General features: G+C 43.8%; 2 protein-coding genes across 6 annotated transcripts; one reads left to right on the top strand and one right to left on the bottom strand.

Moving 5' to 3' along the window:
- Nucleotides 1-13565: 13565 nt before the first annotated feature.
- PITX2 (paired like homeodomain 2) lies at nucleotides 13566-31108 on the top strand. Of its 5 annotated transcripts, none has more exons than XM_033060991.2 (5): nucleotides 13566-13824; nucleotides 19552-19606; nucleotides 26816-27079; nucleotides 27792-27997; nucleotides 29822-31108. In XM_033060991.2, exons 1-5 carry the CDS (start codon nucleotides 13816-13818, stop codon nucleotides 30383-30385), a joined length of 1098 nt encoding a protein of 365 aa, XP_032916882.1. In that variant the 5' UTR covers nucleotides 13566-13815; the 3' UTR covers nucleotides 30386-31108. The 5 variants fall into 5 exon arrangements, with proteins under 5 accessions (XP_032916882.1, XP_032916885.1, XP_032916883.1 ...); XM_033060992.1 differs by lacking the exon at nucleotides 13566-13824 and adding an exon at nucleotides 17205-17311; XM_033060993.2 differs by lacking the exon at nucleotides 13566-13824 and adding an exon at nucleotides 19341-19435.
- A 5311-nt stretch (nucleotides 31109-36419) lies between these two features.
- LOC116996429 (glutamyl aminopeptidase) lies at nucleotides 36420-105807 on the bottom strand. The gene is made up of 21 exons (XM_033060033.1): nucleotides 104923-105807; nucleotides 99863-100004; nucleotides 95836-95967; nucleotides 91619-91739; nucleotides 89316-89470; nucleotides 88611-88724; nucleotides 84646-84780; nucleotides 79816-79881; nucleotides 78382-78447; nucleotides 76035-76186; nucleotides 74922-75001; nucleotides 73157-73284; nucleotides 72983-73038; nucleotides 72007-72157; nucleotides 71174-71247; nucleotides 70967-71068; nucleotides 70687-70857; nucleotides 68410-68550; nucleotides 67536-67614; nucleotides 67154-67290; nucleotides 36420-36567 (listed from the first exon to the last, which is right to left on the bottom strand). Exons 1-21 carry the CDS (start codon nucleotides 105531-105533, stop codon nucleotides 36420-36422), a joined length of 2961 nt encoding a protein of 986 aa, XP_032915924.1. The 5' UTR covers nucleotides 105534-105807.
- Nucleotides 105808-144179: the final 38372 nt, after the last annotated feature.

Genomic DNA, 144179 nt, shown 5'->3' with positions numbered 1-144179 from the left:
ACGCTCTATCAGTTAACATAAATAATGCCACAGCAGCTAAGTCTCCAGTAATTTATCATACATCTCACTAATGAGAAAATTAAGATAAGATGACATATTTTATACACTTATATGCACGTTTTACATGAAAAAGCTTATTCCAGTGCTGTACAAGTGTACTGCACCAGACCCATGTGTCTACAGGACCTGTAGTCATTGTGTACTGCATCAAGCATGAAGAAAGGTTTATGTGCCTGAAAGTTTGTCTGTTTTATCCTCCCCACCCAACTCAGACATCTGACTGGCAAAAAAGGCACGTTTATTTGGGAGAAGCAACATACTGCATATAATCAAGCCTAATAAGCCGCTCTTTGCTTCTTCATACTTTTCTTTAACAGCTGCAGGTTTTTAAGGTGTGAAGTTCCTTCTTTATTTGAAAAATGCCTCCCTGTTCCAAAAGCAATGGTCTGTAGATCTCTACATTTCTTGAAGTATCCTCTGTACCTTCCCCATTAACTCACCACAATTAATAAATACTCAATTTACAATTTTTTTTTTCAGACAAGCATGGGTACTTCACTTATACACTGTAGCAGCTGAATAAAACACAGGAACATACTGAATCTATGGAGTCTTATATTCCATGGATCTTCAGAAATGCAAGTATAGTCATGACAGGCAATGCTCAAAGACCACGCTACCTGAATATGGATTTATTCTTTGTGTGATTAAATACAGCAGAACTTATAAAAGAAGCATCCTGAAAACACAAGGAAGCAAGATCAAAGAAAACATGGAAATACAGAAAAATATTCATAAGTCACAAAGAGCATGGGGTTCAAATACAACAAGCACCAGCAATAAACTAACCACAAAAATATGGCACCCTTAGAGGAATCACTGCATCACCTTCATGTTAGAAACCAAGCCTGAACACAAACACACGCACCCCCACCAAAGATAGCCTGGGAAGAGCTCTATAAAGACAAACTATTCAGGTTCACTCCACTTTGAGCAGCAAAATAACTGCTGTCATTCTGAAACTTCAGGCTGTATTTAAAAATAAAAGAATATTTTCTGCTGTGGTACAGGACTATGACTATTTGTCTTCAAGTTTCAAATTATGAAACTCTGGAGAAAGAAATAGCCTTAAAATCACTATGGACCAAGATGCTCAGGACAGAACATATGATGGCCTCACTGATCAAGAAGAGCCTCAAGATGTTCTGTGACAGGAATCACAGAAGTCCAAATATCAAGATTATCCAAAGCTCTCAATTCCATGCTTTGCAACTTACAAACAATAAGGTTTCTTTTACAAATATTTAGATATTCTTTCAGTATATTTTCACTTGAGACTGCTGCATTCACAACCAATTCCACCATTAAAGTTTGTGTAGGTCAAAATATGTCAATCATTTTCTGGTTAAATCTGCTCTACCCACAGCATTTCAAACATTCACCAATGATTTGCTTTCTAGTGTACACATAGTCTGCATATGCGTGTAAATATATATTTCTATGTTTTTATGTTGTACCCAGTGACTGACGTGAATAATGTGCTTGAAAACAAGTACAGTAATTTCACTCCTATAAGGCACACCGGATTATAAGGCGCACTTCTGGGTGTCGGTAAATTTCTGAACTTTGTCCATATATAAGGTGCACCAGACCATAAGGCACACTTTTTTTTTTGCAGTGAGGATCCGCGTGCAACAAAGTAACGAATTAGTAATGGAATCGAGCAATGGCGGGGTTTACTGGCAGGTGCTCAATTTGCAAACATTTTTCCCAGATTGGTGTAGCCTTTAAATGCAGCCCCAGGCACCCTCCCCGTGCCGTGGGCCGCGGCACTCCTGCCCGGCCCTGGCACTGGTTGGCGCAGCTCACCTTGCAGCTCGGCCGCTGCGTCCACCACGCCACGCTGCTCGCAGCTCACACTTCCGGGCTGACAAATTTCCAAACTTTGTCCATATATAAGTTGCCCTAGATTATAATGCGCACTTCCAGGTTTCTATCAAAATTTTAGTCAAAAGGGTGCACCTTATAGTCATGAAATTACTGTATTTACATCACAGTGCCTACTAAACTAAAACTTGATAACTGGCTTTTATGTAGCATTTAGACGGTTTATAATAAAGTCAAGTACAGTAATTTCACAATTATAAGCCGCACCCGGAGTGCAGCTTGTAATCCTGAGCAGTTAATATGTGATAAAAAATTCTGAAATTTGCCAACCGGAAATGCGAGCCAGCAGCAACCCCAAGCTGTGCCCACCTGGCCCCCGACAGGGCAGCACTGGGCCAGGGGGAACGAACACAGTGGGGGCCAGGCGGGCAGCGCCGGGCCGGAGGGAGCGAATGCGGCGGTGGCGGGGACCAGCAGTGTTGGGCCAGGGCCAGTCCGCCCAGTGGGGGTGGGGCCGGCTAGCACCGGGCCCTGGGTCGGGGGGGGAGCGAACACAGAGCAGCAGCGGGACCAGCAGTGCCAGGCTAGGGCCAGTCCACCCAACGCTGGCAGTGCCAACGGGGGCGAGTGAGCCCGGCAGCGGCAGCCAGCCCCGAGCGGTCCCACCGAGTGGCAGCGCCGAGCTGACTCACTCGGCCCCATCGGCAGCCCCAAGTGGGCCGAGCCCACAGGGCCCCAAGCCAAGTCAGTAAACCCCATGATCCCACGATTCTGTTACTATTTGGCAACTTTGTGAAAGTTGCACGGAGATCCTCACTGCGAACGAAAGTGTGGCTAACAATCCGGTGCGGCTTATTTATGGACAAAAACCGAAATGTTGCCGACATCCGACATGTGGTTTATAATCAGTGTGGCTTGTAATCATGAAATTACTGTACTCAGTTTTATGTGCAAGTCCACAGAAAAATTTTAAGAACATAAATTTAAGGTATCTTAAGTTCTAAAGAACTTGAGTGGGATAAGTAAGGCCATTATAATCAGCAAAATTGAGTATTCCTGAAACTTTCATCTTTATCCAAAAGCAACAGCTTAATAGAAGGTGTTTTTAATATAGACAGTACGTATTCTTCTAACATATTAAGATACATATGCACAGATGTATAGAACACCAAGGATCAAACTATTTAGGGCTAAGTGCAGAGGTAGCAAGAGCTTAAACTCTGTAGCTAGGCCAAATTACATTTTTATTTGTAGTATATTTCTATGAGAAAAAATAAAAATTCAAACCCAGAAAACATTTTTCATGTAAGGTCACAATAATTTTTTAAAAAAGCTCCCAGTATTCTTGGCTGCAGAATCTCTCCTGGCCAGAAGACAGTCTAAAAGTAAACCAGAAAAGTCAATTATAAATATGCCTGCTATGATACCAGATTGAAGGGACTGTATTCTTTTGTTGGGAATTACCTAGAGTAGCATGCATCGCCATTTTGCTTTTGGCTTGAGTACCTCCACTTCGCTGCGCTGCAAACCCTTTTTATTCATTCAGCAATCTTAGCACATTTTAAGCAGATGTATTGTCAAATGTATTACATGCCTGTTTATCATTAAAATGAAAAATCAATATGTCCAATTCCAGCAAAAACAGGAGTTGAATGTTCAAGCTGTCATTGAAGATGACATATAATTATTGAATATGATTTGTACTTGGCAAATTATCATTTCCTGAAAAGGACAACAGACAGTAGCAAGGAACTTTTCACAGCAAGTCAGTATAGCACCACTTATGGCCAGGGAATTTATTTTATGAATGCAGAAAGATACCCATGCAGCCAAAAGAAGCAATGAGAAAACAATCAGTGTTGAATTTAATCATTATGTATGTTTAGCTGATGAGAGAATATGTAGCTTTATGTTACTGGGCTGAGTCCAGACTTTTATTCAAAACAGGAATACTGAAAATAATAACTTTAAAAAATACTACGAGGTTTCAGTTCCGGACCATTAATTTTTCAGTCAAATCAAACTATCATTTAATTGAATCCTGATGCTAAAACTTGGATTCTACATGAAAAATTTGAAACTAAAGCACATAAAATAATTTGTTATGTTGAGCTATTCAGTCCAATATGTCTAGAGAAAAAAAAAGACAAACTCAAAATGGCATTAGTCTACTTTCTGGAATGACACAAAACTAATAACAAAAGTAAGCTAAACTTTATTCTAGCCAAGAAACTAAGTCCATAGCTGCCATTACTTTCTAGTAGATGCTTAATTTAAAAAAAAAATGTGTAAAACGACAGAAAAACACTCAGCAGGAATGCATTATCCATCAGTATGTTACTTGGGACACCTCCCTCAAAAAAAAAAAAAAGAAAAAAAGAAAACATTTCACAGGCAACTAGCAATTTTAGGAATCCTCTTTGAGCCTGTACAAAAAGTCTGCCTTTCAGGAGGAGTAGAACAATTTCTAAACTATTTCTAAAAGAGAACCATCTCTAAGACAATGTCAAATCAAATATTTAGACACTGTGGAGATGGAGAAAGGGACAACTTCACTCTCATACTTTTCATGCCATACCAAAAGAGGATTTCAATTCAGAAAAAGAATGCAATTTAAAGAAACATTTTAATCTGGCCTTTCTGGGGGGCTTAGATTAACATTTTGTTCCTTCTTGAATCTCATAATTCTTAATCTCTTCCACTACTGAGTCACTAGTTAGCACCAGCTGCATAACGAAAGAAAAAAGGCTCTCCACATCATTCAGCTAACCAGCTGTGAACTTTTTCAGTCAGACAAGGACATGCTGAAAGTATATGGCAGCCTTCAGCTGGGGAGCTGAAAGTATCCTGGTTCTGCTGAACAGTTGACAGATTCTATTGGCGTGTGAACCAAAGCATCTCAGTCTTAAAATACCAGAAACCATCTAAGATTTCAAACAACAATGAAAGTGAAGTCAGTATGCTGCCAGATCATAAACATTAACAGAAACCCAAAATCCCATTTATTCCTCCTATGGGCAAGGACAAAAGGTAAGTGCATGTTGGGGAGGAGGGGTGAAGAGGAAGGTGGAGAAAAAAAAAAAACCACATTCTAACTACAGTTAAAGCATTTGTGTTCTTCACTCATTACAGAGTTCACAGCTGAAGACTACCAAAAACATGTGGTATTTCTATTTTGCAAATAGGATAAAATATTAGACTCCTATTTCAACACTTTCCCATGTAACGATCGGCTAGGTCAAACTAAAAGTAGTATTGTTATCATAATGAGATGATCAGGAAGAGTAAGTTTCATAACCCTTTCACTCCCCAGTATCTTTATTTCATTGACACTGATAAGAATGCCAAGCATTTAGCGCATCTACAGATTGTACCAGATATATCAGAAGTTAAGCACTCGTGCACAAATTTTGACTTTAATTTTAACACTTCAAAGTCTACTCTTACTACATTTCTCTCTCTCATCTCAGGTCAGACCTTTTACAAAACTGAAGGGTACATTCTAACATGTACATTGCAAGTACATTTAATAAACCCTCAAAGATGCAGCAGCCTCCTGATACTCAACTGGTATTCCAGCCTAGACACAAAAAAAAAAAAAATTATTTTCAATCAGTGTGCATTGAATTAGTACAACCAGTTTCTTCCATTCATCAAACACACACAGACATGCTTTAATCTCAAAAAAAAAATTTTACATGATTGAAACAAAAGCTTTTGCATAATATGACTGTTCAATGATATAGAAATCCAAGGTGTGCTAATAATCTTTTAAATACCAACCTGCTAATATGAAGTTCCCTAATATTAAAATTCAGCTTTACTTTTTAAAAAAGTAGCAACTCTTATGTTACTGCTAAAACTGGGACAGTCTAACCTTTAATAAGGGAAAAATGAAGAGTTTGGCATATCCAGGATAGTAATAAAATAAGAAAGATAAAGCTAACTGACTTTTTCTGTTGCTTGCTTATAAAACTAGGGCAAAATTCTCTTGTGTACACGTTTACACATGTTCAATATATTAACACTATTAGGTCAGAAATGTAGCAAGCTGAACACACTCAGTACAGTATCAAAGAAACCAATAACAAAGCCAGGAAGGCGGAGGAAAGAAAAGGAGACTGAACTTGCCTTCCTTTCATAGGAGGAAAAAATCCCACAAGATCAACTAGTTGTACCAATGAGCAGAAACAGACATCCAAACACTCCCAGTCCTCACCTTCCCTTGAAAATCTTATGCCATATAAAGAGCTAAGGAAAGGATAGCTCAAACCAGGGAACACAACATCTTAGATACACAGAGAAATTGCCAAATGTAGGACCAAAGGATAGTGTGAGACTACATAAAAGCAGAAGTTTTATGCTTAGTCGAAATATTTGCTAGTAATTCCATAGGCTTTTATCAACCACATCAACCACAGTTAAAATCCTCTTGACTGTAGGTCAGCCTAGTCCACTCCTTAAGCATGTATGCACTTCCTAGCTCCCATCCTGTTATATTAGCCAGTCAAAAAACAGTTAGCATTCCGACAGTTAGCAAGGATAAGCTGGTTCCCTCCAGTTTGTACAATGCAGTTTCTAGAAGACATCAACTAACTTGACCACCCACACAATGAAGCTACAGCATACCTTCTTAACTTGATCTACTTAGCTTTAAAGACTTTTTCTGGATATGAACCCAAACCTCAGTTCTGCTCATTATCAGGAATTATTTAGAATTCTGAGTAACTAACCATTACCTCAGTGTAAGGTAAAAGAAAAAATTCTAGCAAACATCAAATCCACCAAAATATCCAAGAGTATCAGATTTTTCTGGTAAATACACATACACACACTAACCTTCAAGACAGGAAAGGGAGACATCGGTGGTGCGGAAGGAAAGTGGATGGAATTGCTGAAACCAGCTCTCCCTCCACAATTAATTCTTGGGATTGAGCAAAGATTCTCTAAATCTCCAGCCTCCCAAGACAAAGAGGCCTTCAACCCCAGCAAAAATAGTCCCCCCCAGAGCTGGTATTTAAAGTGCTAACACTTGCTAGCAGTTATGGAAATGGTACTGTTGATTGCTACTCTGTATTTTCCTCACATTGCCTGTCCTAGGACCAATATTTTTGGTTGCCTGTAATAATGCTAAATTTTAACCGGGAAGGTAGCAGTTTTCTGTGTGGAAGCATCATTCTAGGAAAAAAGTCAGCCTTTAATAAGCCTGTAACCTATTAAAAGAAGAGAAAGACAAAATATTTTTCTCCCCTAAAAATTTAGATAGTAAAACAAAGTCTCTTTTCCAGTAATATGTAGCATATGGGTCAAGGTAAGGTTCTGCATTAGAGTGAGTTTTCTGTATCACTAGGAAAATGTATAAGGTAGAATTCTAATTCTTGTATAAGTTGCATGTAAACATTTCCAGAATGGAAACATGGAGTAAATGTGAGGACCAAAAATCTGGAAAGCTGATGTAGGAGAGAGACCAGAGAAACAAGGAAAAAGTCTCCAAAAAGCGGGTCCTCTAGCAGAATGATGGAATTGGAAGGTCACAATCAACTCTGTAGTTCATCCTTCCAAGGACAAAAAAAGCACCCTTCAGAAATGCCTAAATGATGTGAAGACACCTTCCTTTTGATCATATTCCTTTTTGATCATATCACCTGCAAATACAGAATTACTTATTGTTTGTACCACAGCTCAGCAGGCATGACAAACAACCCCAAAGTGAAACATGGTGTGTTTCATATGCTTCTGCAGGCTAGGAAAACCCACAGATATGTTTTTTAAAGAAACAGACTGTCATTTGACGACGTCTGAGTAGCCACAGCCTCCACGCGTCTTAACTGACGCTGACTGGCCTTTCCAGGTACCAGGAAGGGACGGAAGGAAGGGACGGAGTTTGGCAGGCAGTGGCTCTGCTGCCCATCATGCTCATTTCTGTGCCCATTGTGAGACTTCAGCCTGCCCAAACACTACAAGGATCCTTACCTGCTTGTTCGCGGGAAAACTTCTGTTATAGCAGCAGCTGCAACTCCTGGTTAAGTATCTGGAAATCTTTTTCTCTCACCCCCGTCTGTGAAGTGCCAAAAAGGAGCCCAGTTGTTCAGCACTGCATTGCTGATTTCTTTGGAAAAGCTTAGAGAAGCAACAAGTGGGCTGCTTTCCTTTTCTGCAGAGAAGACTTTATAACTAGAGGGAAAAAAAAAAAGGAAAATGAGCTCAAGACTTTTCACTGGTGCCTTGCTCTGTGTGAACTCAAGAATCTTAAAATCTTCACGCTCACCATATTTTGAGCCTTTCTCGGCCGTCTTGAAGCTCTCAGAGCTGCAGAGAAAGTGTCTCTGCCTATCACCCACAAGGCTACATGTGAGGCAAAACCCATATTTCAGGTTTCTCATTTTTTTCCAGAGGAGTGCAGTCTGCTACGGAGCACAATCAGAAGAGATCTTACCATGCCTTTTAAAAGGATTTTTCTCCCAAACCAGCAAAGGGGGGAGTGGTCAATGTCATCTGTATTCTTGCCATGTTTTATAGCTCAAACATCAGATCGCTCATGCTGTAATGCAGTTTATAAAGTGTATTTGGAGGGATGAAAACAAAGCAAAAAATCTGGTGGGTTTGGTTTTTACTGCTTGCAGATGAAAGTGCTTACATGCTATACTTTCACCACAAAGCAAATGTTTGTGCTAGGTAAACTCCCAACAATTGAGATTATAATGAAAGCACTAACAGCAATTTTTGTTGACCTACAGCTCACCTTATAATCACAGGTATATTCAGTAGCTTTTAAAATCTCAGAAGACAGAAATAACATTCCAGGTTGTTCTTATAATGCAGTATTGTTCTGAGCCTTCCTGCTTTAAGTTGGGTTTTCCTTTCATGGGAAGGTAATTGCCACAAAGTTTTCATGGCCTCATTGTGCTCCCAGTGCTCTAAAGCAAAAAGAAAAATCAATTAAAAGACAAATAGGCTGTGTGAAAATGTTTGGTGTCAGAAATCAGGAGGGAAAACAATAACCAAAAATGTTCTATAGCCACTCAGTAGCAGGCAGAAACAGATAAATCAGCTACATAAAGATTCTCCTTCAGTCTCCACCATTCTGTACCAATTTAAAAGGTCTCATTCTTTTCTCCCTAAAGTTTACACGGGGAATACAGTATTTTAAATAGTATGATGCTTAGCAGAGAAGGCAGCATGACTCTTATCCCCAGAAACAGTGGCATTAGTAAAACCCAGTCCAGGATGGTAAAAGCTTGCAAAATAAGGCCATAGAGAACAGACAGGAAAAAAAATGAAATGAGCAGGTGTATAAAGAGTTCAGTCCTGAGATCATGGCTGTAGATACCATGAGCAACTCCACAAATGGAGGGTTCCATGGAGGGTTCATGGAGCATCCCTAGTTAGAGTCAAAGGCGAACAGATGACCCAGCTGAATGGAGAACTGGTTTATGTGGCATGCTCTCCTCAGGAGATTGTCAACACCACCAAGCAGCTGGGAAGAAGATTGCCTGTCCGCTGTACCAAACTGCCTCTTGTGTTCAGTGGGGTGGTTGAATACTGGCAGAACCAACAGACACACTGCCCTCCTGGTAAATAAGATTCCAGAAAAATGTAGGGGAGAAACCTGCCAGCAAGCTCTTCTCTTCTGCTTTCTTGTCTGCTAGAAAGATTTGAATACACTCATTCCCAAAATCGAAATTTTTCCCAAAATTAATACTAAAAACATTTTCACTTTTCTTGTCAATTTGACCATAAAGTGAGTGTTTCTTCTACCTAGGGAATATTAAAACACTCCTGCAGTGTGCTTATAAACTTATCTTTTAGTTTAGAGATGTTAGACTTTATGAGGTCTTTTAACCTGGCAATCTTTCCAACTCTATTCTTTATTTTATTATACTCACATTCTGCTTCCAAAGACTTTTTGGTAAGCTGTCCAAACACGCCTAAAAATACAGCTTTTCATGATTGCCACAATGTCATCAAGAGCCTTTTTACCTTACCTGCTACATCAAGCTCACCATAAACTTGAATCAAGATCACATCATAAATTTCATCAGAACAAGCATTTTTCCTGAAAGTATTCGACATGTTCTCTGATGGAGGAGGTCAGAATAGCTCCATATAAAATTAGGGGAAAGGAAAATAAAAATAAAGTAGGAAAGCAGCCCTCAGCTGGGGAAGAAAACTTAGCAATACATCTCCAAGTGAAATACTTTTTAAATGTGTAGTCTAATAAGAAGCCAGCACCTAGACACAGTGTATTACAGTGAGTAAGAGAGCTTGGCCACACTCCGAGATGGAGAGTGACCTACCGGGTGCCACTAACATTTGCCCTTCCTCAAGAAATTTCCCAAATGCTACTTAATATTTTAAACCTTCCTAAAGCACGGAGACTTCCCAAAGGCTGGGGCACAGCCTGACCAGCCGCTCTGACCACCCAGCAGCCGCCCTGGAGGGGCTGGCACAGGGGCAGCAAGTCCTTCCTGGTAGGTCAGGGGCATCAGGGCTGGAGCCTCCCCTCACAATGAAGGGCTTCCCAGGTTGTCCCAATTAAACAGGTGGGCTGCTGTTAAGCTCTGTTGCTGGTTGGTTACAGACAGCTCCTCAGGCACTGAAGCCTGTCTTGACTCTAGCCACATCCCATCACCTCATGCCATAGAGGAGGCAGTGACAGGTATTCCTTCCAACATAAGAGCGAGGCCTCTCTATGCTGGGTGGGGATTTTGACCTCCTTCTCCTCACCACCAATGCCAGTGGGGATGGGCATTTGTGATCCCCTGCACCCTGGGTGGGTTTGTATATGTGCCAGCCAGGGGTGAAGAGGCACAGCAGTGGCTGCAGTAAGGCTGCTGTGCAGTGGCCCCTCAGGCAGGTATGAGCTGTCACAGCCATCTCCAGCCATCTCCAAAGGGACAGGTAGCGCAACAGTCCTGACACCTACCAAAATCTGACTGTACATCCCAAAAACTCATATCAGAACTTCAAAGCACACACAACTACCCCTTCCCAAATATTCTTATCCAAAAAACTTCCATCAGGCAGGATAGAAGATGAACTCCAGGGCCTTCCCTGGTAGGGAAAGGGGCAATTGCGGTGAGGGACTGAGGGTGTGGGGAGCCACAGCAGGGCAGGAACAGCCTGGAGAAGGCAGAAAGGAGACCAAAAGGTTGCTGTAAGGAATGATGTGAGATCAGACACAGACAACGTTTTCAGCGTGCATCTCTTTTTCAGCCACGTGTAGCTCAGCAAAGATAGCAAGACCCAGGAATGGATCGATTGCACATCATCACACTGAATGATCATGAAATCATGTGTGAGAGGAGAGAAAACGTCCAAGTATTCCCATTTACTTCATCTGCTTCAATAAGCTTCATCACAACTGTATTGTGCCCAAAGGAGGAAAGAGTACTTTTTTGTAACAAAACCACAATAAACAGATAATTTAGAGTCTTTCTGGCATCATTTCTCCCCCTTCTCCTTCAGAAATACTCAGGGGCCAGAGATCACAGCAATTTGAAGTGGAGGGTTTTGCAGTTTGAGAGATGGACTGGCAGCAACAAAGGCAAGTGAGACACAGGAGAAGCAGTCACTTGATGAACATTGACAGAAGCTCCCTGAAGAGGGTGAGCACAAACACCGCCAGCACTCCTGGCATGAGGGATGGGTCCCTCCGTGCTGTGACAGACAGGAGGTGTGACATCTTGTCTGCTTTCCAGATGAAAAGTGGCAGGGAGACCGTGACACTCCAACACTAGCAGCACTGATGTAGTGTAGTACCTGTTTTTTGAAAAATGTGACATCCTCTTCAGCCTACACCTACAGTACTTACAAGAAGGTCTAATTTTACCAAGTATGGATGAAAATAATTAAGCAACTACACAGAGATTCTGGGTTTCCACAAGCTTTGGAAAATGTTTTCAAAGCAACATAGAGAGTCATGTAAAAAAAAAAAAAATCCAAGGTGGCACCTCTTCTAGGGTTTGGTCTACTAAATTCCAAATCATTCAAATTTGAGTCCTGCTCCTGTAAGATAACAAAGGGTGGTTTCATTCATTCCCTTTGCTACAACATGATGCTGCTGAGAAGGAAGTTAAATGGCAGCACTGGAAAGTGTCAGGCATGTAAGCAGAGGACAGACGTGTTAAGTACACTGTACTGGTGAGCAAGCTATGAGCCAAAAATTTCCGTCACAAATGACTGAAGTCATACAGTGAGGATTGAAAATGAATAGCTAGACTGTCTAATTTCTACTGATGGGTGGTGCCATCCTGTGAGCCAGAATTTTGAGGAGCTGAGGCTCAACAGAGAGTTATGAGACTCAAATATAATTGCATAACCTGGTTGTCATACCCAAGCAGGTGACCCACTGGAAATGGGAGAGGTGGGCAGACACAGAAAACAAGAATATCATCAGCCTTACTTGATGGGCAGATGTGATCTAGTGGGACTGGCGTTTGCTTGAAAATGACAATACCCCTTCAAAGCTAACAAGAGTACAAAATGCTAAGCAACAGCCTGCTGGGCTTTCACAGCCTGTGTCTGGCCACTGCTGTGGGATGGACAGAATCAGATGCCAAAAAAGCTGATAATCCCAGCCCTCAGCTTTCTGATACTTCTGATATTAAAATAAAGAAGAGCCACACAGGGCAGGGAGGGGATGGGGGGAGAAAATTATGTGTAGAAAAGATGTGTTTTGCTTTGTCCTGCAGAAACAGCAGTCAGAGAGTCAGAGTAGGAAGAAGGAATGTGCATGTGTGTGTACACCATGTGGACAAAGGGAGTGTATTCCTTTCAGCCAAGAGCATGCTGTCATCTGTCAGCATTGTACGCCTGTACACAAGCAACACCAAACACTATTTGCCTCACAGTGCCTTCAACAATATGTTTTTCATGTTGATTTTCTCATCTAAATTTTCCTTTTTGCTCCCCTGCTCGGAGTGTATACATCTAGTTTTCATGATACTCTAACAGCTGTCTGCAGACAAGTCTCAGGCTTGCATGTCTGGCCAAGTGTAACATGCGCATATGCACACACACCCGTACACAGACACACACACACACACACACACACAGACGCGTGCGCGAGCACACACACCCCTTGTCTTGACCTCTCTCCCCTTCTTCTCTGAGATCTGCTGCATTTGAATTGTTTTCTTTAGCAACTCGCTTCCCAGGCTCGCCTGCCTGGCCCACGGAGGGCTGCTCTCCAGACCTGCTTTCGGTCTGGGCAAAAGAAAGGCGGTTTCGAGAGGTGCGCGCAGAGTTGGCAGCCGGAAGAAAACGCGGTTTCACTCCGCTGGCCCCTCCGCAGCGCCCCGCAGCTGCTCCGCGTCCGCGGTCTCGCTGGATCGCTGTGCCGGCAGACCGCGAGTTCGCCCTGCGGGAAGCAGGGGCTGGGACGGGAGGGGATGGGGTCATTTGGGTGCAGGACTGCGGCTACAGCGCAGTAGACACGAAGGACTATAGCAGGAATCACGAAGAGTTTCTGAGTGGTTAAAAAAGTTCCGATAAGCAAACTCTGGTGCTGCTAAATACCCCGCCCCCGCCACCCGCCGCTCTTTCCCCCCCCCCCCACCCCGCCTCCCTTCCCTCCCTCCCCCACTTTTTTTTTTATTATTTTTTTAAAATTTTATTTTTAAAGGCAGTTGATGTGGTAATTAAGAATTTGGTGAGAGCCCGGTCGGGTCACCTCGTTTCTCAGATCAGAGCCCCATCAGAAATACTTTCAAGTGTCCTTCTGCGTCGCCAAAGATGACAACAGCAAATCAATAAGTGCTTGAAATGAAAGGGGCTGCTGGCTAACCCCCGAGGCTACAGATTTTCGCACCGCTGGTCTTTCTTTTCTTTCTTTCTTTCTTTTTTTCTTTTTTTTTTTTTCCTGAACTCCTCGCATTCCTTTGCACTGCCTCTCCTAGGAAGAGCTACCTTTTTATCCCTAGTCTCATGACGAAGGTAAGTGCCGTGTTAGCATCTCTTTGGCGGGACGGGCCTCGCCGTCTCTGATTGCTCTTCCCTGCTTCCAGCAGACGGTCGCTGCTGGGAAGATGCGAGCCAAGAGCGGCTCCGGCCGAGGGCATCCGCGCTTGCCCGGCAAGCGGGCAGGCTCGGAGCACAGAGGCAGACATTGACGCTTCTTCTTCTTCTTCTTCTTTTTACTTCATTATTTAAAAAATAAATAAAATTAAAAAGAGAAGGAGATGGAGAGAGAGAGAATAATTAATTTTTAAAGAAGAAATAATAGAAGAGGGGTAAAGGATCAAAGCAAACGAAAATAAATACAGGAATCACTGCTTATATTACTCTGTGTTAACAGGGGTTGCTTCGCTCCGGTTCGCACCGTCATCCCTACCTCTAATGTGCCCCAGTTTAACAATTTTCCTAACGAACCACGTCCTCGGGACGTTTTAATTAGGCAATTCATTAGTAAGTCAATACAGGCATTTATATTTTCTTTCAGATCAAGTGGTTAAGAGCTGATTTCGAAATGATCATAAAACACTGGAATTCACGACGCGTAATAATTTTAATTTATATGCAAATCAATGGGTCCATTTGAAATGCTTAATTTTTTAACAATTACTGTATTGTAGCATCAGAACGAACAGCCTGAATGAGCAATTTGAAACCAGATCTGGACAAGAAGAAAATACTCGAGCAGCCCAACAAATCAATAATGTTTGAGTGTGTTAAACATAGCCAGCTATAGGTATTTACATATGCGTTTGCTGATAGATAAGGAGCTCAGAGAGGTGGGAGGAGAAGCTGAGGGGAGACGGGAGGGCTTGCTTGCGAGGACTGAGATCATAATCCGGGAAAGAGGAATTGCCCCATCGCGCACTTCGGAGGATAACTCCGTTTTCCGCCGGTTCCCCAGCACTGGCAGCCTCCGCCAGACGGTGAGGGCTGCCCGAAACACGGCTGGGAGCTGAGCTCAGTCACCGCTATGCACGCTTTGGGGGTTGTTATGTTGCTTAGTTGGTTTGAGATTTGGGGTTTGGATTTGGTTGCGGGGTTTTTTTGTTTGTTTGTTTGTTTGTTTGTTTTGGTTGGGTGTGGGGAGGGGTGGCTTTTTTTGCCCTTCCCGCCCCCCTTCTTCTCTTCTTTCGTCCCTGGGTAGCGGAGAAGCTGATCGAGTTCTCCTTTGCTTCACCCGATAATCTGTGACCCGGGATCACTCGGGATCACACAAGAAAAGCCCCACGGCACCCGCCACAGTCGGGAGCACGGCTAGTGCTCCAGGTGTCTGCAAACGGAGACTCACGATAGGTTTTAAGAAAACAGCTTTTCCGTCTGTTGGGGCGATAAATAACTCAGACCCTCTTCCCAAGTGGTTCGGAAAGCCGGCTTGACTGCCGGGAGCCGGGACGGAGGGGTCTCCGCGCGTCTCTTCGCATCCTGCAGCTGGAAGCCCCCCACCACTGCCACCTCACCCGCCGAGGAATGGCTCCGGAGCCTCCTCGTGGGTTTTAAAGCTTTTTGTCACTGTGCTGGCGAAAGGGAGGAGATTATAAATACAGTCGTCGCGCCCTTTGCTCGCCCTGAAATTTATTATTACATTTATTGCTTGGACAGAAGAGGGGGGGGAAATTGAAATCCTCGTATTAAGTCGGCTCCATAGTTTCCAGACACCCTGGAACCCCTCTTCCACGGCAGCATGTCTAATGTATTCCCTGGTGATTCTAGGCATTAATTAGTTGTTTAATAGGAGTATGACTAAAAATGTAAAAGAAGGATTAGGAGCGTGAAACGTATGTCCAGCTCCTTCTACCCACTCGAGGAGGGATTGAAAATCATTCAGTATCTTATGTTTCTCCAGAAGCCATTTGCATTTCCCACCAGCTGCTCTCTTTAGCCACTCCGGGGCGGACGGAGACTGCTGCCGCCCGGCGCGTCGATGAACGGCGGGTGGTCCCGCTCCGCGGCCGCGCTACCAAGGCGGGCGTTTCAGCCTTCGCTGCCCAGCACACGGCGGGGCTGGAGGTGAGGGGAAGATGCACACCGGCGCAAGCAGTTTGCTTCTCCCGGGTAATAAGAAATGAGAGGTGGGAGCCGAGAGTCCCTCTCACTCCCACTCTTTCTTCGGATGCGCGGAGAAACTGTATTTCGCCTGGCTGAGCACTCCCAGGGATAGAAACGCAGGTAGCCAGGGACGCAGTTAACTAATCTATTTCTCCCTAGATTTTCCCACACTATTACATTTCTTGCGAGAGAAAGTCACCCCCTTTGCTTGGCGCGGCGACCGCTGCGGCGTGGCAATCAAAGGGCTGTTCCGAGCTCGCCGTGGAGCGGTTGTACGGCCGGCTGCGGCTGGGTTGACTTAACGACCCGCGGAAAACTTGGCCTCTTCCAAGGGTCTGCTTTCCCCTCCAGCAATAACTACCTAGCCTCCTGCTCACGGCTATAAATAACTAAAATTTACTCCAGTCTGAAATAATTTTAAAATAGCCACAAAGTGATCAGGTGTAGCGTCCGAGATAGAAAAGCACCTATTTTATTTTCGCGTGTTTCCTCTATAAACAAAGTGGCAGAAATATTGCGAGAAAAAGCGATCGCTTTACTTTGATCTAAATAGAGAAATCCGACTTCGATATTTTCTTAAACACGGAAAACGCCGCAAAATCGAAAATAAATTTCCCCCTGGAGGCAGCTCGGTGTCCTTTGGGGAAAAGGGAGAGAAAGTAGCATTTTCTCGATATCGTGCGTAAATTATGCAGGACGAGTAACAGAGAGGAGCGGCAGGATTTCGGCTATCCCGGCACAGCGCTACCAATACAGGCACGAACAAGAAAACCCCGAATTAAAAAAAAAAAATACATCTATATATGTAAGAAGTAAGAAAATAATTGGAAAAAAAAAAAAAAAAGTGGGTTAAAACAGGAAACCGAGACCTCTCCCCACAGGTTGCCGATCCCTCTTCACACCTGGTGCAAGGACAGCCACCGGCCCTGCCCTGGAAACTTCAGCCACAGTTTACTTGGACCCCCCTCCCCAGCCGGGCGGAGCAGGGTGAGCCCTGCGCGGGCGCGGTGAGGCCACGGCCGTCCTCGCTCACCTCGGTTTTCCTCTGGCTACCTAGCCCGCCGCTGGGCCGCCTCCGCCGACTTTTGTCCTTCCTCCTGCCTCCTGCCCCCTGCCCCCTCCGCGGACGGGGGCTGCCACCGCCGCTGCTGCGCCCGTGCCCGCGGAGAACCGCGGAGCCGCCCGCCCCGGCCCGCCCTGGCCTCGCGGCAGCGGAGAGCACTCGGCGGAGCCTGTGTGACGTCAGGGTCCGGGGAGGCGGACGGGGCGGGGCGGGGGCGCGGGAGGGCCGGGGAAGAGGGAGCCAGCGACGGCTCCGTGGCCCCGCAGCCAGCGCAGGAGCCCGGTGCGGCCCCGCCGCCCCCGCCAGCCACAGGCACCAGCAGCGAGAGCAGCGGGGTGGGCAGCGCAACTGGCCCCGGTGAGTGCGGGAGGCTGGAGGGGTATCGGCGGGACGGGCGCGGTGCTAAGAACCCGGCAGGTCCAAGTTCTGGGCAGGCAGGGACGAACGGCGGGACTGCGGGCCGGCTGGTCAGGGTCCTGCGGGCTCGGGTTGCTGATGGCCTCCCGGTAGACTGCGGTCGTCCCCCAGGGCTGTCAGCGATGGAAGCAGCGCTGCCCCCGTGCCGCTTGCCCGCCGTGCCGGTCCCACTTCCCCGGCGGGGCGGGCGCCGAGGAACCGGCCCCGCAGGCAGCGCCTTCCTGCCGCGGAGACGCGGACCTGGGCGGGGGGCGGGAGCGGCGCCGGCACGAGCTTGGGCCGCCCGAAAACGATGCGGGTGGGTCTGCCGAGCCGGCTGCAGGGTCTGTGGCTGAGACCCACCAGCACCGCCAGCGAGAGAACGGCTGGGCACGGCTGCCCCGCGGGACCGAGGAGGGGTAGGCCCCGCACGGAACCCCCTTTCGTTTCAGTGCCGGCGGCCGCGGGCCTCTGGCGGAAAACCTCCCGCCAAAAGCAAGGACCATAGCGTTTCGGGAGGCGAGATCCTTGCCAGGCGACTCCGGTTTTTGGGGGATTGTGGATTTTTTTTTTCTCCGAAAGAACCTAAAAAAACGAACCTAAAAAAAATCCCGTGTGACTTCCGCTTTCCTTGTCCGCGCCCTGCAGTTGCTCCGAGCAGGGCCCGGCCGTGGAGAAGGACAAGGTCGCGCTGCTGGTGCTTCTGCTGGGGCTGTGGGTGAGCAGAGGTGCAGAGGTATTTTAATCTGAGTACTCAGAGAGAGGGAAGTGGAAAAGCAAGTGGAGTTGCTTTCGTTTGAATCGTTGGGGCTGGAGACAATAGGAAAAACGCTCCCCTTGACCCAGTACTGCGATGTGCCTTGCAACAAAAAATTAAGAGAATACGGAGAGCAGAAAAGGAAGGAGCAATACGGGCGAGGAAGGAATAATAATAATCCGTCCGAGAAAGGCACCTTTCTCCGAAGAGACCAGCCTCTCAGTAGCGAGGAAAAACTTCCCCTCGGTGCGTGTGCGTGGGGGGAGCCGTGTGTCTTCATTCGTGAAATAAATCAGCCATAGAGTCAGGCCACAGGGAAGGGTATTTGTCACCCAGTACTAATCTTGACGGATACCGAGCCCAAAATAAGGACTATCTACAAAGAATTAAGGTTCTTTTAATTGCCTTCCCGATTAATTTAGCACACTACTTGTGTGCTAGGCCCGGCTGCTGGAGGGAATAGAGTTCCTCCCTGGCGTCGTTCATCTGGGAATATAAATTGCCATGTCACGACATGACCACGAGGAATCCCGATAAACGCACCTTCCCGTTCCCTTTCCCCTTTTTTTTAAACTTTTTTATTTTTTAAAAAATTATTTTGTTTTCCGCACTTTCCTCTCCTTTTTCCTCGGTCTTATTATGCTTACCCGGCGGAGGGTGGCAGGGACGGGGCCTCGGGGCCCTTCTAGGTGGGTGCTGCGTCTGGCGCTGCTCATCCCAGACACGCCACGGCTCCAGGCTGCCGGATTTCTAAGCACCAGCTAATAATGCGCCCGGGTCCAGACATTAAAAAAGAAGCGAAGAAGAAGAAAGATTACCGAAATGATAGTGACATGCAAATTTCCCTCGAAATTATCATAAGTAAACATTTGAAGCCTGGACTAATAAAATCCCATCTGTGTTACTTCATATCGAGTTAGTAGAGAGCTGTGATAATGAATTTTGTAATATCTCACGAACAGACATCTCAATCAGGCACTAATCCTGTGATTTTACTGCCCGACCTCTCAGATAGAGAGACGGCGGTGGTGGCCGGGGAGCGCGGAGGCGCAGCCGCGCAACTTCCGCCGCGGTAGGGAAGCGGCTGCTGGTACCCACTGCCCTATGGCATCCCTGCCACCTGGGTCGGCCTGTTCCGCGACTGAGCACAGCGACGAAGTTAGGGGACTGTCCTACGCGTCCTCAAATAGTTAGAGGTGCAGGCAGGCCGGAGAGTTCGACGGGCTAGGAAACAGCCACGGGTATTTGCGCCTGTCCTGTGTTGTGACTAAGGTGGGACCCAAGGCTGAGAAAAGGAGAGGGGACACTGCGCTTATGACTGCAGAAAGGTGCGGGACCCAGCCCTCGTCGTTGCGACGTAGCTCGCGGGGTGGCTGTGTTTCTTGCATGTATTTTTCAATTCCAAAATAATTGTTTTAAAACTCCGATGCCTTCATCTTTGCAGATAACGGGTATGGAGTCCAACTGCCGCAAACTTGTCTCCGCCTGTGTTCAGCTAGGTAAGAGACATTACCGCCCGCCGGGTCGGGGAAGCGGTGCCACCCACTCACCCACGTTCCTTCCCCCCCGCCCTGTGTCCCCGTCCCTAGGCGTGTAACCCGCCGTGCAGTCTTTATTTCGAAGGCGGACAACTTCGGAAATAAAGGGGGGAGATGAGCGAGGGGGCGCTCCGCGGGCGCGCGGCTGCTCGGGTAGGGCCCTCCTGCGCGGCGCCAGAGCGCCCTCTGCTGCCCGCCGGCGGCGCGGGGGCCGCCGCTAGCGCCGGGAGGTGCGCGGCCGCGGGAGAGGGAAGCGAAAGGGAAAAGGGAATGCGAGCACCAGCTCCCTCCGCCAGCGCGTGTCCCCTAAGAAAACATCGCTGTCAGCGCGCCGTTCAGACACACGCAGCGTCGCTCTCGTATTTATTTTTATTTTCTATTTTTTGACACCGCCCTCTCGCCCATAAACAAACGGCCAGCCTTCTCCTGCCCCCAGAGGTAGGCACCCCCACAGTGCCCCGTCTGCAACAGAGCTCCTGTCTTTCTACCCCTGCCCTTTTCAGGGAGTCTGAGAGGCAAGCCGGGGGGTGGTAAAGAAAAACAGCAATGCAAACATATTACAAAGAAGAAAACAAGCGCTCTGTATTTCGAGAGACTGTTTAATCCAAGATAAACGTAATTTTGTTTAAATAAAATACATTAACCTGAATTAATAATACAGGAAACTAGAATGAATTAATAATGCAAGTATTCCTGGTCTCGTGGTTAAACACTTCCTTGTAAGAATACTGTATTAACCCTGTTTGGCCAAACAGCTCGCTATTTCTCAAATAACATCCAATGATTTTAGGAGAGGCCACGTCCCCTTCTCAAGTCCACCCACCCCCGGGGACTTTAAACAGGATTTGCTAGCTGGACATCAAAACCCTAGAAGAAGAAACGCTTAGGCTAAAGGAAGGTTAGCGAGCAAAACCCGGGGTAATTCCAAACGCCGAAGTATTACGAACCGATAATTTTTAATCCCGGAAACATGCACGATATTAAATTGTGTACAAATAGGCTTTACCAGAGTCTGGTGCTTTTTCCCTCGGCCAGTAGTAAGTGTTAAGTAATACGAAAAGGAAGGGTGACATTGCTTTATATATGGTTTGCAAATTAGAAAGGCCTTTTTACCCTCCTCTGCCTTTTCTTCTCAATGAACAGGTGGTCTTAATCAAATCCCTTAGCACGATCTAATGGGAAAGTGGGGACCTTTCTGATATAATAAATTTATGAGCTCTTCCAAGTCAGCTTTATTCGACTAAGTATTTATAAAGGTAATATCCACATATTAACTTTAACTTCCTCTACCGAGAAACAAATGGTTATTTTCTTAAACATCAATTATGAACCCGGATTATTGTAGTACACACAAAATTTCCTGCCTTGTTACCGTACCAGCCGGTCTGTTTTGTACTTGCCGTGCTGCAAGGGAAATTGCTATCTAAACACCTTTAATGCCATTAATTAAAACATATGTCCGAGCCAAAGAAGCGACGTGGTGTTGCCTGACCATTGAAAGGTTCCCATTTACGGGGAAGGGACGCGCGACAACCTCGGATGCAGATATATCCTTGCAGATATGGCAAAATATCCCTGCAGATATAGGGATGAACCCTGTGTGCTGCCTCAGTCCCTGCCTCTGTGCCACGGATAGTGGCAGTCCCGAGACGCCCTGAGCTGCTCAGGCGACTTACTGTAAATCGTAAAAATCACGGGTGTTTTCTCGTGATGTTAGAGGGGTTTGTTGAGTCTTGGTTTGATTTGCTTAAAACCTCGCGGTGCTCGTTGATTTTTGTCTTACCTGACCGTAAGGGTATCATTCTTTTGGGATTTAGTTTGCAAAAAGTCTGATCCTTGGGGCTGGCTGGGGGGTGGGAGGAGGGAAGGAAACAGGGGTGATTGAGGAACCCCCCTCACCCCCCCGTCACATTTCAGCTTTGGAAATTACGAGGGCGGTGAGGCAATTTCGCGAGATCGGCGCTGTCGGTGGCCAAGAGGAGAATGGTTGCTAACTAGAACCACTGGCAGTAATAGCAAAACATGCGACTGTTTTGTCAAAACCATGGTTCTGCAAAAGGAGGAAACGAAATTCAGTAGGAGACCCTCCAAAACGACATGGCATGCCAGGTTCCCGCGGGGAATGGGGCGCCGAGGGCAAGGGTTATTCCAGAAGAAACGAGTCCGTGGCCATGCCGAGGAAAGGAAAATGGGAAAATATTATTGCAGCCTAGAGTGTCAAACGCAGGCCGGCGGGTGTCAGGTTTCTTCAGAGAGACAGGAAAATTGCTACAGGGTGACCAGTCCCACAAAATGAAGAAAACTTCAGCACGTGCTTCGGCAGACCCATGGCACTTGGAAATGGTTGTCAATGGTGGGTTTGTTTGAATAATTTTTATGCAGGGTGAAAGGATACTTAAGATATTTGTGTGTACGAGTATATATATATATGTAATCTATACGATTTGTTAAGTCTGTGAATTCTACTTAAGGAATCTTTCCCATAATCGATAATCTGGGTATTGTTGAAACAGCAGCTTCCAGCACAAATTGTTGAAATTACATTCCGTTTTATATCACCATTCAGCATTCCAAATTGATTGTCTCAACTATATCACCAAAAAGAAAAAGAAATACATTGTTCTGAATATTTGTAACTGAACATTCTTTTCAAAACCAAAAAGTTATAAACCTAACGCTGATTCAGCTTTCCATTCAGACCGGCTGAATACGCTGCAGCGTGCAAAGCAAAGGTCGCCTGTGCCTTTTTTGAGCCCCGGGACGAGGTGGGCGCACAGCCTCTGCCAACGCGGGAGGGAGCGAGCGCGGGGGGGCCGAGGCGGAGCCGGAGCGTCGCTGCCTCCGCTGGGCCGCCAGGCAGAGCCGAGCGGCATCCTCTCCTCCACATGGCGTGGCCAAATTTGTACCCGGAATTGTGATCCGAGCCGTGGAGCCGGGATGTTCCCTGTCCAGGGCGCAAGTACTCCGCTGGTGCGCTACCCCTGCGCGGCACCGCGGATGGCGCGCGCCCTGTCCCGCACCCCCCGCCAAGCGTAAATTAGAAGTTATTTATTGCGCTTCGCTTACAGAATTTTTCCCCTCCGCGGTTGCCGTCTGAGAATAATATATGCAGCAGTTGTTAGCCTCACTCCAGGGAAAACTAAATGTATAACGAAAGCTTATTCGTGAGTAGGAATATACTAACGGAACAATCTGATGTCTTCTTAATCCTATGTAAAAAGCTCTGTAGTCTTCCTAATATTGACTGAATGGGTAATTAATGGCTCTTCATCGAGGAGAATAGCCAGTAATCCGAGATAGGCGAAAGACAACAAGCCAAAGGTAAAAGACAACAGGACTAGTTGGAGGCTCTACATAAGAACCAGTTTATCCATTTAGGGGAGTATTACGCCTAGAAACAAAGATCTCGTGAGGGGATAAAGGAAAAGTGGGAAAATAAATACCCGCAGTAGGTCTGGCCACCCTCCGGCGTCCCCAGCAGAGCCGCTCAGCTCCGTGCCCTACTCTCGGCCCTCACGCCTCCCGCACCGGGCGGGCACTGGGCATCCCGGGTGAGCTCAAAATATAGCGTGGAGAAACAAACGAAAAAAAGACACGCACACACACACAAGGAAAAGAACCCCAACCAATCAACCAACCAAACGAACAGGAAAAAAACCACACCAAAATTCCCGTGAAATTAAAAAGGTGAAGCGGAGCGGGGACCATCCCCGATTCCCCATTTTTCGCAGGCGGCGGATGCACTCCAGTCCACCGGGGCACATCCTCGACGGACCCTGCAGCTCAGGGCGAAAAGGGAAGAGAACAACTCTCAAAATAGTTTTGGGGTTTTCTTTGGTGATGGCAGCCACAGGCAGCAGGTGCGGACAGTCAGTACACGAGTGAGATGGCGGGGACGGCTTCGTGGCCAGGACCCAAACTCGAGAGGCGATGGGAACTTCCACCAGACAAAAAGAAAAAAAAAAAAAAAATTAAAACATTTGACATTTTAATTGAAACCTTTACCGCTAATATATTACCTGGGTGACTACAATTAGGTTGTTTTTCGGTCGGCTGACAGCTTTTAAAATATTATTTCACTTGGGAAATAAAAGCTTCATCTCAGATTATAGCTGGGTATTTTTGGATTTACGTGATTTATGGTCACCATGACAACTAATACTGTGTGGTAGCTCCCCTCCTGCCCGTGGTGGGGGAGTTTTAATCAAAGGCGTTCTTAACATAAGGAAATGCCGACAGGCTCTCCCTTTGCCCTCCCGGGGCCCGGGCCAGTGTTGTGCGCTCCTTTTCGGGGCGCGGCGACGGTTGGAAGGTCTGTCCCGCCTGTGGCTGTGGGACGGGGGACTGGAGCTAGGGAAGATGTGAGAAGGCAGTGCGGTGGCCAGGCTCTACTTTTCCTCTCCCCATCCCCTGGGGGAGCGCGCCGAGAACGGCCTGCCCCCTTCAAATATCCCGAGACAGCGAGGCTGCGGCTGGCGGGCACCGGCGGACACTGGCAAGGGCATAAAGGGCGTAACACGTACTCTGCGCCCCGCACGCGGGAGGGACTTCTCGCTTCGTGTCGCGGTGGAAGAAGCCAGCATTGCCTCAAAATGACTGAAAATAAATGAATGTAAAAAAGAAAAGAAAAAAAAAAAAGTGGTGACGAGTGTCATCCAAGACAAGGATGCACTGCCCCGTCTGAAAAATAATAAACGGGGGAAGGAGGAGATACCTCTGTATCATCTCTCCCTCTGGCTCCCCCTCCTCAGGGCTTTGCACACTTGTTTTCACTTCGACGTGGGGGCTGGAGAAGGGCAGCGCCCCCTCCAAGGTGAGAAGCCGAGGCTGTGCCCGCTTGGCCGCCCGCCCGCGGTCTTAGCACGGCCCCACCACGGGTAAAAGCCGACGGGCAGTTCTCGGTGCGGGACCACAGAGACAGTGAAAGGTTAAGAAGAAACTGGGGTATGATTGGTAAACAAATTGGGCAGAATGGAGCTGGATTCATATTGACTTAGTTATAGGTCATCTGCTGCCGGTGCAAAGGGAGGAAATATTTACTTTACGCATATACTTTATAATCTTGGGGGAATTAGAGGAAATTCAATAAGAAAACGGCTAGAATAATTTTAAACCCCCTATTTAAAAGACTTAAGCAAATTAGAGTCTTATCAGATTAAAATCCACTACAAATGTAAGAGCATTGTCTCCATCGAAACGCTGTGGGGTCTGAGGAAAGAGATTCTTTGCCAAATCTCAGGGATAAAAACACATCATTTAAACACCAGATAATGAGCAGAATGTAAATTAATTTAACCTTCTTTACTAACAGGCTGAGAAAGTAATATGTATAAATTAAGCGATAACTAAGATTGCGATGGATGATACGTACCTCGAAGGAGCATCAGCGACTAAGACCCTTGAGGGAGATAGGGGTGGGGTGTGGGGGACGGGATGGGAACGGGACACAGAAAAGTTTGGGCACTGGGATAAGGATGTGTAGGGCCACATAATGGGAAAGCTTTCGGTAACTGTTTAATACCACTGACCAGCCAGATAAATTGAAGATAGAGACGGAAACCTGCATTTCCTGCTGGACTCATTCGGAATCCCCATCCCTAAAACGGCTATGACTCCCCTGAGACAGTGTTGGCTCTGCGGTCTAGGGCTCGGGGATAGACTCCTCTGCCCCAGAAGGACCGGACCAGAATGGGAGGGCAACCTGCTCCCACCTTAGACGCGCGTGAAAAAGCCTCGCACCTCCTTCGTGCGAGACACTGGTACACAGCAGCCTCATTCCAGCCCTAGCAGTCCCACGAGCGGGAACTGCGGGACAGTGTAGCCCGTCCCTCTACTGCCACTACCCGGGCAAGGGATCAAATCCTGCCCCTCAGCTTCGGAGAGAGATTCGAAGGTTTTGTGTGCCGGCGCCTGGCCCGGTGTGGGACTTGGCCAAACGCTGTGAAGAGCTTGCTTGGGCGCGGATTCGTGGGCTGCTCCGGGCCCTCCGGGTCCACACCGAGAGGGAGGAAAGGTCCTGTGGATTACTGTGTAAGTAAGTTGTAAAGTCAGGGTGGAAAAGATTTCTTGGGGCTAGCTTTTGAGAACCCGGTTGCAAGGAAAGGACGGGAATGGCAGAACCAAGGAAAGGATTTTTCCCCGTCTACTCTGCCTTCAGTGCGGGCAGAAGAGCAGAAAGCCGACGAGTGCGGAGACTAGAAGAGCTCGCCAGTCTCCGAGCGTGGTGTGAAGCTTTCCGTAGCTGTGTCGCAGAGGGGAGGTGGTTGTCGTTTGTGTTTAATTGTCGCTATCACCAGCAGAAAGTCCGCCGTCTAATTAGCCGCGCCTCAGTCCTGCTTATTTTCCACCTCCTCCATGAGGAGGGAATCGTGCTTTCCTCCACCGTATTGCAGCGGCTCTGGCAATGGCGAGGTCTCCGCTCCTCGCCCCAGAGGATGCGGGAGTGCGGCGAGGCGCGGAGCGGACGCGCTCGGAGACGCTCCGATGGGGTGCCCCGTGAGCTGGTGGCGGAGGCCGGGCTCTCCAGGCGCGGGTACCCCCCGTGGGGCACACCGGGCGAAAGTTTATTGAGGAGGCGGGAGTGCCCATCACCGGGAGAGCGCGGGGGGCGGCGTGGGGAGCGCGGGCAGGGCGGAGCGGACGGTGAAGGGGCGGGGAGGGGGCGGGGCAGGGGCGGGGCGGGGCGGGGTGGGTGACGTGCAGCGCGGGGAAGGCCGCCGCTGGTTTAAGATGTCAGGCCAAGTGGGAAGCGGCTGAGCTGATGCGGTGCGGGGCCGGCCGTGGCGCGGGTCCATGCGCGGGCAGCGGAGAGGAGCACCCCGCGGAGCGCCGCCGCGCCTCGCCGCCCCCGCCCCGGGGAGCCTCGCGGCGGGCCGGGGGCCGCCGGCCGGGGAGCTGCCGTGTCGCCGTGACGGCTCTTACAGGACCGGACCTCGCCTGCTTCTCCTTTCGCCGCCGCCGTGCCCCCCCGGGCGGCGGGGGCTTCGAGGCCCGCCGTGTCGCCCGAGCTGTAGTCGAACGTCGCCCGCCCCGGCGCGGCTCTCCGGCCGGCAGCCCTGACCCCCGGAGCCGCGGAGCTGCTCCGCTTCCGCGGAGGGGACGCTGCGCGGACCCTCCTACACGTACCGACACCTACAGACATACGCACACCTTCTCCTATCGACCCCCCAGGCGCGCACCTAGACTTTGGCGTCCTTTTGCCGATGAACTGTATGAAGGACCCGTTAAGCCTGGAGCGCCTGGGAGCCGGGAATAAGTTGTGCTCCTCTTCACCTTCCTCCTCCTCCTCTTCTTCATCATCCTGCCATCACCACCAGCCCGCACTGGCCATGGCTACGGCGCTGGCGCCGGGGCAGGCGCGCTCCTCCCTGGAGTCTGCCAAGCACCGGCTGGAGGTGCACACCATCTCCGACACCTCCAGCCCCGAGGCCGCAGGTAAGAGGGGGTGAGAGGCAGGGACCCCAGCCCGACGGGCGTCCCGCCGCCCTGTCCTGCTCCAGCCCGGCTGGCGGCCTCGCGGACCGCAACGCGCCGCCCCACTCTTCCCGGGAGCGTCCCGCACCCGAACCAAGATGTGTTTCGTGGGTTTTTCGCATGCGGGCTCTTTATGTCGGCGTATAGGAAGATAACGACATATGTAGGGATAGGCGAGTAGCATGAATACTGGTAGGCGAGTTACATGAATACTGATCGTCAAATAACGTGGGAGTTCATGAGCGAGTAATATCGATACAGACGGACAAATAGGGACAAAGGATATACAGACAAAGAATACTGTTACAGGAGGGCGAATAACATGAGCGTAGGCAAGCAAATAAAACGAATTACGTGTATGCAGATGGGAGAATAATACGGATGCACATAGGCAGAAAGCTTGCATATCCAGAGGCGGCTCCGTCCTGCTGCCCCAGAGGTGGCTGCTCCGCCGGGAGGAGCCGCCCGTTAGTGCCCGCGGGGCGCGGAGGAGCGGCGGCCGCGCGAAGCCGGCGAGGGTTAATCATTACAGTGTCGAGCGGTGTTCGGGCCAGTGTGCGGCATCTAGCAGCGCTGGGGATACGCTTTTCCCCAGCGGCTGAAGAGGAGGCTGAGGAGGCTTAGGCGTCTCTTTTTCCGTCTTGGTTTTTTTTTTCCTTTCCCCCACTTACAGAGAAGGACAAGAGCCAACAGAGCAAGAATGAGGATGCAGGGCCCGAGGACCCCTCCAAGAAGAAGAGGCAGCGGCGGCAGCGGACTCACTTCACCAGTCAACAGTTGCAGGAGCTGGAGGCCACCTTCCAGCGGAATCGCTACCCGGACATGTCCACCCGGGAGGAGATTGCCGTCTGGACCAACCTCACCGAGGCCAGGGTTAGGGTAAGTCCTGACACGGCACCCCGGCTCGGAGCATCGGGGATCAGGGTAAGGCTGGGGAAGGGAAGGAGGGCTGAAATATTTGCAGCTGCTTTCGATTTCGGCTCGTATGTAAACTTCAGAGCCTTTGCACAAAAGCAGGGCTGAGCAGGACACTTCTGTCAAAGCGAGACGGATTGGGATCTGTCTCTGCGTCTCTGAGGTTTGCTACACGTTTCGCCCTTACCGTGCAATGCGTCCCTCTCCTTTTGATCGAAACACTAATGAAAACATTAGCCAAGAAAGCAACTTGGAACAGGCTGCAACCTGCGCTGTCTCTAATGAGAAAAAGATGTAAAATACACAAGAGCTTTTGCTTCACTCCGAGGCGCTCCCAATGTGCCCTTCCTTGCATTTTCTATTTCTTTGGGTTTCACAATTCGACGAATGTCTCTCCCCACCCTCTACCCCCCTCTGAGATTTATGGGACCATCGCGGCGCTGCAGAGATACCGCGGCCGGATCCTGCTCGCCTGCAAACGCCTCGCTGGAGGAAAAAAGAAAAACAACAAACCCCAATGCACGCACAGAAAAATAAGCCTATAAACAGGCCGAACCTTCAGATTTTCGGAAATCCCACATAAATCCTCTCCCCGAGGTGGCTTGAGGAAAGCGAGACAGTGAGAACCGGGGGCTGCAGCGAGCGGGGCCGGCTCTCAGCCCCGGGCCGGCGGTGTTGACTCAGGGCCGGGGCAGCCACGCAGAGGGAGCGGAGCTCGGCCGAGCCCCATGTCCTCCCGGAACACGGAGCGCTGTCGGTCGCGGTGCGGCTTTCGCGGATGTTTTCGTATCGGTCCGCACGGTGCTTCCAGACGGGCCCATCCCCGTGATGGCCGGGCGGCCCCTGCCCGGCTCGACCAGGGTGGGGGTTACCACAAACACCCAGGGGTGGTTTCAATACACACAGTAAGGCAGCTGCTGGCGGCTGCCCGACGGGTCAGACACCCAGATGTGGATTGGGAAAGGGCATGTTTGCCCCATTGTCTGCGCGGGGAGGGTCTCTTAGAACTCCTTTAGGACGTTGTTAAATAGTGATTTTTTTTCCCCCTTCTTTTCTTCTTATTTCCAACCCCTCCTCCCCCTCCTCTAAAGAGCAGTCGAACAAGTTTGTTTAGAAAGTGGTTTTCGGTTCTGGAAGCTTTCACGCTAGAGGAACTTCTAGCTTTAACAAACTGAAGCAAGGATTTATTAGTTGCTGGCTTCTCCCTCCTTTCCTGTACCATCGCCTTAAATATTCCGCGGGTTTCTAGGCGTTTTACTCTCGCTTTTGCACTTTTGTATTTTTCCTGGATGACTTCAGTGCAGAAAAAGCCAAGGGAAAAGGGGAAAAAAAAAAACCCAAAGAGAAATAAAGGGGTGGGGGGCAGGAGAGGAGGGAGAGAATAAAAAGGAAGCATTGGCCTCTGTGGCGCAAATTAGAGCATCACAAATTATGTGGAGGGCTGCGGGGGGCGGGGGGGTTGGCCTGGGAGGGAGAGTTGGTGGGGCCGTGGTGAGGGTGGAATGATGTGGATACGAATCTACCTTGCTAAAACCGGGCGGCCCTGAGGACGCTCAGCTGTCCCGGCAGCACTTCGCTGCCTCGGCCCAGCACAGGGCTCCATAGGTGAGGAGATGAACCTATACATGGGAGTATATTCATGTATACATATTCATACAAATTTTAATATACAACTTCTATACAGACAGGCTCGGCTGTTGCCCCGAGAACCTGCAAAAGGCTGCGGTAGTAATGGTGGTTCCTGACTAACTCTCATCTCCCTCCCTCCCTCTCCCCACGTTTCCAAAGGTTTGGTTCAAGAATCGCAGAGCCAAATGGAGAAAGAGAGAAAGGAACCAGCAAGCCGAGCTTTGCAAAAACGGCTTTGGTCCGCAGTTTAATGGCCTCATGCAGCCCTACGATGACATGTACCCCGGCTACTCGTACAACAACTGGGCAGCCAAGGGCCTGACATCCGCTTCCCTCTCCACCAAAAGTTTTCCTTTTTTCAACTCCATGAATGTCAACCCTCTGTCTTCTCAGAGTATGTTCTCCCCTCCAAACTCCATATCCTCCATGAGTATGTCTTCAAGCATGGTACCTTCTGCAGTCACAGGGGTGCCCGGTTCCAGCCTCAACAGCCTGAATAACTTGAACAACTTGAGCAATCCTTCCCTGAATTCTGCAGTGCCAACGCCAGCCTGTCCTTATGCTCCTCCAACACCTCCGTATGTTTATAGGGACACATGTAACTCGAGCTTGGCGAGTCTGAGACTTAAAGCCAAGCAGCACTCCAGTTTTGGCTATGCCAGTGTGCAGAACACAGCTTCCAACCTGAGCGCTTGCCAGTACGCGGTGGACAGACCCGTGTGAAACATCCAAGTAGGAAACTGCGTGAGAATCCCTCCCCATTTCCCACAGAGACTGAGAATTTCGCTAGAAAGTAATAGGCACTAGAGAGAAAGAGAAAGGAGGAAAAATAAAAGGGAGAGAGGAAGAGAGAGAGAGAAAAAAAGAGGAAACCACTGAAATAAGATAGTTCCTTTGTTTTCAAAGGACCTCCTACAGATTCTGAGATCTTTGTTTCACTAAGAGTATTCCAACAGTTACAAGGACATATATATATATATATGGACAAATGTTTGACTGGATATGATATGACATTTTAATGTTACTATAAGCTTGTTATTTTTTAAGTTTAGCATTGTTAACATAAAAATGACTGAAAGGATGTATATATATCGAAATGTCAAATTAATTTTATAAAAGCAGTTGTTAGTAATATCACAACAGTGTTTTTAAAAGGTTAGGCTTTAAAATAAAGCATGTTATACAGAAGTGATTAGGATCTTTTCGCTTGCAAGCAAGGGAATGTATATACTAAATGCGACACTGTATGTTTCTAACATAATTATTAAAAAAATTGTGTGAATATCAGTTTTAGAATAGTACCTCTGGTGGATGCAATGATGTTTCTGATATTGCAATGTAAAACATGCCATGTGTATAACATTTCGTACAATATTATTGTTTTACTTTTCAGCAACCATGAAAAAAATGTGTTTTATTTCATGGGAGTAAAATATACAGCATACAGTTTTGTCTGGATTTTTTATTTACTGAGCCAAGCTGCACAGCAGCAACAAGTCTGCAATGATTGACTGATAGTTGACACTGGATCTCATTCTCTGGCAACTCAGGGAGGGTAGTACTTTTGCAATATAATAAATAAATGCTGGCGCTTTTTTTCCACATTAAAAAAAAATCCCTCGTACTAAAGTTGCATACTAGAGAAACATGGGATTTATATGTCTTGGGTCCTTTTATTTCCCCGCACAGATCTGAGAAAATAGATTATTTGACATCGCTGGACTCGAGAATTACTAGCCACAAAGTTGCTGGATCTCGAGTATAAATTTGTCCTGCTGTTAAGGAAGCATTTATTACACTAAAAAAAAAAAAAAAAAAAAAAAAGTGGGGGGGGGTGGGGAGAGCGGAGAAAGGGGAAATTTTAAAAAATCCAGCTTGCAACCAAACTGCTCCTGTTCAAAATAACCTGTCCCCTTTGCCGCCCCTGGGCTCACCTTCTCTCTCTTTAGCGGGGAGATCCTTCATTTCATATTACATTTCTATTTCCAAATCCGCCTTCAGTCATGAAGAGAAACAAAGAGCAACCCAAATAACCGCAACCCTATGGAGCGTGGGGGGTGAGAGGTTAGCCCGAGTTTCCTGCACCTTCGTGCTGCAACACGTCGTTGAAGGGAAAGGTCGTGCTCTCGTGTGTTTTGTTTTAAATAATATTGACCCATTCATTCTCAACCTGCTTGTTCGTGAAATTATACAGGATTATAACTTTGCCATCGCCAGACAATTGAAACAAATCAAGATGAATTGCTGCTCGGCCCTCCCATCGGCTCACACCCTGGGCGGGCGAGGAGGGGCTGCCCAAGAGGGTAGGCAGCCGCAGGATCCGGCGGGAATATCGAGACGCGAAGAAATTCCGCAGGCGCGTAAACTGGCGAGGGGACCAGGGGACGGCCGGGAGGAAACTCCACGCGGTGAGAGCGAGCTTAATCCTCGAGCGGCTTTTGCGAGCTCGTTGCGCGCCTTTGTGAGGTCGGGAAGAGCGGCCGAGGTAGCCCGGGAGTGGGCAGACATGGTGGAGGGGGTTCCTTCTCCCCCCAGAGGTTAGACGGGAAGAGGAGCAAAGAAGAGAAGAGGGGAGAGGTCAGCGCCCTGCGCGTTCCCACGAGGAAAATGCTTCCCCCACACAAAATCAGGGCACTCTCCCGTGGGTCCATTCGCAGCGTCGGCATCCTCCACTTTTCCCCCGCTAATTTATTTTAACACCCCTTACTTTTATTTTCTTTCCCCCCTTTTTTTCTACCTCATCACATTTTTATTAGTTTTTTTCTTTTTTCTGTCTCTCTTATTTTGTTGTGAGATTGGGGTTTTAAAAAATACTTTAATATTTTACGCGTCTTTCTGTTTTCTTTTCCTCTGTGTGTTCTTGCCAGGGGGTCGGTGGAGAGAAAGAGCCTCGGTGCTTGGGACGGGGAGGAGACGGGAGCCCCCGCCTTGCTTGTCCGGCCTCGCCGCTTCCCCGACCCAACGCCGCTCCCCTCGGTTTTTCCGTGTCAGCACCTCACCCGGGTGAGTGCCAGGGGCTGCCAAAAGTGTCCACTTCCTCCTACTTTTTCTCTTCGTCTTCCTCACTGGGCTGCGGGCGAAATGTCTGAAAGTGATGGCTGCGAAGGGCTGGCAGCCCAGGAGCCCCCCTCGGGGATCAGGAGATACGAGAGAGCTTTTCTGCCCAAACCCTCTCGGCGGGACGGGCTTGGAAATCAGCGAGCGGATAGCTGCGGGTATCGGCACGGTATTTTACACGCTTTTTTCGGCTCTCGTTTCTTCTCGGTGGCTTTGGTTATTTATAGTCCTCTCTTATAAACATAAATATTAATATATATATACACATATAAAATGTAGGTATATATATATGTAGAATCTGTGTGTGCGCGAAGAAATATAAAATATTTAATACACAGTATACGCGCATACATTTAGAAGAATAATATATACCGATTACAGCTCCCCCCCCCAAAAAAAAAAAAATTGGATCAGCGTTTTTCACTCTACTGTGTAATGGCTCAAACGCTGAAAAATCAACGTGACCGCTCAGAGAGGACATAAATCACTCCAGAGTAATCTGAATTTTTTTTCTCCCCCTAGCTGAAGCCTTGAGGGTCATCATTTTTCTGCGCCACTTGACCAAAGATATAATGTTTTGATTAGGTCGTAAATCAAAATCTTGGGTCGTGTTTTTCTTTTTTTTTTTTTTAACTTCTTTCATTTTTTTTTCCCGGGGATTTTTCTTCTCCTTATCGGCGGTGGCAGTGTGAACCTGGAACAATGGAGGCCTCAAAGAGGGAAAGAAAAAACCACAACGAAATGAGGAATTTGCAAATATCTATTTGCAGAAGCGGGGGGAGAGTGGCTATACAAGGCACTCACACCCCCTCGCACCCTCCTCGCCCCTCGGAAAGGCCGATTTAGACCGCCTGCTGGGCAATCCCCCGCGCCGGGCGTGCGAGCGGGCAGCGCCGTCTGCATGCCAATCCACATCCCAATCCACATCCCAATCCACAGTCCCACTGGCCCTCGCAATCCCCACCACCTCCCGATCGGAGCTGCGGCCGTGGTGGCGGAGCGGCGCCGGGAACGCGCCCCTTCCAGCCGGGGCTGGGGGGTTCCCGGGCTCCCTCTCCTCGAGCTGGCGCCCTGGAGCCGTGTCCCAGCCCGGCTCCATTCTTTTGTTTTCGGACGTTCTCTCTCCGCACTTTGAACCCCGGCGGCGTGCGCGAGTCCCTGGCCGTCAGATCGAAGTGCCTCGCCTCGCAGAGGTCAAAATGACGCGCAGATACGGATGTATCTCCTTTTGGTTATTGTCTGCGCTTCCCGTTGTCCTCTCCTTGTTTTGCTTTTAGTAAGTGGCCTTTCATCTGCACGCACTTTCCCATACCTGTGCAGTTGTTTCTACAGTTGTTTATTTCTAAAATAAAATAACTTTTTTATTTCCCCTTAGACATTCATTAGCATTTTTAGAGGGAGATAACTTCCTTGGGAAAATAGTTGACATCTGAGCCCGGGAAAGAGTTTGCTGTTGGGAGGTTTTTTCTTCAATAAAACCGCGTTTCGGGGGCATTTTTTTCTTTCAATAATGCTCCGCTGTGGAGCGGGGGCGACGGCGTTTGCAGGTTTACAGCCCGCCTTCCCCCCGCCACCGCAGACGGGTTTGCGGGGCGTGTGCGTGTGGTGGGGGGGGGAGTCTCACATACCAGCGTAAGACAAGGAGGGAGGACAGGGGATCGGCCCACGGCACTGGCGCTAGCACGTTTTTTCAGGAGATATAATTTACCTTGCTAAATGTCTGCTTTGGTACGCGTATTATACATGTAGGTCTGGATATTAGGCACCCGATAGAGCGTAACAGCCAATAATCCAGAAACTTGGAAGGATTTGCACCTTCGGAGCTCCACACAATGCCGGACTAATTCATTGCTAAATCTGTAGTTTTTAAAATGAGAACCCATTTCAGAATTAATTTCTCCACCTCCTGCATTTACGAACAGAGGAGAAATAAAATAAATTCTAACGTGCAAATTTTAAGAGGCTAGGGAATATGTTTTGTTGTTTGAGGTGTCGGTTTTTGTTTGTTTGTTCGTTTTAATTTTCGTGTGTTTTGTTTTGTTGGAGGTTTTTAATGAAGAAAGAAAAATAAAAAAGACATTTGAGGCGGCTTTTCGGGACCTCGGCCCCACTTGTGCCAGGCAAATCCGCGGGACTGGAGCGGGCAGAACGGAGCCACTGCTCCGCGCCTCTGCGCAGGGAGCCAGCCCTCTGGCGGTGCTCGACGAACGTCCCTCTGGTCGATCCGTGACTTCGGGGACGAGAGTGGCTTGTTCAGTCGTTTTCTCCCTTGCGGCTGTGACCACCCCCCATCTCGCCCCGAAGTGCAGGGGGCAGCGCGGGTCGCTCCTGCCGCCGCGGAGCCAGGCGGGGCAGGGCAAACGCTGCCGCAGCCACAGAGGGATCCGAGCCGAGCCTGCCTTCTCGGAGGGCGGGCTGTGATTGCGCGGGGGGCCACCGGCCTGACCCCGGCCCACGACCTCTCACGGCCGCCACCAGCCCATGCCCGGCAACTCTGGCGCCGCAGTCCGGCGGTGGCAGCGTGCGAGCGGGGCCTTACGGCAGCCCCACGGGAAGGAGGCAGCGTGACCGAGGTGGGGACAGGTACCCTCCCGCGGCACCGCTTCGGCGAAAGCCTGGGTAGGACCCCACGCGGGGAGGCGGCGGCACGGCAGGCCCTGATCGGGTACGACTCTACAATGGTATATCTCTGGGAGTTTTGGGCGAGAGGCGCAATTTGCGGGGTGGAACCTCCCGTCGGGAGCGGGATATGGACGCGGCTGATGGTCAGCCCAAAACCAGGAGAAAAGAAAAAAAAAAGAAATAAAAGAAAAAAAAATTTTAAAGGATTAAAAATTACCCCAAGCTGTCCACTAGCCCACCCAGGAGCAGGAGGCCGCGAGTGCCTCGCTGCGGCACCGATGAAGACCTGAACTTCCTTTGGAGAGAGCCCCTTGCCTGGGCGGCGCAGCACGGAGCTGAGGAAGGAGCCTTGTGAGCACTGTGTGTGTCTGTGTGTGCGCAAGTGTGCAAAGAGTGTGCAAGAGAGTGGGAGAGACTCGGCCGCAGCCCAGCGTGGCTCCCCACCGGGATGCAGCGGGGAAGCGTCTCAGGTTCACTCCCGCGCACACATGCACACGTGTAATACACAATCTACGCGTATCTACTGCGCACACGTGCATATTTTACACAGATACACACAAACACATATGAGCGCACACACACACACGGTGCTGCGTGAGCTGTGCTCCCCAGCCGCCGCCCGCAGATGAGAGGGATGCTCCAGAGGCTTTGGCAAGGACTGGCCGTGCACAGACCGCGACGGTGAAACGCACGCCTGATGGCAACGGCAGGGCGTGATCACCTTTCAGTCTCTCCTTTTTCTGAAGCTCTGACCTTTTTCTGAGGTTTCTCCTCGCAGATCCAGGGCTGAGGGGCCGTGGCGGGGCCGGGCGCGGAGAGAGGCCGACGGCCGCAGCCCCTTCCCCAGCCGCGGGCTTGCGCCCACGGCTAAGCCCGGTCCTCGTTGAACATTAATGGGTTGGAGCGGCCCTGCCGTGCAACAGGCTATGTATAAAAATGAATCATCTCCCAGGTTGTAGTAAAACGTCCTGTAAAGCCTACCTATAAATCCTGGTATGCACTTAGTGCTCTCGGCTTCACGTCTTGCCTTTGCGATGCAGTATTTGCCATTCCCTCCTCTCCCCTCTTTTCTCTCCCCCTAAATCGCTGCCTGTCTGCGGTCCCAGCCCTGGGTCCTCATGCCCTGAGACTGCAGCCTCACCTCCCCGTGAGGAGAGCGAATCCCCACAGGGGACCACCGAGGGTCGCAGTCATCGGGACGCTGGGGCCCTTTCACTCCCTCCAAACTATGGCGAGGAGAAAAAGAAATGGAACAGGCCGGGTCCTTAACCCTCCAGGGCAGCAGGAGCCCCCACTCCCCGGGATCAGCCTAGGTAGGGCAGCTCGCAGCTGTCCCTGCTGCTCCCGCCCTTCGAGGGGTCTGTGTCTGTGCCTGTGATAAGAAGAGCTACTCATACATTGCAGCAAGACTCTATAAAACTCAACAACGCTCCCCCCTGCAAATTCATTATGTATTTTTCTCGGGATTAAAGGGAAAAGAGGAAGAATATCTAATCTGATTGGAACGCATAGCCTCGGTGGGCAGATGTGGGCAAGGATCAATAGGCGTGAAGCCACCAATGCAGCCCACATTTCAAATCTGCAACTGAGATTTATGAAATTGGAAAGGAACCTGAGGAACAAGCGCCCTGGCCTGTTGGGTATGCACCCAACAATGTGTAGAAGTGACAGCACTCAGGAAAACACGAGGGTGGAGCTGAGGTCATCACTTGATTTGTATATTTAGTGTGGTGGTAGTCCTGCTGTCTCATGGGGGACTACCTTCATGCTGAAAGTTATCCACATGCTTGAGTGATTTGCTGGATTATGGCCATATGTAAAGCAATAAATATAAGTGGCTACTTCTGTGCAAGTAAGAGATCCAGAGGTCTCACAAGTAATTTTCCAGCCGATTCAGACTTCATAGTTTTAAGATAAAAGTGGAGACAACTCTTTTGTTTCATTCAATTAAAAAAACCAACCCCACCAACAATTTAAGTCACTGGGACAATAAAAGCATAAAGGAGTACAAAGCCTTTCCTTCATGTAAAGCCGTGATGGACATTTTCAAGGCTGTATTATCTGGAGATGAGCAGGAATCTACAAGCCTGTACCAATGCAGTTTTCAACCTTCCAAACCACAAACTCTTGCATCTGCTTTGGTGGATGCAGAACTATGGAATGAAGGAATTTCTTGCTAAGCTGGGGGACAACATGTCAGTGTGAGTAGGTCCCAGCCTGTTTGCTGCTCCTTTGAAGTCATCAGAGTCTGAGCTGGTAGCACTCAGTGCAAGGGCAGTTCCCAAGCAAGCAGAAACTCTCCCTATGAGGTTTGGGGTGGTTGAATTCCCATGATTTCTCCAGGGATAGTAATGCGTGCTTTCCACTCCTCAGCTGGGATGGGAAGAGTGGTGGAGATGGAGGTGGCTTTTCTGCCCTCTTTCTTCTATATGCCGAGCCAAAGTCTCTGGCATTTCTCTTTTTTTTTTTTTTTTTTTTTTTTTTTTTTTTTTTTTTCCATGCAAAGCAAACTAGAGTTTGAATAAAATAATAGTATCCAGCTTTTGGCAATACTTCCTATAAATTCATGGCTTTGGCCTGGACTGTCTCATGGCCAGACTGTAAATTTTCACGTTCCAACTCCCTGTGACAAATCTCTAGCCCCAGTCATTGTTATTTCCTTCAGCTTTCACATCCTTCTGGCAAAAAACTGCAACTCTGGCATTCTTTTCCCAAAACAGAAATTCCTAGCACAAGGCCCATCACCCTGAGAACATTTTTTAATAAACATGTTTGGAAAATGAAAATAAGATAAATAAAATATATGAATGCAAGAAACATAAAATAAAAACTTGGAAGGGGTTTCAAGTAGTATTACAAATAGGAAATAGCTTTCCAGAGATAAAAATACTCCATGTGTTTTGTTAACACCAACAGGCAGTTGGGCTTTATTCTCATGGTTTATTTGGATGTAAAGGGACACCTTTGTCCTACTTGATGTACTTGTAACTGCTGGTTGAGCCAGGAGGTCAGAGACTTTAGGTTGTAATCAGTGGGTGACCAGCAATATCCCTGACAAATAATGTCGGCATGACACGATCAGGGTGACAGCCATTCTCACATGTCAACAGCTATAGCTCCGTAAGTAAAAGACTTGGGAAGGGATGTTTCATAGCAGAGGTAATTTTTTTAGTCCTGGACCATGCACCTGAGATGCCGTTTGAAACTTCAATCCCTGATGCAGGGCAGAAGCATTGGCTCCTACTGTCAGGTAGTTCAGTTTTATTTTGGTTTTGGTTTCCTTTTTCACAACAAAAAGGGATATTAATTACCTCTAAGAGTGGTTTCATTGCTTATTAAATGACAGTTGTAGGTTCTCAGGAACTTAGGCAGTGTTTCCTTTGAATTATCTAGGCCACAGTACATGTTGCATTTTTCTGTCTTCTGAACAATTGGAGCACAGCTCTAACAATTCTTTCCAGGACAATGGAGTACTTAATTCTTGTGATAGCCAGGCACTGCTATTTGAGACCACTCAAATTCCCTCTGGTAGAGCTGGCAGTTCCGGGGACATAAATAACACAGCTTGGGGACCCAAGCAGGCATTGTTTACATGGAAATACTACAGGCCTACACTGGTCAGTGTAGCATTTTCCTTGTTGTGCTGGAAGGAGCAGAACGTGTGACATACTTGTCAGTCCAAGGGGTCATGTATGCATATGCATAAATCCCATCAGCTTCCCATGGCATTTGAACAGTATGAGAATGACTCAACTCATAATGTAAAACAGCAGGAATGGTGTATGTGCCTACAGAACATGCTGAATCAGGGCAAGGCTCCAAGGCTGGAGAGGAAGGACTGGGAACAGGTTCTTCCTATGGTCTTGGACAGGCTTATTTAATCTTGCATGGTTGGGCAAGGAGAATAACTGGAGACTCTACAACACTTAGAATAAAAAAACTCTCAACCAGAAAATACTTGATCTCTGGCCAGAGAAATCAATCAGCTGTTTGGAACCAGGGTATGTCTCATGTTTAGGGAAATAGATGAATTAAAAATGGAGAAAACCCTCTAAAGGAACTCTGTGAAGGCTTGGGGGAAGGAAGAGACTCTGCTGCCCAGGCTATGAAGACCCTGTTGACCCTGTTGGAGGTTGCAGGCATGAACAGACACCATGCAGATGCATATTAGAAACGCGTTACGTTAGAAGCCACAGAGTGGTTCCCTTACTTCTCTCTTCAGAAATGAAGCTAAAGAATGAATAAGAAGAAGAGATGAAACAGCTTGAGAAGAAGAAAACAGAACTTATTTCTGGTTCCCGTAAGATGTCCTGTGCAGTGACTGTCACAAGAAGAAGCCTCAATTGAATACAATGCCACTGAAACCAATGTGCATTAGGAAAAATCCATATGCTCTCTAGATCAGCTCAGGGGTGGTATGTTACAAGAGTGATAATTCTGAATCTAATTCTTTGGTGATGTAATCCAAGCAATTTTGTTTTACTGATTTATTTTAATTGCACATTTTCACTTTCTTAAAAGAAATCTAATTGAAATAGACCTGCAGAGAGAAAATGGTACAGCTAAATTGGTAAACTTGATTCTATAAATGTAATGAAGATATTAATAATTTATTCTTTGTTATTCTTCATGGCCTCTGACAAATTTCACTGCAAAATTTAGTTTACATGTATATACCAGCAGAGCACCTAGAGTGTTGTGGGCAGAATGCCCATTCTGATTACCCCAGAGGATTAGAAATGTCAGGCTGTTACAAAGGAAAAAGTAAAGTCAAGAACAGGTCTCAAGAAATAATACCCAGTCCTGTCTTGCCATTTTTTCCAGTTGCAGGGTGTTTGAGAAGGTACCTGTTCAAGGATTTGTCCTCAGTGCACTGAGGTCTCCCAGAAGTACAAAGAAATGACTCCCACTGTCCATTAGGAGATACACGATCTGAGGCTAGAAATATGGACTTCAGCCAAATGTGTGAAAAGTATAACATCAGAAAAAGCAGTTCTTGTATTCTTGGCAAGAAATCCAGAACAGTATCCGACACTCATCTGCACATAATGCTATAGCCCCACACTGCCAAACTTCTAAAGTGCGACGTTAGATATGCAGCCCTGGCTCTGTGGCCTCTGCGATTAAACCACTGCCATGCAATCTGGTGTAGTATCTGGTGTTGGACACAAAGTATCCCAAGGGGCTCTTGGTGCTTTAGACTGTAGCCAAGAGTCTGTGACAGTTGCTGTTGACTGGAGGCACAGTAGTAACCCCTCTTTCAGCCGCTTCACACTCTCCCATATTCCCCTGTGAAGTGTTTATGGATGGGATGTCTCCTTCTTCTAGAAGAGAACTCTTTTTACCAACTCCCTCTGTGAGCAAACAATAAAACCCCAAGGGAGCTGGTGGCTGAGTTAGGTTTGAGCCCCCAGCACCAAGAGGGTGAGACAATTGCTAGATACCAGGGGAGTGCAGAATGACCCTATGTTTTGACTTTAGCAAAGAGGGTCAGACAGACACATCCTGCCTGTTGTAACCTTCTACACAGACAGCCCATGTCTGCGGAGTTACTGGTGCATCCTAAAATTTGGCAGGTTCTGAAGCTGAGCCTAGCTAACTAGGTTGCAAATAGGTTGTACATAGGCTGAACTCAGTGAAATGCAGGACAAAAGCACTAGTTCATGCTTCAAGGACATGAACAAGGCCAAGTGACCAAAACGGTGTTTAAACTGAAGGATCTGGGATGCTTCAAGACCCTCAGATCGAAGTGTGTATCCTGGTCATCTAGACCGGTGTAATGCTTTAAGCATATTGAATAAGTTTATGGATTCAACTACAGGAAGGAAAACAGACATGCAAGTAAGCTTAGAGGGAATTATAGTGTATTCTCATCAGGTCCTTGGTGTGTGCCAAAGGAGATGGGGACCCGGAAGGTCCCGTGTAGTTCATATGCCATGCAGACATTCTTTTTCAGCTGCCCCTTGAGCAGCAATTGCCTAACTAGAGCAACAATTGTTTCCCATATGGTGTAAAGATAAAAGTGCATTCATGTTTGTGAAATGCTCAGTTAACTTAGTAAGGAAGAGCATTTCAGCATATGGACAACAAATTAATGCCCTAATTTCTATCTAGAAATGGGTACACTTTTTTTTTTTTTGGTAATTATTTTTACTTTTATTTTTGTTGTTGTTAGTGTTTTTGGTGAAAAACATAATCTTCATAAAATTGTCTGGAGACAAAGTGGCTTGTCTGCCTATAAACTGGAAATTTGCTACCTTCACTAAGAAACCACAAAAGATTTCAATCGAAAAGACAGGCATAACTACAGGAAAAACTGACTCAGAATGGAGCAGCCACCTCACTGCAATATAATTAAGGAAAGACTGTAATAGGCTGGGACAGATTTATAATAATTGGTACAACTAGTTCATTATCTGAGACAAGGCATCTACAGCACACAGCATGTCTCTCTGTGAAATTGTAGACAAGTGTGAGTTGATTACATTATACATAAGTAGTGGGGTGAAGCAGGACATTTAGTCCAAGTACATGTAAATAGAGTACCTAATAATTTAGGTACTATGCCATGAGTGATGTATATCTCTCTGCTTTGTCAAATTAAATTAACCTAGTCAAACCTTTTAATTTGGTCTTCCCAAGGAAAAGCACAAAGCATTTTAGGGGCTCATCTCTAGAAAAAGTGCCACAGTGGTAGAGATGCCATCTTTTCATTTTCCTAATGGGTGGTCTGCTGTAAAATTCCCAAAAGGCAAAGGATCTAGAGCTAGACAAAAAACCTTAAGCTAAAGTGTTTAAGAGATTTTTAATGTGTAATTTAAGATGTTTGTTGAGAAACAGAGACTCTGATTTAACTATTTGCAGCTTATGATTTTTCCATTAGAAAATCTTGTGGAACCATCAGCACATTCCATATTTGACTGACCACAAAATCACAATTTTTCCCCTCAAATCTGTTGCCCCACAGCAGTAGTCTTTGTTATTCTCCTTTCTAATTAGGCTTGTGCTTATTTGGAAATTGTCAGAGAAGACATTCAACTGCTGTTATTCACACTAAGCAATATGAGCCTCTAAAAATATTGCCACTAGCCTCTTTTGGGGCAATTTGCAAAACAAGGATGTAATCTGGAAGTCTGGGCAGACTGACATCCCTGCTTAATATTTATACAATTCCCTCAAACACCCAAAAGTTTCACTCACTGCTTTCTGTGCAGAGCCCCTTCTCTAACAGCCTGGAAGATCAAACTGAAAAGAAGGCAAGGAGCAGCCAACATTCTAGCACATACAAACTTCTGAGTCATCCTAAAGATGTTGGAACTGCATTGCAAGAGGCAACTATGCCTAATTGTTTCTCTTATTTAAGTGTTATATTTTTTTATAGGAAATATATAACTTTTATTTGACAGTGCAATAGGGTGGTCCTTTAAGTAGCCAAAAGGACCTGGAGCCAGTTTTCCCTCCTGCTCACCCCAGTAAGCTCTTTTTAAGGTAATAGATGTGTGAAGGAACAGCAGACAAGATAGAGACTAGAGCCAGATGTTCCTCTGAGAGCTGCCTCCTGACTGGGAAACAAATCCAGCTGTTTACTGTCTCAGGGGATTCCAGGCAGAAAACTCTAGGATTTGCCATGTGTGTGCAAGAGAAAGGCACAGGCTTCACTCCCCTATGCTTACTCTCCCCAGCCTAAGATGAAGGAGGAAAGTGTCTACTTGGATGGGAAAAGGATGCTGTGAGTATGATGAGCATGTGCCATACAAGCCTTTTGGGAGAAAGCCTCAGCTTCCCAAATTGTGCAGATGAATTAGGCAGGCACATTTCTCCTCAGACTTGTGTTAAAAAATCCTGTTCTCTGCAGTGAACTGCTGCCTTAGATAGTCTGAGCATTTGTCTAATTTATGGGAAGAATGACAAGGAAACTTCTCTATTGTGGATGTGCTGCAAGCTAACAACTTGCACATAGCTTGTAAAATATATTACATATTTCTGGACAAATTTACAAACAACTCATAGTTAGGAAAACTAACTGCTTTGCTAAAGTCAACACAGGCTATAGCATATATTATACCACCACCAAAAAATACCTTCCCTCCAAAATTTATGGTTCAGCCTCAGAAAACCTCTCTACTCCAAATAGGGCTTAATGTCATTGATTCTTAATGTTATTGTCTAGCCAAAAGTCTAGTGGGATGTGACTCCACAGACTGTACAGATTGCTTGCTTTGAGATGTCTAGGGATAATAAGCCATGAAAAATGAAGAAAAGTCCATTTAGGGTGGTTTTTATTTTATACATTTTTCAAAGTTCAGGAACAGGTGTCACACATGTAAATTAAGATACGCGAGGTTCTTGCTTACAAATTCTAGAGAGGTGCACCATAGCCCAAGACACTGAAGCAGGCCACTGCACTCTGTATCTGTTCTTATTGATGGTGTGTTTCATTATGAGACAGTGCTAGTGACAATTAGCCACATTGGAAAAACTACTGTAGGCTGTGGCTTTTTGCTGCTGAGCAGTTATGTCATTCAACTGCCTCTAAATTACCTCCTCAGGCACAGAGGTCTAGATGAACCACCTCGGTTATTTTTCCTCTGCTGCTCCACACTGTGTGTGCAGGTTAAAGGGACAGACCTTTGCAGACCTTGGTCTGTGTGGCTCAGCATGGCTGTGTTACCTGTGAGCCCTGGAGCAGCCCATCACTGGAGGTACCTTGGGACAATACACACTGCCGACTCAGGGCTGTCAGCACAGGCGGCTTAGGTCCAGCACTGCAGCCAGAGCCTTGGTAGCTCTGCAAGCTCACTTTCACTCACAGCCAGGGTTAGGAGCACCTCTCATCCTCCTTGATAAAACCCAGCATGAGAGTGTATTTGACCTGTTCCTAAGCCACGTGCAGCTCAGCAGCCACAGCTTGGCCAGCTCTGCTGCACACTGCTACACCCCACATCTTCATGGTTTTGAAGCTTGCCTCCAAAATCTTTGACTGCAAAGTAGCAGCATTAGTTGCTTCAACTTCTAAATATGAAGAGCAGCAGAAGCAAAGTAGAGGAGAAGGAAGGATCACTATTTCTCTGAATGTACTAACATCCCCTCTGGAAAAATAGCTTATTAGTATTTTATACCAGTGCTTTTAATTGGTAGTTACTTGCTGGCTTTGCAATAAAATAATCCCAAGGAAGACGGGCTCACATTCAGCTAAGCACTTCTAGCTAGCACAAGGTGAGAAATTCCCTGCTCAGAAAGGCTGCCATTTAAATAGATAAGGCAAATTGTAGGAGGAGAAACAGAGCTAGAGGAAAGTGAAAAGACTTGCTCAAGGTCACATGGAAGATCAGTGGCAGATTAACAAAACAGTCTGGTTGTCTGAAGTGTCAATCTACTGCCTTGGGAAATCTTTAGAAAAAGGTCTCTAATAGCTGTAGCTATCCTCATGACTACAGTGCCCCTCTGCAGGTGATATAACTCAAATTTTGATATCCCAGAATTAAGAATTCCATACTTCATCCACTTAGAGCATGATCTCCTAATGTGGCTAATTTGAAAGTTAAATGGTTTGTTATACCAGTCATTTGTTTCTGAAAATTAAATTTTGTGAAGTGTAGGTGAACTGAAGTAAATTTTTTTCTGGGTAGGTGAACTGAAATCTATTTTTTTTTCTGTGCTGAGAGGAACATGCTGGTGACCACAATCTTGGCTAAAATATAGGATAAGGAACTCTTTGTCCTTCTCCCCTCCTCATGTGCTATTTTGAGTTGGCATGTGTTTACAGAGATAACATTTGATGTCATAGTTGCCACATTTGACAGAGAAAAGCCTGAGAGAACCATTAACTATAGGACGAGTCAGCAATCTAAGGTATCTTTGTCCTCTGCTAAATGATTAGCTCAAAGCAATGCTCCATCTGAAGTTTCCAGCCCAAGAAAATCCCACAAACAAACATTCTAACAGCTATTATAAAATAAAGAATCCTTTATACATAACAGAATTTTACAACTGTGCAAAATCAACTCATCTTTATTGCCCACTGGAAAAAAATACTTATTTGTATTAATTTCTAAATGCATTACAGCAATGTTAACTAAAGATTTGAAAACATCAATGAAAGAGAGAATAGAAACTAAAGACAAATAGGAGTCAGGATGCCACACGTCTGTTTCTGTTCTACCACTTTGCTGCTTTGTAACCCTGGGTAGGTTGTTTAAGTTCCCTCAATGCATATGCGCCTCAATGCATATACAAAAGGCAACAATGATTTCTCATTCACAGAAAGATTCTACTTCCTTTGGAATAGATCCAGACCCTTGACCCTTCCAGGGATCTGCTTGTGAAGAGTCTGGGAGAAGTTTTTTTCCCCAATGAGCAATGAACAGGACCATGTTCAGTAGACTATATACTGCACCAAAAAGAAGTGCTGCATGAAAACTACATTCCTAGGATATTGCTGGTTGTAGCTGCTTTGAAGACCCTTGAGGGGGAGGATGTTGCTGGTCCATCATGAAGACCCAGACCAGATTTTATTCTCTTAGATGCCTTCAAGCCTCCAGAGCAAACACTGATTTTTTTGCCTGCAGCTCAGTTGGTTTCTTGCAACCATTGCAAGGGAAAGATGGGAATAGGATAGGGACAGCTTAATTTGCCTGTGTAGGAAAGAGGAAGACACCATACAGGAGGTTCTTTGGATAATGGGATCTTAGCAGCTGGGGGGAGATCCCACTATGAAGCATATTTAAATTCACTGCTAATGCATTAAGAAAAGTGTGATAATTTTTAACACACTATTTGTGAAATATATTCCTTGAAGAAGAAGTGCTTTAGCAAAAGGTGTGACACAGATGCCTGTATTAGTAATTGCTGTTATTGGGAAATACGACACTACATTGCGTCCATTAGAATGTAAAGTTGCCTCATGTAAATGACTATTTTAGGCACTTAAAATTTTTCCATACTTTCCCACATATGATAAACATCCATGATGGTTGCCTATCCTTGGTTGCTGATTTATGTAGCTTTTGGTTAAAGATTCAATGCACTGGCTCATCTAGTGTTTCCAGGGATAATGAAATTACAGTTATTTCACGATTACAAGCCGCACTGATTATAAGCTGCATCTCCGGGTGTCGGTAACCTTTAGCTCTTTGTCCATACATAAGCCGCACCTGATTATAAGCCACTCTGTCGTTCGCAGCGAGGACCTGCGTGCAACAAAGTTGCCAAATAGTAACAGAATCACGGGATCACGGAGTTTACTGGCTTGGCTTGGGCTGTGCAGGCTCAGCCCGCTCGGGGCTGCTAATGGGGCCAGGTGGCCCAGCTCAGTGTTGCCGCTCAGCGGGGTCACTCGGGGCCAGTTGCCACTGCTGCCAGGCTTGCTCGCCCCGGCCCAGCGCTGTGCCGAGGCGGTAGGTGGGCATGGAGCCCCCCCGCCCGCTCCTGCTCCTGTGGCGCTGGTGAGAGGCAGGCATGGAGCCCCCTGCTCCCGTGGTGCCAGTGGAAGGCGGGCACGCAGCACCCCCCCACCTCCCCCCAGGCCGTGGGGCCAGAAGAAGGGAGGCCCCGCCTCCCTCCTGAGCTGTGGGGATAGCAGCCCCCCACCTCTCCCCCACGTTGCGCTGCCTGAAGGAGGGAGCCCCCTGCCTCCCCTTCCCACGCTGCTGGCACAGAGCCCGCCTCTACCCACTGTGCAACAGAGTAACCAATTTGTAGCAATAGCGCAATCCCAGGTTTTACTGGCAGGTGCTTGGCTTGGCACCTTAGCTGCACTTCTGGGGTTGGAAACTTCAGAATTTTTTTCACATATTAGCCGCTCCTGAGTGTAAGCCGCTTTTCCGGGGTGGGATCAAAATTTTATCAAAATGGTGCAGCTTATAATCATGAAATTACTGTAATCTATCTTTTGGCTCATTTTCCAAAGGGAGAAAAACTCTCATCCTGCTGCAAAGCAATGGCTTGTATACGCTTAGGAGCAGGGATGTTAATTTGCTGAAAAGGTTATGCCGGTGTGAGGAACATGCCCTTTCCTAAATATTATCAGCCAAATTTCTGAAATTCTAGTTTGGATGTAGTCTAGAAAGACTTCGTAGAGTTGGGTAGCTAAATTATGTCAAGCTTACATGTGCGCAGCTTGCATCAAACTGTGGCAGTTGCAGGAAACATGCACCAATGTGTTACAAAGCCAAGCTGCTGCAGTATGCCCCAGCTGGCTCCCTGCATTGATGGCGAGACAGGGCTGCTGCTTGCTTCACTCCTTGGAACCACCTAGGCATCTGTCAAACAGACCCGCAGGCTGTCCTTCTGAAACCCAGCTATCCAGCCCAGGCTCCACTGGGATGGGCAGGCTTTTCCTTGGCCAGCTTGGAAGATCTTAAAGAGAGTTTGTGGTCAAGTGACAGCTGGAATCATCACTTTTTAAAGCAGAACTTGTCAAAAGAATTAATTTATCCAGGCCAGGCTGAAATTTAGGAAGGACTGAGCACTTTCTCTGTAGAGATGATGGGGAACTAAACAATGTTCAAATCAGAACACTTACAGCCTGAGACCATGACAGCTCCAGACAGCACAGACACTGCAGCATTAGGAGGAACTATTGTGATGGGTCATATCCACTCTGCAGTTTGTAAGTGTGAGCAGTGGGCAATCAGCATGGATAAGCATAACAGCGATTTTGGTTAGAGGAGATTTTCCATCACCATGGTGAAGAAGGTGCTGGGGGAAGAGCTCAGCCTGAGTGGACCCTGTTGCCTGTATCACCTCTGCCGCAGACATGCAAAACCAGGCAGCTGTTTCCACCCAGGAAAGGCTCAGGGCTGAGGTGGCAGCAACTGTGGTTGGAGAGGAAGTAGGACTGTCATTATCAGTTGGTCTGGGAATGAAATCATTCCATGCCTAAGATTCTGCACCCAGGAACCTAGTTCCAGCCCACCCCATTCTCTCTTCCCTCTGGAAGAAGGCCACCTCTGTCTTTTTCTACTTATGCCAGGAGAAGAAAATATTTTTTTCTGAGAAGGCTCAAGCTGAATGTTTACTCATGGGTGGGAACAGCGGGCCAAAGAGCAGTACTGGTGTGCAGTCTTCAGCTTGAGGAAGGTGCACACATGTTTTAGGACTGAACAACTCTCTAGACTCATACTGTGCACATACATGTCCCAGGGATGTCCCTAGCCCATGTCACATGAGGACCTTGCTGTGCAATACGCCCCATGCCTGGCCTGGAGCTGCAATAGGTCCTTGAATGGAGATCTGAGGCACACAGTGGCTCTGTCAGGAGTCAGCACTGGCTGTTAGTAGCTTATATCTCTGCACATGAACAGTGTTATACCTATGCATGGAGATTACAGTAATTTCACGAATACAAGCCGCAACAATTTGACTAAGATTTTGCTCCTAAACCGGAAATGCGGCTAATAATCAGGAGTGGCTAATATGTGAATAATTTTCTGACATTTACAACCTCAGAAGTGCCAGCCAGAGTGCCGAGCCGAGCTGCTGCAAAGTCGGCATTTTGCGATTGTTACAAAGTGCTACTCTGTTGCATCGCGGGTGGAGCCTGGCTGCCTGCAGGCAGCACGGGGGGCGGGGAGAGAGGAGGGAGAGCTCTTTCCTTCCCTCCTCTGCCGCAGCCCGGGGAAGAGACGGGGGGGGTCCCGCGCCGCCATTGCCGCGGCTCGGGGAGGAGGGGGTGGACCCGGGCTGTCACTGCCGCGGCCCGGGGAGGAGGGGGGGACCCGGGCCACCCCTGCCGCGGCTCTGGGAGGCGGTGGGGGACCCGGGCCACCACTGCCGCGGCTCTGGGAGGCGGCGGGGGACCCGGGCCACCACTGCCGCGGCTCTGGGAGGCGGCGGGGGACCCGGGCCGCCCCTGCCACGGTTCGAGGAGGTGGCGGGGGGCTCCGTCCCTGCCTGCAACCACAGGGCAGCACTGGGCCGTGGTGACCGAGCCCAGTGGCAGTGGTGGCTGGTCCCCAGTGGCCCCGCCGAGCGGCAGCACCGGGCTGGGCCGTCTGGCCCCGTCAGCAGCCCCTAGCGGGCCGAGCCTGCACAGCCCAAGCCGAGCCAGTAAACCCCGCCCTGCCGCAGTTCTGTTACTATTTGGCAACTTTGTTGCACGCAGGTCCTCGCTGCGAACGACAGAGCGGCTTATACTCAGGTGCGGCTTATTTATGGACAAAAAACGAAATATTTGCCAACACCCAGAGATGTGGCTTATACTCAGTGCGGCTTGTATTCATGAATTTACTGTACAACTCATTGTTATGATGGCTAGAGAAGGGAGCTGTGAGGAGCTGGAGTTTGAGGATGTTTGTAAATCAATGCCCCTCAGATACTATACAGAAGAGGAGGCTATCAGAAGTGTTGACCCTAAGGTAACACCAAACTACGTAACTTCAAAATCCTTCTTCAAACCCTATTTTATTCAGTGAAAATAATTGCTAGACATGTTACTTGTGAATAATGCCAGTGGAATTTGTACCATGTAATGGTGAGTACGTGAAGAACACAATATAATCTCTCTGGTATTCCAGTTTTGTGGAAAATTCTTGACTTTACCCTCTCTGTGCTGACTTCACCATGATAAAACGAAGACAATACTCTTCCTCCTTTGTCTGGCCTGGGAAAATTTTATTTGTCCTCTAAGCTCAGGAAAATACAGAAAAGAACAAAGGAAAAGGAAGAAAAGTAAAAAAACAGAATTAGATTTTTTTTTGTTACTGGCTCCCAGTCAGATGACAAAAACACAAACTTGACACAAGAATTACATGTTGTACCAGTAAGTGCTAGAGTTCCTGAAAGAATATAGCAGCGATTACCTTTTTTCTAAAGATTTGGCAAGGGAGTTATGATTGGAAGAGGGATAGAAGGAACAGAGGTAGCTTGAGAACAAAGAGAAGGATGATTAATAGAATACAACTCTCTTTATCTTCCCTGTTTCAAGATATCAAAAATATTCAGGTGAGTAACAAAAATGGTAAGTACGTGTTTCATCCCTGATGAGAGCCTCAGTCAAACTGAGACAAACTTCCAGATAAATCCATTTTCTTCTTCAGATTAATATATTCAAAAAGGCACAAGCTTGTCAGCTTGGCCACTAGACTTATTTTTAAACATTTATCTAGTCAGCATGCCAAGCTCCTTGATATGCTCACAAGCAAAATTCTTAAGCCCAGTGCTTTATAGTTGCAGAACGGCACAGTTGTCTTCCTTGGGAAGTGCATTATTTTGGCTGTGTCTGCACACAGGAGTTGTGTCTCTTCCACCACTCAGGCATAAGAGTATAAACACAGCCATTCCCCTCTGCCCCATATTGTGACTGCCATTATAACAACATAAAGACCCCATATCGATGCTGTTGTTCTTCACCAGGAAAAGGAATGAATTGCAAGCACCTTCCTGCCACTGTAAGTGCATTGATACCAGGAGCTGTAGATGAAGTTAGAAGACACCCCCTTGTGCTTCCCCCTCACCAGGTCTCTCACACAAGTGACACAGTCACACTTGTACAAAATCTAGCTATAGAGCAGGTTTTCATGGGCCAGGAGTCTTTACCCCTTTTTAATCCACTTAGACTAACAGCAGCGTACTGCTAATTCACATGGCAAAGGGTTTTTTGCAAAGAACAACTTTTCCTTGTAGCAAAAACAGATGAACCCACTTTTCTCCAAAGAATTGATTACTGGATGCCTTTGTGGATTTTGTACAGCAATCTGCTCATGCGAACTAGGTATAGTCTGGTGGATGCAGAAGCTTAATCCCCCTTCCTCCAACCAAATGTGGGAAAGGAAGAAATCTGTGCTTGAGGATTGCAAAAAAGATGCAACATCTCTATTTATTCTTTTGCACATAACAGGTTTGGCTTTATATGTAATACCAAACATTTAAAAATAATAGCAATACAGAGCCCTCTGAAGTTTTCCTAAAACGCCTGTAATAATAAGACTCTCAATCTCCATTAATCTGGCAACACATTTTAATGGGAAACTAATAAAATAATAAATTTGTTAAGAGCTAACTTGGTCCTGTTAACCCTGCTGCAAGCACAAAGGAGCCTTGGTCCACAAAGAAGTTTCCTATGAAATGGACAACTAAACATTATGGATTTATTAAATATTAAAGGATTATGTACACTTTAGTGCACTTTACATACATACTTGTTAGGCTGGGGTTTTAAGCCACTCAGGATTTTCAATAGAAATCAAGCATTCCAGAATCCGGCCTATTTGCTGTTGCCTCAGTTGAGCTAAGCTGCTAAAGGAATTCTAGATATTACATGGTCTCCTATGTACTACTTATCATTCAATTACATCAGTACTAACTGACCCAATGCAATAAAGATAGCTGCTGTGATAACTCGAACGAAACAAAACCAAACAAACAAGTAAATAAACAAAAAAAAAATATATGTATGTGTATGTATATGTATACATACACACACATTGGCAGGTACTACCAGAAATGCCTTTAACTATTCAGAATTTTCTTTCTGGAAATTTTCTGAAGCAGTGCAGATGCCTCAGCAATTAAATGAGTACACAAATGCTTTGAAATTTCTAATACTCGTTATACCTATAAAAACTCTACAATATTCATATAGTTAAGGTTAGATTCGTGCTTCAGAGTTTTGCTGAAAGAACCAAGCAGATTTTTGCCTGTCTTAGCAAAGGAGTTACATCACTGTTAACAAAAAGACTTTCTGCGTGAATTGGTTATTAGTCACATTCTGTTGGTCTGCCAGATTTTGCTTCCTCCTTGCCTGACAGGACATCTACTAAATCTCTATTCACCCCTAGACTAAAGCAAGTAGAATAAACCAGGACTGGATGTTTTCATATAAAGTATTACCAGAAAATTTCAGTCTGCAACAAGTAAACTCCAACCTTGTGGATTAGCAGAGATTAATACTATAGAAAGTTATTTTCTTCCACTATTCAATCACGTTTGAAGATAGTCTTACAGCTGCATTGATTTGCACTTACCATTCTTTTTAATTTTTCCACTGAAAATTGAGATTTGATTTTCTCAACAGTAAAATGTCAGCAGCAGTTAAAGCGAGGCTTTTCTTGCAGGTCATGATAGAGATGAAAATTGCACAGTCCTCCTTTTCCTCTTCCCTTCCTTGAGGTCAGCTTCTTACCCTGTGATAAATGGCACCTAGATGCAGGCAGATCCTGCTATATTGCCAGCACGGCTTCCTTAAGTATACCATTGTGCTCTCTGTACCAGCACGTGGCCAGAGCCTGGAGGAGCGTGGAGCACATACCGCCCTCCATGCAGCCTCCCGAAATTGCAGAGAGGGTATGGGTTGTAAGCCATCCTTTGTGTGTGTGTGTGTCAGATTTGGAAAGTAACAACTGATTTTTGTTTCAACAAGGCACCATCTCCAACTAAATGTGATACTTGTAATTTCTGCTCATAACAATAATTTTGGTCTAATACATCTGGGAGGTTGCAATGATGTTATTTCACTTACTAACACACAACTTTTCAGCTCTCATCCTGCAAATTGTATCACACAGTTGGTACTCCGGAGAAAGAAGGCTCCTCTTTAGTGGACCAGATGGCAAGTTTAGGGTTTTTAAAGGCTGTATCCAAAACCCACCAGAGCAAACAGACTCAGTAATCTTGCACACAGAGACTGCTGAGCACATGAAATAAAGACCCAGCTTCTGCTCAGGTAGATACATAAGGTGATCATTTGGGCTTTGTGAGGAGGGATTAAATCTTGATGGCTGTGCCTTGCCTGTGGGACATCAGTGCTTCACGTTACCAACCTCAGGGAAGTTGCTCTGGCTTACTGCTAGTCCACAAACCCCCTTTCCTACCTCCAGACTGGGCAAGGGACAAAGCAGAGGGATCACATTCCCACATTTCACCCCAACATAGAGTCAAGACATAGCTGAGCCAGACAGCAGGACCCAGGAGCTAAGCAGCACTCAGAGTCAGACTGCATAAACACATATTAAGTCTGTATTATTTGCTTTTGCTGCAGTGACTTGGGTCTCTGAGAACCTTACTGTGCCAGGCACTGCATGAGTCCAGAACAAACTTACCTCAATATAGAATTTGAATAAGGACAGTATTGAACCGTGACAAATTTAAAACACAGCCTTTAAAGATATCATTAAAAATGTTTTAAACCTCTGTTTTTTTGGAACAAACACCATCCCCAACCATTTAGAGGGGAAATCTTGTCAGGTACTAAATAAATATTTACAGAAAGGTGTTTATGACTCTACATTAAATAAATAGTTTTAGATGGAAATGTTGACATGGTCTGAGTGCTAGCAATGCTTCTCAGAATCTCGATGCATCTGGGAATTATTTCCTTTTACAGCCTATGATAAAAAGGGGAATAGCTTATCCATGTTTTAAAATCTCATATCAAAGGCCAACCAAAATGATCTGTAATTCCTGAAAACAGGAATTTCTACTGGAAACAGGAACAGAACCTCTACTGTAGATTTTTCAGCAGGAAAAACATTATAAAAATAATTCTCCATATGTCACACAAAAGCCTTTTTCTGTTTTGCAACTCATTGTTTTCAGGAGCTGGGATTTTAAACTATCACTGTGTTTCCATTTCTCTATTTCCCTTGTTTGTCTTTGTATCTTAAAATGTGTATTTGCTTGAGAAAAGTCTTCTTAATTTTGACCGACTGGTGGCCCAGCTAAGCACTGAGTTAATATTGACTAGTATTTCAAAATGAACTGCTCCCCCTAGTGAAGATCACAGCAGTACTGATGTCTAGCAGATGTGCCTGAAAACTGCTTGAATATGTTTTTTCTGTACCACTCAATTAAGCAGGCTGGGTCATTATGGACTTGATTCTATGCTGCTTACACAAACTCCAGATGATCTCCAGATGAGAACTTGACCTGAGCAAGGAACACATGATAAGGTCTTCTGCATTTAAGATAATATTATTTACAAAAGGCTTTGCCTCCTACACCATTAAAATCTTCCCTTAAACACACACACAATTTAATGCTAAAAGCCTTTGCTGTGAATAAGTTTCATACAAACAATACCATTATCACCACAGCCTTAATTTCTTTCAGCTCCAAGTTGCTTGAAAAAAAATCCCGTCCAATTTAAGGTAGACCTCACTCCAAACATGATCTAGATGCTTCAATCTGGTCCCCTGTGTCCATCAGCTTTATTGTAAAAAAGAAAGATTAATATATCATATTTTGTGGCAACTTCAAAAGTCTCCTGAGGAAAAAAAAGATATTTAAAGGAAATAGCATTACCATTCTTTTTATCCCTTTCTAGTCTGTTGGTATGATAGTATCAGAAATAAAGCATTTCATAAGGAAAAGGTTGCCCTTTCTCATTTTGATAAATACTCAGGAAACGTTTGGGAATAAATCCCAGAGGCCAGGGTGCTGGAATGCTTCTCTGCTAATCTGTGGCAGACATTCACTAGCAGCATTACCCTGAAGTTAGCTGCGCAGTGGCCATGAGTACTGCAGACATCAGCTACCTCCCTAAGCATCCATACCACAAGATCTGGGAAGGCCTGAGGCACCTGAGGATGGCTCTGCCGAGGTGGTGTCCTCTCCCAGGACATGTGGACAGCAGCTCCCCCAGCAAATCCATGCTCACAGGGAAGTAAAACCAGAAAGTGGAGTCTCATTCAGAGCCATCCTTCTCTGCTCCCTTCTACTCGCTGGCAGAGGCCTGGAGCCTGTGCTGCCTGAGCAGCTCTGGGGGCTCTGGGCAGAGGATGCCCACCAGCACAGCCAACCCGATGTTGAGAGCAGCAGCACTGTGAAGCCCTGCTGGCTGCTGCAGGATGATTTCATTAGCGGCACAGCCTGATTTCATTAGCAGGGTGATTGGATTAGCGTCGGATGAGTGTCTGTAAAGAGAGCAGCCAGCCAGCCACCTCTGCCTTCCCGGGCACACCAACGGGGTGGGACCTGCCCAAGGTTTGGGTGTTGCCCAGCCTCGTGCAGGGAATGTGCTGCAGATCACACAAGATGCTGGGAGGGCCTTTCCTTCTTCCCTCCTGTGCCCCTGCCCACTACGTGGAGACACAAATGCTTGGCAGGCTCCTGGACCCACAAGAGAGAATTATTTCCCTCACGATGGTGACCTTAGGAGAGCCAGGGACAGGAGATGAAGCCAGAGCTGCCCCAGGTACTGGAGGGGTGCAGCTGTCTGGGATGCCAGGCCACAGAATCCCACTCGACTGTGGCCCAGGCCCAGTGTCAGGGCCTTTCCTGCACTCTCAGGAGAGGCTTTATACTTCAACACAGCGAACCAGCAGCTTAACTGGTGTGAGATGAGAATCTGGAAGAGGTCTCAACCCTCTCAGACTGCATAAGAGCAAGGTCAACCCTACCATGGGAGGTAGGTGTGAGAGGAGGCAGCAGACATGCCACAATACCAGGACCTGATGTTCAAACCCTTGTGTCCACCAGGGCGAGCACTGCCCCACCACTGGGTGTAAGGTTTTGTTTTCCATAACCCATGGGAAGGCAGCCATGAGAGGGGCCCCATCCCTCTGGCAGATTCTCCTTCCAGCCTGCCTGGCTGAGGGAGAGGGGCTGCACTGCTTGTGCCAGATGCTGGCTGCCCTGTGGCTGAGAGGACAGGTGCCTGATGCCTTGCTGCTGTCCTGCTTGGGACAACATTCCTGAACTCCCCCTGGCTCTCCAGTCTCCCTTTGTAATGCTGCAAAAATGTTGCTGAAATGCTGAGGCTACAGACTGTGAACTGTATCGTGACTGTGACTGTATCATGATAAATCATGACTGTGAACCTGGGTTCATTTTCTATAAGCAAAGTTTGACTGGCTAGAGCAATTCTCCAGAGCTTGGGGCAGAGCCATGTCTGCAGGACAGCAGCTGCTACAGGCAGTGGTACAGGAGTCCTCCTCCTGTAAATGAAGAAATTACTTAAAGGCAGGTACTCAGGCTTCTTAAACAAATATTTCCTAACTTCTTTTCAGTGAGGAATAAAAGAACATATGAGTCCCCAAAGCAATGGATGAAAAAAACAAATGAAAGCCTATTTTGGAAATGCCAAGGGCATTGTTGTTGGCTACTGGCAGAACTGTGATGGGACACTGCCTGGCTTTGCCATTCCCAGCCACACCTCAGGCAGTCAGAGCTTGTTTGAGTCCTGCCATGACCCCTCAGCATTTTGCTGAGCATGGGAACCCTACACAATCACAGGTGCTTGTTTCCACCATCCCTCAAAGCACAGGTGTGTGTGTTTGTGTGTGTACGTCCAAAAAGAAAAACAAGTTTGCAAGAGGATGAAATACCTTTTTAATGTCTCAATGGCTATCAGTGAAAAAAACTAAAAAATATCTAGCTCATAATGATGTTAGGCAATTTATGGACATTTATTATTGTTGCAAATTACACATGCCTGGTTATACTAGGAAGCTTTTTTTAAAGTTGCAAACAACTGCGTGAGGTAAAATAGCCATCATGCCAGAATCCAGCACACCTTCTGTATACAGATGTGTATGGAAACTCCTTGTGAATGTCTTGTGTTCTGAGTGTTTGGCCTTTTGATTCATCGTGGCAGTGCCCACTGCTTTTTGAAACATAACTTGCATTTTCAACAATTTCTAATAATAAGTGGTGTTCCTCAGAGGTTGGTATTGGGACTGTATAGCTGTATACCAGTATATACTGGTATAGTGCTGTTTAACATCTTCGTCGGCATCGTGGACAGTGGGATTGAGTGCGTTTGCCAATAACACTAAATTGTGTGGTGTGGTCAACACACTGGAGGGAAGGGATGCCATGCAGTGGGCCTTGGCAGGCTTGAGAGGTGGTCTTGGGTGAATATCATGAAGTTCAGCAAGGACAAGTGCCAAAGTCCTGTACCTGGGTCAGGGCAATCCCAAGCACAAATACAGGCTAAACAGAGAATGGATTGAGAGCAGCCCTGAGGAGAAGGTCTTGGTGGATGAGAAGCTAAAACATGACTAAAGAATGTGTGTTTGCAGCCCAGAAAACTAAACTGTTGTCTGGGCTGCATCCAAAGCAGTGTGGCCAGCAGGGTGAGGGAGGGGATTCTCCCCTTCTACTCTGCTCTCATGAAATCCTACCAGGAATACTGTATCCAGCTCTGGAGACCCCATTATAAGAAGGGTGTGGACCTGTTGGACCAAAATTGGTGCAGGGTTATAAAGATGTCAGAGGATGGGAGCACCTCTCCTGTAAAGACTGATTGAAAGAGTTAGAACTGTTCAGCCTGGAGAAGAGAAGGCTCTGGGAAGACCTTACAGCAGCCTTCCAGTAGAGAGACTCTAGGGAGAGCCTACAACAGAGATGGAGAGGTACTTTATACAAGGGCATGTAAGGACAGGTCAAGGGGGACTGGCTTTAAGCAGAAGGAGGGTAGGTTTAAATTGGATGTTAGGAAGAAATTTTTTATTGCAAGCATGGTGAGGCACAGGCTGTGCAGAGAGGCTGTGAGTGTCCCATCCCTGCAAGTGTTCAAGGGCCTTTGAGCAACCTGGTCTAATGGAAGGTGTCCCTGCCTGCAGCAAGGGCGTTGAACTAGATGATCTTTAAGGCCCTCTCCAACCCAGGCTGTTTTATGATTAAAATGGTTAAATGTAACCTTAAAAAGTGGCATAGAAGCTTATTATATGGGTTAGTTGTTTTATTTTTATACCTATAAATTTTAGTCTTTATGATGACCATTTATTCAAGGTCAAGTAGTTTTATGCAATGTTACTTAGAAGCCGTTGTGTGCCTTAGGACTGGTCTCTAAGACCAGGTTGAGGCTGTTTTGTTTATTTTTTGGAGATGTATTATGAATAGTTAAGGAGGTGTTTCTGTTTCTGCACTCTGTGTTAAAGACATTATAATTAAACGTAATGGCTACCAACTGTCACTAGAGGCTGCTCTTAATACACCTTGAAGAAATAAAAATAGGGAAAAATTCACTACAAATCCTCTATCTCCCATAAAGTTTTTTTTCTTTCTTAAACAAGAGGAAAAGAAGTTCATCACTATGATGCATCTTCATGATTATCCTATTTATTTCCATTGCTAAAAATTTGTTTAACCATAAAATCACTCTTGCTGTTGCATTCCTATGCAGGGACAAACCATATTTCCCAGACCGCCAATACTCATTGTTTTTCTTGTGAACACAGTAAATAGATCAAAATTTTTGTATTGCATTTTAAAAAATATTTGAGCAATAACTCCTAAAATTATAGTTGGAAATTTATGCTTTACTTTAACATATGTTTTTGGGATAATATATTTCCCATAGTAAAAACTTAATGATACTTCATAAGTATGTTTTCTGATGCTTGCTTTTTTTCCTGTCCCTAATCTTCCCCATCTGATTTGCCTTGGATAGATTGCATTAATCTCCTATGCAAGGAGTCCCGACTAAAGAATAAATATACCTTCAATATTTGGCAAAGAACTCTTAAATATTTTCTGCAGAACTCTAAGCCAAGAGTCTTTAAATAAAACACAAGCTGTGTGCGTGTCAGTAGGACACGGGCGTCAACTTGCTTTGGTAACTTAACTGCCTCTCTTTTTCCCATTGTTTCCATGTTCACCTCAGCAACCCAGAATGCACCCCAAACATGTATTTTTCCTTAGTAAACCCACCCATCCATTAGAGTGGAATGAGCAGTTTTGGCCAAATGAGTTGTTCTCCATTCATTCAAAATGCAAAGATGGCCAAACCTTTCTTGCTCTGCTCAGTTTTCTGCAAGCTGTGCTTCTGCAGCCATGAGTAGGGGATGTGAGGAGGGGTCTGTCTGGGGCGCAGTGCAGAAGATGCTGTATTGGTGAGTTAGTGTAGCACCTTGCTTGCCTGAATGTCATCCTTTGGCCTAGCTCTGCATTCTGACGACACTAGCGCCAGAGAAGATGTGCCTTTTGGTGTTGTAGCTGATTTCCCCCTCCTACGTTCTGATTTCAGCCATGGGTGACTTTCCCCTTGGTTGTGGTGTTTTGATTATAAATATGTGGCTCTGCAGCTGGCTGTTCTTTTTTGTAATACTTGGTGACTGACTCGATGTTCATTAAAACCAGCCCCAGCTTGCATCAGCCCTTTTCAAATTGCTCAATTGTGTGCTTCTGTTTTGTGGCTAAGGTGATACCTGAGGGGGTAGTTTGCTCCGGTTCACTTCCTAGTTTGTACTGGTTGTCTTTCATGCCTGGAGCTTGTCTTTCCTCTGTTGCAGTTGGGCCAGGGAGCTGAACAACTTGTTTGTGAAGCCAACATGTTATTTTGGGGTATTTAGGGGAGGAGCACATTTTTTTTTTGCTTCTTTCCTGAACTAGGGAGAAGGGGTGTGTAGGTATGCAGCTTGAAGGAAGCTTTGTTTTCTGCTGAAGAAATGGAAAGCTGAAGTCTTGTCTCACCTGACATAGAAATATTTCTTGCACAGGACTGAACATTTTGGTTTGGAGTCCTTGAAGTGGTAGGGTAAAATAAGGGCAGCATTTACAAGAGCACTGGAGAAGAGGAATGCCTCCTACATGCAGTGGTTTGAGATCCTGAGCGGGAAGTAGAAGACTTCATGAATTATTGTTTCTGCTGGAGAGAATTTTAAATCGCATGTCTGCCCTTTCAGGCTATTACTCAAATCACTGTACTAGGAAACAGTGCTCCTCTACATTTCTAATTACTTAGGGCCTACTGATATAGATCTGAGCTTATTAGCAGCCTCCGTTGGAGCTATCCATCTTTACTTAAAGTAATGATAAAAATACACTGTAATAAAATACTAATAAAAATATCTGGCAAGCTTGTGTTCTCAGATGCTCATGTGAAACAACAATCTAGGAAGTTACTAATTACTTTTGATTCTGGCTATTATTTAAGTGCCGTGGGAAAATTTGAAAGACCAGGCCCAACAGAGTCATCTGGATGACTTCATGTGCATTTCTTTGGAGGAGGTAGAACTGAGCTTTGATCTGTTTGCTTTCTTTGCAAATGCTCAGCCCAAGAAAAAAACAGGGATGATGACTTTTCATCAGAGTTTATGTAACTTCAGGTCTGTAGTGTTTTCTCCAGCTGAATTTGTTTAAGGAACCTGGGTGGGCCATAATTTCAGTTTGCTGAAAGTGACTATTTGCTAAAATAAATGAATTCAATCCATTTTTGGCTGCCCACCAGACACCTGGAAAATCTTCCTCTTAGGTTGCCACAGTAACACCTTTGGCTTATGAGAACTTGACCTGCAGCTTAACACCTTTTTTGGCATGAGATTGCTCAACTTTTTCTCTGGCTAATAGCTATGTTAGCAACCCTCCAGAGTGCATCCTGCAGTTTTTTGTTTCAGGATCCTTCTTCGAGAAAGGGCTGACTTTTGTCTAAGTTGCAGAGCTGCTACAGATATGAGCTCTGTAGCTCAGGGGTTTGCAGTTCTCGGTTGGACAGGTTTCTTTGCTGACTTGTAGCGTAGAAATGCATTTCACAGTAGGCAAAACAGAATGGGAGGCTCTGAAATAGCAAAACTTCATCACCCATGTCTGGATTTGCACTCCTCGGAAGAAGTCATATTGGAGACCAGTCCCTCATTCACTGCAAACAATTAAAGAAAATATTGGGGAGGATATTTAGAAGTCACTTGGCCATCTCATCCATCTCCAAAGGAAAATGAAACTTGATGGTTTAAAGTTGTGATGGGTGAAAGTTGTGTGGTGGATATAACATTTATAACTGCAACACCTATTTCAAATTAACTTTTGGTTTTTACTAAAATAATGACCATGTGCCTCCAGGCTTCCTTTTGAAGAGTTAGGCTCCAGTCTTCTCTCATGCCTGGAGATCTTCCTTTCCCTGGCTACCTGATTCTTGAGACCATCCGTGTACAGTAAATTCACGAATACAAGCCGCACTGAGTATAAGCCGCATCTCTGGGTGTTGGCAAATATTTCGGGTTTTGTCCATAAATAAGCCGCGCCTGAATATAAGCTGCTCTGTCGTTCGCAGCGAGGACCCGCATGCAACAAATTTGCCAAATACTAACAGAACCGCGGCATGGCAGGGGGTTTACTGGCTCAACTAAGGCTGTGCAGGCTCGGCCTGCTAGGGGCTGCTGACGAGGCCAGGTGGCCCAGCCCGGCGCTGCCACTCGGGGCTGGCCGCCGCCTCTGGGTTCGCTCGCCCCGGCCCTGCTCACGCCGCGGCGCTGACCGGGCACGGAGCACCCCCTGCTCCCGCCACGGTGGTGGAGGGCAGGGGCAGAGCACCCCGCCTCCTCCCCGAGCCGCGGCAATGGCGGCGCGCTCCCCCCTCGTCCTCCCCGGGCCGCGGCAATGACGGCGCGGCCCCCCACCGTCCTCCCCGGGCTGCGGCAATGGCGGCGCAGGGCCCCCATCGGCTCCCCGGGCCGCGGCAATGACGGCGCGCCCCCTCCCCGTCCTCCCCGGGCTGCGGCAATGACGGCGCGGCCCCCCCGTCTCTCCCCTGGGCTGTGGCAGAGGAGGGAAGAGAGCTCTCCCACCTCTCTCCCCGCCCCCCGTGCTGCCTGCAGGGAGCCAGGGCAACACAGTAACACTGTAACAATCACGGAATGCCGGCTTTTACTGGTAGGTGCTTGGCTCGGCGCCCTGGCTGGCACACCTGGGGTTGTAAATGTCAGAAAATTATTCACAGATTAGCCGCCCCCGACTATTAGCCGCACTTCCGGGTTTCCACCAAAATTTTTGTCAAATTGCTGCGGCTTGTATTCATGAAATTACTGTATATTGTTTCAGCATCATTAAGCCATCAGCAAGCAGATGCCAGCTTGGTAGCAGTCTCTGGATATCAATTTGTGAAGAAGAGTGGGTTGATATGGAAAGATTTTCTGCAAGTGATGGATTACTGAAACAATTAGCAAATGCTACTTACTAATGGTATTTTTTAGATTTTAGGTGTTGTTACAAGCACAACAGACATTCCTGCAGCAACAGAAGTTGTGTCATTTTCTTTCACACTATATTGTGGTCATATTTTTCAGGATTTGATTTGCTCTTCCCTCATGACTTTTTAGAATGTACACTGGGAAGCCAGAAACTCTCAGACTTACCTGAACCACATATATTTCAAATGCTTTACTAATACATTTGTAGGTTTTGTGTTTTTCTTTTTTTTTTTCCCTAAAGCACATCTTGGAAAAATTCAGGTATCTTGGCAGTCTTATGAACCACTGTAGTTCCTGTGAGCTAGAGAATAGTCTCATATACCTGTATCTTTCTGTACCAGTTTTCCACATACAGGTATATGTTCAATTGCTGTAGGTGTGGATGTGAAGTTGAAATACCTCCAGGACTATTGACTTCTAATGGAAAATGGATTCCATGTAAACACTTGGGAAAGCAAACTCAACCTGGTTTGATTAATTTTCATAACTGGATACATATAACTCAAGACAAAGTTTAAATCTGGCAGTATGGTATTGTTGTTGCTAGCAACAGGATAAGTTCCTGTCCTTCAGACCCTGTGTTTCTAGGCATTCCTGTGCCCAGCACAGGCTAGCTTTTTCCCTCTCGCCTTGAGTCCCAAAAGCTGCTGGAAGATGCCATCCCACAAAATGCCAAGAACTGGTACTGGTTATTGTGGGAAGACTGAAAGGGATACTTCCCAGTCATGTTCTATTTCAGCAGACATACCATATGTTTAAGGTGGGGATCCTTTTTTTTTTAATATCTGCATACTCATAGTGATCTCAACTGCTGATTTAGAAACTGACTCAGTTGGGAAGATGTAGATGCCTTGGTGTTCCCACTGGTGCTATTCATTTTTTTGCTCTGTGCAGTAATACAATGTCTTCAGTTGTTTCTTTACTGAATTATCAAGATAAAGCGTTTTCATGCTCTTATCAGGCTTACAGCCTCCTGGGGCTGAGGGGCTCAGGCTCTATAGGACGGACGCACAGTTGTAGCTGATATGAGATGGATTTGCAGAGCTGGTGTAAGGCAACACTGCAAAAGTTGTAAGTGGCCCCTCTATAACTCTACCACATTGCACTTCGATTACTCAAGATGTTTCTCTGCCTCACTGCCTGCAATAGCATTTGGTGTGGTACAATAGGAACAGCAGAATCTCAAAAAGCTGTGTGGATCTAAGGGGCCAGCTGGTTCTGCACCCCCTCACACAGCTTTATCAGTGGAAATTCCTTCCTCACTGATCGAATGACCGAGGGAAAATTATCTCTTTTTAAAACAGTTCACATTTCTTTGGAATCACTTTCAAATTGGCATGCTTAAGCGTATTACAGACCATTTATAAATGCACCAGTTTCTGACTGAAAGATTTAGCATGTTCCAGATTTGTTATCTGTCTCAGACAAACAGTCTGGAAGAGGCTCACGACATACAGTACACTCTCCATGAGCCATTTAAAGGTACCAAGAGCACTGCATAATCTAGAGAACATTATTTAAAATTGACAGAACCTTTACCCTATCATAAAAGCAGCTGCCTTCTGGGGCTCTTGGACTTTCTTCCATGTTCCTCTACCCACTTAAGATCAGTGTAGAAATCCAGCTAACCTTTCTGTAACATCAAAAGTATCCAAGCACTAGTCAGAACTCATTCTGGTCCAGTGTGGCTTGGGCACAAGAGCTGCAATTGGTTGCAACTTCAGAACTGAATGAGAATCACATGACAGGTGGTAATTGCTTGGTTCACTCTTTAAATCTTCTCTCCCCCATTCATTCAGGATCATGAGCTCAGTAGTTGTACAGGCTTGTCCTTGGCTTCTCTTTCTCTCTGAGTTTCAGTGATATGTTTCTGTTGTCTCTCTCTGACCTTTTTTGTTCTATAAATACAGTGATACACAATGCTACCAGTATGTGTCTTGTCTTAAACAGTGGTATTGTCTGTGTGATTTGGATGAAGGCTGCTTTCACTGCAGCTTTCCAGCATCGTAGAAAATCTTCATTACTTTCTATATTTTCCTTGATAAAAGCCTACTACTGTAGCTGAAAAAGTTGGCCACCCTGGTCTCACTTGATTGTAGTAGGGGCTATGTGTAATGAGGGATAAAATATCTTAAAGTAACTTCTTAATCTTGTACCTTTCCCATAATAGTCATACTTCTCATTCTACAACAACTTGTGGCAGAAATGTATGAATAATAAATCAGTTTTTTTTGCCAAAATTTCATTAAATTGTCTCTGTAAGGGAAAACGACTGAGCTGTGTGCTTGGATATCTTCCTATTGGTTTTGCAATGTTGCACATCATGGCCAGCTGAAATTAAAACCCTTCGATCAAAACATACTGTACACAGAAAAATTTTCAGAGAAGGTTGTACTGTAGATAGTCAATGTGATACAAAGTGGTGATGGCATTACTGTGTGATGCTACCAAACCTGTTTGTGACCTTGAAACTAAAAGAGTTTTTGTTTGGCTTCCACTCCTTCAGTTCATAAAAGTGTAAAATAGTGAAGGTGAGTTGTCATATGTTGTACTGAGCTAGCAGCTGCCCAAGGACAATCTGCTCCCTGTCTGCTGCTGGTAGTTTTGGGTATGGGCAGTGGTTTCACTTTCACTGTTCTCTGTATATGAATCTGAGTAACAAGAAAAACGGGAAGGAATTGCCTGGCCCTTTGCCACCTCCTCACCTTGAAGAGCAACTGGTGTCTCTAGCGAGCTGTAACCACTGTTAGTCAAAATTCTGCCATGTTTTCTTTGCAAGAGGCAAATGACTGAAATTTTCCTTTGACAGGCCTTGTGTTTTAACCCCAGCTGGCATCTCAGCCTCACACAGCCACTCACACACTCCTCGGTGGAATGGGGGAGAGAATTGAGCATATGAAAACAAGAAAACTCATGGATTGAGATAAAGATAGTTTAATAATTAAAGCAAAAGCAGTGGATGCAAATAAAGCAAAACAAGGAATTCCTTCACCACTTCCCATGAGCTGGCAGATGTTCAACCATCCCTATGAAAGCAGAACTCCATCACACATAATGGTTACTTGGGAACACAAACACCACCACTCTGAATGTCCCTCCCTTCCTTCTTCTCCCCTCCATCTCTGTATACTGAGCATGATGCACTATGGTATGGAATATCCCAGGAGTGAGATGGGATCAGCTGTCTCAGCTCTGTCCCCTCCCAGTTTACGCACACCCAGTCTCCTTGTTGGTGGGGTGGTGTGAGAGGCAGAAAAGGCCCTGAACTGTAAGCTCTGCTCAGCAGTAATGAAAACATCCCTGTTTTAGCAATACTGCTTCCAGTACAAATGGAAAACATAGCTCACACCAGCTACTGTGAATAAAATTAACTCTATCCCAGCCAAAATTGACACAACAGGGCAATTAACTTTGTCACCAGATTTGTCTGGGCTTGTCACAGCTGTTTGGGTGTCTAGAGAGAGGCCCAAAACAGTACCAGCCCTGAATAAAGTGTGGAAGTGGGGTAAAGTGTTTCTATCTGGGACCATATAAGTTGTCCTGGAGTCCTCTGTGTTGTACCGAGGCCCAGAGGCAAGCATGTAGCCTGTACTGAAATTTCCTTACAGTCATCTCCTCTTCCATTTGAACAGCATTGCAGGATGAAGGTAAAAGAAGTGCTTTTCTAGGCTTGTGTCCTCTGATCCAGCTGCAGAGTTTCCTGACAGCTGTGCATGAAATCTCCCAGTGCTACCTACTATGAGATGCTCTGTGATCCTGCTCCCAGGACATCTGGACAGACATTGGCTCTAGCTGGTTATGGTCTCTGCTCAAGAGACCAGGAAGAAGGCAAGGAGGTGCTCACATTTGCTGCTTGACTGGTGCCAGGACACAGCACATGGAAATCTGGGAACTCCAAAGCCCCCCAGCTTCCAGCTTGGGAGAGACAGGCAGAGTAGCCCTGATGCTTTCTCTAGCATCACAAGAGCAGAGGGACTTGGGACTGAGAATTCTTTCTTTGCTGTCAGTATTCCTGCAACAGACTCAATTGCAGCAGTGGGAGTAATCTGATCCCTCTGGGTGCATTTGCTATTTTTTCTGTATTTTCTCAGAGGAGTTAATAGATTTCTCTCCCCCTCAGAAGTCACTGAAGCTATTATGTACAGTACAGCTGAGCTATGAAACAGCTGTTTTTCTAAAACCCAGGAAGTTTAATCACTTCATTAGAAAGAGACTGAGATTTCATGTAGATTTTTAAATTCTATTTTTCTATAAGAAAATAAACAGTAAGTAAACCATGTCTTGTCTGCAGTGTTGGCTGCTGCAAGATCTCTTTTTAATTTTTTAAAGATTTAGAAATAAGACAGAAGTGACCAAGACAACCCCTACCCTAAGCTATAGAATCCCAACTAATAACATTGAAAAATAAGTTGATAATAGTGATCCCTTCTGTACTGGTAGTTAAACTTCAAAAATCAATTGAGAGGAAAGCTTAACAAGCAAACTTAAATCCTAGTTGAAGAATTCTAACAGCTATAAATATAGGGGATGATTTTCAGACAATGTCAGAACTACTGTTTTAGTTCCCTTTCTTTCAGGAGAAAGCTCTTATGAGGCGCACTGTGAAAGGAATCCCTGAGTGTACTAGATATACCTCTGTGCGAAACAAGAAGTAGCTTTGCAGAATGGTGTGCGTAAGGGTTGAGACCAGAGTGATCAGTAAGGACTCCAGTTCTGCCATCACTTCTGCTTTGAGTGACTTTAGTCCTTTGTCCTGTTTTGTTCAGGCAAATTCAGCTCTCAACATATAAAGCTATTCCTACTAAGCAGCAATACAAACATTGCTCTGGCAGTGGTCTCCTGAGTGTTTGTAGAAAAAAATATTAGGTCTTAGTCCTCTAAGGTACCTAGCTGAGAAATCCACACTGCTAAACATCTTTGAAGATATGAGTGCCTGATCTTTTTCGCAAAGACTTTGAAGCCTTACTGTGCCTTCAGCCATGCTTGTATTTCCTCCTTGTTTTCTTTTAGCCATTCAATGTTGCTCCTCACTTGCTCCAGTGACTGACTCCTGGGCATTTCTCCTGCCCCAGCGTTAGGATATTTTTCAAAGAAATTTTCCATCTGGAAAAGAGAAAAAGAATTGGTGTGGAGTAAACAATGCTGCTATTGGGCAAGCGGCTTTTTACAAAGGCACGGTCAGGATAATTCTGACTGGGAGAGATCCATAAGCTCATGCTACTAGTACTGAATTAGTTTTACAGTTAACTCCTGCTGCTTTAAGCATTTAGAGGACAAAAAATCAAGTTTCTTGCCACAAGATTGTTAAATATATAGACTTAAACCCAAAAGAATTGATGTCACCATACCTGCCAAAGCTGGAGCTCAGTGTTGAAGGTTTGAGTAATAGTTACTATTCGACCAAGGGTTCTGTCATTTATAGTGAATCTAGAAAAACAATTTAAGAAATTATGTTTGATGCAAAACTATAATTATCTGAGCTTAAACTTCTAATTTTTTTACAATAGAGACACTCAAATTTCAGCATTTTTTGAAATAGTTAAAAAATAGCACCCCTATGTAATACCTGAGCTGTTCTTATAAATTCTTACTAATGGAGGGATGTCTTAGGGTGGAATCTTTTTTTCAAAGTAATTACTGATTGTTTCAGGCTAGAAGTTAGGAATATTGCTGCTCAGCAATACAACAATTGTCCAGTTCACAGCTCTAGGCTTGCAGATGTGCTTTTCTTCTGTGCCCTTACCGAGCACTTAGAAAGGAGATGGAAGGAGAAAGAAGTCACTTAAATAGTGAGGAGAAAAGCTAAAAGGTTTGGTATTATTTCCACTTCTCATCTGTATGCCTGCTGCTTGCTGTTACCATTAGAATATTTTTTTTTAAAAAACCCCAAATTTATACTCTGTCTTCTTGGTTTGAAATCAGTCACAAGAGTAGAGACTTGATTCACTAATTTCTATGCAATAACCAGATTTCTGTGGCATTGGTAAAACTTTGTCTCTTTGATCACCATTTCCTGGTAGTGATCATTCAGGGAAAGAATGGTTTTCAAGTTAGCAACAAAGTACTTTTTCAACAGCAAATGGGTATAATTGTGTTGAATAAGCTTTCAGTTTTCATTTTGCAAAGGTCAGTGATTATAGCTGTAGAATGAAAATACAGAAAAATGTGGCATGTAACAACTTTTACAGGTGGATGTAGTTTCCCATGAGTTTGTTAGAATACCTGTCAACTAAGTACTCCCAGTTCAGTCGTATCCAGTCCCAGGCCATCGTTTTCCCATAGGTGTTATATGAGATGTATCTCAGGACTGTGAACACATCTTGGCTTTTGATGAGGCTGGTGTTGTAAATATATTTCAGATATCTAAGGGAAATGCCATAGGAATCAATGAGAGCCATTTCCAAACAGGAATAATTTTTTTTCCTACAGCATTTTAAAGGTAAAGGACACAGATCTAAAACATAACTGTGTCAAGAGATAATCGTATTGAAAGAAATCTTAGATAGGAATCTCTTTAGAAAAGTAAGCAGAATTTATGTCCCGACTTGAAAATAGCCAAACCCCATTATTATTCCTACATTTTAATGCAGTAGAGAAAACAAGATTGATCAGTTAGTAGTTCAGCCTGTTCAGCCAAGCACCAAAAAAAGTAGTTGTCTAGACTTTTAAGATCTTACAGGGGCCATTAGTACATGCACAGGTGGCTTGCTCACACTGACATCTATGCTGTTTGTTTGGAAACTTTTATCCATACAAAATTAAAATTTGTTTGGGCTGAGCATGCCTGCAAGTGCTGCAGTTATACTTCCAGTTATGGCACAGATGGTTTTGACTGAAGGGGTGAAGCACGCATGTTTTCAGGGAAATGAGTAGCATGGTTATGGATTCACAGCAGCAGCTGCAGAAGAACACCTTTCAAAGATGTTATGTGTGGGGATTAAGGATTATCTTCTTTTTCTCTATATGTAATGGACAATTTTGTTCAATCTGCTCTTCCCTCCTTGCTTGTTATATTAATAGTAAATTAAGAGACAAGCTTTACCTGCTTTAGGAGGGATTTTTTATTTTCTGCAAATATAGGCTGATCTAGCTAATTAAGTTATGTCTTAATAATTTCAACCATTAGCTATTTAATGGCTTTAGATTATGGCATTTGTGGTCACAAGAATTTAGGAACGCAGGTGCTTCCTACCATTATTTCAATTACTCTAATTCTTATATTTACTCTTCCTCAATCTCCTATATTTCCTTGTTCCACATCCTTTAAACTTGCAACTCTTTCAAGCAGAAGCTGCTCCATGTTATGATATTTAGATACAATACAGTGGTGAATGGCCCTGGTGTAGATATTTACTTGCACGAGTGCTACACGATACAACATGCAAAGTTATCCGATAAGCCTAAAGTAGCTGGTGTGCCTATGCATAGGGCGACAGCCTGTGTATGCTTGCCCAGTCTGACAGTCTGCTGGACCAGTCTGGGGCAGCATCCAGACTCCTTATCATTGCCATGGCAGCATGAATTCAATATTTTGGTTCTATGTGGACACTGCTAGTGGCCTAGGAAAATTCCAGCCAAGATTTTTCCCAAGCTTTGCTTAGCTAGGTCAGAATCTTTCCCACGCTGTGAGTGTTCTCAGCTCCAGGCTGTGATCCTTTCCCAGGAAGATAGTTTTATCGGAGGCAGAAAAGAATTAATAACATAGATTAGCACCTGGTGTCCACCGTGGTGTACGTGACGTGGATTGTTTTCCCTATTGTCCAATAAGCTACTCTGCTGCCTGAGCTTCGCAAACCGTCCTATAAATATAGGTTGGATTTTCAATAAAGTGCTTCTTTTGCCCACGAAAAAGCGTGTTGCTATTATTCGCCTTTCCTAGTGTGGTAACAACAGTTCTAGCTTGAGCACTTCAGCACAGGGCTTCAGGGAGCATTGCAAGTTCATGTGTATGCCTTCATAGGACTGTTAATAACAATTGCTCAAGGCTGTTTGCCTAATTTTACTTGGTTAGAAGGTAGACATCTAGGCTAAGCAAACTGGAAACCAATGGAGGGTGACTGACAACACCAAAAGCAGCTCTTTCCATTGATTATAAGCCCCTTTACTGGTCTGGGATAAGCAGTGCTTTGTGGGTCTGGTCTCTCTTCACTGATTAAAGAGGAAATGAATGAAAACTAATGGATGGAAACTCATTTACTCCCAATGCTTAAATATTAAGCAACTAAAATTGCACAGGGTGAATGCGCTGTTGGAAGAGCTGAAGGTTGTTGACTGTGTGCAGCAACTACCATGTCTTCAATATCTTTTCACTAAAAGAACAAGGTTTTTTTCCTGCTGTAGTACAATCTCAGAGGGGGATGTTAGATAACTGGTCTTGAAAATGTGTTGCACTCCTCATGCTGTAATCTGACCAAAATGACATTACAGAAGAGAAGAGGAAGGAACAAACAGCTACCAGTTGCTTCTGTGGGAAAAGAGAAATGTGTTTGTGTAAATCACCTGTCCAAAAGGGTGATGTTCCTCACTGATGCCAGGCCATATAGCAGCTTTTCTTTTTCTTGGGCTAATGAAGTTTCTTGGTATTTCTTGAACATGTAATTCCATGATGTCTCATTGTTTGAGTTTTGCATCCCATAGCGATATACTATAAGTCGGAGATTTGCAGCAATACTAAAATAAAGAAACAGTACTTAAATATTGTTCCCCCTGTCCTACTTGAGATCAGTGACCCAGTTACATGGTATGTTCTTCACATACCACAAAGGATGTGAGCACTCACGTTTCTCCTTGTAACCATTTATCAAAGAGCTGAGAAGCACTGCGCAAAGATTCTGGGTCATTCATACTGCAGGCAAAGTCTAGAACAGATGCACGAAGAAGCCTTGGAAAGAGAGAGAGAGAGGGAGAGAGAGATATATTTTCCTACTGCTAACTATTCTTTGAATGCATCAATAATGTGAGAAGGAAAAAATAAAAATTGTCCCACCTCTGCAAATGGTCTCCAGAATCCTCCCATTGCAGTTGATCCACAATTGGTTTTACCAAACTGCGAAAATAACTCTGAGGTAGAAAAAGGGTGTTGGTTACATGTGTAGATTTCTTTAAACAATAATATATTTAATTTTATAGTTAATTCTTCATTTTTTCTCAGAACTAGTATCTCTTGAATGAAAAGTAACATGAGCAGGCATACACGCAATCTTCCCAGATCCCTTACAGCATGCCAAGTCTGAATGCTTGGAATACATTTGTCCTGATAGGACAAATCCAGCCTGTTTCACTCCAACCTTGTTGGTGCTCCCAGATGAAGACTGGGGTGCAGCAAGGACACACTGCCACAACTGCTTTCCAGAGATGATGGAGCATTCAGAGCATACTTACTTTAGTGACCATTAAATCATGTTCAGTGTTTTAGGTCAACTAACAAACCTACTAATTGCCAGATAGAGATACAGCCATCCTTTGTGCTGAGGACAAGTGTCTGAGATTTTGCTGCCCTAAACATACTTCTTTATTGAATGCAGGACAGCCTTGACTAATAAATATCTGTAACATGCCTTATGGTGACAGATAATAAAAATAATTAGGCATAATTTCTTTTCTCCAAGTGCATGGTCCTGAACGCAGAATCCAGGTCATTCAGGTACCACTACTAAGCAGTGTTGAGAGGGTTTTTTTAAGAGAATAGTAATGAAAAGTAATGTTAATAGTTCAGCAACACTGAAAATCACTTGAACTTCAGTATTATTCTTGTTAGAGATTCTGAATTATCAGATTCAGTGGTCCCAAGATGGATTGGCTTTTATTTTGCTTCATCACCTGAAACAGGGGATAGACATTTATATCATCTTCAAGCATGTTTGCAAGGTAAGTTACAGCTGATATAGCTCTATGCCAAGGTAAATACTCTGCTTCATTTCTTAGGTATCTTGTGAGTCCCAGGGGAACAGAGTAATTCACAAGTCCAGGTCTGTGGAAGGAGAAAACATAACTTCTGTTATTTTAATGAATTTCAAGCACTTGCTTCTTCAAAGATGTTAGATTTACTGTTTACTTTAGAAGACCTGAAATAGTAACATTTGTGAGGAAGAAAGTAGTCTGGAATGTAACTTGGAAGGTGTTTTCCAAAGAGATAACCAAGGATCACCATTGATCAATGCCTAACCGTAGGAGCTGTGCTGTTGTGAGAAGACTGCTAGCATTGTGCAGCAGCCCAGTGTGCATAGAAGTGGGCAGCCCTTAACTGACTACATTAATATCACAAAAAATAAAGGAATTGCTGGTTGGAGACATCCTGAAAGGCTGAGAAGACTTAGACTTAGAGGCTGTTACAGATCACCTAAAATTTTTCTGTGTCAGCATGGCTGGGCACAAGAGCTAGAAGTTTCCAATCAAGTTTCTAAACAAACTACTAAGCAAGGTGGTAGCTACTCAATGCCTTGCTATGTATTGTAGGCATGTCTCTACTTTTCTAGATACCTAACGTCTTCTGGAGTGCTTCTATTATTGTTAATTATATGGAGAAAACACCCCTTTCTAAGACCTGTGCGATTAAAGACTGCTTTTTTCTTTCCATGGTCCTGAAAGAGAGCATTTTTCTTGATTGCATTCATAATACAAGTTGAAAAATGTACTTTAATGCACTCCTTTTGGAGGACAAGATAAAGCAACAAAGAATTAAAGCTTGTACCAAAGTCAGAAAATTTCTTTCAACCACCTGGATTGTGTGAATTCTAATTATTAGGCAACAGAAAGTGAAAACTTGTATTGAAATCTCTGCAGAGAATTGTTTTACCTTGCTAAAGAAAAAGCATCATCCAAAATCCCTGCGCGATCAGCAGTTGTAAAATTCTGTATGAAAAGAGGAAAAGAGGGATCAAGAATATACAGATTATTCGCAAAAAAACCCCAGCCTCTACAGACCTCTTATAAGAGACCTACCAGACAGGTTAGACATTACAACACTCACTCTGTGATCTTGGAGCAGAAGACTGCTTAACCTGTCCCAGTTTTGACTATCATAATTCACTCGAAAGAATCCAATGTGGTCTGGATTAACCTTCAGAAAAGCATCAGGAGAAGCTGGTATTGTAATTCCTACAAAAGAAACATTGATCAGTTAGTGCACCTTATATGAAGTAGAACTCACTGGAGATTCCTTGACTCCAGAAGTATTATTTGGTTTTAAAAGATATCAAAATAAGGTACAACCCTTAATTTAATTTATTTCTTTATTTATTTCTAAATGGCCCTGAGTAAAGATGAGTTATTTCAGATTTTGATGAATGCCAGCACTTGTCTTAGAACAATGAATTGTGGTAATTACTTGGGCTAGTTAGTTTGTTAAATTTGAAATGGAGATCACTGTGAGTAGGGTGAGGATGGTGAGATTTAGTGCAATTGTAAGAAGCAAAAAATTGCAAAGAAGAAGTTCTTGCAAATATATATTTTTAAATGTTTTTCATCCTCATGTACACTATTAAAGTTCTCATATTTTATCCTCCATTAGTTTAATTTTTCAGTTTGTTGCAAGTAGCTAACTTTTCTTTCCTGTACTCTTCTTTGATTCTATTTTTGTAGCTAATTGATATAGGATTTACAAAAACAAAGCTGAGACTTCAAGCAAGTACTCCTGCCTAAGGATTTTCTTGTTTAAAATGAATACTTGAAAAATGTTCCTTTCTCAGAAGCTTGGCCTGGTCCAGTTGGTGATACTACTTATAAAAACTTTTCTATTTCTCATTGAAAACAGTCGTCTTCAATCTGTGGTTTGAGGGTGGCTGTAGTTAAAGCACATTTCTGTTTGGATGATACATACAAAGTATTTCTAAAGAGATTTTTCCTTAAAGTTGCTGTTTGCCCTGCAAAACAGAAATTTTGTGGATGTACAAGTAAGCACCTAATCAAGACTTTGCAGGCTTTGTGAAGTTAATAGCCTCTTGCAGCCCTCATGTGGAAATCAGAGAAAGAAAATTCCTTTGTGTCAACTTCTGACTTGTACATGACATAAGATACTTTTTGTTTGCTTTTGCATGGATACTAAAATCAGCCAGGTTAAAAAAAACCCCAGAACAAAAGAAAAATTGCATTTAAAATAAGTAACAACCAAGTACAAGAAAATATTAGCTGTTTGTAATATTTCCGAAATTCAATGGGATATAATTTAAAATCTGAAGAAAGTCAGTAATTTTTCCCCACATTTTTGTCCACTGGAGGTGTAGAACAAGAAATTCAGATTTGACTGCACACTAGAACAATAATAATAAAAAGTAGGAATTTTCTCAGTTCTGAAATCAGCATTAGAAAAGGTTGTTAATGATCTGTAGTTCTTTTTCTTTAATTGAACTCAAGTTCCCAGTTTCCCACGCCACAGAAGTATTCATCAGCCTCCTACTTCTCCTCATTTCTTGAACTGGACAATGGCCATTTCTAAGCCAAATTGATTTTAGTACATTATAATTAAGAGTACGCATAGATGTTTCCTTGAATAGGACTGTAGTAAACAGATTCTTAAGCACTAGACTGAAATTGAACCTAAATTGACATAACGTTTGTAAAGGGGAAATAGTGATCTTATCACTGAAATTACTAATAACTGCAGTACAACCAAGCTGTGTGCTACCTCCCAGATCTGAAAACTGGAAAACATAAAAGTTCATTCTGTGCTCTGTTTTTTTGTAAATGATACTGAAAAGTTTTATCCATTCATTATCCTTAAAAGAGAAGATGTTTACCTGTAGAATTTGATGCACTGTAGAAAATATAACCTGATGAATCACCAAACCTCCATTTGACTGGTATATTCCATTTATAACTGAAATTATTTAATGAGAAAGAAAAATCAAATTACATTTGAAGCCAAATGATACCCCCCCCCTCCAATATGTCTTTCTTTGTTTGTTTATTTTAGTGCTTACATCATTTTTAATGAAGCTGACTTGTGCTTATGAACATATACATTTACCAAATAATATGTCAGCCAATATTCTATCGGGATTCAAAGCAATTAATTTAGTAAAAGATGATTGTATGTTAATAACTGGTGTCAGTGTTAATGTTGATGTGTTGAGAGCTTTGTGCAGACATTAATCAATCTTTGCAATGCTGACTTGAAATAAACAGTTAAGTATTACAAAAGTTTTTTTGCAGATTGAAAAAATGAAAGAGTTTAAGCAACCACTGTGATAGAGTTAATGGGACCTCTTGCCTTTTCCAGCCTATTTTTCTTCTTCAAGACAACTCTAATTCCTTCATTATAAAACACTGGGTGGCAAATGCAACCTTACTTCTTGCTTCTCAGTTCCTTGTATACCTTTATTGGGTAGGTGCAGATTCCTCAGTCCAGGGCATGCCCAGCACAAAGACGAGAAATTTGGGCAGGAATGGAACCACGGCACAACCTGACCAAGACTGTGACCAGGACTGTGTCCCAATCAGACATGAGACAGCAGTTAAGTAAATGGTCACTAACTTACAGAAAATAAAAAATATTAAGGTTATGGTATCTCCTCCTACCTCCAGGAAAAAAGATTTATTGTTTTGTATCTCCTAAACAAAATATCTTAACAGATTTATACACTTCTAGTTTTACTAGTTCTGTTTTGGAGCTTACTGTGATGGAATTTAGAGAGATATTGTGTTTCTCAAGAGAAAACCCATGTTGGTTTTTGGGTTTTAGTTTGTTTATTTGTGGCTTTTGTTTGGTTGGTTTCTCTTTTTTTGTTGTTTATTTGGGGTTTTATATTTTGCTTTGATTTTTTTTTAGTTCTTTTTGTAAATGCACTTAATGAAGTACATTCTACTTAGTTTCTACCTGGTTTGAATCACCATTTGCAGCAGGAACTTACCCAAGATCAGAAGGAGGATGAGAAGCATTTGCATTGGGATCCAAAAGAAAACGTTTCTGTGTGAATACTGAATTATCTCCCATCTCCAAAACAGGGTAGCCCATCTGCCTAGTCCATGTGTCCATTACTTCCTTCACAGGTTTATTACTTGCCTATGAATGATGGAAGAAGGTTGCAGTGAAAATGGAAATTCGGTCCTAAGAGGAAGGAAAGTATCTCTGGTATTAAGGAAAAGAAGAGCAGAAAGAGACAGAGGAAAGAGCATGTTCAGAAGAAAAAAATCCTCCATTAAATTGCTTTATGGTGCCTGTCATTGAAGAAAGAAATTATTTGGAAATTTGAACACCCACAGAAGAAATGAGAAATGTATAGGCAGGAGACTGGCCAGTAACATGGACAAGAAATACTGAGGAACCTTTGAGGCCCCTTGCATGCTCTAAGATCTCTCCATTTTTTCTGACAGAGAAACTGAACAGGACAGAAAGAACACAGGGGGACTTCTAAAGCCAGAAGCTTCCTCGCAGTGTGTCCTGTTTTTAGTGTGAAGGAAGAACCAGTATAAACCACCAGCAGCTGCACCAATGTAAAATTTGATGCATTCTGTGAACCCTGAACATCTGTCCCAGGAACTAGAGCTGGAGAAACCCGTCACTTCCTCCCCAGGATACTCCCTGTGAGGGAAGTGAGCTAGGGTCACTTCTAGTGTTTCCTTCTCCAAATGAGGTAGATGATGTGAAGATGCAAAACAATAGAGAGAGAAAGTAGGAAGTTCTGCTGAATAGGAAGAAGTCTGGGACCAAGGAGGAGACCGGAACAAGAAAAGAGACGCAAAAAGCACAATTTGGGCTGTGTGCATGTCCACATGGTTGGAAGAAAAGGAAATAATATCAGGATAGAACTGGCAGTATTCAAGTGTAATGAGGGGTAATGAGATAGATGGAAAAAAAAATTTCAGCCTCAAGGAACAGGAAAGATCAGAAAATGGTGGCACAGATGATGACCCAACTGGGACTCAGAAGCTAGAGAGGGAGATAAGCACCAAGATTGGGAATTGATACTACTGAGAGTTTTCAAACACCTGAATCTGGATAGAGAAAAGAGACAGTATTGGGTGCATGTATGTGGTGGATGAGAGGTGTTTTCACACATGAAATGAGTTTGAGTTGCAGGGGGAATGTTTCAGTAGCAGGTTGTTTGTTAGCAAGGCCTCCTTTCTTGTTTTTCTTATTCCACTCCCACAGCCTTATTTAAAAAAAAAAAAAAAAAAAAAATTATATATATAGTAATTTCATGATTATAAGCTGCACTGAGTATAAGCCGCACTTCCAGGTGTCAGCAACTTTTTATTCTTTGTCCATGCATAAGCCGCACTTGATTATAAGCTGCAAGTTACAGGGTGTGATAGAAGGTATCTATTCTATTACCATCTGTTGAAGGTGGGGGCAGTGATCCTTATCTCTGTGGCAGATACTCTGCTAATGGGCCATCCATTGAAACCAAGCAGAGCATTGTTCTTTATCTTTTCACAACCCGTCCTTCCTACAGCAAGTCATTTTCTGCTAATGGCCCATTGAGTCCCACTGTGGGACTGATAAAATTACTTCATCCCATTGGGAGATGCTCCAGCAAGGGGGAAGAGCCCAACATTTCTTACCAAGATAAAAACAGAGGTTTTGGAACACTAAGGGAGCCTCTTTCTCCACTGGACTACAGAGGAAAACCGGATTTCTCTACATCACCACTGGACCTCCGGAGGGAAACTTCACCTTCTACAGGACCACTGCTTCAGCTGAATCACATCTGTCACTGCAGGAGAACTGCAACCACCATTTAATCAAACTGCCACCAACACCCTGCCTGACGGGGTGTCAGGTTGCACTCTGACTTTGTCAGGGTTTGGGGTTTGTAGTACTGTATTTCTATTTTAATTTCCCTAGAAAAGAACTGTTATTCCTAATTCCCATATTTTTGCCTGCAACCCCCTTGATTTCAAAATTATAATAATTTGGAGGGAGGGGGTTTACATTCTCCATTTCAAAACGAAGCTCCTACCTTTCTCAGCAGACACCTGTCCTCCAAACTAAAACAGCAACTTTTTGTTCTTTGTCCATATATAAGCCGCACCTGATTATAAACCGCACTTTGGGTTCAGACCAAACTTTTAGTCAAAATGGTGTGGCTTATAATCATGAAATTACTTATATATATATATACTGGGAGGCTGCCTAGCTAGTGATCTCTCATTGACAGAGAAGCTACAGAATGTTAAAAGTTTGAGAAACTGAAATCAGTGGGTGAGATATTAAACATTTATTAGTAATGGTTTGGGTGGATGCAAAAAATATACCTCTTCCAGAGCTTCCCAAAATTGTTGTGTCTTGGCATTCTGGAAACGGTATTTCTTCAAATACTCCTAGAAGGAGATGGAAGACTGAGAAAATACTACAAGTGCTTCTTTGCCTATGAAAACAATACACATATTCAGTTGTACAGGGATACAGAGAGTACCTCTCAGTTGCACAGAGTATGCACACATGGATGGTAGTACTGTGAGTAGGAGATTGAATGGATCAGTATCCAGCTGATGTAGTTCCTTTGCTGTCCAATGCATCCCGTAACACCAAAAGTCAGCATTTTCCTGAGTGACTTGTTAGTAAGAAATAAATTTGTACTTGAAGAATTCTTTGTATTTTGTTTAAATTGACACCACTATACCCTGTTGCAAATTTCTGACTAATTTAAGAGGCTGTTTATATATTTAATGAGATTTCACTACCTGTGGACTCAGAGTGGAAGTAGGAAATTCTAGTCACCTCGAAGTTTTGATCACGATTGTTACAAGGAACAATGGTGTTCAGCAAAGAGTTTCCCATCCTGTGTCTTTCCTGACTGCTTGGTGGGTGTTTTCCTACCCTATCACCTGCTCCTGGTGATGTTCAGTCAGTAGATGGTGCTGTTTTTTTCTGTTGGCCACAGTTGCCTACATTAGTGCTCTTGAAGGCTCCGAGCAGAGGGGAAGGGTCGAGCTCTTGGGCACAAGGTGACTGTATTTTCCCATCTTGGGTAACTCTTTTGATATGAAAGGGGAAGTACAGGAAAATACAACTATCTTGTAGTAGCCCATAAATGCGCTCTTCATGAGAGAGGGAAGTAGGAACAAATGTAGTAAGTCTGCACTGTAACTCGTTGCTAATGTCTGTTCAGAATAAAGGACAGACAACCTTTCTCTCTCTGCACCAGCTCCTTTCTCCCATTTTGTTATTCCATAATTTTGTAGAACCACGTTTTTCCTCCACAAGAAAGGACTATGAACTGTGCAATACATCCCTTTTCTTCTCCCTATTACCTTGACTTTCTAGGGCTGGGTGTCCCTGCATCAGGGCATGGATGCAGCTCATGCCTCCAAGAGTGTCCCTACATAGCAGCCTTATGTGGGTTGGAGGATCCTGGCCATAGGAAGCTGCAGACACACTTTACAGTGAAATGAGGGGATCCCAGTTGACAACAGGATAGCAGCTGGATAGAGGAGGTTTTTCGATTAAAAACTGTCAGGAATTTAGGTCCTCACTCAGTGGCTATCAAATCTTTATGCAGTTCACATTCCTGCTTTTGTGGCAGCATGGAACTTCTTCTCCTCCATGTTATCCACTCAGTACTGAAATGCACTAAGTACTTTTGCTACCAATACCAGGATCTCTGATATTCACTTTTTGAATAATGGCTTTGCTACTGTCACATGAAGCTGGGCTGTACTTCTGGTGGGCTTTGGCACCACCTTTACCTGACAGCCTTTTTGGAAGAGCTCTGGTGTGATCCAGTCTTGAATCATTCTGAGGATCGATGCACCCTGAGGATGAAGGGAAAGGGGAGAAGGTCAATCCACACTACTCTAACACTGGTTTCCATTCATCTAAAAGGCAGCATGGGAATGAGTATTTTATAAGGCAAAGATAGAAATCATCCATCAGTCAAAGGAAGAGGTTTTTTTATTTCCTTTGTGGGATAGCGTGCCTACCTGGTGGAGCGTAAATTTAGATGTGACAATCAGTCTTTAGTTGTGAACAGACACTTGTTTCTATGTTCGGCTCTTGAGACCTGCTGCTGTAGGTTACTGTCCTGCCACTCTACCAGTTTGTGTGAGCAGGGCTCCCTGTTTCGTGTTGAACAGGATACGGGTGAGGACAGCTGAGGACCCTGTCAGGGGAACAGCCTGAGAGAGGAAGTGACTTCAGATGAACACACAACAGGAAGGGAACTCTTAAAATGCTGCAAGTCTGGGGCTTTACAGGATGGGAATGCTATCTCAAGATAAGGAATGAGATTTGCTAAGGACTAGTGTAAGAGCTCTGGCCTCTGAAGCAAGGTAGAATTGGGATCAGAGAAGTTATTAACTTGGGCGTCACAGAAAAAAAACAAATAATTAGGTCTTTGAAAGAAGAAGGAAACAAAAGGAAGACAGGAGAGAGAAATAGAAGAGCCATGTAGAACAAAGAACAGAGTGTACACAAAAAAAAGGAGTGCAAACTCAATCTAAGATGCAAAATACAATTCTAGGATTAGCATGTTTTCATTTTCTGAGGTAAATCAAGGAGCAATTGAGAGCCTAATGCTATGAATGGTTTAAAAATCCGGTTGCCCCATGAAAACAAAAATATTCTCTGGATTCTCAGTAAATCCTGTTTCCTCTATTTATGTGTGTGAGAATAATGACTAGATGAGTCATGGCAGAGGGACTGTTTGAACAGATATGTCTCAAACTGCTTTCCAGGCTATTGTTGGGGAGTCAAAGTGGTCAGCAGATGATTCTTTTCTGATATAGAAATCTGATGTGTTTGCCATGGGATATGTTCAAAACCAATTCAGTGACATTTAGGATGGATGTTCATTAGTGGTAATCATAAGGCTGTTTAACGATCAGTGGTGATCATAAGGCCATGAGTGTGCACCAGGGAACCTCAGTTCCTCAGTTTTGACTCTCAGCCACTTCTTATCTGATATCACATCTCATAAACCGTCCCCTCCCATTTATATTAAAAGCCAAAGTAGAAATACACACTTACACATACATTTGGTAACAGTGGAGACTTCTTTTGCTTTAAATTGTAATATATAGTTAGTCCTTCTACTATTATTGTTCTGTCTCTTCCCCCCTCTCTTGTCATTCCTTTGTAGTCCATGATAGTGTGTTTGAGAAAAACTTATCCTAACAAAAATCACTGATTATAAGAATGCCAGTATTTTAATTACTTTTCTTTCTTACAACGATTTGGGTAGGGTCAGGAAAGTGACCTAAATTTGACTAGCTGGTGTTCTCTGATGGAGACATTGGGGGGAGTTTTTTGTCAACACTCACACAATTTCATAGTAATTGCCAAGTACATGATAAATCTTATCATGTTTGTGGCAGAAATGTGGAAGATAAATCCTAAACTTCTGTAGCTGGGAAGTTCTAAAAATGTGGGGATCCAAGAGAAAATTTCTAACAGAACTTATTTAAGACAAAAAACATCAGTGTTGCTTTTATAAAATCTTTCAAAATAAGAGAGAGGATTAAACTGGGAAAGAGATGAGATGCAAACACTTTTAAAAAACAGATTATAACAATTTTGTATAATAATTGTTTACGCATCAGCTCTACTCTAGTAGAGCTTTCCTAGACATATAACACCCTACCAATCACAGAGCAGTTAGAGGATTTCATACAGAATATGCTGCAATGACTCCATTCCCTTAGGCAATTCATTAGGGTCTTAGGATTGGATAAGATCTCTGGTTATTCTGGCAAGACTAACAGAGAGCATTCCAAATTAGGCTTTATTTGTTTAGCGATGAACATTATCATGAGAAGATTGTTTTTAAAAGAAGAATGCAAAAGACAAGCCAAAATAAAGCCAAAAAGAAACAAGTTACAGTAATTTCACAATTACAAGCTGCACTGAGTATAAGCCGCATCTCTGGGTGTTGGCAAACATTTTGTTCTTTGTCCATACACAAGCTGCACCCAAATATAAGCCGCTCTGTCGTTCGCAGGGAGGACCTGCGTGCAACAAAGTGCCAAATAGTAACAGAATCAGCGGGATGGCGGGGTTTACTGGCTCAGCCCTGCTCAGGGTGGCTGCCAGGGAGTGGCCCCAGCCCAGCTCGCTACTGCTGCCGGGAGGCAGGGGAGCGGCGTGTCCGGTCGGTGTTGCTGGGAGGAGGGAGAGGGGCGTCCCTGGCCGGTGCCACTGGGAGGAGGGAGAGGGGTGTCCCTGACTGCTGCCGCTGGGAGGAGAGAGAGGGGCTTGCCCGGCCAGTGCTGCCAGGAGGAGGGAGAGGGTAGTCCCCGGCCAATGCCGCTGGGAAGCAGGAGAGGGGCATGCCCGGCCATTGCCGCCGGGAGGAGGGAGAGGGGCTTGCCTGGCGAGTGCCACTGCTGCACCCCCCGGGTCTGGGCAGCACTGCCACTGCGACCCCCTGGTCCGGGCAGCGCTGCCGCTGCGCCACCACTGCCCTGGCGCCTGGGGCCACTGCTGGCTCGGACTTCTGGGTTGGGAAATTTCCAAAATTTGTTCATATATAAGCTGCTCCTGAATGTATGCCGCACTTCCGGTTTGGGAGCAAAATTTTAGTCAAAATGGTGCGGCTTGTAATCGTGAAATTACTGTAATTTTGTCACACATTTATATATAAATACCAACAGTAATTTGAGCTAAATCTAAGCAAAGACTTTTTCTTTCAAGCCAAATTATAGCCCAAGCCAAATTATATCCCAAGCAAACTGTTCCCAAACAATGCACAAGTCCTCAAGTGTTTTTGCTTAAAAAATAAGTTCATGTAACAATTACCGAGGCACAAAGAGATGAGTAAAAGCAAGGATTTTTTTTCCTCCATTGTTTTTACATACCCTGCAAAAGTATTCTCTTGCTTAACTCACCACTAAAATACATTTTGATCCAGAGTATTTGATTTAGCTCAGTATATTTCGTGCCTTTTGTTAGTTTGATTTAAAAACAGTGTTACACAATGCAGGTTTTTACATGGTTTAAGATTTGACTGTGAGGCATTTATGATGCAATAAATACTGGTTGTATTGTTGGATAAAGGATTTAACAATTGAAAACAGAAAACTGATGGAAATGGATGGATCAAGTCTAGCTAATAAAAGTAGTATCTACAATTCAGACTGTAGCACAGCTAAAGCTAAAATCAATGCAATATATACTTTATGTTTTGCTGATAATGGGAGCTTGGAGGGAAAGGAACAAGCAGTATTTAATAACAGTGGATTTTGTGTGTTCAATGGGAGCATGTTATGACATCAGATAGGGAACACTGACAGAGTCATACAACAAAAATATGATGTATCAGGTTCAGAAGCAGCATTGAAGATGGCTGGTTGAGGAGAAGTGTGACAGGGGTGTTTTCTCATGTGCTTCTTTGGGCTTGTCTCTTGATGCACTGCAGAAGATAACTGGAGGGAACGGTGTTGTTGGGGCCCTTGAGTCAAGAGACTCCCTGGTTAGATACAGGGAGACACCTGCATTGTTCCATGTCTAAAGCTTGTCTAAGGACAGAGTTGCTACATCCAATATGGAGGGAGATGAGCTGGCCTCAGCTCCTGGGGCTGGGTCTTCAAACTGATGATCCTCAGCATGGCTGTTGGTGTTCCTCACGCTCTTGACCTCACAGCACTTTCCCACAAGTGCTGAGCTGCGGGCTGCCGCCCCATACGGCAAGTACTACCAGAGGCCATGATCTCCCCAAAGGCCTTGTGTGCCCTGGTCACAACAGTGGTTGGATGACCCCAGCATTCCAGTGTCTCTCTGCTCAGGCAGACCCAAGGTATTCTTCCAGCTAGATCCTTAGGGAGTCTTTATAGGCACAGGTCCTCACTGCCACTGATTGGGATGGGATGAGCAAAAATCTTGTCTAATACTTAGTGGAGTATCTGCTACCAACTACGAGGCTACAGACTACTGTACTCCAATGAACTCCTGAGCTCCATAACTTTCAGTGAAATGTGGAGCTAACTTATCTCCCAATGTCGGCCAATACCAGTAAAAGCTGGTGTAACACATCTTTTCTAAGGTTTTTTGGGTGGCTGGGATATTGTGAGCAACTTAAGATAAAAAGTCACTTTCCTGTTTTCACTGCTTGGTTTCCTGCCTTGCTTCCTCAAAAAAGATGTTATACTGGCCTGCAAGTGTGAATGGAGAAGTGACAGAAAGGATACCTGGACATTTGCCCTTGCTTCCTCTGCCCTTGTGTTAGATTATGAGACTTGATGTAACTGGGCTGCATCAGCATGAGGTGATGGGAAGGGAATGTGATTAGTACCTGCTTTAGTTTCATTTTAAACCAAACACTCTAGTAGCAGAGGTTGGTGACAATGTGTTTTGCCTGCATCACTGCATGCTGTGAGCACGCCTGCATGGTGTACAGTGGCTGAAGAGGCTCTGGCTGCACTGCTCCTCTCATAGCTGGTTTTAACTTCATCATCACTGACAGCAGAACAAAGACCCAGAACAAAGATCTGCTTTGACTCAGCCCAAGTGAATTAGGAGTCCTGACATTTATCTCCTCTCCAAAGTTGGCACTTCCTTTGCATCCAAAGTCACAACAGTCCTACCTTACTGTAGGATATCCCATCAAACACAGAGGTGATTTCAGCTGGAGATGACACATCGACTACAATTGGGTGGGAAGAAAGCAAAGAGTCATCCTTCAGTACAGGAAGAACATCTTCAATTAAAACCTGTTCAAGCTGAGAAAGAGAAGACATCAGAATAGAAACAAGGGCAGGAGTATATGCCTACTTCACAAATAAGTACAGTAATTTCACAATTATAAGCCGCACCATTTTGACTAAAATTTTGATCCAAACCCAAAGTGCGGCTTACATTCAGGTGCGGCTTATATATGGACAAAGAACAAAAAGTTGCTGTTTTAGTTTGGAGGACAAGTGTCTGCTAAGAAAGGCAGGAGCTTCCTTTTGAAATGGAGAATGTAAACCCCCTCCCTCCAAATTATTGTAATTTTGAAATCAAGGGGGTTGCAGGCAAAAATATGGGAATTAGGAATAACAGTTCTTTTCTAAGGGAATTAAAATAGAAATACAGTACTACAAACAAACAAACTCCAAACCCTGACAAAGTCAGAGTGCAACCTGACACGGGGTGTTGGTAGCAGTTCAATTAAATGGTGGTTGCAGTTATCCTGCAGTGACAGATGTGATTCAGTTGAAGCAGTGGTCCTGTAGAAGGTGCAGTTTCCCTCTGGAGGTCCAGTGGTGATGTGGAGAAGTCTGGTTTTCCTCTGGAGTCCAGTGGAGAAAGGGGCTCCCTTAGTGTTCCAAAACCCCTGTTTTTATTTTGGTAAGAAATGTCGGGTTCTTCCCCCTGACTGGAACAACTTCCAATGGGATGAAGTAATTTTATCAGTCCCACAGTGGGACTCAATGGGCCATTAGCAGAAAATGACTTGCTGTAGGAAGGACGGGTTGTGAAAAAATAAAGAACAATGCCCTGCCTGGTTTCAATGGATGGCCCATTAGCAGAGTATCTGCCATTGAGATAAGGATCACTGCCCCCACCCTCAACAGATGGTGACAGAATAGACACCTTTTATCACACTCTGTATTGTAACATGCGGCTTATAATCAGGTGCAGCTTATGTATGGACAAAGAATGAAAAGTTGCTGGCACCCAGAAGTGCAGCTTATACTCAGTGCGGCTTATAATCGTGAAATTACCGTAGCTTGAACTTCAACTTCTCTAGGCCATTGTCTTAGGATGCAATACAGGATGTGATCAAAAGTACCTATTTTATCACCACCTGTTGAAACCAGGTGGGACAGTCATCTTTATCTTTTCCACAACCCATCCTTCCTCCAGTGAGATATCTTCTGTTAATGGGCCATTGAGTTCTACTGTATAAATGATAAAATTACATCATCCCATTGGGAGATGCTTCAGCCAAGGGGAGGATTCAAGCATTGCCTACCTAAATAAAAACTGAGACTTGGAACACAAAGGCAGCCTTTTCCACTGAATTCCAGAGGAAAACTGGACCTTTCCACTCATCACTGGACCTTCAGAGGAAAACTGCACCCTTCTACAGGCCTATTGCTTCAACTGAACCACATCTGTCACTCCAGGAGGACTGTAGCCACCATTTAATCAGACTGCCAGCAACACTCGTACTGATGGGGTGTCAGGTTGTATTGTTACTCTGTCAGTGTTTGGGGTTTGTTTTTTTGTAATGCTGTTTTTCTATTTTAATTTTTCCTAGTAAAGAACTATTCCCATATCTTTGCCTGAGAGCCCCTTAATTTCAAAATTATAATAATTTGAAGGGAGGGGTCTTACATTTTCCATTTCAAAAAGAGGCCTGCTTGTCTTAGCAGACACCTGTCTTTCAAACCCAGACAGCCATCTGAAACAGAATGAAATTTCATGCCCTCTAAAGAAGGAGTTGTAAACTCTTGCTTTACATTGGAGAGGGGAAGGACATAATTTCTCCTTAACTACAATAAATGACCTTTTGCAGATCTGTTTTCCTGTGTGTATCATAACACAGACACACCCATCACACCCTCCCTTGCCCCCAGCTGGCAAAAAGGGTAACCTGTGTTACCAATTTCAGAAGTGTGACAATATTTACAAAGCATTATGATCTCCTCTTGCAAAAGGAGCTGGGTAGGAAGGGAGGGAGAGAAGAAGGAGGCAGGGTTCCCCATTCCAAGGGTTATAATGTTTTTTTAAATTCATCTGAATTTTTTATAAAAGATTAAGTAGCCAGCAGTAAAAATCCCCTTATTTCCTAACCAATACTGACCAAAAAAGACTAAAATTCAATTTAGCTTTCCTCTGTGATATTCACTAGAATGACATTGAAATGTCATAGATCGTAGATGAACATAGTATCTAGATGAAAAAAGGTCTTTAAAATTTAAACTCAGTAATGAGAATTTTTCTTACATAGTTAGGATCCCAAATCTTCTACTTTTGAGTGTAAAACTGACCCAGGGAATGATTTTGTTCTTAGCCTCTCTGCAGGGAGAGAGGGAGGGAAAGTAGCAAGTAGGCACTGCCTGCTTCTAAAGTCACTAGGTCAGAAGATAGTAGATTTCAACAGGCTCAGCCCATACAAAATCTACTCTGCTCCCTTCCACTGGCATACGTTGTGTATGTCTAAGCATCCAGAAGCTCATTACAACTGGACAGTTGGGGAAAACATGCATGGATGTGCCATCACATCTATGTGGGAGGGGAGGAAGGAAGGAGCAAGAAAACTTCCTTTATTCAGAATTTAATGCATATTTAAGGCTAACTTCTTTGCAATGCTCTTAAGGCATCTGGAGTTGGCACGGTTAGCACTTCTGCTGTCCACTGTCACTTCCTATTTTTGCACTGCACAGAATAGAGATTGTCTGAGTTGGAGCATTTGAAATGACACTTACAATGCTGGCAGAAGCTGAATGGATATCCACTATTTTCCTTGATAATAGCCCATGCTGTGCAGGCAGGCCCAGGTTCCCAACCCTTACCAGATCAGAAAATGATCCTAAATCCCATGGAGAGAGTACCGCCCAACTAAATAAATACAGGAGAGTCTCCATCTTTCAGAGTTAGACCTTTAAGCCACCCTGCAAAACTCTTAAGGCTCTTCTGTCCAGAACCCACCTAGGTGTTATTTGCCATTATAACCAAACACTTCACTCACTTGTTAAAAAAGAATTACAGTAATTTCACGAGTATAAGGCGCACTGGAGTATAAGGCACACTTCCGGGTGTCGGCAAATTTCCAAACTTTATCTATATATAAGGTGCACCACACTATAAGGCGCACTTTTTTTTGCAGCAAGGATCCATGCGCAAGAAGGTAACCAATTAGTAACGGAGTCGTGCAATCGCGGGGTTTACTGGCTTGGCTCAATTTGCAAACATTTTTCACAGATTGGCGTAGCCTTTAAACGCAGCCCCAGGTGTCCTACCCGTGCACGGGCCCCGGCACTCCTGCCCACCTCTGGTGCCAGCTGGCGCGGCGTGGCTTGGCTCATGGCTCGGGGCTGCTGTGGCTCGCGGCTCGGGGCAGCTCTGGCCTGCCATGGCATGGCCACGGCTTGCAGCTCGCACTTCCGGGCTGGCTTGGGGTGGCCGCGGCTCGCGGCTTGGTGTTCCCACGGTGCAGCTGCGGCTCGGCACTACCGTGGGGCTGCCCCCCCTTGTGGCTTGGCTCGCAGCTTGCACTTCCGGGTTGGCAAATTTCCAAACTTTGTCCATATATAAGGGGTTCCAGGATATGAGGTGCACTTCCGGGTTTGGACCAAAATTTTAGTCAAAAAGGTGCGCCTTATAGTTGTGAAATTACGGTACTCTTCTCTGCAAACTAAAACTAAGTTTACTTTGATGAGTTTCAGACCATAACATAGGTAGGTGGAAAACACAAACCAACTTTTTCTTTATATTGCACCACACTATGTTAGTTTTCTATAAATATACTTTAAATCTTTGTCATTCTTGTCTAAATTTTACTCCCTTCCAAAATGTTCCTCCCAGCCCCACCAAAACTCCACAAGGCAGAAATAATTACCATTTTCCACTCTGGTTCTGATGCATTTGTTCCCAGGAACTCAAAATAACTGGCAAATCCTTCATTTAACCACAAGTCATCCCACCAGTCCATGGTTACAATATTTCCAAACCACTACAATTATAAAGATGCGGGTTTAGATAAATAGTGCATATACGTTTCAGTATCTCACATCTGCATATAGAACATTCACTTGCTTACTTTTTTCCTGCTGCCAGATGAAAATTATCATAATTCTGGGGTTTTAATAGGAATGAAGGCTTTGCCTTCACTTTTATTATAAAATTACATATTACTCGGGAGATTGCTAATGATTCATGTGCCACTGAAAATATTTTTAGTTTGATGATTTCTGCTTTCATGGATGTTTTCAGACAGCCTCCACAGTGTATAACTGTCCCTGTTTGCCTGCCCAAAAGAGACATCTGCACACATAAATTAGTTTCTCTAAGACATTTTAGATAGATTTTTGCAAACTGGCTGACAGTCTGGGCCCTATCTAACTTCCTGAGAAAAATTGCAAGGCAGTAGTCACGGTATTTTAAGGCTCTAATGGGGATCTGTTTTAACAGATGATATTTTGCAATCAGATTTTGAGCACATTTAGAAGATCTTGAGATAAAGTTAATGACAGTATTTCCAAGATTAAAATTTGTGAATATATATTTGAAACACTGTAAAAGTGACTCATGTCCTAAAATATACCTGATGAACAAGCTCATGGGCTATCACAGCAGCTACTCTCTGTTGGTTGGAGGTGGCTGACTCATCACGATCATACAGCAGGTTTGTTTCTCGGTATGTGATCAGCCCCCAGTTCTCCATAGCACCTGTCCCGAAATCTGGAATCGCTATTTTATCTGTATTAAAAGAAAGAGACAATGATTACCAATGATTATCCTTTAAATCAATTAGCTAGTCCTCTCTCTGTGTATTTACAGCCTGTTTTGCTTACCATTTGTGATTCTGGCTTACTACTGTGGATTGCAGGCTATGATATGTGTTCAAGAAAAGAACTGGCCTAAAGCAGCTGATAGCAAGTGCCCTGGCTCTGCTGAGATTAACAGAGGGTAGGATCAGTTGCACTTGCTGAAGATCTGTCCTTGGAGGTGATGCTATGCCATCTCCCAGGAACGTATGTATCATACATTACTTAATTTTGGCTCCAGAAATTAATACCATTGTCTAGGGATGTGCTGTAGGGAGTAAACCTCCTGAAACTATTTGTAGAATAATGATGCATTACATTGTTTGTCACATTGTTGTATTAAAAGTATTTATTGACATGTTAACTGAAGTAAATCCCCCATGCAGTGAGCAACATCTGCTTCTATGCCTGGCAATTTGTGGAGGTCACTCATTTATGGTCAGTAATCAATACAGGCTTAAATGAGAATTGCAGACTCAACTGAATTGGCATTTTCTTCTGTAAATAATGACGACAGGCTTTCTGTGTGGGTTAGTGAAAAAGTACAGCTGGATTTAAAACTGAACCGAATGAAAATCCCTCACCTCACTCCAACAGAATATAGGAATTACTTATTTTAAATAAAACAACTTGATTATAGAATCAAAGCTGATAGTTTGGCAAGGGCTTCAGTGACAGTCAAAATGAGGATACAAGGAGAAAGGTAATGCCAGAAACCATAAATCAATGTGAAATACAATATTTAAATAAATAATTATGCAGAAACATATCTGATTAATCAGGTTTGGCCTGTATAACTTCTAATAATGAGGGAACAACATGGCAAGTCAAGGTCAGCGATCCAACAAATAGACATTCTGGGAAAATCAGTATAGAATCTACAAAAGTATCTACATTTTGACACTGCTGACCTGAAGATATCAGTCCATCTTGTCACAAAGACAGGCCTTTATCCAGATGCTGCCATGGCAAAGTCATCAGGCTTTCATGACAGTGAAAATTTGACTATAAAGCACAGGTGAGATTTAGTACCTATTATTACTGGGGACCAGTGTGTGAAAGAACAACATATTGTACTGGTTTCCCTAATTCAGTTGTCATTGAAATGCAAACATATTTATGGTAAACTCAGGTGCTGTTTTGAAAGGAGGAGGTAAAAGTCTTTTGTTAAAGTAATATAGGTTAGCCTGATAGGTACAGGTACAAATAGCCAACAAAAGGTTTGCATAGCATTATTAATTGTCTTCAAAGTTGGGGGGATTTTTTCCCCCCCTACAGGGGGGGAAACAAGTCTCAACGTGTTTGCAGCTAATATTTTCCCATCCTTGTAAGTTCATGAACCTAACTGAATTACCTCTTTGAAGGTCTTAGGCAGGAGAATTTCCAAAACTCTGATTGCATTCCCAGCTTGATTATTGTGCATGTTAAACAGCATGAATCAGATCCAGAGTCCAGATATTCCAAGCTAAAGGATGCCCAAATGCACTACCTTCTCTTTGTTTTGTAACCATGGGCAAAATTTGACAGTGTGCCCACTCTTATTTAGTACCAGATCTTTATTTAGCCCAGCAATATAAACTACAAATTATATGCTGGACCACATTCATCTTTCTAAGAAGTCTATATACACCCACTTTGCACTAAGGTTAATAAATATGTCATACTCTCTGGCAGTGTACATCTTCACTTATCTCGCTGCTGACTTTTGTCCAGAAGTTCACATGGAAGTGGTACATATTTTTCTGAAACTTCTGGCTGTTTTAAGTCATGATGGTCCTTTGCTGATGCTTGCCTTGATTTTCCACAAAACACTTTGAAATAAGCATGCCAGGACCAGTTCTTCAGCAAACTGAATAGTGAGAACTGGTAACTAAACAGTAACTGAGACCAACTCATCCATCATGACATTTAGAAACATCTTGAACTACATTGGCACAGTTTTAAAACATCCTGACATAATATCAACAGTTAGCAACCAAATGCTTTCATGCTCTTTTCCACCAAAGCACAGAGATGTGTAGGAGCAACATAACCAGGACACTGAGTTAACAAAATGAAAAATATAAATGTTAATAATCACCAAGTTTTGGAAGAGAGTAGCTCAAATTAAAGTACTGTTCAAAGAAGTCAAATACAATTTTTGTTACATTTGCTGCATATTCTGCCGTGTGTATTTGCTGTGGCTGGGCGTAAACTCTCAGCTGTAAAATACAGAGAGACAATTAGAAAAGTTTTCAGTTAAAAGGAATCAGGTGTCAAACATTGAAAAGGCATTTAGCATACATATCAGTAACACTTCAGGTTTTCTCTGAGACTGGCCCAAACACCAAATTCTGTTTCCTATCACATTTATTCAACAAAGTTTTTCAAGTGTTGTACATAAGAGAGACCAAGTCAACATGTGCACACTTTCCACTGTTTGTCTGAATTGTAAAACTGGTAAGACCCATGTCCACAGTGGCCAAGCCTGAAGCAGGGCCTGGTTGCATACCAGCCCCTACTTCTCCACAGCCTGGTTTTCTCAAGGAGGAAACCTGGGCAAGCAGAGTCAAAGAGGATCCACTTGTTCTGAGCAGTTCCCTGATCCTGACTGATCCCATCAGATCAATCTTCAGGAGCACATCTGTATTGAAATATTATTTCGATTATAATTTTATTCAACTTATTCACCTTATTTTATTCAACTTCTTCATACCTTTCCTACATATTATCATCATAGTTTCCTCTTGTCCTTGTATGTTTGAAGATCTCAAACCCACTGAAGACAGTGCATTTACTAGATCTGTGACCCTTCCCAGACATGCTGTCCCATGCAGATTGAGTGGCTGTTTTGCCAGGACCTTGGGCTGGTCACAGCTCAGTCACAGCTTTGGTGCCTTCTGGGCTGCTGTGCCCCAAGAAATCACAGCCAAAAATCAGTTATCTTTTTTATGGCCAGGCAAGTCGGGGAAAACTGGCATGTTTGGTAGCCCTGTATGTGACGAGTGACCATTTCTGTGCTTGTCCTGTGTATATAAAAAATATGCAACAATTATGTGTTGACTGTTGACCTTTCTGTCCCTGAAGCCTGATGCCTAGGACAGCTTTGGCTATTGCTGTCAAAGGAAACAAGCTGTGGAGCACTAGAATCTTTATGGCATTCATCCCCATGATGAGGAGGTTGCGACTTGAAAAAAACCTTTTGAGAAGATATTTTCACATTTTGAAGGCAAAGTTTGAGTTCAGAATTTATGGAGCCTTTTGGGGATCTTTCCCTCAATCTCCTTGTCCAAAAGCCTGCTGGAGCTGTATGTAGGCTGTTCTTTTCCCTACCCCTGTAAATCTCCAGTGTGGATAAGACTTCTCTATGGAGTGAAGTTTCTGGTTTCAGGAAAACCGATCTATCTCATTTTGCCAGTTCCATGACTCTTATGAATGGGACACATTCATCTGACTACACTGGTGTGGCTTGTTTACTCCTTCAGTGCTGTCTTATAGCCAGGAGTTTAGGGCCCAAGCTGAGAAAAGGAGCTGGTCTATTCCAGGAATACTTTTGGAGCCTGACAGCACATTGGTTTCAATACCATAAATAACACTTCCTCCAATGAGAGGGGAGGATGGGAAAGTGGTCAGAAATAAAGCTGGAACAAAAAAAACCCCAAAAAACCCAAACCAACAAACAAAAAAAACCCCTCACAAAACCAAAAGACCACCTTTCCCCCCAAACAAACAAGCAAACAAACAAACAAACCAAAGAAAGCTGACAAAATTCAATCAGGAGTCCATTCCAGCCATTCCAGGATTTTCCCCATGGTCAGTTTGCAATTACAACCTGCAATTTCCATGTCTATAACCTCTTTACCCAATTTAGCAGTCTTCAGTCCCCTAGCTGATCCATATTAATGGTTTTCAAAATCTTCACCCTGCACTAGATCTGACTTTGGGTTTCATATGTATAATCTCCTCTGTGATTTTCCAAACCAGACATTTGGCTCCTGACAGGTAATAAGCTCAGGAGCATTGTTTACAGCTGTAGGCACTTTTCCCACTACTGATTTCATGAATGTTTTCATTAGGGCTTTTAGAGTGAATGGTAGAGTTTTTAAATCATTTCCTATGTCATGTGAGCTGAATGCTCTTGCTGTTGTTTATGAAAGTAATTTATGGATCAAGTGGATTCAACTTTCTGTTGAATGAGGGATTTATTGTTAGAAATTTACACAGCAAACTGTGGAATGTTCTTTTCCGTATTTGGTGAATTTAAATACCTCATTGTCCACCTGCTCTTCAAAGTTCTTGGACAGGAAGCCTTGAAAAGGTTAGAAGAATAACTTTCTATATATATGATTAGAACCTCTAAAGATAGTCTGGTTTCCCTGGGGAAAAGATAATTTTCTGTGATGGATCTTACACATGTATAAAACTATGTCCATGTTAAGAGAAAGGAAAGTTATGATTTTAACCTCACTTAGACCCCAAGTTTTCTAGTGCAGGCAAGTCTTCAGACATTGTTTAGCGAACAGCATTAATAAAATATGTAGTAACATAGGTCTGAATTAGAAAATGTTTCTTCAGGCAACCTCTGTACTGACACAAATACCCCTGCTTCTACACACACACTTTAATTACCCTGTTTCAGTGAACACTCTCTTCTATTTAGAAAAGCTACAACCAGTCAGGAACATTGCGGGCTGTACTGTTTTGCTTGGGGAAAAAATAAATAGTGATCTCTGGGCCATACTCTGGAGCATGGCATGGACAAGTAGTGAATGTTTAACTCTTGCATTTAGATAACAGCATTAGACACTTCTTCAGCACATTTTTTCCCTACTATGTTCTTCACAAAAATCTAGACAAATTCTGATTTTTAAAGGAACTGAACTCTAGAGAATATTTATTGAGACCAAGTAGTCGAAGTCCTGTCCCTGATAATGAGTGGATCAGCCATGCTGAAGAAAAATTGATTAACAAAATTGTGTGACTGGGTGGCCTACAAATGTACTCCTGTGAATTAATTAGCCAAACAGCAGATAACTAAGAACATTACATCTGTATCTCAAATGAGGCTCCATTTGCTTCTCTAAGTGTAACTTAGCTTTAGTTATTTGTCAAGTGAAAATATAAGCATACAGCATGACACTAGTGAGGGCACAGGGGGAGGCCTCAGCACAGTGCTGTGACAGGAAGTCTTTGCTAAGAAACAGAACTTTGGAGATTTCTACAAGATAGATTTTAACATCAGTGAACAGCTTTCAACAGGGAAGGATTTGATGAACTTTTTTGGTTAAAGAAACTAAGGAAGAGCAAGGGAAAGTAGTCTGGCTGGGGCCTTATTCTAGATTCCCTGTCCATTTTGGACATGGTCTCCAGAAAACGAGGAAAGCACTGCCAGCTCATGTGAACAATAAACCTTGTGTTGCATAAGGGGAAAGGAAAGCTAGGAAGCAAAGGCATATGACCCTAGGGATCACTCTCTGTATCAGATGAGAAAAAGATCTAAACCAATAAACAATTAACAGCAGGTTGAGCATCCCAAACTAGGGTTAGGCTAAATGAGGAGTTTCTGTTGAGGGGCAAGCTGTATTTCGAATTTCAGTGTGTGATTCAATGTAATATCTTGTCATCTCTTTATGCCTGATCAGCTACACCTTCAGGAGATTTGAATCTAAGCAAGAAATGGATTGGCCTGCCTGCTGCATCTGAATGAAGGAGTTGTTTTAATTTAATAGATTCAGATTCAAACCTATTCGCTTCATTAGGGGATCTACCAAATATTCACCTGTTTGACAGACACTTCACTTCTATACTTATTTTTACAGAACTTACACTAGGAAGTTGCCTGTTGCCACTGTTGTAAAATAAAGCAAGTCAGTACATAATGTCACATAGCACTGTAGTCCTGTCTCTCAATGGCTGTAATAACATCAAGTGCAATTCACACTTTTTCAATCCACAGAAAACTATTCATGTCCTGTGACTCTGCTGTACCCTGTAACTTGTACATTTCTTCAGTTACAGGGTTTCAAGTAAGGGATGACTTTGGAAAAAGTGTGTTTCTTCCTCACCTGTGTGCTTGTATGGCAGGTACTAACTGGGATCTCACAAAGATAGGAGACAAGGAAGGATTGCAAAACACTATGTGTAGTCAACGTCAGAGGGTCACTGTGAACACCTAATCTGGTAAAATAGGCCACATAAAATAAGCTATAGGAAAAGGAAAAATATGTCCCTGTTTGTATAAAAAGAGTTTTTTAAGAAAAAATGCAAATCAAGGCACATCTGTCATCTGAACCACGTTCAGGCTGCAGAAGGACTTACAGGTTTTCCACTTGCGGATATTCTCTCTACTGAAGCAAACTGGTGCACTGCAAAGCATACCAAGTAAGTGCTCATGGGGACAGACTTCTCAAAAGTTGTTCGACTCCAGCCATCACCAAGCTGTACAGTTTGCTGCAGAAATGCAAAAATAATCAAATTGATTTTTGAAATTGCAAACACATGCATAAGAGTACAATATTTGTATGAAGGCTGCAACTGCATAGGAGCAACAAATATCTCCAGGTCCACCTCTTCTGGCATTTCATTGCTGAAGGCATGAGGAAAGACAAGGTATTTTTCTTCTGAAATGCATGAAATGGTACTTTGCTTTTTTGGCACTAAATAAGTTTACCTTGCTCTAATTTTTATCAGGGATTTGAAATCGTTCACATGACCAGAAATTTTGCCAACAGGAGTTTTCTGGTGTATGCTGTGTTTTGTTCTTGCAATTGCTGCATAAAATTACATCATTTTGGACAGAGCAGAGACTGAATTCTCCCCTCTCTTAAATACATGCATCATGTATTTAAGTCATGATGCAGGGATGCTACCTGAGATATAGACCAGTCTAATTAATCTATCCTGAACTAATCAAATACAAATGAGCACTGTTAATTGATGGGTTGCCTAAATATACATAAAAGTTAGTGCTGATCATAGTTTTTATTTTGCTAAGCAATTAATAAACATTCCTGATTCTCCCATATGTTTTTTTCCTCTAAGTTTGTTGACAATACTAAATAGGAAGGGGTAGATACTGATCTCTTCTTTCCCATGACCAGTGACAGGACTGAAGGAAATGGCATGAAGTTGAGTCAGGGGAGGTTTAGGTTTGATTTTAGGAAAAGGTTTTTCACACAGAGGGTGAAAACTGGAACAGGTTCCCCAGGAATGTGGTCACAATTCCAAACCTGACAAAGTTCCAGAAGCGTTTGGATAGTGCTCTCAGGGACATGGTGTGACTCTTGGGGTGTTCTGCACAGGGCCAAGATTTGGACTTGATCATCTTGAGGGGTCCCTTACAACTCAGCTTATTGTAAGATTATATTCTAAACATATATTTCTTCTATTCTTTTCCTGCTATAGTCTGAAAATTTTTGTGCTTCTGGCTGGATGACTAACTTAAATAGAACAAAAGCCAAAAGCATATAAGACATTAGCCTTCTAGAGGTGCAGTGGTCTATGAGATTTCTTTGTTATGAACACAATATAAATAAAGTCGAGATGGTTAATATTACAGGTAATATGATGCCATGAGCAAAAACACCTATTCACAGATATATTCATGACTCCTTTTTGAAAAGGTATTCACAATTGAATTTTCAAATATTTTACCCATTTTGACTCTATTTGGATATCTTCCATTATTTCAACAAAGTCAGGATTTGAGTGAAAAATTTTGAAGAAACTCAACTCCAGTGAAAAATGCAAATGAAATGTAAAAGATTCTGATTTTGCTAATCTGATTTGCCATGCTGATTTATAAAGCTCCACACCACCCAAACTACTACAGGACGTGTAACCTACAACATGCCCTGCATTTACAAACTCTTACATTTCCATCTGTGGAAAAGATTTTCCCAAAGTTCTTCCACTACTAAGACCAGAGCTCCTGGCCTTGACCGGATGAAAAAGTGCCCTGCTATAATCCCTTAGTCAAGCCTCAATATGAGTTCAGTATAACCAACATTTTCTTATCTGTACTTATTTTTTAACGAATCAATTAAGAAGCAGTAGTTAGCCCTTTGCAAGCTTATTATTGTAGATCCATAATAGAGGCAAAGTCCACATGTCAAGCTGTAAAGTAAGTCTCAAAATGCAATAAATCTTGATAATATACCATGTTATCCTCTTACTTCCTTGCTTGTACTCTCACTTATCTGAGGTCTGTGAGGAAAGGTACAGCAATCTCCTTTTATGTGCTGTTCATCAAAGTGCCTGGTTGTCTTCTAGGTATCATAGAAATATTTTTAACAACAATGGGTCAGAGCTTTAAATGTGCAAAGGGTATGGATGTATCTGTATCGGCCTGGTAATAAATATCTCATCTGCATTGCTAGGAGAATAAGTCTGGGGGATGCTAAATAAAAGCAGACCTTTGTTTTCTGAGTGGGGGACTGATTGGAAAAATGCAAATGCTAACAGCCTGGAGGTTGCAAGCTCTTTTTTCTTCCTTTTTTTTTTTTTTTTTTAAACTTGGCACTTTATCTCCCACTTCAGAACTTATTAGTAGAAATTATGCAATAGAATATACATTCAGTTGAACTAGAAGAACCCAGTAGAAACGGTCTCATCTGAAAGCCATTCAGTCTTCTTCCAGAAGGCCCAGAGGTAGATAATTGATGTCATTGAATTTCATGCAAAATTTGGTATTTGACACAGTAGGTCTAGAAATAGATTACAGTAGTTTCACGAATACAAGCCGCACGGATTATAAGCCGCACCCCCGGTGCCTCGACAATGTTGCTGTCTTTGTCAATAGATAAACCGCACCCCGAATATTAGCCGCACTTTCGTTCGTCGCGAGAATCCGTGCGCAGCTTTCACAAATTGGCCAATTAGTAACAGGATCGCGGCATAGCGGGCTTTACTGGCTCGGGGCGGGGCCAGGCAGGCTCGGCCCGCTCATGGTTGCCGACGGGGCCGGGTGGCCCAGCTCAGCGCCACGGCTCGGCGGGGCTGGCCAGGTGGTGCTGCCGCCGCCGCCGGGCTCGCTGGCCCCCCTCTCCCGTCAGCACCGCCCCGCTGCCGCGTTCGCTCGCCCGGCTGGCAGGGCTGCCGCCGCCGGGCTCACCGTCCGCCCCGCTGCCGCTTTCGCTCGCCCCGCGCCGCGCCTCGCGAGCGCCGCGCCCGCCCCGCGGCGCTTTAGCGGCTCGCGGCGGCGCTTTAGCGGCTCGCGGCGGCGCTTTCGCGAGCGGCGGCGCTTTCCGCTCGCCGGGCCGGCACTTTCGCGAGCGCCGCTTTCGCTCGCCCCGCCGGCAGGGCTGCCGCCGCCGCCACCGAGGCTCGCCGGCCGCCCCCTCCTGTCTGCACCGCCGCCGCGTTTCCTCGCCCTGGCCGGCACTGCAGGCCCCCGCACCGCCGGGCTCCCCCACGCTGCTGGCCCCGATTATGCTGGGCTTCCCCCGCTGCCAGGCAGCCCCACCCGCCGGCCTTCCTGCTTCTGCCATGCTCCCCTGCACTGCTAGCCCCCAGTTCTCCCGGGCTCCCCCGCCCTGCTGGCTCAGGCTCTGCCGCCCGCCCCCGACACTGCTGGCCCCGCCTCTGCCAGGCTTTCCCACCTCTGCCGGGGCCGGCCGGGCTCCAGCTTGGCTTGGGGCTGCCGCGGGCTCTCACTTCTGTGTTGGCAGCTTTTAGAATTTTGTTAATGTATTAGCCGCCCGGAATATTGGCCGCACTTCCGGGTTTCCACCAAACTTTTGGTCAAATTGGTGCGGCTTGTATTCGTGAAATTACTGTATTTAGGAAATTATAGATATGGTGGAAGGACAAATGTCTACACCCATGAGCCAACAGATGGTGTTTCAGATCCTCCATTATTAAAAAGAATAATCCTAGTCTTTCTGGCTGGCAGGATTCTTTGCCATTAAATTGTGATCAGCAGATCCTTTTTCTGGACCATTATGCAGTTTTAGTGATTATTTTATACTTTCCATCTGGAAAGCAGCTGTCTTTCAGAGTACTCATTCTCTGAGCCTACCCAGTTTTGACTGAAGAACCTGCGAATAGCTATTTATAGTTAGCGGGGGATGCTCACCTAGAATGTCTGAACAGAGGGACAGCTGGCTAATGACGGAAGAGATGTTTCATTTTTGCTTTGGATTTGTCTCTGTGCTGCCCTGTTGTGTGCTGGTAGACCACTTTGAGTTTGAACTGGCCAACCAGTTCTGTTCATGGAATGTTTATTAACTGTGAGTTTTACAGTGCCTCAGTGGTAGAGTCTGTGAACACGTAAAACCTGGCAACCCACATTACCTTTCGGCAGCTCTACAGAACTGTGCTTAGGCAGCAGTTGGGAAATACAAACCTGCACTGGCATGTTTGAAAGTGCTTGGTACGCATCTTGATGGATGATAGATATGTTGTATGTTGCCTTTTTGTTTGGCTCATCAAAGCAGGGAAATGATTTCCGCGCATCTGTTGGCTCATGATCAGTAGCTGCAATGCTTCTGAAACAAACAACAAACAATGTTGGCAAGACTTCATTATATGGCTTTGAAATCTTGTCTACAATTTTGAAGCATTTTTTTAATGATTTCACAAACTAAATTCAACTACAAATATTGTGCATATTATCCATTCATAAAAGCAGGTGACATCAGAAATGCATGAGCTGACATTGCATAGTCAGTCTGTCATCAACATTCTTTAGGTTTCAGAGCAAAACCTAATGCAATTGCTTATCATAAAATATTTTAGGAGCCAGGCAGTAAGAGAGGCATGACCTCTCATGCATAGTGAAAACTTTGCTCACCCTCCTGCTGAGCTTTCCCATTGATTTATGCACCTAAAATAAAGAACTGATGATATCACCTAAAAGGAATAAGTCACTGTAATAGCTGTTTACCACTACAGCTTATCTTGGTATTAGGGTCTTGAACATCTCCTGAAGGGACACCTTGAAATTGTGTAAATGCCAATAAATCTCATCCTGCTTGAGTGTTTCTTTTTCTGCATTTACCACATATACTTTTCTGCTCATGCTCTTATGCTCTCCTGACTCCATTAGTGAAACTGCTGGCAAAAGCATGGAAAGTTCAGGTGAACATCCTAGTACTGCTATGCAAGCTGTGTTGGGGGAGTCAGAAAGTAATCTCAGTTATGCACAACCAGCTGGAGGAGCTAGACAATAGGGGTCATGTAAAAACATACGCTGAATGTTGTGAGCATTCATATTGTGCTTGCTTCTCTCAGTGACATCAGGCTTCCCCTGTTAATGACCCACACAGTGGCAGAGTATATTCTCCAGTGACTGATGGCGAAAGGGATCACAGATGCTCCTTCAATTAATCTGGAATGTTGAGCATTTTCGGACAGCACTTCTACAGCTGCTCCAACTATATTAAGGTAGTTTTTTTCTTTCCAAAAAGTAATTAAAAGTGTATATCATAAATTACAGATCCTCAGTAATCCTTGAAGCTCACTTGACAACCAATTTTTCAATGTTTCTGTTGCCCTTGGCATTTCCCTGTGACGATTAAATACTAAACTGGTCATTAGGAAGTAGCAGCAAGGGTCATTTACAAGACTGACACACGTAATATGTCTGGGTTCTCTCCATTCATGTTCTGTGAAATAGTAGCTCAAAGGCTCATAGGCAGAAAGCATACTGAACATTCACCTTAACATAATTTCAAACTCAATAGAGTTTCTTTTGCTTGGTGCAGTCTTTGCTGTCACTCTCTACTTTTCATAGGATTTGAAAGCAATTTCACATTTAACTCCAAGCCTCCAGGGCAGTGCTTCACAGCTATTGGTTAAAAACTTGGCTATATATTTTGACACATTTATGTCTCGTTCCTACAGATTGATAACATTGTGATATATCTGTTGATTTATAAGGTGATAATCCATCTATCCTCCTATGTTTGTGGAGACAGACAGACATTAGCAGTGAAAAACCTCAGCACTACCCTTCCCATAGACTAGATTATGAAAACTCCAGACTATGGCATGCATAGAAGTGGCAATAGAAACATGAAATGTTGTAATTCACTCTCAAACAACATAATGTAGTTTTTAGATAAGATTTTTCTCCACTGCTTGGTGGCTTCTGCTCTTGAAGTTGATGTCCAGACCTTTAAATATGAACTAGAGTTGACAGTTGTAAACATCATAATAATAAGAAGTGAAGATCTGGCTGAGACTGCATCCAGCTGTTCTCAAACAAAAAAAACAGTGATACATTTAGAACCATGATGAATTTTCCTTTTTTCCCCCTCCCCTGAAGTACAAGGCGTTAGTGTCAAACCCTTCCTCCCTGAACTAATTAAAGCATTTTTCTCCTAGTCTTTCTTAAACTTCTGACTTGTTGCTTCTTCTGAGAAAACTTTCTCCTTGATAAATAAAATCAGCAGTGTTACTTTTGTATACAGAAGAAAATTTTCCCCTTGTCTATTCAATAAAATCCTAAATACATCCCTGTTTGCCATGTGCCAGCCTCTTGTTCTCTTATGGAAAACAGAGGGAATTCCTAAAAAACTGAGCCATACTTTGTCACTAATAGTAGTGCAAAATCAAAGCCAACATTGTGACATGTTTGTATTATTTTTAATATTAATGACAAAATACAAGAGGGCTTTAGCACATTCCTTGAGAGAAACTAGTGACTTGAATAACCCAGTTCACCAGCCAAGGACTCTAGTTTTGCTCCTTTCCATAAGATCTGAAAACTATATAAGTGTAATGTAGTTATACTCACTGCATCATGCAAAGTAGGGAAGGATTGTTACTCCTTTTTCATCAATGGGAAAATGAGATGCGCAAGCAGAGAAATAATTTTACCAAATGACTTAATTGCTTTACAGCTAGATTTGGGAACCCACAGAAGCATCTAGGCAGGTCTATGCCCAAAATTGACATTTTCAAAGTTTCTGCTTTCCTGTTCCCTACGTGCATGTGCACATCAATTTAAATAGTCATGATTCCAAGGTATCTCACTATCTGCTTCAGGGTATGTTCAAAAGCCCTTTTTTCTGATGGGGATTGTGTGATCTATCTGAATGGGATCCCCAAATGAGGCATTCTTCTCCCTAAGCCTCTCAAGGATGCCAGACTTAGAGACATGTTCAGCACATCTCTACCTGTTTTCTACAAAGTGGGCGGGGAGATTTGAATCTAAGCAACAGCAGAGCCTGGACATGTGCCCAGTTTGTAAACAAAAGGCCTTATACCAATGCTTTGGCAAACCTTTGCTTTCACAGATAAACATCTGGGGAGCAGCTCAGCTCTAGGAGCTGACTTTCAGTGTTGTTAAGTCTCTCAAAAGGTCCTGCTGCTTCTGACCCTGCACAGAACGGATAATAAAGTAGGTTAATTACATGTTGGATCTCCCTATCACCTCAGCCCCCTTCTCTTTAACATCCACTATTCACAGACTTGTTTGATCACTGCTGTTACCTAATCTGATTTATATTTACTTGCAACATGACTAGAACAGAACTATTTGGGTTGAAATGTTCCAAGGGTGGTGTCTACCTCAGGCAAAGATAAAATAAAATGCAAATTCCAGTCAGCATTGTTTTTTAAGTAGAAATCTGGGGAAAAATGAATTTTTAATAAGTAATAAAACCCTTCCATCACTGTCCTTCCTCACCTCTCCTATCCCCTACCCTCTGCTCCATAGCAGCAACTTAGCTGGTGGTTGCTTTGCTTTTTTTGTACTTACTACTATTATATACATTGCCTCTGCCACCCCTACAAACAATCTGCCCAAACGCAATCACATGAAAAATATTTCAGAATTTGCCATTCACTCATTCTTATTAAAGTCCTTCTTAAGCCTAAAAACCCCACACCCTCAAGTTTCTTTCTGCATTGAGAGTTTTCAGACAGCTGGCTAGGATCATCTTTGCAATTGTAGTTTCCAGCATCCAATTCAAGAAGTAGGAACAGTCAAAGAGAGCTCACATTTTATACTTTCTTTAAAGTTGTCCTTTCTTCCTGGCATCAGATGATTGGCCCATGTCTACCTATACTGTCTGGATTTGAGAGACAGTAGTCATCTCTCCTGCTCTGCAACTCAGAATACCTGTGTTCTGGTCCTGCTGTACTGAGATTGTGACAGACCTGGGGCTATAAATTTAATATCTAGATATTCTTCACCAATGAAAAGGAAGTAACACATCTTAACTTAGAAGGATGCTAGGACGTTGCACTTTTAAACTGCTGTGGATATATCAGATGCTCAAAGTATGAAACCAAAGCTGCTCAAAGGAGAAAGCCAAAGCACCTTTTAAGTCAGAGCAATGCTGTGGTCATAGATGGAGGAAAATGAGATAAAGAGCTGACTGGTGTTCCAGCTGTTCCCTGCATGACCCCTCCACAGGAAAAATCAATGCTTGCTTTATCCTCTACCTCTTGGATCCACTACTGCTGGTGCCTGTCACTGCAGCTACTCCTGTTAGTGGTTGAATGGAGCTGATGAGACTCTCACTCAGATACCATTGTCCCAGGAGGACAAAGAAATGCCATGAAAATGTTTGTCTCCATGTTCCTACTACAGGGCCTTGTAAAAGTCTAGCCAAGATTATCTCCCTGCTGTAAAGGCTGGAAAGAGTCACTTCAGAAATGTAAATATCAGAAAATGGGTGAGTGTCCTCTCCATATATTAACTGTGAAAAGAAACCTTTGAGTAGTGGGCAATGGCTTTTTCAAGCTTCCACCCCGAAGCAGAACAAACCTGGCAAGTGGAATGGGTTAGTTGATCTAGTAGAGGCTTTGTAATCTTTCATTGACTGTTGATATTTTAATAAGGAAGAGATGAAGAACAAAAAAAAAATAGTAAAATATTCCCCTAATTGTTTTGACTTTCCTATAATTTAAACCAGCTGCAAGAGAGACAGGGAAGTTCTGATTTGAATATTCCTTGGGCTTACGAAATCAAGGAGGTATGCTATCAGAAAAATTATCAGAAGAACATTTTACACCAAAACTGTTACCTTGGGGATATCAGGAGAGAATGGTGATAGTTGTACGCTATTTATTGGATACATAGTTGTATGCTATTTACTGTAGAGATAAAACCAGGCCTTGATCCCTCCAGTTCTTTGAGGGAGCCATTCAGTTCAAAGGTAAGCTCAGATCAGTAGAGTTTGAAAAGGTTTTTCAGAATTAAAAAAAAAAGAAAAAAAGAAAAAAAAAGAAAAACCAAAAAAACCCCCAAACCTCTCATCTCTCCAGCCCACATTCACTAGTCAGAAGCCAAAGGGTTTGAATGTAGCATCTGCCTTAGGGGAATGAGAAAACTAAAGAACAGCCCAGAAATATCAGCAAGTTGGTGAGAGACAAGACTGAAAACCTGAAACAGGAATAGAGCAGGCCTAAGTAAAAATAGAGTAGAAAGTTTAATAAATAAAACTGCTTTACTTGATCTGTCCATCCTCAGTATAGGTGGTCCTATAAAACCCAACCAGCGAACCATTCAGCCAACCTTGAAACTTCAGGGTGAGCACATACGGATCACTTCCATCAGTGATAGAGAGCTCTGATGCTGCCTTCATCACAATGTATTCTTGTGGCTTGTATTCAAAGCAGTCATTCAGAGCAATCTGCTGTCCTGAAGATTTCTGGAGTGTGGGCATTTCTGTAACCTTGGTCTCTCGCAGGTGAAGCCACAGGGAGCTGGTTGGTTTTTCCAAAGCAATAGATATACTGACTGTCCCACTGTAAGTGTCTTTTTCCATTTCAGGCTTGATTTCCAGATCGTAGTGGACAGGCTTGATGTAAGTGGGCAGCCTAAAATCTATCCACTCTCCAGTCTCATCATTCTTGGAAGGACAGGGACCCAAATCCACTGGGGGAGGAGGTTCTTCTGTTGTTGGTTGCTCTGTTGCCTTTGGAGGTTTAGGTCTGCTCAATCCCACACCAAGCCCCACAGCAAGTCCTACAACAACCACGACTCCACAGATGATAGCCACATGCTTTGTCTTCATGCAGTACCTCTTGGACTTTTCATCCTCAAAATCCATGCCCTCCATCTCTGCTGCTAGGTCTGTTTTCAAAGAAAAACATTAACCACAAAAAAGCTTATTAGTCACTTCAGCACGTGCATTCAGTAAACTCAGCAGTCTTGGTTTGTATTCTAATTGTGTAGCTATAGCTGTTCTCTGCCTGTCTCCTGCACCTCTCTTTCCACAAGACACTCAATTAATTAAAGACAACATGCATTTGGAGGCAATGTGGATATCAAAAGAAGTGCAGCTGGGCCGGTAGATGGAGGGAGCTGACACAGAAGAACATTGTTTCTGCCGTGCTCCCCTTATAAGCAGTGCAACCCCACCCCCCAGCCCCTCCTGTTCTGGCCTGAGTTAAATATAAAACAGTGCTATGTTAATCAGCAGTTAGGAGATGATCAGATGCCAAAGCTCTGTCAGCAGCTTTCAGAAGGGGTTTGTAGCTAGAGGTGTAACTGCTCCAAAACCCTCAAACTTCACCACTACCTCTTCCTCTCTTCCTCTGCTGTGTCTTGTTTAGGTTTTTGTGGTTTGGGTTGTTTTTTTCTTCCTCATACTAACAAAGATTTCCTTGAACTTCCACCCTATAGTTTGTGAAATGACATCTCAAAACTTGCAAAAATCACATACATCTTTCAGCTGTTTCCTTTTTTTTCTGGGCTCATTTACCTTTGCCGAGTAACTCAAGGCAGTCACAGACATAAATGGACAGTGGAACAATAAATGTTGATCACTGCTTCAAACTTTAAAAGTTGTCTAATTCCTCTCCCCCTCACAGGCCAGTTTTCCAGGAGATTGACCATAACCATGCATGCAAGCTGGTAGTCTGGGATAGCATTGCTTTGTTGGTCAGCACAATTATAGTGCTGCCTGTGAACCCTTGCTGTGAGGGACACTTCGAAGTATGATTTATGCACTAAAGATCTAATTTACCATTTATTGCTTGTCATCACAATGCTGCACTTCATTGAAGCAAATTAATTGAATAGAGCCCTGTTTCTGCTTGAGAGAACTTAATGTAAGTAAGGCCTTGCTAGGCCTGCAAGCAAATGCAGTAGGAAACCAAGCATAGTGGTAGTCTTGAACGTGTTTGAAACTGGACTAGAGGAAAATAGTTTAGGATTGAAATGTCAGTCCCTGCATCTCTTAACCCAATTTCTCCACTTATGTAGTCGTCTTCAGTAGATTTTTTAATCAGACACACCAGTTTGGCTTTCTGCCTTCTGATTTAGTTTATTAGGAGAAGATATTACGACTTTTTGCTTCAGTTACAACTCTCTGACTACTTACTACTCCCCTCCCCTGCCCTCCCCTCCCCTTCCTTTCCACTCCCTTTCCACTCCCTTTCCGCTCCCTTTCCGCTCCCTTTCCCCTCCCTTCTTTTTTTTTTCAGATGGATGAAGTTTCACCTGAATTGATCGACTTAGGTTTTAGAATCAGTTAACACAGGCTTCAAGTGAGATGCACTAAACTGGGGAATTTCATCCAGTCTGTTTAGAAATTGATCTGTTCATAAGCCACATTTCTAAATACTGTCAGTCGCCACTGGGAAAAGTGGTCTTTTTTTTTTTTTTTTGTGCAAATCATCACATTAACTCTTACTCATGTATTTTCAAAAGTGAGAGACTGATGCAAAAAAAAGGAAGCAGAAAGCTAAAATCTGTTTCACATTATGCCTGTTTTTATTGTTTCCCTTTTCTCTGCTGTGATCAAAACTAGATATGACATGGGAAACCAGTGCCCTTTAATGGATTAAGTAAGCACTTACTTCTAGCAGCAGGGCCAGCACTGAAGATCATAGTCTTAACATTTAAAACCATTTCATCTTTTCTTTTGTTCTGATTGGGTAGGGCAAGGAAAAAGAGTTACAACAAATTTTAAAGAATTTTAACAGAGCAGGCCATAAGTGATGAGATAGTAAATGTGTCCTGTTTGCAGACATGACTTTTACATCACTCCCATTTTTATTTTCCTAAGCCACGAGCATTTCTGTTACATTTTTAACCTGAAGATGAAAAATGGTGTTTGAACTTACAGACTGCAGAGCAAGTTATTTAGTTTTGAAGACACGCCAAGATTTCTTCACTGGTAAAAACTACTTCTTTCAGGAAGACGTAGAAAACGAATGTGGATGAGCTAGTCCTAAACAGCAAATACATATGTATTTCTTATCCTAAGCCTTGAAGACAATACTGGTAGTAAAGTCCATTACAAGTTGTCAGTCAAGAGCAGTAGTGTAGTTATACACAAGTTCATTGATCTTCTCATTGTAGTAACTGAGATTCCACCCTTGTTGCAGGCAAAACTAGGTATTTTTCTGGTATGGGTAACTATGAGGAGGCTTACTCCTCCCACATCCAAAATGTGCTTTGTTCTGTATACTCCTGAAGTCAGCCAGCAGTGCTAACAAGTCTCCCTGTTGCTAGTGACCCAATAAACACATCCAAGGATAAACAGGGCCCAAACTGATAATTCCTCCTCACAGGAGCAATGTGGGAGGGCAGAGCTCCTAAAAGCAATGCTAGCATTCCCTAGGGCATCTCCAGGCAGAAAGGGGCAGGGAACAGGATCTACCTCCCCAGAGAGGAGAACACCATGGCCTTCATGAACAAGGTATAGATACTTCATTTACCCTCTCCCCACTGGCATAAGAGGACGGATTCTGAAAAGTCAGAGAAAGCTCCCCCCAGGCTGCTTCAGCATGAACTACAAGCATGACTACAGGCAAGTATTGTCGAAGCTTGGATTGCTTATATTACAGTAATTTCACGAATACAAGCTGCAGCAATTTTACCAAAATTTTGGTGGAAACCCGGAAGTGCAGCTAATACTCGGGGGCGGCTAATATATGAACAATATATTGTTCCCCGGCGGCAGGGGGAAGCCCAGCAGAACTGGGGCTAGCAGTGCAGGGGATGCCCAGCAGAACAGGGGCCAGCAGCGTGGGGGAGCCCGGCGGTGCAGGGGCCTGCAGTGCCGGCCAGGGCGAGCAAACGCGGTGGCAGCAGTGCACAAGGGAGGCGGGGGTGAGCGAGCCTGGCGGCGGCAGCACCGCCCAGCCAGGGCGAGCAAACGTGGTGGCGGCGGTGCAGACGGGAGTGGGGGGCGAGCAAGCTCGGCGGTGGCAGCGGCAGCACTGCCCAGCCGTCCCCGAGTGGCCCCGCCGAGCCGTAGCGCCGAGCTGGGCCACCCGGCCCCGTTAGCAACCATGAGCGGGCCGAGCCTGCCTGGCCCCGCCCCGAGCCAGTAAACCCCGCTATGCTGTGATCCTGTTATTAATTGGCAAATTTGTGAAAGTTGCACACGGATCCTCACTACGAACGAAAGTGTGGCTAATATTCGGGTGCGGCTTATTTATTGACAAAGACATCAACATTGTCGACGCACCGGCTTGTATTCATGAAATTACTGTACTTTAGATTAACTTCTAGGAATGAGATTTAAACAGTCTTTGCACTTACCTGGGCAATGCTAGCACCTGTTATAAAAAATATTTTTCTTTTTTTTATCCAATCAATTTCACTCCAAGCTAGGATTTAGTTTCCAGTTTGCACCAGAATTACCACAGCTACCTTAACGCTCCCACTTTGGATACCTAAAATGCAAGGGCTATGGAATCACCCTTCTCTGCCATGTATTGCTGGTGTGACCATGTCGATGCTTGTAGGAACAATATCCAGATAACTTTTCAAGCAACTACCAGGAATGTAATGAATGCTAATTTTTATCCACAAGTTGTCAGCCATTAATTCCAATGCAATTTCCAATTTTAAGTATGGAAAGTGGAATAAAATTTCTGCAAGTGACAGCCAGGATCAACACTAGGAAAGGCCTGCTCCATGCCCGCAGGGAGATCTCACATACTCCCAGGATATCCTTAATTGAAGTTGACAATGAGAAAAGAACTGCTCTGGAAAGCATCAAAGACATGAAAATAAATCAAATATTAAAAAAAAAAAGGGGGAAAAAACTCCATTGCAACTCACAACAAATGAAACTCCTCTGAGCCAAGTCATCTTTGGAATAACATGAAACGCTTGCTGGGCCAATGCCAAGGAGCTCTTTGTCTCCCTGTGTCCAGAGACTTTAAGGCAACATGAGGGCAGCAGTCTACGGATCTCTGATTCCCGTCTGCTCTCTGAACTGCCCTTCCTGCAAGATTTTGGAATAATAAATGGATCCTTTCTGCCTCCAACAGGAGGAATTTGTCTCTCTTTATGCTAAAATAACACTCCTTCAATTTTTCATTGCAAAATAAGAAGACATGAAGCAATCTGCTGTCATGACTGCTTTCTGGCAAAGCTGCACTTTGTAGATTTCTCCCCTGTGGCCCCCTACCAAAAAAATCTTTAGGTCATTAATTTGAGAAATATGAAACTGGTTAGACTATTGTTCCACCAGGTCAGAAACAAACATTGTCAGAAATTATTCCCTTGTCCAGTGTTTTCCTGTGCCTGTAATGACTGATTTTGTCTCTATCTTTTGGCTTTGCATCCTCAAGCAATCATTACAGTAATTTCACTATTACAACCCGCACCTGATTATAAGCTGCATTTCTGGGGTATCGGCAACGTTTAGGTCCTCATCCATATATAAGCCACTCCTGATTATAAGCCGCACTTTCATTCGCAGCGAGGAACCCCATGCAACTTTCACAAAGTTGCCAATTAGTAACAGAATCACGGGATAGTGGGGTTTACTGGCTCAGCTCGGGGCCGGGCGGACTTGGCCCACTCGGGGCTGCTGACGGGGCCGGGCGGCCCAGCTTGGTGCTGCCGCTCGGCGGGGCCACTTGGGGCCGGCCAGCTGGCGCTGCCGCCAAGCTCGCTTGCCCCCGCCCACCGCCTGCACTACCGCCACCGCGTTTGCTCGCCCTCGCCCAGCTCTGCCGGCCCCTACGCCGCCGGGTTCCCTCTCCCTGCTGGGCTTCCCCGCGCTGCTGGGCTGCCCCGCGCCACTGGGCTTTCCGTGCTGCTGGCCTGCCAGACTTCCTCCATGCCGCCGGGCTTCCCCCTGCTGCTGGCCCCAATTCTGCTGGGCTTCCCCGCGCTGCCAGGCAACCCCCTGCTGCCGGGCTTCCCCGCACCGCTGGCCCTGGTTCTGCTGGGCTTCCCCCTGCCACCGGGCTTCCCCCGCACCACCGGGCTTCCCTGCGCTGCTGGCCCCGGCTCCACCAGCCCCCCACTGTGCCACCGCCTCGCCTCTGCCGGGGCTGGCCGGGCTCCAGCTCGGCTTGGGGCTGCCGCGGGCTCTCACTTCCGGGTTGGCAACTGTTAGAACATTGTTCATATATAAGCCGCTCCGGATTACAAACCACACTTCCGGGTACGGACCAAGACATTAGTCAAAATAGTGCGACTTATAATAGTGAAATTACTGTAATCTCCTAGAGTTCACAAGTCTTAGTAATTACTGGGTTGCAGTGGTACTTGTTCTACTCACAATCTTTTCTATGACAGTTTTTAACACAAAACAAGTTCTTTTGGGTTTCTGTTGTTTTGAAGTGCAGATGTTTTGAACTGACTTGAGAAAGTCAGGATTTATTTAGCTGTAATTGTTTTTCCATTCACATCTTTAAAATCTCTACTCAGTTTGTGGGATACTGTTGGATGCACTACCTTGGAGGACTGTATTATTTCCTGCTGCAGACTGACAAGTTCTGTCTGTAACACACTAGATGAAGTGCAGTGCAGCCCCACAACTTATTCTGCTCTATTCCCTCAGCAGGTCAATGCTAGATGTATTTATCACCAGGGTTGAGGCTGAGGGGAGTTACCTCAAAACCTGTTCTCAGTGAAGTACTGTGAGTTACAGCAGAGGTTTTGTTTCCTTCCTCTCTTTTTTTTCATATTTCAAGTTCCTGGATGTAGATTCTGTGCCTTGAAATGTGAATGTTATCTCTTATACTATTCATGTGAATAAAACAAGTCAAACTGCATTCATTTGGTTTGCTCTATCATGTTATGTTCATGATAAGATATCTTATCATGTATCTTATCAAATGAACACTTACCGTAAAATCATAGAATGGTTTGAATTAGAAGGGACCTTGAGAATTACTCCCAACCCTCCTCCCATGACCAGGGACATTTTCCAGGAAATCAGGTTGCTCAAAGCCCCATCCAACCTGGCCTTGAACACATCCAGGAATGGGGTGTATCTCACCAACCTCACAGTGAAGAATTTTTAATATCTTATCTACCCTGCCAGTTTAAGCCCATTACCCCTTATTCTATCCCTACATGCCCTACATGCTCTACATGCCCTTGTAGGAAGTTCTACTGCAACTTAATTATGATATTTTTTGATGTGGTATCTTATTATATTCTATTATATAACTTCATCTTCCACTGCAATGCAACCAAGATGAGATTCCTTGTGCTTTTCTATTCTAATCATTAACCTTTAATACAAAACCAGAATAGTCTGGATCCCGGTGAATACAGTTCCAACTTTCCAATTCTACCATGTTTTATTATTTTTACATTTTTGTACCCTTTTGGCCATTAAAATAGTTACAATTTGTGGCTATGCACTCTTCACCTTCCAATGTCTTTAAAAACATGCCTGAGGAGAATTCTACTGTACCAACAAAATATGATTTAACTTATACAGACAATTTTTACAAATCACTCAGCTTGTATCTTGCTTAAGAAACTTCTAAACAAAACTGAGAAACAAGCTATTACGGTGTAACTTCCAGGATATTTTGACCTACCAGCAGACCCACATGAAAATGAAATGCCGTATTTTAGAAATTCCCTGTGAAATTCCTTGGTGAACTTTTGGAGTAATTTTATCCTCTAGAATGAAAAACTTGCTTTCCACTCTCTTCACTTTATTTTGTAAGTGAGGGTGATGTCTTACAAGACCTCCTCTCTCCACTTGCAATTCCAGACACAACTTTTATTCTACCTGATATGAGCTGGAGTTTCCGGAGGTGCCACCTCTGCCCTCAAGCATAGCTGTGTCAATCAGAATGCACTAGAAAGCAGAGCACAAGAAGGAAAGCATTTTGATGGAGAAGATGTGTAAAATTTCCTTCCTATCTTGACTGGCCCCAGCCTTAAACTGTTAACCTTCAGGAAAAACTTATTTGTACTTGCTTTCTCCTTTGAAAGTCAGGGGAAGTTCAGAGGCTGAAAGAGTGAAAATGAATCATCAGCTAGCCCAGTAGTGATGTCTGCTTAGCATGGAACAGTCAATACTAAATCCAAGTATGTTACTGGCTTCATTGAGCAGGTAATGGAGATTACTGTGGAAAACAGTATTTTCAGTTGAACGCATGTTTTCACTTACAGTAAATTGTGGGTTTCTCATCTTACTAGAAAAGATATGGTGGAAATAAAAGAAGTCATCAAACTAGCTGGCAAGGCAGGATGGAAGAATCAATCATCCTTTTAATAACTAAAAGAGATTAAGAGACTGAATCTTGCACTCTTATAACTGTATGCACTGGGAACAATTCCATAACAATCAATAGCAAACTATTTGAGAATTTGAAAAAGAGTAGTAGTATTTAATAACAGTGTAAAAATAATGTGTAGCTTAGGTTAAGACAGCTTGACTATACCATCATATAATAGCAAGGAAACTCATAGGACTTTCAAAGGCAGTGAATTTGGCACAAATTATAAGGAAACCTTTCATGTTATTCTCACATATATCTCATTCATGGTAGCATTCATAGGGAAGGGCCATAAATGCTGTTATGAAGCATCTTACGCCAGCCACTGAGAAGCAGAGCAGCAGACTGAGAAGTTTTCTGATCCCTTCAGCTGTATAAATTCATGTGATCCTTTGCTGCTGAAGCTGCACCAGAAGTTATTCCAAGTTGCAATAAATAATTGCTTGTGTGATTTCCAGCACTAGGAAAGTCTTTTGAAGGATACCAAGTTAGTGAAAAGAATTCAACAAGGATACAAATTTTTCCTTGGTTGAAGATGCAATCTCAGGCCAATTGTCTGCCAACATCTATTTAGGTTACTTCCAAGTCTGTTACCTATTTCATTTTCTTGGTCAGGTGATGAAGCTGATGAAAAAGAAAACAGTTGGAGTTGCTTAAACTGCTTCGTTTACTATTGTAGTTTAAAAATCCTCTTTCTCCCCCTTTGCAAACAGGATTTTGTTGTATTAAGGCATTTCAAAATGAATCAAGAGATTGGAGGATGAAAGTCAACAATTATACATATGGCTCTCTTCCCTTCCCCCTTCCCAGCTGAATCTCTTTGAATGCAAAATGGAAATAGAGCAAGCGATGTCTTCCACCACATTTGCTTCATCTCTTTTGCCCTGCATACAATATATCTCCCTCTCTCAGACTAGCTCTGTTTTCATCAGTCCTTACCTCCCCACACCTACCAGCAACAGATGCTCCAGTGGTTGGGTAGAGCAGGAAATAGACAGAGATCTGTGGACTGATTCCCAGGCAAGTTCCTAAATTGCTCCTCACACACACTTTCACAAACACATGTATGTGAGGTGTATACACTGGGAGTACCAGAGAGCACATTTGCTTGAAGGAAGAGGACTTTGACATGAACAATATTTATTTGATGTGATTTGAGAGTCACATCCTTCACTTCAGGCTGAGCAGATATCATTACTGGGCTGTGTAATGCTTAATTTTCATTTTTTTGCCTCTGAACTTGTCCCTGCTTTTAAAGGAAAAAGCAGTCCTTCAGAGCAAGAATCAGCCAAATGCTTTCACACAGAAAGAATATTATTCTTTTCTGTTTTAGCCAGCCCAGGCTGATCTGGGAGTACATTTTTTTGGCCAACAATAAGTCCTCATATTTAAACTAATTTTAATTATGACCAGCAACATTCAAAATAATAGGTGTTCCCATGCAAAGATAAGGACATCTTTACTCTTCAGGTATATAACAGATAATTTTGAGCTTGTGTACAGTAGAAAAGGTTACCAAGGACATAAATAAACAGACCAGCAAAAATTGCCACTTGGTAAAAATTGCACTGAAGAAAAAGTGGCACAAGTAAAATCAAAGAAACACAGGAATCTGAGATCTCACAGATGGTGAGTATTTAATCTTCTTTCTAAAACCAAATAAGGAGTTGCATCCTTTATATCCAAAACCAAATTAAGCAAAGAAGACTTACCATTGGGGAAATAACCCATTAGTGTCTTGGGCTCTATTCTGTTTGAGGTTTTAACCTCTTGTCCAAGACCTTCTCCACTGATAATCAGATGCCAAATGAGATTGGATCATATGCACCAATTCAGTTTTAATTTCATAGGATTGCTGCCTCTGCTGTCCATGGAGAAGTTTGAATGCTGGTGTTTTACAGGATAAATTATAGGATGTACATCCAGGTATTTCCTGCAGAGCCTTCTTTCTTACTTTATTTTTTTATTTTCCTTTTCCTTAAATTCCAAAGACAGACTTTAACAGGAACCTGCCTCTACTATAGAGAATTTCCTTCCAAGATCTTCTGGCAATACAAGCCACAAAAAATACCAAGAAACAGAAATGCTACATCAAAATAATGGAAATTATTGATGTCCATAATATATATCCATGAAATTTTTGAATAAAAACACCTGTCCTAAAAGGACAGCCTCTATCCTAATATCTTTTGCAAACACATAGTTCAGTTTGTATACACTGTTTCTGGTTCTTTCTGAAGTCATTAATACTATTTCTATTCACTGCAGAGAGACCAAGAAGTAGAGCAGAGAATTGCCTCCATTTATTACTAGATCTAAGGGCAATATTTAGACATAGAATGTTTGATGTTTCTTCCTCACAGGGCTTTTTCCTATTTATGTAAATATATTCAACAGCAACCTAATGGTTTTAGACAGAGCAGAGGCTTGGTCCTTGCCCAGAGACTTCATCTGCTGGTTTTAGACACAAGAGAAAAGTAGGGCACTAAAAAAGGGAAGGGAGAGTATGAAATTAATTGTAAGGACTCTTATATCAGCATAGACATGTGGGCAGGTAGGTGTTGTGCGTTGGCGAGGTTTAGAAATTTTTCCCATTATTATGTTAAACTAGCCGGGATGGCTCTCCTATTAGCCGTTAAGAGCTGGAGACAAAGGAATAGCTGAAGCAATGATGGCCCATTAGGGAAAGGTGGAGTCCTGCTTTTGTTTTCGGCAAGTAAGAGGACACTGGGGGTAGGAGAAGTGGTACAGCTCGCCGGCCGAACTGGAGGAGAGAGGTTCCTTTTCTCCTGTTGGGATCAGGCTTCTTGGATTTGGACTGCTAAAGCTTCCTGCTTCCTCTGAACAACTGGGAACTGGGACGCCCACGGTGAGCAGAATTCCTTCCTCACCCTTTCTTCCACCTGGGGCGGTGAGGCCACCTCGCCCCACTGCCCCTGCAGCAGCCACGACTGAGAAGCCGCCTGCCCTGCTCCATCGGAGAGCCATCGGTGACTGAAAAAAAGGGACTGGGACTGAATTCCATTCTGTTCTGTCACTGTTTTTTTTTTTCTTTCATATAGCTGATGCTGTTTTCGTTTGTCTTATAAATATATCAGTAAAGAACTGTTATTCCCAACCTACACCTTTTTTGTGCCTGCGAGTTCCTGAATTTCCTTTTCCTGGTAATACCGTCCCTTTAAACCGGGACAGTAGGTATGTGTTATTCATTGTGATTATTTATAATTCAGCGTATATAATTTGGATTACACGTAATTCATATTACTTGACAGGCTCTCATTCAGTTGGCTTCCTCCTCATAATGACACAACTTCAAATGACGTTCTTTTAAACTAAATAATTCAATTAAAATGTCTGCTCAGCCGAGAAAAGCACTTCTTGGACTCTCAGGCAAAGCAAACACCAACTGAATTATCAGAACTCATATCTATGCAGTCAACAACAATTTTAAGTATTGAAGAATCGGTCTAAAGATTAAAAAGTCAAAGGACAAACTGTTCAGCACAGTTTTACAGTGACCATATCTTATTTTTCCAAGATTAGAATGTTGTTTCTGAAGAATATAATTAGGATAACAATAAAGCAAAGTGCAATCTATTGAGATCCTTCTTCCACCTTTAAGTTCAACGTGACTTTTAGAATGGAAATAAGTTTTTTGAGGAAGATACACTACTACAGCGGTTCATGTCAACAAAAACCTAGCTCAGAGACAAAACTGTAATAATTTTCTTAATTTTATATAAAAATTTGTTCATCAAGTTGACTATAATGGCATCTTTGTACAAGATCTGAGACCATCTACTCCACCTGGAAGGTCAGCTGTTTTCTTTCTAAAGCTACGCCACCCTCTTCCTTTCATGAATTTTGGTCTGTAATATCTATTACTGACAAAGATCTTCAAATCTTCCCATGGAGCATAAGAGAGAAAAATGGGAAAAGAAACTAAAGCTAATAACAACTTATGGAGTGGCTCAAAACAAAACTGTCTTTGTACTGTCTTTGTAACAAAGTTGTTAATGTAAAAGAACAGTAAAGTCTATTTCAATCACCTAGTCCTTCCTTCTTAATTTTCCATTTGTCCATTGTCCCAGTGCAGGATAGGTATCTGAATTGCTGATATTCTGAGGATATTCCACTTAGATTGCAAAGGAATGCTTCTGACTATGTGGAACATTTTAATAGCGTTGTTTTATCTATACCAGGTAAAAACCTGTCAGTCTTCTTGATAGAGAAATAGAAAGGCCTTTTTCTGCTTTGCCTGGATGGATTTTGGTTTTATTATCTTCCTCTCAGAGATAGCTGCACATTTAGTACTGCAGAGACAGCAGAGTTCAGAGCCTTGTCTTCAGGCAGACTCACTGGAGTTTAACACGCTGCACAAGCTGTTCCATATTGTCCTGTGACACTATTTAGGCACATGCTCATCTGAGACTCCCCGATTCACAGCCCTGTTTTTTAAGTACTTCCTAGTGAACTCAAGTATCCAATTCAGCACTGAATCTCCAGAAAAAATAATTAAATTATGACCCCCCCAACAAACAAAGAACCAAAAAAACCAAAACACCCCAACCAAAACCAATACCTCAAACTACCAAAAGAGTAAAATTGTAATTTAATTTACAAGAAAATGTAAGTAGTAGAAAAAAATCAGTATATGCTTTTCAGGGTTATCCTGAAGGCTTGTATGTATTATATGCTGCAGTTTCACGCTCCTGGAATCCTATGAAACATAGTGTTGCGCCCTTGAATAGATCTAGGCTTACAGCGTTATTTTAACAGAAATATTCTGGTTATACTTCTCTGATCATTTGGATTAATGCCATTGCCACATTTAGCTTGGTGTCTGCATTCACCTTGTGCCAGACCTTTCCTGCAGTGTAGTAAGACTCAGGACTTTTTGTCTGCTGAGATATACTGAAAAAGTCCTGAAGAAAAGGGGAGTTGTTATGTTGCTTCAGGTCATGCACGTGACCAGAAGTGGTGTCCAAGCAAATTCTCATTGTGGCCATGTGCCTTTTATCTGATGACTGTAAATGCAGGGCTCCATCATTCTTCTAGAAAATAAAATTTAGCACTAATCCCACAGCCTCACCCAGGGCAGAGCACCCAGTGTAGCAGGGATTTCAGCAACTCTTCCAAGCAGTGCTGATTCCACATTCAGCCCTATATCCCAGGCCCTCTGATTAGCTAAATGGGGTACTGTCTGTTCCAGTAAGGGATACTATCAGGTCATACTCTTTGCTAATTAAATCCTTGGGAACAAGCTCCATTCAGACAGACCATTGTTTCTACTGTCTCTGATTTGTTTCTGCAACACTAATTATAATGTCTTCTCGAAGCATTTGCATTCCTCTTTTGCGGTTAGTAAAGCCCCTCACACATCAGTGCCTTTTATTAGGGGAAAATGTATAAAATTCACCCTGTCAGGTGTTTTCCAGCGCAGGTTCACAGCTTTAGTAGTGTCAGAAATCACTGTAGCAAGGGAAAGAAAGTGCTTTTATTCAGCAAATCACAAAAGCAGCCTTCTGCCTGGGAACAGCATGAACTAGTATCTTAAATACAGTTCTAAATCCCTTGATCTGCTGGGATTTACAGAATGAAAGAGGTGAAGCCGGGCAATGACCAGGGAGCAGAGGAAATGGCCTCAACTACTCTGAATAAAAGCACTGGGAAGAGAGTGGTAAAAGGACATGATGTCTGAGGGAACTTGCTTTCTAAGGTGAGGTCTGATCACTAAGATTTCTGTATATATGCTCTGTTGGATGGATATATGTAGAAATATTTTCCTGATAGGGCAGTTAATGAAGAAATCTGGTCGATTTTTGTTGATTTATTTTTGGCACCTGTGTGACTCAATGACAGATGTATAACAATTCTGATTCAATTTCCTCTTCCATCTGCAGCCTCTCATGTCCATCTCCCATAATGTAAGAGCAGCCAGGACCAGACCTGTGTTTATGCTTGTCCCTAGGGCTGTGTGATTATTTCTACACCTTATATAACCGAATTCCAAAAGTTGTGAGTTAAATAACCCAGAAGTGTTTTTGAAATATGTCTCTGAGGGATTTTTATATCAGATTATGATTTGGCTTCCTGTTCCAGAATGTGGAAACTTATGCTGCTTTTGTGAGCTGCCTAAAGGTGCTTTTGCTGTTCTCATGAGGCCAAGCTTCCATTGTCTTACTCTGTGGCAGCTTCATTGCTCATTTATAAATAGGAACAGATGTTTCCCTTACATACCAATGAAGAACAGGTGTGGATAATAAATTATTTCCTCCTGATTTAGTATGATTTTTCTTTCTTCACACTAGCTTCACTGTGAAGATGATCTGCTCCACTGTTGGCCAGTCATTCAGACTGGAGTGGAAAAGCCAGGCTGTGCTCCCTCCCATCCATGCTGCCCTGAGGACAACTGCATTTAACTGTCCTGTTCTCTTCTCCTGCCCAGAAGTACAGAACAAATGAGTTTGCAGCTCTATGAAGTTGGCAGTGAGGGAACCCTTATCAAAGTGTCTGGTTACTCAAATAGTGTCTAGGTACTGTCCTGTTTTAGACTTGGGCTGATAGATTTGCTGTATTTTGAGTATAGGTAGCCACAGCTGCTGGCTCTAAGTACAGCACATTCCTTGAATGGAAACTGTATTAATTTTCAGGGGAATTTCTGTACTATTCTACTGCAATTAGTCTTCCAGTTGAACAAGTTAATAGTTTATTTAGGATTCGGCAGCACATTTTTAAATGCTAGAAATGGTTCTATCATATTACATCTGGTTGGACTTTTTCATCAGGAGTGGCTTTAATGGTTGTCAAATTGCACAGAAAGAGCATTAGTGTTCTCACTTGGAAAAGGGAGCTGGTATAAAGAATTGACTGATATCAGTGTTTATTACCACAGAAAGATTTTCAAAAATGACCTTCAGCTAAATAACCTCAAAGTTATAGGAGCAAGGTCCCACGTTTCAAATGCTGTTTTGTTTGGGAGGTTGCCCAGCACTTGCCAATAACTTCTGTGCTTTGGGTATATCCTTCAGTGTTTTTTTTTTTCTTACCAAAAAACCCCAAAACAACAGGCTAAAAGGACAGGCTCTTAATGCATCTATGTGACTTCTCCTGTAACTTGTGTTCTCATAGGAACAGCAGAATGATGAAGTTTCCCTGCTATCCCATTCTGAATTTAGGTGTTTAATGGTGCTAATACTTAAGATGCACTCAGTCATTCTGGTTCCCAAACATGCTTTTGTATGAATTGCTTTATGATACTTCTTTTTACCTAGCTGTTTTTAGAGCCAGACTGCAGCATTTCATTACTACATAACTTGAGTTATCCCACTCCTTGTGCCTGATATCTGTAAATTACTTCTCTGTAATGAAAAAGGACTATATTATACTCAGAAACCTGATGTACACAGTTGTTGGGAAAGATTAATCAGGAGGGTCTTATAGATATGATTGCCTGAAAAAGAATTCTGAGAATATGAAAACCATAAGCGAGATTGAAATGAAAGCCATCTTTGAGATACGAAACTTTAGTTACTAAATAACTAGAAGACAATGGAATGGCCAATCAAAAGTAATCCCCCCTTGATTGAACAATGCCTTCTGCTGGCGAACAGGTCCAAAGATCAGAGAAGACCCTGCTAGCTTGGCAGAAGGGGTCCAAAGAGTAGTTTTTAGGGTTTAAAGTGTAACATAGTATGGTCATGCAATGATTCTTATAGGCTGTATGTAAATGCTATAGGATTTGTATCTTGTATTAGATTGGTTAGTGGAAATTAGAATATTCAACACAGAAGAAGATTTATTGTATTGTAATGGGAACCTTGCTCTCTCAGCTTTTCCTTTTACCACGCTCTTACCTCTCTCTCTTTCCACCCTCTTACCTGTTGCTCTATTACTCTTTGCTCTCTTACTGCCTTGCTCTGAGCTGCAGGTGGCATCTCCAGGCAGGGCCCTTTAATGGCCCACGGCCCACGGCCTTTTGTAATAAACCACACGTTTCAAGACTTGACTTTAGAGATTTCTCCATCTGTCCCAACCGTCCAGCCTGCTGCCTACAGCCTCCTACAGTCTCCTACACACAGGGATCATTTACAAGACTATATATAGGCACCGAAAGTTTAGCTGTTCAGATCCTCAGTACTTATTCTGGTGCTAAGAGAAGTGCTGCACTATGTAGGACTGTGAGGTTCCAGTTCACACTTTGCTGACTCTGCTCACTGTTCTCACTGCAGTGGGACTTACGCTTAGTCAGTTACATTCTTATGTCATCTGAAGCTGTTTTCCTCAATTCTATTATGCCATGACTGCCTTTGTTCAGTCTCTGAGTGCTGGACAACAACATACCTGTACAATACTTATTGTCAAAGTCTTAATTTTGTCTTATTTTGCCTTATTTTATCTTCTCTTGTGTGTTTTTCAGCAGACAGTATTAATGCTTCTCGCATGAGCTTTCAGGAGGGAGCACTTGCAGAAGCGAGTTATTTAGCAGTGATTCTTAGAAGCATTTGTCCATGCCCAGGGCTAAAGTATTTAGTGACAGTTTCTGGCTGGTAGGCAGTACAATGATTAAACTCTCATTTGTTACAGAGCAGTTAATAGGAAGAGCCTGCAGGTGGTTTTTTTTCAGATAACACAGCAGGTCATACAGCTTGCCCTGGGTTCCAAGCTGGCAAAGCATGCTCTTCCTCTGGGTTAGCAAATCAGAAATACCATAAGTAGATTAATTTTCTACTGGGAGAAGAAGGATGTCAAATCAAGAAAGATTCATGTTCAAACTGACCAGCTAATAGGATACCGAATGAGAGTGTAGCCTGAGCAATGAATGAGCAGAAGGAAAGGGTGCCATGAACAACGGCAATGTGCACTTTATAGAAGTGACTTTACACTGCTTTAAAGAAATAATGAAATTACTTGACATGCCATTTTTTTCTAAAATCATGCTAATGGTTGTTAGAACAGTGGAGTTTTTTCATATTCTTGAAGTTTCAGTGCAAAAAGAATCAGTTTGCCATAAGTTTATTGACAGTTATTACAAAAACATTCACAGTTCAGGAGACCTGAATACTCTAACCTCTTAACAAAATTAAATCCAGTGCTCCCATAAGATATTCTCCTGTTATTACTATGCCTGTGTACAAAACAGATGTTATAACTCTTCAGTTTCCATGACCAGAAAGTTACTGAATTTGAATTTAACCTCATCCCAATATCCTTCACCGGATAACTCTGTCAAAAAGAAGGGTCTAAGAGCTCCCACTTACATTATAAACAGAGGACTCAACCTTTGAGCCATTTGTAAAATAGGTGCAGCAATATGACTTTTGAATCACTATGTCTTTCCATAGTATGTATGTGGCAGCATCATGAGATATCACACCATTACTGGCATCTTACAGATCAGAATATGAAAGCTGGTGCTGAGATTAAGTACTTTTTGCAAGGTACTTAAAAACAAGCAAGCCAATGACAGCTCCAAATTCTTAAGTAGTGTCAAACTGAAGACAAAGCAATAGAATGGTGTATTTCATAATAAAATTGAGCATAGCAATGGAGTTTGACTACATGTTAAATATTCCTGGAAACATTTCTTCATTCTGGAAGCATCTTAGGTTTAAGATTGAAATCCTGATCCCTACTCCATCTCTAGTGAAAGGTTTGCAAAACTTTGCATGGCCACAGAACAGATATTTAGCACATTTCAGGACTACCAGTTTTTCCTCAAATCCTAATTATTTCCTTTGCTACAGTTTTGGACTTCAGAGTAGGCTGGTTTTGATGTCAAGGAAGAAGCTGTCATTCCTCAAAGGGAAAGTTGAAGACTTCCTGGTTATAGGACCAAAAATTTATAATCCCTTGAGGAAAGCACCTACCCTTAAAAGGGAGATTTCTGAGAGAACACCAGGATACCACCTGGGTGCTAAGAGTGGTGATGCAGGGCTAGGGTCTAGTTGAGAAGTCAGTCCAGAGTTTGAGAGTCCATGGCCAAGCACAGGCTATGACAGAGCTTGAAGAAGGGAATAAGAGAAAAGCCCAGCCTGACCCTAAAAACAGGTAGGGATGTGGATGGGGATCTGAGGTGAGGCTGGTCAGGGCCTTAAAGGCCACTCGAGGCCTAATACAGAGGTGAAAAAAGGTCTTTCATTTCTTGCAGTGTATTGAAATGGATGGTGTGTGTTATAGCATGGCATGGCAACACAGGTGAGATTCAACATTTCTAGCACTGCTAAAAGGTCTTGATCAAGGACTGTATTTGAGGAGCAATAAAAAGACAAGCTTTGCCAAAATGCTGATTACTGTGATCAGCAGCAATAACTTCAAAACAAGGAAGGTATAAATGAAGTTGCAAATAGAAATGTGCTTAGCAAGAGATTCCCTTAAGAAACTCAAAGTACCTCGAAGCACTTGCCAAGATCTAAATTGCAGATGAGACGCACACTGAAGATAAGAAAAAGCAAGGATAGTAAAAGACATGATATGCAAATTACTTAGATAACTGTTTGAAAAATATGTTATAGTTATAGCATGGTTATTGCATATATGGAACACTATAGCAAAACTCCTTACTGATACCGTGACTTCGGAACCAGCATTACCATTTTAGTGATAATTTGTGGTCAGTTGGACACAGATGCATAGGGACACTAAAGCTAGTTCTGAATAATATGGAGTCACCTACCTAATATGCTGCATTATTTAACCATTGTTGTATACTATTATTATTATTATTATTATTATTATTATTATTATTATTATTATTATTATTATTATTTTGGCTGAATTCATTAAAACATTAATATGTTTCAAATTAACTACTTGATTAAGGAATAATGATGCAGCCCAGAGGGATGTGTCAGAGTGAGAATAGGAATGCAGGATTTCTTCTCTGTAGCCTTATGATCTTTGTAGATCTAGAAATTACCATGAAGTGTGCTTTGGCTTTGATTCTGAAGGAAAATACAAAGAGTTGGATACAGCAGCTGAGAAACTGACTTCCCAGCTTTGGTACCCAACTCTGCTTTTCCTATCAGTGAAGCTGAAAGAGTGTGTGAATTCACAGCGCAGTTACAGTTGGACTACAGAAGTGGCTGAATTGGCTCACAGGAATAGCTGCTCATCAGGGAACCTTGGAAGTTGCAAGGTTATTAAAAGCATGTGGAAGACATAGCTACTGCAGAGCTTCTGTGAGCATGCCACATAACTAGAGGCATCTGTTCTGGGGAGCAAAACACTTTTTAATTTCTAGGGTATGTTAAGACCTCAGGGCCATAGGAAGAAAAGCTGCACAAGTGCAGTAGGACCTGTTGAATTCTATGTGTGGGGGACATCTTTGAGGGAACTATACTGCACACACTGTAATAACAACATGAGCTGGAGAAGAGGGAGTTGTTCAGCTCTTCGTATGTGCAGGAAAAAAGGACAGTAATTTCATGATTATAAGCCGCACCATTTTGACTAAAATTTTGGTCCGAACCCGGAAGTGCAGCTTATAATCAGGTGCAGCTTATATATGGACAAAGAACAAAAAGTTGCTGTTTTAGTTTGCAGGACAGGTGTCTGCTGAGAAAGACAGGAGCTTCTCTTTGAAATGGAGAATGTAAAACCCCTCCCTCCAAATTATTATAATTTTGAAATCAAGGGGCTTGCAGGCCAAGATATGGGAATTAGGAATAACAGTTCTTTTCTAAGGGAATTAAAATAGAAATACAGTACTACAAAGAAACAAACTACAAACCCTGACAAAGTCAGAGTGCAACCTGACACCCCGTCAGGCAGGGTGTTGGCAGCAGTCCCATTAAATGGTGGCTGCAGTCCCCTTGCAGTGACAGATGTGGCTCAGTTGGAGCAGTGCTCCTGTAGAAGGTACAGTTTCCCTCTGGAGATCCAGTGATGATGTGGAGAAGTCTGGTTTTCCTCTGGAGTCCAGTGGAGAAAGGGGCTCCCTCAGTGTCCCAAAACCTCTGTTTTTATCTTGGTAAGAAATGTTGGGCTCTTCCCTCTGGCTGGAGCAACTTCCAATGGGATGAAGTAATTTTATCCGTCCCACAGTGGGACTCAATGGGCCATTAGCATAAATTTGATCAAGATGTATTCTAGGTGGAAACAATGCAGTGATGTTTGATTCAGGGTATGCCCTGTTTCTTATATATCCTTTTGTTTAACGATCATTATTATCAGTAATACAGGTTAGTCTTACATAATTTAAATGCAGTTATAAAAAGTTTAACTTTAGAAGTGCGGGAAGTTCATCTTATGAATAGCCTGTACTGTTGCAACACTATGAAATAGAGGGAATGGTGAGATCAGTTCAGAAATTAGAGATTTCATCAGTAGTGTGATTTGCTGCTGACATTAGCTAGCAGGGAGATAATCATTAACAGGATGAATGCAGTAAAGATTATAAGATTTATATGATATTTTATTGCTCTTCCCCTAGTGTGATAATCTTTGACCAACTGGTAAAGACCAATTTAGATAAAGACGAAGATTGCAGGAAACTTTCTGAGGCAAGGGTCTATTTCTTTGTCAATCCACTTTCCTCTTTCTAATCTCTGATTTTGCAGTCTAAGGGCTTGCACAAGTTTCATTCACATCACTCATTTTATAGCCACTTTCATTGTGGTCATGCCCTGGTATAGAGGCCAGCCTTTTTATCATCAATCAGGGGTTAATCTTAAAACCTGGAATCCTGATAACAGTGGTATGGAAGGGTCAGAAAAGGAATTAAAGGCATATTGTTGCTCTTGTTTCAACAGACTTCAGTGAAAATTACTCTGCTTTTCTTCAGAGGGGTTACTAGCACCTCCTAGGCTTCCACATCTTTAGTAGGTATTCCAGATGGACTCATAGTGGGATCTCCCTGAAATAGGCAGCATTGTGACCTTGTTAGGAAAGATCCAGGTCCTTTAAACACTGCATAGGAGCCAACAAGTGATGGTGTATTGTCAAGAAGCTACTTTAAAATTGTCAAAATGCCAGGAATCCTTCATTCTGCCGAGGGTCTTGTGTCAAAAAGGACTGAGCACAGCTCTTGTGTATCCCCAGATACTGCTAGTTGAAGACACTGGGTTTCCCAATAGTGCAGAGACAGAAGTGGTTAATACTGTGCTCAGTGCCTGTCTAGATCTGGTGGTAGTGTAAGATATGGACTTGTAAGAGTGAGTCTAAAGGCCTATTATTAAAATAGCAAACATGTTACAATTCTAGTACTGGGCTCAGTGGATTTCATCACCCTTTATAGTGAAACTAAATACAGAATTCCCTTGAGGATAGTAATTGCTGCTAATCTGTAGACATACAAATGAGGTGAGAATTTTCCTGAGAACTCTGAAAGGCCCAGTAAAAGAAAAGTGTTTATGTCAGATAATGCCTCTTCCTTCAGGTAATGACAGCCTCCATGTCCTAAAGCAACCCTCTATGGCATACAGTGGTCTGAACATAGTGGTATATTCTGGCAGTCTACATGGCAGTGCATACTCAGCTGTTGGATCTCTTGTGGCTCTTACACAGCCATACCCCTGGAGGCAGATTAACAACAATGATTCGTAATAATTATTGTGACCACAAGTATGAAGGATGGCACTGAGCATTCCTTACTGTTCATGCAGAATAGAGCTGTCATAGACATTTGTTGGTCAGTGCACTGTGAATATTATATATCTTGCTATAATAACAAATATTTCCACATGAATATTTTTAGAAACTGTTTTCCTTTGGTATTGTATGACATTTGCATAATTACCACTGAAATTTGTGGCACATTCAAACTGCCAAGCCTATTTACATTGCAATGGAAAATTATTTATTGTTCCATACAAATGTTACATTTGCATCGGTAACAAATGCATACCACTTCAGTTTGCTAATGAGAAGAATTTTACATCTGGTTAAAACTTTGTCAAAGGTAGAACCAGCATTTTTCATAGCCCATTAATGTATGGCAACACTATTTTTCCCCTTGGAATTTCAGTTGACTCTGAGAACATGTTGTTGAGAAAATTGAGTGGTGCCAGAATTTATATGAAGTATTAAATCCCAGGCTTTCCAGTCGCTGACTTATAATAGTCACAGTCTTACTTGGCTGGCCAAGTAACAAGTACAGCATTAATACAGGATTTAAAACTAGAGGAACAAAATAAATGGGACATTGTCCTGTTCTTTGAGGAGCTAAATGTTTGGGGTGTCAAAAACAGTGTCTGAGAGAGGAGGTGCTGAGTACCTGAGTAGATTTAGTATCGGGACAGTCAGCTCTCCATTGCAGTTTTTAAACCTGTAACTAATAAACGAGATGCAAACCTGTGCAGAGCAGCTCAGGTTCTGTTGGGCGTATTAGCTGAGCCTCAACAGAGATCAAATGAAGTAGCATTGGTTCAAAGCTAGCTTTGAGGGACCATAATCTCAAACCTGGAGGAACTGTACCCAAAGGGCTCTTAAGAAGTCTGAAAAAGTCCAGATGGATTTGTACATCTAGGTTGGAGCTGGCCATACCAACTGTCAGCCAGTTTGGTGCAGACCGATGCAACCTTTGGCATGTGCTCTTGTGCTAACTGCACAGGAGAAAAATCAGAGGACTTGGTTCCCTTGGTCTGTCCAAAGAGAGAAGGAGTGGGGCACTGGCTGCAAATGAGTCTTCTGGTCCTGCTGGACGCAGAACATAAATGATCCACTCTGTAATTACGAAAAGAGACTGAATTACAAGAATTAGCCTGAAGTGGCAAATGTTCAAATATCAGGGTTCAAGTTGCAACCAACATGAGTCTGGCTTGGAAAAGACTACTGTTCTGAGATATGTCAGGTTCTCTTTGTCTTTGGAATCTTCCAGGAGTACTTGAATTCCAAACTCATTCCTTAAACTAGGAAGGCTACAGGTTTTCTTGTCATACAACTGAACTTGACATTCCTGTTATCAGGAACGGGTGTGCTAAGTAATGGAACAATATCTATGAGACTTGAAAGAAAACCAACACCACATCCTTCTTGATTGATAGCCCTGTGTAGTCCCAGACTTCATGCTCTGCTGGTTGCCTTTAAGCATTTGTATGATACCTTTAACTCAATAGGTCAAAGATTGTTATCAAAATGCCTTGCTCAATTAGTTAAAAAGGTATGATATAATAAGAAATACAGTAATTTCACGAATACAAGCCGCACCAATTTGACCAAAATTTTGGTGGAAACCCGGAAGTGCGGCCAATATTCCGGGGCGGCTAATACATTAACAAAATTCTAAAAGCTGCCAACACGGAAGTGAGAGCCCGCGGCAGCCCCAAGCCAAGCTGGAGCCCGGCCGGCCCCGGCAGAGGTGGGAAAGCCTGGCAGAGGCGGGGCCAGCAGTGTGGGGGGCGGGTGGCAGAGTCTGAGCCAGCAGGGCGGGGCAGGGAGGGTGGCAGAGCCCGGGCCAGCAGGGCGGGGGAGCCCAGGAGAACTGGGGCTAGCAGTGCAGGGGAGCATGGCAGAAGCAGGAAGGCCGGCGGGTGGGGCTGCCTGGCAGCGGGGGAAGCCCAGCATAATCGGGGCCAGCAGCGTGGGGGAGCCCGGCGGTGCGGGGGCCTGCAGTGCCGGCCAGGGCGAGGAAACGCGGCGGCGGTGCAGACGGGAGGGGGCGGCCGGCGAGCCTGGCGGCGGCGGCGGCAGCCCACCGGCAGGGCTAGCGAACGCGGCGCGGCGCGGCCGGCGAGCCTGGCAGCGGCGGCGGCAGCCCGCCGGCAGGGCTAGCGAACGCGGCGCGGCGCGGCCGGCGAGCCCGGCGGCGGCGGCAGCAGCCCGCCGGCCGGGATAGCGAATGCGGCAGCGGGGCGGTGCTGACGGGAGAGGGGGGCCAGCGAGCCCGGCGTCGGCGGCAGCACCACCCGGCCAGCCCCGCCGAGCCGTGGCGCTGAGCTGGGCCACCCGGCCCCGTCGGCAACCATGAGCGGACCGAGCCTTCCTGGCCCCGCCCCGAGCCAGTAAAGCCCGCTATGCCGCGATCCTGTTACTAATTGGCCAATTTGTGAAAGCTGCGCACGGATTCTCGCGACGAACGAAAGTGCGGCTAATATTCGGGGTGCGGCTTATCTATTGGCAAAGACAGCAACATTGTCGAGGCACCGGAAGTGCGGCTTATAATCCGTGCGGCTTGTATTCGTGAAACTACTGTACTTATTTGGTATTAAACTACCTTCAGAAAACATTCTTGTTTAGGAGTTTTATTTTGTACCAACCTCTATGCTAAACTCATGCAACGACCTGAGCTGCACTCACTTCACCACTATGGCCCCATGCATAGAATGGGTCACACTCTGGGAACAGTAGGCCTTAGATGTGGCTCGAACTGTGGTTCCATGGCCTTTTGGCTGTCAGATTGTGTCTGAAGGAGGTAAGGAGGAGGGGGACGTCTTTTGCATATGATAAAAAGGATTTATTACTTTGGGGAATCCACGGGGCAAAAGGTGCAACAACTTAAATATGGAGGAGGTTCAAGGAGAAGGTACAAATTCTTAGCAAATTGGAGAAATTCTGAGGAGGGATAAAAGGTAGGGTTCATGAAGGCATTATCCAATGAGACATGTAGGGGGAAAACTGGGTCACATGGACTAATGAGACTTTGAGTTTTAGGGGATTTCCAAAGGAGAATTCCAAGCAGGGGGCTGGCACAAAGCAGGATTGACAGGGAATTCAGGATAAATTGACAAGGTGAGTGAGAGGATATAATTTTGGACAAAACTATTTTCTTGGGCAATAACAGAACATGCCTTTAACAAGAAACACACTGCAACACTAAACTATCATGTTTAAACTATGAGATGTTTGATTGTTTCATCTTTACTGTCTTAACATTTAAAATTACACCTTAGGTATTTTCCTTACTGGTCTTCAAAGTAAAAATTAACTCAAAATGTCCAAGAAGTAGATAACTGAACTGTGGAAAATGTCTTTGTAATAAATACATAGAAAGATGAAGCTACTTCTTGGCGTCAAACACCTAGTAAGCTCCTTTCTTTCATGACTTATTTTTTAATAAATTCAGCTACATCATTCTAGCCATTCCAGCCAAGTCCAAGTGAAGCATTAGTTCTTTTCTATACAAAAACATATTATATTTGTGTAGAACAAAGTTCTTTCTGTTACCTGTGAAAAATCCTAACATTTTATTCTTTCTTTCTTGGCTAATAGGGCTTTTAAGTGCTCTTGTTACTTGCACACAACACCACTGTATTTTTATCTTTAAATGGTGCCTATGAAATTGCATATAATTCATAAAAATTAGAATCATAGAGTATGCATTGTCAGGGATCTTAAAGACCATCTAGTTCCAAGCCCTCTGCCAAGGGCAGGTAACATTTCACTAGAGCCAGGTTACTCAGAGTCCTAAGCTGCAGCCTTTTCCTGAAATGAAGGAATCCTGGGTCCAAGTTTTCGTCTCGTTCATGTCCCAGACAAGCATCTTGATCAACTGGGACAGATCAGTATTTCTATTGATGTCCAAAGGAGGCTATGTGACAGCTGTGACTTGAACATGAATGAAGAAATATCAATATTTCTGGGGGTTCAGCTTATTTTTGTAGCAGTGTGTCTTAGGCCTTCAGGAAAGACTTCTGCCAAAACTCATCTAATAAATAAATTACAGTAATTTCCTGAATACAAGCCGCACCATTTTGACTAAAATTTTGCTCCCACACTGGAAATGCGGCTTACACTCAGGAGCGGCTAATATGTGAATAATTTTCTAACATTTACGACCCCGGAAGTGCCAGCCAGGGTGCCAAGCCGAGCACCTACCAGTAAAACCCAGGATTTTGTTACAAATTGGTTACTGTGTTGCATGGCAGTTGGGTGGGGCCAGCTCAGTGCTGGCAGCACGGGGGTGGGGGAGGGAGGCAGGGGAGCTCCCTCCTTCAGGCGGGGGAGAGGCGTGGGGCTCTGTGCTGATATGCCCACGGCTCGGGGAGGAGGCGGGGGCTCCATGCTACCATCCCTGTGGCCTGTGGGGTAAGCGGGGGGCTCCTGCCCCCGCCTGCCGCCACCGTAGTGGGAGCGGGGGTGCTCCTTCCCCTCCTGCCTTCGGCACTGCGGGTGCTGGCGGGCTCCGTCCCCACCCGCCGCCGCCGCCATGGATGCCGTCAGGCTCCGTCCCTGCCTGCCACCACGGGGCAGCGCTGGGCCAGGGTAAGCGAGCCCAGTGGCAGTGGCGGCCGGCCCCGAGCGGCCCTGCCGAGCGGCCCCACCTGGCCCCATTGGCAGCCCTGAGCGGGCTGAGCCTGCACAGCCTGAGCCGAGCCAGCAAACCCCGCCATGCCGTGATTCTGTTACTATTTGGCAAATTTGTTGCATGCGGGTCCTCCCTGCGAACGACAGAGCAGCTTATAATCAGGTGCGGCTTATTTATGGACAAAGAACGAAATGTTTGCCAACACCCGGCGATGCGGCTTATACTCAGTGCAGCTTGTATTCGTGAAGTTACTGTAATTTGTGCAGAGCTAATGAATAAATTATCTTGTGCAGAGCACATTTAGTTCAGGTTCTTTATTCAGTAGCAGGTTCTCCCCTCATGGCAAAAAATTCTGTGAAACAAAAAGAACCTCTGTCTTCTCTGGCCTGCAGGGTGTTGGGCCACCGAGGCTGAATTATAACGTACTTAATGCAGCATGCTGAGCTACAGATGAAGAATGAATGGCATGAAAAGAGTAGGAAGTGTGAGGATGCTGTACGTGGGCCCTGAGTTTCCATGCAAGTTAACAATGAGCTCTTTGTGTGCACAACTGAGAGCATGAGCTGAGCACATATGAAATGGGACCGGGAACAGTCTTAGGGGCCTACAGTATGCTTTTCAAAAAGGTGTGGTAAGTGTCCTCCAAAACCAGTAGGAAGCCTCCTCTGATTCAGTTGTGGTTTTATTTGTATTAGCAACCAAAGGACCTGACAGAAGAATTCCAGGTGTTTAGAGTGTTTCTAATTATCGAAAAAGAAATATCTTTTATTGTAGGGGTCAAAATCCTTGGTTTGCTTTTTTTTGGTTTTGGTTTTTGGTTTTGGTTTTGATTTTTTTTTGTTTTTGTTTAACTTGGAAATATTTTCTTTTAGTTCATTTCTCGGGTCAATATTAAAGCCACCAAATATGTAGATTGTAAACCAGAAGATATGGGAAGGAACTAACTTACAAGATGAAGCAAGTGGAAAGCTATTTCATCATCTATTCATCTAGGTTCTAGAGAATGAAATGGTTCAACCATGCTCTGAGAAAGCAAATTTATGGTCAGGTTACAGAACAGGGTTTGGTTTAATTGACTGTTGGGATTTTCCCACACCCTTGGTCACCGAAATCAGACAGGGTTTTCTGATGCCTGAGATATCTGAGAGCAATTGAAGCTCATTAATGGAAATTTGTGATGCGTTTGTGTTGTCTGTGTCCCACTTAACCAGAGAGTTAAATTTAGCACTTCAAGAGAAATTATGAGGAGTGGCTTATTTCTCCTTAATTGTCTGAGTAACAAGTGTCTATACCTTTGAGAAGCTGACTGACCTGGAAGTAGAAGCAAGGTTAGCTTGAAAGCACACAGATTTTTAAATTCAAATATCCTTTTCCTCTACTCTTGCAAGACTTTTAAAAAATATATATATATTCCAATTAGATATCAAGTTTATATTTATTCTGGAAAGTCTAAAGGTAGAAAATTATGAAGTGCCCAAATATAGAGTACTAATATAGTGTTAATTTTCCTAGGATGCTGCTGTACTTGTTCTAATATAGACTTGTCAAAATTTGACATTTAAATACTGTACCACAGTCATAATAAACAAACAAAATAAATCTAGAGATATATAATGCCTTGAATCCTCAAGCTAATGTCATATGCATTTACTTGTTGCACATTATCTCTTTTTAATAATTTCAGACCTTTCCAGCAGAATTTTAACTCAAGTTATAAATTAGCAAATTTCTACCAAAATTTGTCATGGAAAATCCTATACAAATATGTAAGATATGTATGATTATAACTACTGTAGAATGCTTAAAACAAAATACCTAATTAAAAGATTGCAAAAATGTAGAGATCTGAAAATAGTAAATAACAACTGTGAGTTTAGGTTCTATGATTATTATCTGTCTGTCAATGAGTGAAATGTTTACAATCTGCTACTAAAATAGAGCAATTAAATTTTATATCAAGGAGTATGTTCCGTTAATTCCACAGCGTTTTTCTTAATTCCACTTAATTTAGTGAATACCATAATTTAATCTTCCCTTTTCAGGGAAGCTTCTTGTCTGTTCATAATACTTCATAGAAACAGTTCAATAAACTGACCTTGCACCTAAAAACCAAAACCAAGAAGGTTCAGTCACCTTTTCAATAAGATAAAAAAATTCTCTTTTCCACTTGTCTGAGCAGGTCAGCAGTGTATTAACCAGAGCACATATCCCAGGTTGTCTTCTCTTGCTGAAGTTTTCCATCACCCTAGTGACTGGAAAGTTACTAGTATTTTCATAATCTCTCACTTCTTACTACTTTTGCTTTTCATATCAGCCCAAGTTGTGGCTAGGAAGTTATAGTGATGGTATCATCCAGGCACAAAAAGGATGTGCCAGAATATGATATTTCGGGTATAATTCTAGTGCCCTTGACAAATGATTAATTTTAAATGTCAGCAGGAATGTATCTCTGCTGTGAGACAAGGGCCACCTCTTATATATGTGTCAAACTCATTTTTCTCCACTCCCTGCTTGCTCCAAGCTCAACAGAAAGTCTGTGAATCCCCTTCCCTTCAAATATAAATTGAGATGTAGACCCAGAGGCAAACATTCCTGTATTTCATTTTTCAAAACTTGCAGAGCACAGGAGCCATGGAGGGGGGTGCTGTTCAAACACAGACAGCAGCTTTAAAGTGCCACTTGAGGTGGAATTCTGCTGGACCTCAGCCTGGGTAGAGTGCCAAATGGAACACGCTGAACTAGAGTCACACTGATTGTGCTGCCTTCCAGCCCTTCTGGCTGCTTCCAAGGCTCCAGGAGCCATGGTGTGCAGGGAATGCAGGTCTACTGCCCTCCTTCCCCTCCTGACTGTTGGATCTCCCTTGATTCCTCTGTACATGGTGTCTGAAGAATTCCACAGCCTGAACTGCTTTTTTTTTCTCCAGGTGAGGACTCAAGCCCTTGGCCTGAGTAGCCTCACAGACATCTTTTTTTACAGAGAAGTAGTTCATGGCCACAGAAACCAAAATAATCAAATCTACATTTCTCCCTCAGCAAAGGGGAAGAACAGGGCACAATTCCTGGCCAGCAGAGCCACCGACAGGGAATGCTGCTGTCAGTGCAGTGTAGACCTGTCCCAGGGCAGCATGAACTGGCATCGAGAGCCTGGGAAATCCTGAGGAGTGATTGAGGTAGTTTAAAAGTACACGTGCCTTTCTGCAAGCCCAGGACTCGCCCTGGTACAGTCCCAAGCTGACCACATGCTGTGTCCTTGGTTGTTTCTGACATTCAAGAGCATTTACTGAACATACTGATGTTTCTTGCACGCTTATGTCTCTGTTGGGACAATCAGACATCCTACTGTGCTGCCAGTCACCTGAACATGCAACCCCGCATACTCTCAGATATATGCCTGCCGCTAAGAACTTCCTCCTTGGTGACAAAGCTTGCTCTCTCTCGAGGATGTCAAATAAATTCTTCCAAAGTGCCTCTTCCAAATCTCTCACTGGAGCCCTGTATTACACGGCTATGGATTTGTGTGCTTCTATCCTTGTCTTACGTAGCTGTCATGGACTCTATTTGACCTGCAAGTGGCAGTATGTGGCTTAAAATACTTCCTTCTTCTATGGCTCTTTTTCATCCAACTCAATGACTTTCAGAGGGAAGGATAATTGAAGGGCTGACGGAATTCCCCTGACTAGGAGCTTACTTAAAGAGTCTGCTTGTCTGAATGGTGTCACACTGCTTCCTATTATTCCTAATAGTGCTCAAGAATAAGAAAAGATTTTGAATTGCTTTCTTTTCTCAAGCTTTTAAAGCTGCTTTTCACAGGAGTAAAAAGATTTCTCTTTCTGCTTGTTTTGAAAGCTTTTATTTCCTATGTAAATTTTAGAATAGTGCTGCCTGGCTCATTTCTACATAATGTTTGGGTGTCATCATAAATATACGTAGAGAAATAAGCACATTCAGTCAACAAAAGAAACTTAACTTGTACACATGATTTCCTTTGCAAAGCTTGTGTTAAAATTCTCAGCAGGGATTAATTCTGCTAAAGGTTTCCTGGTTTTTATGCCAATAAAATGGTTCAAGAAGAGAAAATTAGGTTCCTCTGCTTTATTTTGAGAGACATCAGCCTGAATTGTTCATTTTTGATTGTCACCCAGACTTGAAAATAACTTGAATGATACCTTGGAAACCTCTGTTGTGCAGATGGAGTAAGAAAGCAGAGTTTATACATACTGGGTTTTATTCTGCAGTCTCACCCATGAGTCAGCCTTCCCGAGGACTGAATGATAATCATAAATGATGCACTTCTCTCTGCTTCACATCTTCCCTCTGTTGTATGTCTAAAGGTGTTTCTGCCTTGTCAGCTGCAAGTCTGGTGCTTTTTGACAGGCTTTAAAAATAAATCTCAAAAGAAACGATTCTGTTCTGTTTGGCTATAAAGGACATTGAAAGTTTCATATATAGCCTATCATGCATAAAAATAATCGCTGGAACTGCAGTGTACAAGTACTCATTGTTCCAAAGTAAAATCGAGAAATGTCACAACTAAAAAATATTACTCTGGGAAAAAAAATCCTTGCTTTAAAAAGTAGAGAAAAACAGCAATATCATGGGAAACACAGAATACAGAGGGATTTTGTTTATAAGCCAGCCTTTTTATGTTACTCGTCAGATTCCTTTAGAACCTAAATGAATTAATTTATGCACATAACTCTTCTATGAAGCATGGAAATATTCCTTTCTTCAGTTTAGAGAAGGGAAAATGGGCCAAGGAATGAACAAATGGATAGCCCAACAGCATAAGGATCACCTGTAGTAGAGCAGAATACAAATGCAAATGCAGGTTTCCAGAGTCCAGGCCACACTTTTAACCATTGAACAAGCTTTCTCTCAAAGATAATTTTTAGTATCTATCATGGGAAAAAAATATTAGCCCAACTTTCAGGAAAATAAAAATCTGAGGACATAGATGAAGTGTTTTATCTGGAAGTCTCTTGAGATTCAGAAGCATTTAGATGCTAGTAAAGTTTAGTAAAGTTTCCAACAACTGATTTTAGATTCAGCTATGTTCCTAAGGTTGCAAGGTTTAAAAAAATAAATTAAGATAGTCCATAAACCATAGGAATTACAGATGAAGAGGGGAAATAATTAGCTTAGCTATTTTTTGGTTTTTCAAATGCACACAACTATGCTATTTATAACACCATGGATATCCCTCTGCTGTCAGTTTCATAATCCTCAATTTCAGAGATGATGTAAAACACAGTCTTCAGTATGTACACTTATGGTTTAATTCTCCTGCTAGGGCTGCTTAAACCCCAGTGTTCTGAACATAGCAAAAACAGCCCTGAAGTCTGGAGATTTCTAGAATTATAAATATATCTGGTTCAATTTTCTCCAGTAATACCAGGACTTCTTAAGTAAGAGAAGGTCTGCATCAGGCTAGATAGAAAGCAGTTGATGTGAGACAAAGTCATGGATACTTTTCTTCAGTGCTCTCTGGCTGCAATTAGACAGTTTTGACATTAGGAAAGGTACAGTGAAGCATCAGGGGTGACATTGTGACAAATTCAAAGACAGCAGAACATCCCAGAACCTTACAAATACTCCTGAGGTATTTCATTTATCTTTGATGACAAGTAACTGTATGACATTATATTAAGTAACATATAGCTTAGTATGCCTAAGGTGCGAAAGACTTTAAAATAGAATATATATTTTCTGGCCTGTGCTTTGAGCCCTTCTTGCACTTTTAACTTTTCTTGCCCTTTCCTGGCACAATAATGTTTTCAACTCTTGGTCTTTTACAGCTTCCTACTGACTTGAAAGTTTGGTTTGTGATGCTACATAGGACTTTTGGACTGGTTACTTGCATCTCAGCGGTTTAATATTTGATATAACAAAGTTTTAGCTTTAAGACTTCTTCTGGACCTACGAATCAGAAGCCTCCAGGCTGATATTAGTGGGGAAATTACAGTAATTTCATGAATACAAGCCGCACTGTTTTGACCAAAATTTTGCTCCCACACCGGAAATACGGCTAATACTCAGGAGCGGCCAATATGTGAATAATTTTCTGACATTTTCAACCCCGGGAGTGCAAACCAAGTCAGTGCAAACTGCATTTATGCGGTTGTTACAAATTGGTTACTCTGTTGCGCAGTTGGGTGGAGCTGCTCCGTGCAGGCAGCACAGGGGGTGGGGAAGGTGGGGCAGCTCCCCCCGCTGGCCCCACGGCTCGGGGAGAGGCAGGTGCTCTCTCCTGCTGGCCCTGCGGCCCGGGGGGAGGCAGGGGGCTCCGTGCTGCTGGCCCCGCGGCTCGGGGGGCTCTCGTCCCCGCGTGCCGCCGCTGCAGGAGCGGGGTGGCTCCATCCCCGCCACCCACCGCCGCCGCGGGTGCCAGCGGGCTCTGTGCCCCCCCTGCGACTGAGCGGCAGCGCCGAGCTGGGCCACCCAGCCCTGTCGGCAGCCCCACGCCTGCACGGCCGAGTCGAGCCGGTAAACCCCGTCCTGCCGCTATTCTGTTACTATTTGGCAACTTTGTTGCACGCGGGTCCTCCCTGCGGACGACAAAGCGGCTTATACTCAGGTGCAGCTTATTTATGGACAAAGAACGAAATGTTTGCCAATACCCAGCGATGCGGCTTATACTCAGTGCGGCTTGTATTTGTGAAGTTACTGTAAGTAGAATGCAAGGTAGAAGAGAACAGGTATATCTACGTAAAAGCAACCAGTGATGTATATGATGGAAGCAGAGGAGGAGAATGTTATACCGGAAGAGTTGCATTGTCACTGTAACAAAATGCTTCCTGCTGTGCTGGAAGCTGTCCCTCGCTGAGTGCTGCAGGAATTTGCCTGACTGACCAGTCACAGCGATAATCAGTAATCTCTGCAGCTACATCCAACTGCATTGCTCTGCTGATCTCTCTGCTCTACCACTTCAACTGAAACAAGTTTCAATACCAAAATATTCCTTGCTCTAAAATCTTCTCCCTGGCATGTGTATTGTGTCACATTGCCTAACACACTGTCCAACAGTCCAAGCAATTGCCTTGTGTCACCAGAAGTGATGCCAGCCTACAGGTATTTCTCATGTGTGTCTATGTATGGCAAGAAAGACTAATAGATTAAGAAGTCTGTTCAAAAAAAGATGTTCTTTCACAACAGCACAGTACAAAGCCATGCAACGTCTGCTTGTTTTGCTTGTTTCTACACCTGCCTCTGCAAAATGCTGTTACCTGACAGTCTAGGAGGGAGAAAAGAGACTCTTAAAGTATTTTATTCCTCTGAAACCTGGCAAGTCAGACTCCTGCTTGAAGATGAAGCTGTGCTCAGCACTCAAGCGGAAACTCGTTTGGAATCAAGAGGCTTTTTTGGAGGCAAGAGGTCATGTGGCTGATTTCTTGCAGTACCAACTGCTCAAATCTTGAAATAATTAAGTAAGATGCAGTAGATTTAATCCTTCTGTGGTTTGTTTTTTTTCCCTCTGACTATCTGTGAACAGAAGTGTTTCTTCCCTCAGTGCTCGAACGAGGGAAGATTTACAAGCAGTAGAGACTACAAGAGAAATTACAAGGACTTTGGGCCTGTTGAGATGCTCATCACTTCAGGAGAAGCAGAGGTATCTGAAAAAACACAAGCAGTACTTGTTAGCTCGTACTCTCTCTTTCAATAAAGAAGCACCCTGTTTTGCCTCTTCTCTGAGGGGGAATAAGAAAAGACCTGCAATGTTCTGCATCTGTGGGGAAGTTGGGACAGTAAGAAAACACATCTCGTCTTAGAGAAGGCTGATCACAGGCACACTGAACTGTCAGGTCTAACATTTCAGGGTGCGAGCAACCTGGAAGAATAAACCTACAAGGAGTCCTAAGGACATTAAAAATGCAAGCAGAAAGTGGAAATAAAATAACAAAAACTCCGTAAATAGTGAGGAGAAATTACAGTAATTTCACAAATACAAGCCACACGGACTATAAACCACTTCTCTGGGTGTTGGCAAACATTTCGTTCTTTGTCCATAAATAAGCCACATCTGAGTATAAGCCGCTCTGTCGTTCGCAGGGGGGACCCGCGTGCAACAAAGTTGCCAAATAGTAACAGAACTGCGGCATGGCGGGGGGTTTACTGGCTCAGCTAAGGCTGTGCAGGCTCAGCCCGCTCGGGGCTGCTGACGGGGCCAGTTGGCCCAGCTCGGTGGGGCCGCTCGGGGCTGGCCACCGCCTCTGGGCTCGCTCGCTCCGGCCCAGCGCTGCCCCGCGGTGGCAGGCAGGGACGGAGCACCCCCCGCTCCTGCCGCGGCGGGCAGGGATGGAGCAGCCCCCGAACGCGCCATGGCAGTGGAGGGTGGGGGCGGAGCCTGCAAGCTCCTGCCGCGGCAGGAGGGGGCTGGAACACCCCCTTACCCCACGGGCTGCGGGGATGGCAGCATGGAGCCCCATGCCTGAAGTAGGGAACTCCCCTGCCTCCCTCCCTCCCCCCGCGCTGCCGGCGCTGAGCTGGCCCCACCCGCCACACAACACAGTAAACAATTTGTAACAATTGCGAAATCATGGGTTTTACTGACAGGTGCTCGGCTCGGCACCCTGGCTGGCACTTCTGGGGTTGTAAATGTCAGAAAATTATTCACATATTAGCCGCTCCTGAGTATAAGCCGCATTTCCAGTGTGGGAGCAAAATTTTAGTCAAAATGGTGCCGCTTGTATTAGTGAAATTACTGTATGTCAAATAATAGGGTTAATTATATCAAATTATATGGAGCTTAGCAGTAAACTGAATGGTGGAAGGAGGTAATTACTGAAAGACATGCAAATAAGCAAGAAAGAAGAGATTCATGATAAGCTTTGAAAGAAGATTTGGAACAGAAAGTCAGGGTCTCCCACAAATATTTTTGGAAGCTTTTTTTCTTATTCAGTTCCATATGCTAAGACCTGAACCCATCTTTAGAGTTGATGGGTTATGCCTTTTTATCAAGCATGTTTTCTCAGCTGTGCTAACAAGTTTTTGAGCAGGAATGCAGTGCTGTGTTTAAGATGGAAAATAGAAAAGCCTGCTTTAAGACTTCTAAGCTTCCTGAAACTCCTTCTATTTGAAAAGCCATTTGTTCCCAGAGACAATCTATTGAAGAATAAACTAAGGCCAACTGTTTACTGTTCTTCACTGGTTTTATAGTTAGGAGTCGTGTATGGGCCTCTTTGCTGAGAAGTGTTAACTGTTGCTCAGGCTGTTTTTTGACAAAAATAGGATTTCTTACCATTTGTGAATTAGCCCTTCTATGCCAAAAGCATAAATAAAAAACAAGTAGTAATAAATAAACTCTATATGTTTTAAAGCAATAGTCTTAGACTCTGCTTTAAAGCAGCTCTGACAACCTATTACAGCAAAGCAGATTTCTTCAAATCAGTACCTCTCTCACCACAGGTGACATTCTTTAATAAGGTCTTCAGCAAGTTATTCACATTGCATTTGCAAAAGAGAATTTTGCAGTTCATATCCACTGCTGTTCAGAGAACTTTTAGGGCATGAAGTGTGCAGGGATGATAAGCAGCATTAGCTGTCACCAGAAAACCAACTAGAAGAAACCTGAGACTCCAACTTTATCGCGGATATAGATGTGGGTATTTTTGCAAGTGATAGGATGGATATTGCATCACTACAGTGAGCTCTGTTCCCAGTTAGTAGGTGTTGAAGCTGACAGTGTGTGCCTTGCTTGCTCTCATTCTCAGAGAGTAGGAGCTCTACCAGCAGCACTATCCTGCCAGCTCCCCAGATCACAGCCTGCAGGGACTGGAGGGATGGCACAACACAGAAAACTCATTTACAAATGCCTGAATTTCAACTGCCCATGTGAGGAATCAAGAACTTCTCTCCTCAAGATATTTCAGGGTCTTTTCTGAACTGGGGACTCAGACAACCTTTACAAATACAAGAGAAACACTTTAAATGCAACATACTAAATTGAGCTGCAACTAGGGCTGACATCACATTTCCAGGAAGTCAAGTTGGTACCTTCTAATTCAGGATATTTTATGATTCTAAGAGATATGTTTATATAGCAGTATATCTGCTACTAATTTTGCATGTATTTTTTTTCTGATTTTTCCTTTCTTATTATGATCTCGCAGCCATTTATCCTCCACATTTCACATGACAGCTTCAATGACCTTCTGTCTATGCTCCTCAGCAAGCAAATGCCTCTTTCACAGAATCATGAAATATTATAGAATATCCTGAGGTGGAAGAGTCATCAAGTCAACTCCTGGCCCTGTGCAGGACAACCCCAAAAATCACACCACCATTTCCAAAAGCTTCTTGAACCCTGTGAGGTTCAGTGCTATGACCACTTCCTTGGAGAGCCTGTTCCAGCGCCCAATCCCCTTCTGGGTGAAGAGCTTTTTCCTAATCTCCAATTTAAACCTCCCCTGACCCCTTGGGTCCTGTCGCTGGTCAGTGCCTGTCTCTTCACTAGTTCCCAGACTATTATCTATAGTTTTACCAGTCACTGAAATGAGACTGACAGGCCTGTAGTTTCTAGGGCCATCCTTTCTGGCTTTCTTGAAAATTGGGAAAATGTTTGCTAGGTTCCGTCCATTGGGAGCAGCCCAAGTTCCCAAGACTTCAAAAATCATTGAGAAAGGTCTTGTGATAACATCAGCATATTTTTTGCATACCCTTGGATGAATCTGATCAGGCACCATAGACTTATAGAAATGCAACTGGAGTGGCAAATCCCACACAGGTTTGTTATTGACTAGGAGTTTATAATTCTCACATTGTATTTTTTTCTGTACTGTTGCTAAGTTCACTGGGATTTATTTCAGAGGAGGATAGCTCTTGCAGCTGCAGCCTGCAATCTGACTCCATAAAAATCTTTGGTATCAAACCTGATCTCAGTGAACTATGAGCAACCTGAGTACCTGAGTTATTGGGTAACTTTGGCTCTCAAAGTGCAGGGTGGGTTTATTGGCTGGTTGGATATAAGTATATGAGTTTTCAAAGAATCTGATTAAAATGTGATGTAAAGAAAAAAAACAGGCAAAACAGCTATTTTGCAGTGTTTAGGGTTAAATCCTCCCATCCTTGCTTCTTCTGAATAGCATTAATTAGCTTCCTTAATATGCCTCCAGGAATATTTAAGTAACAGGAGAATATAAAGATGTCAAAATCCCTTCTCTACATTGTCTTGCACCAGGAGTGTTCACTCAGCACCAAAGTTGATAGCAAGTTATAAAATATTGTGTCCCTCTCATGCTGGGAACTTCAAGACAAATGTGGCTTCAGATTGACCTATGGTCAGGGCATGGCACACTGTGCAGGCTTCCCATCAGGAGTGATATTCACTGGCATGGAGGTCTTCAGGTTTTGATAGGACTTTCTTAGAAGTAAAATAAGCTGCTTCCTTTCAAGATAAAGACAAGGACATGTCATGGAATCATCACTGGTGCCAGGTGTTAGTGACCATCAAGCTTTTCTATTATGATTAACCAGCTTAGTTAAGGTTTACGGTATATAGAGCACAGCACATTTCAGAAGGCCAAGAAATATGCGTAGCACAGTGTTGCACAGCTCAGCATGTGCCTGTGCTTGCTCTGGGTTACCAGTGCATGGATCACAAGAACACAATAGTCTAGTTAGAATAACTACATTTAAGACTATAGTCTTAAAGTGGATATGAGATGTCCTAGGAGGAAAGCAAATAGAGTTCTGGGCAGAATTTGTAAATGGCTTAGTTTCCATGGCTGACTTTTCCTGGGGAAATTTCTGAGTAATACCAGCTTTTCTAATGCTTTCTGTGTGGAAGGGCTTGTATCATGGTAATTGAAAGGGCTGTAGTTGCATTGATAGGAGGATTTTCACATCATTTGAACTAGTTAACTAGTTGTGTGTTGGTGAGAAGTCACAAACAGGAGTCAGGCAGCTGTGCTGGTAATTCCCAAAGGAAACCCTAGCAGAGCAGAAACTGCTTTCAGGGATGAGAGGACTTATTTCCTTGTTCACTTCAGTGATCTTAATCAGTATGGACACTGCCAAGGAACAACACTCAATTGGTGCCAAATCTGGGCTGTGAGAAATAGGCCTCAGCCCACTTGGAAAGCTCCACAACCTGACACTTCCAGGCATGCAGATGCCTGGAATGAACAGTCTGGTCTTCTGTTCTCCCTCTTTCGATAGTGTGTGTGCTGAGCTTGTCACAGCCTGAAGGGGCCCTTGCAGCAGCTGCTCCCAGGAGGGCAATGCTTTTCCTATGCTGCTGGAGCTTTCCTGAGCCACAGAGAATCTCTCTTTGTAGCCCAAGCCACAGGAGACTAAACTAGACCTCCTGAACAAATTAAAAAACTGGCAATATCTAATAGAGGCTCCTTCTTCAAATTCTGACCATTTCAACCAAGAGTATGAAACAAAAAATGTTATGGATGTCTTTTTTGTCTCTTTCTTTCTGCTGTGCAAGCCAACATCATAAGGGTAAGTCTGGGCTCTGCAGAAGCAGGTGGTAAAATTCCTTTTGATTTCAAGAGAGCCTAAGTTTTATTTCAGAAATAAACTGCAGAGCTATGCAATAAATTAATTCAGCATCCCAGATGCAAACTCATACATTTTACTGTTTAAATTGTGCTAGTCTGAGTGTATAGTGGTGCTATGGGAGTGTAAATTATTCCAGTGTTTCCTACATGTTATTGAAAATCAGATGCCAGACTTAGTCTGCCTAAACTCCCAAACTAGTGACACATAATTCAGCTATAAATGGTGCGCAAAAACGTGCAAACTGACTGAAAGTAGCTTCGGTCAAACACATGCTCAGGGGCTCAGTAATGGATACCACATTATGCTTGCCAGTTCATTGCTGTCTGTGCTTTCCTCATGCATACATCCTTGACTTACATTTTTACCTAATGGGAGGCCCATTCCTTTCTTCCCAAAATACTGAGAAGGGAATTGAAATGAAAAATTAAAATAATTATCTAATTTTGTACAAGCAGAAGGTTCTTTGGCATAGATTTGCACTGAAACAGGCATTATTGACAGCTTTGTCAAGTTTCCCATATGGTCAATTTATGCTGATTTCCAGGCAGTTACAAATAATTGAAGTTAAAGATCT

Source organism: Catharus ustulatus, chromosome 5 (genome assembly GCF_009819885.2).
Source record: "Catharus ustulatus isolate bCatUst1 chromosome 5, bCatUst1.pri.v2, whole genome shotgun sequence".
NCBI classification, from domain to species: Eukaryota; Metazoa; Chordata; class Aves; order Passeriformes; family Turdidae; genus Catharus; species Catharus ustulatus.
The sequence above is the reverse complement of the archived record's forward strand: the minus strand, read 5'-3'. Positions and strand labels throughout refer to the sequence as shown.

Excerpts from the sequence above, each read along its gene's own strand:
- PITX2 (XM_033060991.2), top strand. Across the intron at positions 27,080-27,791 it reads CTCCAGCCCCGAGGCCGCAG|AGAAGGACAAGAGCCAACAG; the intron begins GTAAGAGGGGGT and ends CCCCACTTACAG. Across the intron at positions 27,998-29,821 it reads TCACCGAGGCCAGGGTTAGG|GTTTGGTTCAAGAATCGCAG; the intron begins GTAAGTCCTGAC and ends ACGTTTCCAAAG.
- LOC116996429 (XM_033060033.1), bottom strand. The coding sequence starts at position 105,533 with ATGGAGGGCATGGATTTTGAGGATGAAAAGTCCAAGAGGTACTGCATG. Across the intron at positions 91,740-95,835 it reads TATCCGCAAGTGGAAAACCT|CTGAGAGTTTACGCCCAGCC; the intron begins GTAAGTCCTTCT and ends TGTATTTTACAG. Across the intron at positions 72,158-72,982 it reads GATGCTTTTTCTTTAGCAAG|ACCTGGACTTGTGAATTACT; the intron begins GTAAAACAATTC and ends CTCCTTCCACAG.